The 144,179-nt window shown below is 41.6% G+C and overlaps 1 protein-coding gene and 2 pseudogenes across 4 annotated transcripts; 1 reads left to right on the top strand and 2 right to left on the bottom strand.

Annotated features, from left to right (window-relative positions):
- Positions 1-6,243: 6,243 nt before the first annotated feature.
- Positions 6,244-6,915, top strand: LOC116914941 (annotated as a pseudogene).
- A 30,406-nt stretch (positions 6,916-37,321) lies between these two features.
- On the bottom strand, positions 37,322-37,811 carry LOC116915016 (annotated as a pseudogene).
- A 5,372-nt stretch (positions 37,812-43,183) lies between these two features.
- Wapl (WAPL cohesin release factor) lies at positions 43,184-112,395 on the bottom strand. 4 transcript variants are annotated; one of them, XM_032919417.1, is made up of 19 exons: positions 112,177-112,395; positions 108,855-109,375; positions 94,392-95,441; positions 90,286-90,404; positions 71,458-71,553; positions 69,090-69,242; positions 68,723-68,859; positions 67,935-68,046; positions 64,367-64,594; positions 60,060-60,171; positions 59,301-59,398; positions 57,042-57,118; positions 53,960-54,135; positions 53,410-53,525; positions 53,152-53,316; positions 51,779-51,986; positions 50,026-50,114; positions 46,055-46,150; positions 43,184-45,525 (listed from the first exon to the last, which is right to left on the bottom strand). In XM_032919417.1, the coding sequence occupies exons 2-19, from the start codon at positions 109,351-109,353 to the stop codon at positions 45,460-45,462; spliced, it is 3,597 nt and encodes a 1,198-aa protein (XP_032775308.1). In that variant the 5' UTR covers positions 109,354-109,375; positions 112,177-112,395; the 3' UTR covers positions 43,184-45,459. The 4 variants fall into 4 exon arrangements, with proteins under 4 accessions (XP_032775308.1, XP_032775310.1, XP_032775309.1 ...); XM_032919419.1 differs by having other exon boundaries at positions 90,286-90,386; positions 112,177-112,346; XM_032919418.1 differs by lacking the exon at positions 112,177-112,395 and adding an exon at positions 111,749-112,125.
- Positions 112,396-144,179: the final 31,784 nt, after the last annotated feature.

Here is a 144,179-nt window from a genome sequence, read left to right as displayed (position 1 = left end):
AAGAAGCAAGCTGGAGTAGCCATTCTAATATCAAATAAAAGTCAATTTTCAACTAAAAGTCATCAAAAAAAGATAAGGAAGGACACTTCATATTCATCAAAGGAAAAATCCACCAAGATGAACTCTCAATCCTAAATATCTATGCCCCAAATACAAGGGCACCTACATACGTAAAAGAAACCTTACTAAAGCTCAAAACACACATTGCACCTCACACAATAATAGTAGGAGACTTCAACACCCCACTCTCATCAATGGACAGATCATGGAAACAGAAATTAAACAGAGACGTAGACAGACTAAGAGAAGTCATGAGCCAAATGGACTTAACGGATATTTATAGAACGTTCTACCCTAATGCAAAAGGATATACCTTCTTCTCAGCTCCTCATGGTACTTTCTCCAAAATTGACCATATAATTGGTCAAAAAACGGGCCTCAACAGGTACAGAAAGATAGAAATAATCCCATGTGTGCTATCGGACCACCACGGCCTAAAGCTGGTCTTCAATAACAATAAGGGAAGAATGCCCACATATACGTGGAAATTGAACAATGCTCTACTCAATGATAACCTGGTCAAGGAAGAAATAAAGAAAGAAATTAAAAACTTTTTAGAATTTAATGAAAATGAAGGTACAACATACCCAAACTTATGGGACACGATGAAAGCTGTGCTAAGAGGAAAACTCATAAGCGCTGAGTGCCTGCAGAAAGAAACAGGAAAGAGCATATGTCAGCAGCTTGACAGCACACCTAAAAGCTCTAGAACAAAAAAGAAGCAAATACACCCAGGAGGAGTAGAAGGCAGGAAATAATCAAACTCAGAGCTGAAATCAACCAAGTAGAAACAAAAAAGGACCATAGAAAGAATCAACAGAACCAAAAGTTGGTTCTTTGAGAAAATCAACAAGATAGATAAACCCTTAGCCAGACTAATGAGAGGACACAGAGAGTGTGTCCAAATTAACAAAATCAGAAATGAAAAGGGAGACATAACTACAGATTCAGAGGAAATTCAAAAAATCATCAGATCTTACTATAAAAGCCTATATTCAACAAAACTTGACAATCTGCAGGAAATGGACAATTTCCTAGACAGATACCAGGTACGAAGTTAAATCAGGAACAGATAAACCAGTTAAACAACCCCATAACTCCTAAGGAAATAGAAGCAGTCATTAAAGGTCTCCCAACCAAAAAGAGCCCAGGTCCAGACGGGTTTAGTGCAGAATTCTATCAGACCTTCATAGAAGACCTCATACCAATATTATCCAAACTATTCCACAAAATTGAAACAGATGGAGCACTACGAACTCCTTCTATGAAGCCACAATTACTCTTATACCTAAACCACACAAAGACCCAACAAAGAAAGAGAACTTCAGACCAATTTCCCTTATGAACATCGACGCAAAAATACTCAACAAAATTCTGGCAAACCGAATCCAAGAGCACATCAAAACAATCATCCACCATGATCAAGTAGGCTTCATCCCAGGCATGCAGGGATGGTTTAATATACGGAAAACCATCAACGTGATCCATTATATAAACCAACTGAAAGAACAAAACCACATGATCATTTCATTAGATGCTGAGAAAGCATTTGACAAAATTCAACACCCCTTCATGATAAAAGGAATCCAAGGACCATACCTAAACATAGTAAAAAGCCATATACAGCAAACCAGTGGCTAACATTAAACTAAATGGAGAGAAACTTGAAGCAATCCCACTAAAATCAGGGACTAGACAAGGCTGCCCACTCTCTCCTACTTATTCAATATAGTTCTTGAAGTTCTAGCCAGAGCAATCAGACAACAAAAAAGGAGGTCAAGGGGATACAGATCGGAAAAGAAGAAGTCAAAATATCACTATTTGCAGATGATATGATAGTATATTTAAGTGATCCCAAAAGTTCCACCAGAGAACTACTAAAGCTGATAAACAACTTCAGCAAAGTGGCTGGGTATAAAATTAACTCAAATAAATCAGTAGCCTTCCTCTACACAAAAGAGAAACAAGCCGAGAAAGAAATTAGGGAAACGACACCCTTCATAATAGACCCAAATAATATAAAGTACCTCGGTGTGACTTTAACCAAGCAAGTAAAAGGTTTGTACAACAAGAACTTCAAGACTCTGAAGAAAGAAATTGAAGAAGACCTCAGAAGATGGAAAGATCTCCCATGCTCATGGATTGGCAGGATTAATATAGTAAAAATGGCCATTTTACCAAAAGCGATCTACAGATTCAATGCAATCCCCATCAAAATACCAATCCAATTCTTCAAAGAGTTAGACAAAACAATTTGCAAATTCATCTGGAATAACAAAAAACCCAGGATAGCTAAAACTATCCTCAACAATAAAAGGACTTCAGGGGGAATCGCTATCCCTGAACTCAAGCAGTATTACAGAGCAATAGTGATAAAAACTGCATGGTACTGGTACAGAGACAGACAGATAGACCAATGGAATAGAATTGAAGACCCAGAAATGAACCCACACACCTATGGGCACTTGATTTTTGACAAAGGAGCCAAAACCATCCAATGGAAAAAAGATAGCTTTTTCAGCAAATAGTGCTGGTTCAACTGGAGGTCAACATGTAGAAGAATGCAGATCGATCCATGCTTATCACCCTGTACAAAGCTTAAGTCCAAGTGGATCAAGGACCTCCACATCAAACCAGACACACTCAAACTAATAGAAGAAAAACTAGGGAAGCATCTGGAACACATGGGCACTGGAAAAAATTTCCTGAACAAACACCAATGGCTTATGCTCTAAGATCAAGAATCGACAAATGGGATCTCCATAAAACTACAAAGCTTCTGTAAGGCAAAGGACACTGTGGTTAGGACAAACGGCAACCAACAGATTGGGAAAAAAGATCTTTACCAATCCTACAACAGATAGAGGCCTTATATCCAAAATATACAAAGAACTCAAAAAAGTTAGACCGAGGGAAACAAATAACCCTATTAAAAAATGGGGTTCAGAGCTAAACAAAGAATTCACAGCTGAGGAATGCCGAATGGCTGAGAAACACCTAAAGAAGTGTTCAACATCTTTAGTCATAAGGAAATGCAAATCAAAACAACCCTGAGATTTCACCTCACCAGTGAGAATGGCTAAGATCAAAAACTCAGGTGACAGCAAATGCTGGCGAGGATGTGGAGAAAGAGGAACACTCCCTCCATTTTTGGTGGGATTGCAGACTGGTACAACCATTCTGGAAATCAGTCTGGAGGTTCCTCAGAAAATTGGACATTGAACTGCCTGAGGATCCAGCTATACCTCTCTTGGGCATATACCCAAAAGATGCCCCAACATATAAAAAAAGACCGTGCTCACTATGTTCATCGCAGCCTTATTTATATAGCCAGAAGCTGGAAAGAACCCAGATGCCCTTCAACAGAGGAATGGATACAGAAAATGTGGTACATCTACACAATGGAATATTACTCAGCTATCAAAAACAACGACTTTTATGAAATTCGTAGGCAAATGGTTGGAACTGGAAAATATCATCCTGAGTGAGCTAACCCAATCACAGAAAGACATACATGGTATGCACTCACTGATAAGTGGCTATTAGCCCAAATGCTTGAATTACCCTAGATGCATAGAACAAATGAAACTCAAGACGGATGATCAAAATGTGAAGGCTTCACTCCTTCTTTAAAAGGGGAACAAGAATACCCTTGGCAGGGAAGAGAGGCAAAAGATTAAAACAGAGACTGAAGGAACACCCATTCAGAGCCTGCCCCACATGTGGCCCATACATATACAGCCACCCAATTAGACAAGATGGATGAAGCAAAGAAGTGCAGACCGACAGGAGCCGGATGTAGATCGATCCTGAGAGACACAGCCAGAATACAGCAAATACAGAGGCAAATGCCAGCAGTAAACCACTGAACTGAGAACAGGACCCCCGTTGAAGGAATCAGAGAAAAGAACTGGAAGAGCTTGAAGGGGCTTGAGACCCCATATGTACAACAATGCCAACAACCAGAGCTTCCAGGGACTAAGCCACTACCTAAAGACTATACATGGACTGACCCTGGACTCTGACCTCATAGGTAGCAATGAATATCCTAGTAAGAGCACCAGTGGAAGGGGAAGCCCTGGGTCCTGCTAAGACTGAACCCACAGTGAACTAGACTGTCGGGGGAGGGCAGCAATGGGGGGGGTGGGGAGGGAACACCTATAAGGAAAGGGGGAGGGAAGGGGATGTTTGCCCGAAACCGGGAAAGGAATAACACTGAAATGTACATAAGAAATACTCAAGTTAATAAAAAAAAAAAAAAAAAAAAAAAAAAAAAAGAATCTGCACCCCCATCTCCCTCCAATTTCTTTTCTTTTCTTTTTTTGTTTTAGGAGCTGGGGACCGAACCCAGGGCCTTGTGCTTGCTAGGCAAGCGCTCTACCACTGAGCTAAATCACAGGCCTGTAATCCTAGAAACCTGTTAGGTTTAAGGGGGATGGTGCCTGTGAGTGCAGGCTGGCCTCGGAGGTTTCGGGCTACCCTCCGTGAGTGTGGTTCTGTGGGACTGAGGTCCTGTGGGACTGAGGCCCTGCCTCCTTACAAAAGAAGTTAAGAGACATCCTGACCCTTTCTTCCCTCAAATACCACATCTAAAACAACAGAAAATCCTCATCTCTAGATTCAGCATAGACCCAAGACGCTCCCCATCCTCCCTCCTCACCTCCATGCTACTTTTAATAACTCCTAACTGGTTCCACATCCCACCCTTGTCCGCTGAATCCAGAGGAACTTGCCTTCCATGCTTCTTCCTGGTACTTTGGTTTTTCGGTGCTATGGCTCGAACCCAGGACATCACACAAGCTAGGAAAACACTCCCCTACAGAGATCCACCCACACCTATGTTCTTGCCTTAGATTATTAACCTCCTCCAACCAGACTTTAAGCTCCTCTGACTTACCCTACACATAGCGACTGTAATCATACCCAGCCATGGGAAGGGTCAGGGACCACAACGAAGCCCGGGAGTTTAGCGGTGCCTCTTCTCTTCCACAGGTAGGACCAGAAGCTATGGTTGTCTCGACTGCTGCCGCAGGAGACAACAGAGCTTTAGACAGAGCCTAGGAGCCAGGGGCTGGGATACCAGAGGTCTCCCGCACCCCTAGACTCTCTCCACTAGACAATGTAAGAGCCCCTGAGGCCACGCCCACAGGAAGCAGCACAACCCTCGGCCCAGCTGAACCTGCACCCTCAGGGTGAAGGGAACGTGGGCTTTTGATCACGTGTCATCATCTAAGCAACACTGAAAAGATTCCTGACTGTCACGCGGGGGTCTAACTTGAAGGCGTGGACCTTTCCCCAAAGTACTGGTAAGTTTGCTTGTCGGCAAAGCAGTAAGATCCTATTTGTCTTTTATACACCTCCCTCTTAAGCAAAGGGCTTGAATATGGGACAGCCCAAAGGTGGTGGGTTCTAGAATATGTAAGGGTAGGGGTTGGGGACTTAGCTCAGTGGTAGAGCGCTTGCCTAGCAAGCACAAGGCCCTGGGTTCGATCCCCAGATCCAAAAAAAAAAAAAAAAGAAAAGAAAAGAAAAGAAATAGAATATGTAAGGGTAGAGATTAGTGAGTATTTTTAGGAGTTGGACTAGTTAGGACATGGGAGGGCTGCTGCCTCTGGAGAGATCGGCTGGCCCATTCTTAGACACCTGTGAGAGGAGTCTGACAGGATTTCATCCTTAAGTCACTGGGGAGTCTGCCTGCTGGGGAATTGTCAAGGGCAGTTGGAATAGCAGATCTAACTCCAATGGTTGAAAATGTCACTGACCTGATGACAACTGACCCCCCTCTGCTGATGACAGGCCTGGATAAAGTGTCCCTGCCAGCCTCTGTTCTGAGAGCAACTACTAAAAGCAACTGAAGTTGGGTGTGGTGGCCTAGGCCTTAAAGCACAGCACTAGGGAAACAGCCATTTACGTCTCTCTGATGTTTGAGGGCAGCCTGGTCTACACAATGTGTTCCAGCCAGGCCAGGGATACAGAGTGAGCCCCTGTCTCAGTTGCAAATGAGAGTTTCAAATGTGTCTGCCTCCCGTCCATTCGCAGCGTGTACACCAACTCAGAGGAAACACCCGACCCAGCCTGCTACTGTCTGATATGCAGGCGGCAGACCTCACAGCAGCTGGAGCCCCCACAGTCCGGCCAGACCAGCTTTAGTTTGTACCCTCTGCTCCACTTCGGAATCCCGGCATGGCCATTTTACAGAGGTTTCCTGGTCTGAAAAATGGGAATGCTACGAGTCAGATCCCGGCAGCAGCCGCGGCGGCTCAGTTCTTCTGTAGCTCTCTCTGTGTCTCCCTTCCGTTTCCAGAAACAGGGCCTCTGGTGTGACTGTCTCTGATGGTGTCATCGAGATGTTCAATTCGCAAGTCTTCAACTCCAGAAGAAGTGAAGAAAGGCAAGAAGGCAGTGCTCTTTTGCCTTAGTGAGGACATGGGGAACATTATCCTGAAGGAAGGCAAGGAAATCCTGGTAGGAGATGTGGGGCAGACTGTGGACGACCCCTACACCACTTTTGTCAAGATGCTGCCAGACAAGGACTGCCGCTACGCTCTCTGTGATGCAAACTGTGAGAGCAAGGAGAGCAAGGAGGAGGACCTGGTCATCTTCTGGGCCCCCGAGAGTGAGTGTACCCATTCAGATGATCTATGCCAGCTCCAAGATGCCATCCAGAAGAAGCTGACAGGAATCAAGGACGAACTACAAGCCAATTGCTACGAGGAGGCCAAGGACCGCTGCACCCTGGCACAGTGCCAGTCATTTCCCTGGAGGGCAAGCCTTTGTGAGCCACCTCCAGCCCCCTGCCTGGAGCATCTAGCAGCCCCAGACCTGCTCTTGGGTATTGCAGGCTACCCCTTTCCTGCCAGACTGGAGGGGCTAGGGGAAGCCCAGCAGGGCAAGGGCTATCCTTCACCCCAGTTGCCAGACATCCCTGCATCCCTTGACGGTTCTGGCCTTCCCAAACTGCTTTTGATCTTTTTATTCCTTTTAGGTTGAAGCAGACCAAGTCCTGTCCTGGGCACCCAGTTTGGGGGGAGCCTGTATTTTTTTTAACAGCACCCCTACTCCTCACCCCTCCCCATCCCATGCTGCCACCTTCTAACCACAATAGGGACTCTGCGCTTGTCTGTTCAGTTCTATATGAAAATGAAGTGTGGAAATGACCCTCCCTGCACCAGCTGGTTGCCCTCCCCTTTCCCTTGATCTTGGCCACTCATGGAAGCAGGATCAGTAAAGGACCTTCAATTAAAAAAAACAAAAAGCAATAAAAAAGCTAATTAACCAAAACATGGGACTACTACTGTGGATGCCATAAGCTTTTAGGAAGGCCCTTTCCCATCTTCAGCCATTCGGTATGATTAAGGAACACTGCCAGCACTGGGGAGCAGGGCCTGCACCTCACCTGGGCAGCAGGGTAGAGCTGGGTCTGGTTGCAAAGGGTTGCTAATGTGCCAGTCCCAAACCCGAGAGCAGGAGGCCCGGAAGACTGTCCAGCTCAGATACCCCTCAAGCCCAGATCCAGGGCTTTGAATTGGCCCACCCCAACATCAACCCCATCAATGATGGGGTACATGAAGGGTTGGTCCTACAAGATTCAGACCTACAGGGTCTCCATGTCACGGGACAACAGCAGGATATCCAAGAGGAGTCCCAGTGAGATTCCAGTATTGAGAAGCAGAAGTGAGGGGCCTCATACCAAACCAAGTCATTGCAATGAACATTTGCAAACAAAGTGTGGACAAAAGGATATACTGTGTGACACACTGTGACACACTGTAGCTTCCACAGGATTTTTTTTTCTCTATTGGGGTGGAGTGCTTGCAAGGGTAAAGAGCAGCTACAAGGAGGGGGAGATGAGTGGGATTGGGGTGCATAATGTGAAATTCACAAAAAAAAAAAACCAATAAAAAGTTTTTTTAAAAAAAGGAGAATTGTTTTCCTTCAACAGCTATAGTTTATTTAATGAACTAGTTTTTGTTTATGCTGTTTACATTTTTAGGGCTGGGCACTGGAGCTTGGGTATGCTAGGCAAAAGCTCTACTTGCTGATATACAAACCCAGTCCTGGGTGTTTTGAGACCACTTTGTAACCCAGGCTGGTCTGGATCTTCTTCCTGCCTTCGCCTGCTCTTTGAACTGCTCTAGTCTCTTTTAAAGTAATTCCCTCTTCTTACACCAGATGGAGCTGTCGCACTGGCAACAGAGACGCATCCTTGTGGGAGGGAGGTGTTCTTTTCTGAGAAGTCAGAGTTTTAAGGTCCAGCTTAACCCTCGGGTCCACTAAAATCCCCCAGAGCTTTGAGAACCTACCATTGGACCTGTCCCATGCGCAAGACCCGCCTGGCCTCTGCATCAGCATTTCCAGCTTCTCTGGCGGTTTCTGGCTACAAGGAGAGAAAAGTCAAAAGCTGAACTGTGGGGAGAAGGATGCAGATGCAGTTTTAAGAGGCCTGGTTTAAGAGATGCGGAAACCCAGCGTCCTGCTATTACAGCCAAGTGTTAAGCGAGTCCCAGGGCTTCGCAAGAAGGCTGAGTCGGAGCAGAAGGGCCAAGTCAGGGCCTGTGGTGCCGATCGGGTCCCTGCTGGCCTCAGCACACTGGACGCCAGGTGGAGAAGGATACCAAAGCTACACTGTATTCCCAGCGAGCTTAGGAGATGAGTGTAGAGAACTACTACAGGTGACTTTGGCTCGGCGGGGCGAGCATGAGAGGGCGGGGTTAGGGGGTGGGGTTAGAGTCCAGAGAAGTTCGATTTCATCCTCTTTGGGGTCTGAGCTTCATGGATGAGCTGGTATCCTGGGAAGCTTCGAGAAAGGAGAAAGAAGGGGCCGGGGGACAGGTCCCTGTGGACGAGAAGATGCCTTGAAGCAGGAAGAAGAGGCTCCCAGTGGTCTGTGCCTTCCTCGTACCTATAGAGTGCAGGAGTCAGGACCTGAAAGATAGGCATCACCTGGGAGAGGAAAAATAAAGGCATCAAAAGAACAGAGTCCCTGTCTGTGGGTCCAGGTTGGGAGCAAAGTAAACGGCATACAGAGCGATGCAGAGGGGGACTAGACCAGCGGAGGGGGGCCAGTGAATCAGCAGAGAGTGAATGAGCAGGATCTGCTCTCTCTACTCTCCCCAACAGAATAGCCTATCAAACCTGGCGTGAGAAAGGAATGCGGAACTTTGTCTTAAAGCATCTTTCCCTGGAGCTGGAGAGATAGCTTTGCTGTTAAGAGCACTTGTCTGCTCTTCCAGAAGACCCAGATTCAACTCCTAGCGCTCAGATGCAGCCCACAGCATTCTGTAGCTCCAGGTCCGATGAATCTGACGCCCTCTTCTGGGCTCCGTGGACACTGCTCGAACATGGTACACAGACACAGAGGAAGAAGACAAAGCGCCCATACAATAAAAATACAGATAAAAGAAAAATAAAGAATAGAGAAGAGGCTGGCTGCTGATTGATCTCTACTAACCCGGAATAGCATATACACCCTTAAACATCTGCTACCAGCAGAGGTGCTTTGAATATGCTTGGCCCTGGAAAGAGGCGATATTTGGAGGGGTCGCCTCATTGGAGGATGTGTGACACTGTGGAGGTGGGCTTTGAGGTCTCTTAGTGCTCAGGCTCCGCCCAGTGTGGCAGGGGAGTCTCCTACTTGCTTCCTGCGGATCAAGATGTAGCACTCACTGGGGCTGGAGAGATGGTTCAGTGGTTAAGAGCACTGACTGCTCTTCCAGTGGTCCTGAGTTCGAATCCCAGCAACCACATGGTGGCTCACAACCATCTATAAGGGAATCTGATGCCCCCTCTGGCATGTCTGAAGGCAGCTACAGTGTATTTATATACATAAAATAATCAATAAAAATGTTTAAAAAAAAAAAAGATGTAGCACTCACATCTCCTCCAGCACCAGGTCAGCCTGCACGCTGGCAAGTTTCCCACCATGTTGATCATAGACTGAACTGAAACTATTGCCTTTATAAGCGTTGCCTTGGTCATGTTGTCCCTTCACAGCAATGAACCCCTGAGATAGAAATGTGGTGGTTTGAATAGGTTTGGCCCCCATAGACTCATGTGCTTGAATGCTTGGCTCACAGGGAGTGGTACTATCAGAAGGAGTAGCCTAATTGGAGTAGGTGTGACCTCGTTGGAGGAAGTGTGTCACTGTGGAGGTGGGCTTTGAGGTCTCCTATACTAAAGCTCTGCCCAGATGTCCCCTCCTGGATGCCTGCAGAAGATGGCCTCTTCTTCTGACTCAGGTCCTTCTCCATGTCTGCCTGCCTGCTGCCATGCTCCCTGCCATGATGATGATGGACTGAACCTCTGAAACTGTAAGCCAGCCCCAATGAGATGTTTCTTTTATAAGGGTTCGCAGAAATAAAACCCTAAGACACCATCCTATAGCCGCAGGATCCACTCAACATTTGCCATAGGTGATCAGTTGCTTTCAATTCGGCTGGTTTTGGCAGTAATATTAGAGCTAATTATGTCACACCCACATGTATGCACATACATCACATGCACACCCTCCACATGCATACACACATACATCCCATATGCAAACACACACATACACATGCCACATACATAAATGACATGTGTAAACACACTCTTCACAGGCACACCTCCCACATGCACACACATACCACATGCACACACATACATGCCATACACACACACACACACACACACACACACCTCACAGACACATTATTCTGGGTTAGGAAAGGTCATGAGGAAGAAATAAGAAAGCTATTTTAAACCAGAACTATAATTCCTCTTAGCTTGTAAAAAAAAGTTGATTACACGGGGAATCCCAGACAGAATAAGATTGATTACACTGTTTTCTTAAAGGCAGGCTAAATTTAAACAAGCTGAGCACACACTGTGTGAACAGATTGAACACAGAGTTTTACATGATCTCAAAGCACATAACTAACTCGGTTACAAGGTCAGGTGAAAGTTCAATTGTAAAGGCAGAGTTACAAGAGGCATTTCCCAGAAAAATCATTTCTACACAGTTCCTGATATTTTCCTATTAAATATTTTACACTCTTGCCCCCCATCTGGAAACTACCCTTTCATACTTCTGAAAATGTCCGCAAAGCTACTCGTCCGCAAAGCCACTGCTCGGGCCACGTGCTAAAAGGCTTCGATTTACAGCAGTACCCTCAAGCCTTCTTTTGTTTACTTCCTGATACCTGCTGTAGTTTCTTTTCCGGTGCCTATGCTAATTTGAAATATGATTTTTAGTTTTTATTAACAATTACCTGGTGCCATGCTCCCAACTCTTTGGGTGGGATTTGTTGACCCTTGGTTAACTAGTATGTGATGAATCTTAGTGTTTCGTGTGAGAAATAGATTATATTTCTTTTTTTAAAAAAGATTTACTTATTTATTTATTTAATGTATACGAGTACACTGTAGCTGTCTTCAGACACGCTAGATCTCATTACAGATGGTTGTGAGCCACCATGTGGTTGCTGGGAATTGAACTCAGGACCTCTGGAAGAGCAGTCGGAGCTCTTAACCGCTGAGCCATCTCTCCAGCCCCTAGATTATATTTCTATTTTGTGAATCATCCATAAATTTTTGATATGCTCACTTAGTATAATTTAATTTTTAATCAGGATTCTTTCCAGCCACCTAGTACTAAGAGTTAAAAGAAGCTTAAACTTCAGCCCCTTGAGTGATCTCCCGTACTTACAGGCTAGCGTGCTCACTTCCCGTGCTCACTTCCTTTCACACCTCCCCAGTCCACCTTTGGCCTTTGTATCTTAATGTTTAGCAAAATGTTCGTTCGGACTTTGAGGCATCCTTACTCATTTCTTCCCATCTCATTTTCTTCCAACTCTTCATAGCAATTTGAATAAAAATGGCCCCCACAGGACCAACCGTATAGTACTGACCGTAGGGAGCAAAACTATTAGGTGTGGTGTTGTTGGAGTAGGTGTGAGATTGCTGGGCTCAGTCTCTTCTGGTCCGATCAAGATGTGGAACTCTCAGTTTGTCCTCCAGCACCGTGTCCAACTACATGGTGCCATGCCTCCTGCCATGATGATAGTGGGCTAATTCTCTGAGCTCTAAGACAGCTCCAATGAAATGTTTGCCTTTATAAGAGTTGCCATGGTCATGGTGTCTCTTCACAGCAGTAGAAACCTTAGCTAAACATTCTTCCTTTCTGGATTTAACCGGCTTCTGTCTACCCTACTATGTTCCCAGGGAGAAGCTTGGAGGACAGAAGGACCCTAGGGGCTTTCGCCAGCCCTACACCCACCGCCTCAGGTCAATGTTAGGCCAAGTTCCATTCTCTACCCACAGTTCTCAGGAGGAGTAGGAACGCTCTTGAAAAACCTCAGAGTGTACTGACTGACAGTCACCGGACCCTCTGGTCCCAGATAGAGTTCGAATGCATGTCATATGCTTGCTAGCCAATAGATTCAAAGGTCAATATGCTTAGCCAATAAGTTTCAACTGTAACCTTGCTGATGCAACCTGTACCTCTAAAAAGTATAAAAACTGCTTGTTATAGCCATTTGGGGTCGCCCTCTAGTCATTTGCCACGAGGGGCTGATTGAGAGTCAACCCCAAAGTACTGGAAAAATAAACCTTTTGAGTTAGCTTCGAACTCCGTTCTTGTGCCTCATTTAGGGGGTCTCCCGATAGTTAGGACAAAATGAACTCCCAGTCATCATTCCCTACTGAACATATTTACACTTTACCCTTTCTCCTGAGCAGTGGTTTAGGAGAGATTCGATCTGGGTCATTTCATGGATTAAACCTAGGCACCCTGTAGACACTGTTCCCTACGTCCTCCTGATACCTGCTCTGTCTTCTGTCTGTGTCCTCACTATGTAACCCTGATGACCTCTAACCCTTCTTTTATCTGTTTATTTGCCTAAGATAGAGCCTGGAGCAACCAGGCTGACCTCAAACTCCTTGACCTTGGACTCCTGAAATCTCGAGTCTTTCCAGGTGTTAGGATTCCAGGCGAGCTTGACCTCAGTGGGGTTCCTGCTCCAGGGTGACAGGCGCACAAGGCTGCCTAGGAATGTAGCTTTCTGTTTGCTTGAATTAATTCTTTCTGAATGTTGCAGTTTGTCCTGGAGTTATCTGTATTTTGATGCTAATTCCACTGCCCCGAGGACAGCTGCCTAGTCACTACTCAGGAATCAGGTGACTTCACCAGAACCTTCTCCCCATTGAATTTGTAAAGTACAGGTGAGGGGCAGGTACAGGATAGAAGGAGGCCTGTCATTGGAGGAGAAGGAAGGATGGGCAGTGAGAAGTTTGAAGGAAGAGAAGACTAGAACAGAGAAGAGACGGGAGGGGAGAGAGAGAAGCCGTCACAGGATGATGGAGGCTGACGTTAAGGTTCCGTTACAAGTTGTTATTAATGTTCCTAAGGGATGGATGGTACTGGGCTTTGTCTGTTAGGTGGGCAATTATATCTTATCAATTGGGTCAAAGATTATTGTGTTGTGTGTTCTTTTATGTGAGGGCTTGAGTGTAGCAAAGTGTACGGCGGCTGGAGACACTGGGCCGCCGAGGAGTTGGGATGTGTTTCCACCAAGATATCTAGTAGATATCATGGGACACTGTGGTACGGACCTAGCTAGGTAAAAAACCACAATACTTTATTTTTTATATTTTTACAACAACATCTGTGTGTGACTTTCGGCCCCCTGCTCCGGCCGGATAGATCTCCCTTTGTCTTTAACACTCTGAAGTGCATCTGCACACATATGATAGCATATGATTTGGTATCCACCCAAGGTCCTCATGTGGGAGCCTGGCCTTCACTATGGTGTTGAGGTGGTAGAGCCTCTGAGATGCAGGGCCTGTGCAAGACCGTGCAGCCACAGAGATGGTATCTTAGGAGAGACCACTGTTGGTCCCAAGGACTTGGTGCTCCAGGAAAAATGAGTCGTCAGAAAGCAAGGTCGGCTGTTATGGTTGCCTCGCTCCCGGTCTCACCCATGACTTCTTCATACACTGCTATTACTGTGACACTGTCTGCCATGAGGCCTTCACCAGGACCAAGCAGAATGCAGCATCTGTCTCGTGAGCCCCGGAACGGTGAACTAAGTAAATCCCGTCTCTTCAGACAACGTTACTCTGCTTTGCATATTGTGTTAGACTCAAAATGGACCAAGTCGAGATCTGGTTTTGTCTTTATAATCTTGTGCCACTGAATAGCTGCGTCGGTCAGGAGTTCTATGAGCCACTTTTAAAGATTGCCTCGTGACAGGTTCCTCCACTTTCTCAGCTTAAGATTTCAATGCATATTAGAATCTTTTCCTCTCCCCCATGCTTCTTGCTGTATTTATCCAACTTCGTGTCTCCCATCACCCTCTGTAGAAGTTGTTCTCAGCCTTCCTGATGCTGTAACCCTTTAATACAGTTCCTCGTGTTGTGGTGACCCCCAACTGTAAAACTATTTTCATTACGGCTGCTTCTTCTTCTTCTTCTTCTTCTTCTTCTTCTTCTTCTTCTTCTTCTTCTTCTTCTTCTTCTTCTTCTTCTTCTTCTTCTTCTTCTTCTTCTTCTTCTTCTCCTCCTCCTCCTCTCCTCCTCCTCCTCCTCCTCTTCCTCTTCCTCTTCCTCTTCTTCTCCTTCTTCTTCTTCTTCAGATTTATTTATCATATACAAGTACACTGTAGCTGTCCTAAGATACACCACCAGAAGAGGGCATCAGATCCCATTACAGATGTTTGTGAGCCACCATGTGGTTGCTGGGAGCTGAACTCAGGACCTCTGGAAGAGCAGTCAGTGCTCTTAACCGCTGAGCCATCTCTCCAGCCCCCTCTTTGCGGCTTCTTAACTGTAATTTTGCTACTGTTATGAATCACAATGGAAATGTGTTTGGAAGTAGAGGTTTTTCAAAGGGGTCATGACCCACAGGCTAAGATCTACAGGATCTAATTCTCAAAGATCCTCTTTCTTTTGGGGAGGGCAGAGTCCACCTTGAGACAGGGTCTCACGCTGTAATCTTAATTGATCTGAACTCACAAAGATCTGCCTCCTGGGTGCTGGCTTGTACCACCACACCTGGCTTTAGAAAAGCTGTGTTAATCTACTATTCAGCTCAATATTCAATGCCGAAGTTCTAATTTCAACGACATAGTATTTTAGTTTCAGTAATTTTATTATTTCAGTTTACTTTTTGTTTGTTTGTTTGTTTGTTTGTTTTTAGAGTCTCAAATATCCAGAGCTGGCCTCAAACTTGATATATAACCAAAGTGACCTTATCTATCTATCTATACATAACCAAAATGACCTAATCTATCTGCCGCCACCTCCTGGGCGCTAAGATTATAGGCATCTGCCACTGTGTTGGTTTTCTCTGGTGCTGTTCCCCCAGAGAACACACAAACACCCCTAAAGCCATTGACTGTATGGGGAGTTTGTCTAAATCATGCAGCCCTGAGCCTCAGTCACTGTTTTTTTGGTCTGTTATGCACATCCTGGTTGACGCACTTTAGACAGCAAGAACAGTTAGTGAAAAGCAAACCTAAAGCCGAAAAAGCGAGATTGTGGACTTCGGGACTTCCCCAGATCCCGGGCTGTGGATCTGGTCTTTGATGGATTAGCTCTCTGTCCCCCTGTCTGGGGCGTAGGTTTTGTGACCTAAAGTCAGATGATGCCTCTGGCATCGGTTGTGTCGAGGTCTCAGGCCTGTTACATCCCCCACTGGTATAATGAGCACGAGTCAAATCATGAGCTCATCTTGGGGCATGGGGTTGTATCGTTCCCCGAACACTAATAATGTGACAGGATTTATTTTTGTTTTACAGTTAGGTGGGCAATTGAGCAAGCAGCACCTTACAGGGAGCTCCGTAAGTAGGAAAGAGTAGCGAGCCACAGGGACCAGAACAAGATTAGAACCAGTGATGAGATTTTTACACCACCCTTCCCTTTTTAAGGTTATTTTTGGCTAATTTTTTTTGATTATCCTTGACAGGTTGTCATAGAAGCAACCAAGTTTCTCCCAATGCCACAGAGAGACCTCTTTGTTTCATGAAGAAGAGGTCCAGACTGCCCCTATTCTAAAGGACGATTTCTGCTAAGGAGTCTACCTAAGCTTCCAGGGGGAAATAGCTTTCTAAAAAAGATTGAGTGCTTGATTGATTAATTGATTGATTGAATGAATGAGTGATTGATTGTATATGAGTATACAGACACACCAGAAAAGGGCATCAGATCCCATTCCAGATGGTTGTGAGCCACCATGTGGTTGCTGGGAATTGAACTCAGGACCTCTGGAAGAAAAGTCAGTGCTCTTAACCACTGAGCCATCTCTCCAGCCTGGAAATAAAAGCTTTTTACATTGCTTAGGGTTATATTTACTTGATCACTGAGTTTTGTTTTTAATTCTATTTATTTAATGTGTAAGTACTCTGCTGCATATACATCCTCAGGCCAGAAGAGGGCACCAGATCCCATTACAGATGGTTGTGAGCCACCATGTAGTTGCTGGGAATTGAACTCAGGACCTCTGGAAGAGCAGTCAGTGCTCTAACCACTGAGCCATCTCACTAGCCTGAACACTGAGTTTTTTGGAGCTTTTAATCTCCCACAATCAGAGTTGAGGTCACAACTGTAATTGAGCCCACAGTGCCTGCCCCAACCAACAGGAGAATGAGAATGGGAGTGTCTTAGTGTTTCCATTGCTGTGAACAGACACCATGACCAATGTAAGTTTTATAAAGGACAACATTTAATTGGGGCTGGCTTACAGGTTCAGAGGTTCGCTCCATTATCATCATGGCAGGAAGCACGGCAGAGTCCGGGCAGACATGGTGCTGGAGAAAGAGCCAAGAGTTGCACATCCTGATCTGAAGGCAGCCAGAAGAATACAGTCTTCCAGGCAGCTAGGAGGAGGGTCTCAAAGTCCACCCTCAAAGTGACACCAGTCCTCCAACAAGGCCACACTTACTCCAATAAGGTCACACCTCCAAATAGTGCCATTCCCTGGACCAAGGGTATTCAAACCACCTCAGATGAACACCTGTGGCAAAATCTGCAAGAGAATGTAAACAAGCGGGGTCTCCTTTAGTGTAAACAACTCATTTCCTGACTCCCCTAAGGTGGAGAGCCCCAAACTCCAATTCCTCCAGGAATCCCTTTGGTAACTAGAGGATAAAAGTCAAGGATGCAGCAGAAGTCAGCCCCTCCGTGTCCAGATGAACGTATGTTGGGTTTTCAGTCCAACAGTGGTCAGGACTGCTGGCTGTGCCTGGACCCCGAGCCGCCATATTATGTTGGAATTAGAACTAATCAAACAATAAGTCCTAACAATGGTAAAAAAGACTAATCTAAGGTCACCCTCGGGAACCTCCAAAGGAAGTTTGCCTGTGTAATGTCACCCAAGATGCCTCCTGCGTGGTCCCCTACGCAGATTCCTGCACTAATGGCTTAACCAACTGTCCATCGTCTGAGTGTGGGTTCCCAAACCTTCTGATGAATGGCTCCCTGGGCTTGCTGCAAGTCCTGTAAGGACTAGAGCAAGGAATGGTCGGTAATGTCTGTCTTCTGAATGTCTCTGAGCTTACGGAGTGAGCTCCCAAACACAACTTCAAATCGGGTGAAACCATCTCAACACAGGGTGTACCTGGCCCTAAGAAGGGTAAATGGTGGGAGATTGGCCCAGTTGTGTTTCCCTAGAGGCCAAAGGTCTTTCTCCTCTCTCTGCGAGAAGGCGTCTCTCTGTGTGGGTATTTCTGGAGGTTTTGTTTGTTTGTTTCATTGTTCTGTGTAGTCCTCTGTTTGACTTGAGTTCTCTCCTCTCAGGAACACAGGAGGTCAGGAGGCACCTGCCTGAGTTCTTTTTTCCAGCTTTTCAAGATTTTGGTTCCACATTTCAGTACAGAGTTTGCTTCACTACCGCAGCTCTGTAAGCGCAGGCTTTCTCTTCCTCTCCATATCCTCACTTCCTTTAGCAATCTCCTACCAAGCTTTGCAGATCAAAGCCTTACTGCCTTCCTCGTTCAGTCAAAGGCAGACTCTGTGTGTCTGGTTTTGTCCCCTTGTTGGTTTTAGGAGACTTTGAGGCTAGAGAGAAGTGATCTCATCCTTCCACAAGCCAGGAAGCTTCCACGGCTTTGTGGGAGCCTACACTGTCCCTTGCATGGAGCATTGTCCATGGGACTCCATCCACCCTAGGGACAGCAGTACATCAACGTGAGATTTGCTTCTGGACCGCTGTAGTGGGTCCTAAGCAAATGCATACTCATCTCAGCTGTTCTATAATTCAGATTTTGATCCCAAAGTTTTTATATATATATATATATATATATATATATATATACACACACACACACACACACACACACACACACACACAAACACACACACACACACACATATCTTTCTAATCCACTTTGGGGAGGAGGTCACCTCAGGTTATGTCTATATCCAGAGCCTTATAAAAGTTCTGCACAATCCATAGACTTAGACATGTGTGTGTGTGTGTGTGTGTGTGTGTGTGTGTGTGTGTGTGCACACATGTGCATACTTTCATTTGAATGCTCCTGTGCATGCCTGGTGCCTGCAGAAGTAAGAAAAGGAATCCCCTGGAATTGGAGTTATGCATGGCTGTAAGCCACCATGCCAGTGCTGGAAACTAAACCCAGGTCCTCTACACCAGCAGCCAGTGCTCTTAACCACAGCTATCTCTCCAGGACCCATTGTCTTTGAAGGACAACAGGGTAAGTGCACAGAAACAAGCGCGTGCCCCGCCTTTCCTCTAGGAACTACTCCTCAGGCAGCCCCCTCAGGTGAGAAGTATCACTGTAAAAGCTTATCTGGCCTCCCACCTCAAACAAACACCGACGAGTAAGTGGATCTAAGCACTGAGCTGGGCTGACGTCTCTGCCGTGGTCTGGGTGAGTGGTGGCTCCGCGGTCACACCCTGGACAAGGATGGAACCTTAAGAAGCAGAAAGGTGTGGTGGTGTGCCTAGAAGGGGATCTTGGGGCCTGTCTTCCCTCCCTCTCCTTGCTTCTCTGGGACCATGAGGTGGGTGGCTTGGTCCAACCTGTGCTCCTTGTACTATTGTGAGGTCCAAATTCTTCCAGGACCTCTTGAGTGAGACTCACGGAGACAGTGATCGATGCAAAAACAAGAGGAGCTTAATTCTGCCCACGTATCCGGGGCCATCCCACTTCAAGGGGAGCCAAACCTGAGCAGACACTAACAGGAGTTACATACCTGCAAACAATGGGGCAGAAATCAAACAATGGTAACTAGGCAGGGTACTATTGATGGAGCAAAGTGACCTTCAAGCTCACTCGTGGTCAGTGGACCGTTCTGGACTTTCCAGGAGAGGACGGTTGGGAGTCACAGGTAGCTTTGTTTGACAATTTGGCTTGTAGCCATTCCAGGAACTAAACTAACTCTACTCCCACTGGAAGGGAGGGGTCTTTCTGTGCTCGGAGGTTTGTGGTGGAATTTCCCCACTGGCCTCAGATTGACCCCAACTCTGTCTCTTTCACAATCCCAGCACAAAACAATGGGACCAGCTAGCCACAGACTGAAACCTTCAAACCATGAGTTAAAGTAAACCTTTTCTCTTTTTATATTGATTGTCTCAGGTATTCTATTACAGTAACAGAAAGCTAACTCTTTCAAAAAATAGAGACCCGCAGAGCAATGTGGTTCCTAACGCAAGAGCACCCCAGGGTCTCACTGGGTCTTACTGAAAACCTTGAACCCGAAGTCTGGGCGAACTAGATCCAGGGTTAATTTTCAGGACTGCGCCGTAAAATGCAATCGATGAAATCCAGACTGGAAATTTCTACAGGTCAGCTTCTCTCACTGACATGCTAAGAAAGAGGCGGAGACGGACTCTCCAAACATTCCTAAGACAGTTACAGAGACTGAGACTGACCTTGTAATGACTTGTGAAAGCACACTTGGTGACAGAACTGAAGAACAGAGCGGATATCAGGAGGGGCAGGAGATGTAAATTTCCCCTGCCTGAGTAGTGCTTACCTGGGGGGTCAGTTTGCTATTCAGTACGTTTTATTCACGTGGTTTCCGGTTTATTGGAGATTTACCGGTCGAGCCATCTCACAGGCCCTTACATTGGGGAGACTGACTTCAAGCTAAGCACTTCCAACTCCTAGACCCAAAGCAAGCTGAAGCGAGATAGCCCAGGGGACAATCACCGGGAAGAGGCTGCCTCTGGCTTCAGGCCGACCGCCCGCGCGTGTTCTCCAGGCCCATTGCCCTCTGGGGTCGAGAAAGTTTCGACAAGCTTGGGGCTACAAGGCTTGGGGTGCTTTACCTGGGTCGACTTCAAGGAAAATCGAGGTCAGGGCGGAAACGGGCAGAGGTGGGTATAGACTGGAGCCCTAGGAGGTGGGACTAGGGCGGATGCGCTCCTCTGAGCGCTCCCGGTGCGTGGTGGACGCTCTGCCCCGCTCCTCTTTGCTGACCTGCCACGAGGGCAGTCATCCTGGGGAAACAGGCCGCCAGAGTCACCGAGCGCATCCGAATGTCCTGCCCCAACCCGGTGCGGCATCCAGGCACCAGATCCATCTGGGGACACCCGCTGGCCTGGGGCAACCACACAGACCCAAGGGGGAGCAGGGATAAAGACACGGAACTGGTCGCGCGATCCGCGTGGGTCCCGCCAACCCAGCCGCTGTTGAAGACGCTCAAGACTCAGAGTCCGGCGGGCAGAGTATTCGGGTGACCTCCGAGCCTCAGTAAATCCGCGGCTCGCCTGCTCCAACGCTCCCTCCCCTGGCTCACTTCCCTGGGACCTCGGTCTCCTCCCGCATCCTTCTGGTCTAAGACACTTCCCAGCGCCGCCGCAAGGAGGCGCTGTGTGCGGGCCGCTGGAGGGCGCGCCCAGTGCGTCCAACTTAAGAAAGACCGGAGCTGGAACTAGAATTTGGCCAGGGCTCTTGAACACACGTGAGGGACGAGCAAGGTGACATATCCCTGAAACCTCAGTCACAGGAGGAAAATAAAGGCTTTTTACCTTGTTTACTCTTTTTTTTACCTTGAGTATCGTGATCATATATCTTCATAATGAAAATAATATTTTGAATGAAAAAGTATTCCAAACTAAGCAGGCATAAATCATGCGGTAGGAGTAACATAAAACACGAAGATTTTGTAAGAGCATTAAGTGTTGGGGTACACAGTCCTAACACTCAGGAGGCTAAGTTCGGTACTCTGTCACAAAATAAAAGCAAAAGTTGATCAAACTGCCTTTCTGGGATCATAAGCCAAAAGGCACTAAGGTGGTCTGCCAGAGGTGACAGTCGAGGGTACCCGACTTCACTAGCAGCCATTGTGCTTCGGCTGTCAAGCAGTGGGCCGCCTCGCTGCTCTTGAAGCTTAGCCCGCCAACCTGTTGTTCAGCCAATCCGGCTTCTGCTGGTTTGTTACCACCTCTGCACCCCAGCCACTCTTCTCTCTCTGCTAATTTTTATCCTGGTACCTGCTCAGCCCACACTTCTACAACTGAACAAGAAAGGATCACTCAAGAAAGGCCCTTTTTTGGCCCAGTTTTTGTAACGTCAGGAAAGACAAGTATTGAATCGAGTTGGGGATCTCCCAGCTGATTCGTCAGGTGAACTCAACGGCCTGTTCACCGAGCCAGAGAAGAGGCTGTTTCCACCAATCACAACAAACTTCACATGCAAATGAAGGTTGGGTTTGTACCAATCAGCACAGCCCCTTCCTTAATTTCCAGTCTCAGCAATGCTTCGGTTGGTACTGAGAAGTGCTTTACCTCTCACCTGGGTGGGGACCGCTGCAGGGCCATCTAGAACTCACTGAGGCTTGTCATTGAAAAAAAGGTGACATAAAGTGAATGTGGCCTGAAGTCCCAAAGTGTCACTTCCGGGAGCCAAAGCGCTCAGCAGCAATTGTTGTAGGTTTCTCTCAAAGGATCTGTGGAGAATCAGAATGACCTTTAGGGTAACTCAGTGGGCTACTTGACAGTTGTTTTGTCCAGGGACAGCCGAGGTAGCAAGAGAAGTCCAACAGCTGCCAATCGGGTAGTTACATTAACGGATCCATTGCTTATTTACAAGAAAATAAACCTCGGGCATGCGTAAAATCTAAACATGGAGAAATTACCATTGACAAGCTGATTTTAGCAGATTCTTTAAGGGCGCTTTAAGAGTGCTCGACACAGGGGTTGGGGATTTAGCTCAGTGGTAGAGCGCTTGCCTAGCAAGCTCAAGGCCCTGGGTTTGGTCCTCAGCTCCTAAGAAGAAAAAAAAAAGAGTGCTCAACAAAGAGGTGGGCCCTCCCCTTATCTAACTCACCTTCACTTTCGTTCACCAGGGAAAGATTCTTGAATCTCAGCAGACAAACACAGCTTGAAATGACTCACACAATAAACAAGAAAGCAGCTGACAGAGTTGAGAAGAATGTATTTTTTTTCAGATGGGCTGGAGGCAGGAAAGCCGGCTGCCTCTTGAATTCACGAGTTCTCTTTGAATTAGTGCCGTGGGCCAATGACCCTTCAGCCACAAAACTTTCTTCATCTTGACTCAGTTTCCTACTGCATTTACCTCAACCCTTCCTCCCCTCCTCTGTGGACAGCTCGGAAATGTAGAGGAACGCTTGGAAATCAATTGATCGTGTTTGTCTGTAAATCCTCCCAGCCCGGCGTCTGTCTAGCCCAGTTATAACTGTATAACGAAGCACACCAAAACTCGGTGGCTTAAAACAGCAGGCCTTTCCTCGCCTGTGATTATGTGGGTTAGCGCTCTGGGTGGCACTAAGGGGACATGAATTGCCCTTCGTGTGAGATCATCCGGATCAGCTCAATAAGGCCTGCCGGCTCCCACGGGCCTCCCTCTCTGTGTGTCCTGTGATACCTGTTGTCTGCTAACCACACCTTGGCTTCAGGTAAAACAGCAAATTGATTCCAACCTGGTATGGGTGTGTGCCTGTCTGTGTGCACATGTATGCATGTGTGTATGTGTGCCTGTGTGTGTGTGTGTGCACATGCATACATGTGTGTATGTGTGCTTGTGTGTGTGTGCTTGTGTGTGTGTGTGCGCCTGTCTGTGTGCACATGCATGCATGTGTGTATATGTGCTTGTGTGTGTCTGTGTGTGTGCTGTGTGTGTGTGTGTGTGCCTGTCTGTGTGCACATGTATGCATGTGTGTATGTGTGCCTGTGTGTGCGTGTGCGTGTGCATATGTGTTTGCACTGGGGATAAAACCCAGAACATGCCAAGCACATGCTCTGATGCTGAATTACATCTGCAGCCTTGGTCCTCACTTGACCAATGCCAGGTCATTAGGACTGGTTTAAGACGTCCTTTGTTGGGGTTGGGGATTTGGCTCAGTGGTAGAGCGCTTGCCTAGGAAGCGCAAGGTCCTGGGTTTGATTCCCCAGCCCCGAAAAAAGAAAAAGAAAAAGAAAAAAAAAAGAAAAAAAAAAAAAAAAAAGACGTCCTTTGTTTCATTGTGTGCTATGGGGGCTTTTAGATATTGGCTGCCTGGGCCTTCAAAAGACTTAGTTGCTTTGCATCTTTGGTCAGGGAGACTGAAGTTGATCTAAAAACAGTTTATTTTCACTGGAGGTTTTTTTTTTTTTTTTTTTTTTTTTTTTGGTTCTTTTTTTTCAGAGCTGGGGACCGAACCCAGGGCCTTGCGCTTCCTAGGCAAGCGCTCTACCACTGAGCTAAATCCCCACCCCCCCAGTTTATTTTTCTTTCTAGTAATCAAGAAGGCTGGGAGTGTGGCCCAGAAATGAAGGAAGGGGAGGATAGAAGAGGGGACAGAGGTCAGAGGAAGAGAGGTAAGAGGAGAGGAGAGGTGGGAAGGGAAGGGAAGGAGAGGGAGGAGTACTTCACCTGGGAAAACCCAGAAAAGCCAAGTAAATCGGGTGCTTTTCTTGACTCAGACGTCCCCCTATGCTAGCTTCTTCCTGGATTTTCACTGTCATCTTCACCAATCTAAGGCGTTCGTACCAACAAAGGTGAAGCCCAACAGAAATGAAGGTCAAAGCCTGTACAGGCAGGCACACACCAGTCTCTACGCTGGCAGATTATTTTGAAAATACCCACAATGCTTAGCGGGGGCAATCCTGTGAGCCTTAGTACTGGCCGCTGACTAGAAGCACACTAGAAGCAGCATAGTTACAGCCCAGGCTTGCAGAACTGGGGAAGGGAGTGAAATAGCTTTGCCATCTAGCTGTGACCCTTGGCCTCTCCAGGCTTCAACTCCCACAGCTGGAGAAAAGGGACACACTTTCAAGCCCTGAGCAGGAGGGAGTGGCACAGCCCTACAGAAGATAGTCAGTCCCATCCCCCTCTTCATCAGCAGGAACTCAGCTCGGCTGCACTGTCCTCTCCTGGAGTTGCCCTTGGAGAGTTTCTGCACATCTGTGACTCACTCCAAGCCAATCACACCAGGCCGGGCGTACAAATAGCACCAGCGTAGATGACATCATATTAATCTCCTGTGCCTTGAAGTCCAGTGTGCTACATTTCAAAGAATTCTAACCTCCACAAAAGGTCCATAGGAAACCTCCGAGTGCTTTAACTCTATGATGCCTTCTAACAGGAACCCAGACAACTGACGCCATGACGGAAGGGCTGTCCAGACTGTAAAACTCAGCATGTAGAGGGCCACACCCGCCAAAATGAGAACCAAGGCCTAACCCGTCCCAGTCCATAGCTGCGGGAATGTCCCTAAATGTGCTGACCTTGCATTTTGGCTTCTGTAGTCACTTTCTGGTTAACAGTTTCTTCCTGTTAACTGAAATATGTCAGGACATGGGCTTTTTTGGTGTGTGTGTGTGCATGTGTGTGTGTGTATGCACTCGCTTTAAAAGCTCACCCAGAGAAGGGTTCAATGCTACAATGGGATCCCGAACACCCTGTGTAGTCACTGGCTACCTAACGAAGACTTTCTATTGGCTTAAACCCATGCCCAAGCAGTCTTCTCTGGAGACTATCTCACAATAGACTTGAGGGATAAGAGGTAAGAAGTAGCTTGTTTGCGCTTTGTGGGCTCCCAAGCATGGACATGGGTCCCTAAAGCTGATACCTAAGCTCTCTGGAAGTAAAAACCAAACCCTGAACCAGGCTCAGTGGTGCATATCTGTAATCAGGGACATTCAGGCTGGAGGATCGAGACTTCTAAGTCAGCCCAGTCTCCATAATGAGTTCAAGGCCAGCCTAGGGTATACCGAGAAAGCCTGTGTTAAGGGAGGGAGGGAGAGGGAGGGAGGGAGGGAGGGAGGGGGAGGGAGGAAAGGGAGAGAAAAAGCGAAGGCTGTACCAGGTACATCACAAGCGCTAACGTAACATTAGCAGTCCGCCTGAGAGCATCCAGTGCAGTCCAAGGAGGAGAGGCAGCCCACGTGGTAGCGTAGATGGCTGGGATTTCAGTTGTGCACTTTGCTCTTCTCCAGTCTACTTTTTCTTCTGCGTAATTTCAATGTATCACTCATAACAGCTAAAAATAAACGTCTTTACTACGAGTCTGAGCGTGCTATTTCTGTCTGGACATGCAGCAGCTCATGCATGGCATACAAGTGCTGCTCAGTGAGCCAAAGGCTGCACACAGGATGTGGTCTGACCAAGTCCCGTGTATATATAGCAGGCGACTGGGACATGTGAGCTATTTTTATAAGAACTGTGCTTAAGTTTTCATCCCAGATGACGGAAGCGTGAAGTAGAAGAGACTGAAGAAGTAGGGCGCACTCCTGCGGTATTTGGTTCTAGCCGTGCAACTCTCTGAAATGCTGACAACTGTAAACTCCCAAATTTATCCTCCGCTATCTCAATTCAGTCACCAAATGCCATCTGAAGGCGCACATGGCCGGTCATGCAAAAGTTCACCCTCAAGTGGTTCAGAAACCTGTTCATGGTCTATGGGTTCAACTCAGGATGTGGGTTTCAGCCCAAAGCCAGGCCCAGACGTACTGACGTACTAAATGTCCAAACCTAAGTTCCAGAGAAGTGGTTGTTTGTTTGTTGTTTGTTTGTTTGAGTGGTGGTAGGACAGTGCTACAGTCTCGGGATGAACCCCAGGGCCTCATGCATGTTAGGCAAACTTTCTACCGCTGATCTATTGTCCTATCTACACCTCCTGGGTAGCTGGCATTGAAGTTGTATATCAGCAGGCATGGCTAAAGGACAGAGGGAGGGAGGGAGAGAGAGGGAAAAGCGGAGAAAGACAGAAAGAGGGGGAGAAACATGTTTTATGTATTTTGTTGGGGGTGGTGGCACAAATCTATAATGAACCCCAGCACCAGGAGGCTATGGTGGGAAGACTGAGAGCTTTAGGCCAGCCTGTTCTATATAGGAAGACTCTTTCTCAACAAACAAGTATTTATGTTCAAAAGGCAAAAGGTTTACAGTGAAAGGACCAGGTGTGATGGCATACACTGGTAATCCAGGCACTTGGAGAGTAGAGGCAGGAGGATCGGAAATGCATGGTCAACCTCTACTGTACAGCAAGTTTGAGGTCAGCAGGGCTAACTGAAACGCTCCATCAAGAAGAGAGAGGGAGGAAGAGAGAGAGGGGGAAAGAGGGAGGGAGGGAGGGAGGGAGGCAGACAGAGAGAGACATAAATAGAGACAGAGAGACACAGACACACAGATGGAGAAAGGAGAGAGGGGGACAGGAAGGGAGACAGAGACAGAGAGACAGAGAGAGGTGGGGAGGGACAGAGGGAGGGAGAGAGACAGAGAAAGAGAGAGGGAGAGAGAGAGACAAACAGAGGGAGGGACAGACAGACACACACACACAGAGAGGTGGGGGGGGAGAGCAGTGTTCACCCAGGCAGGTCCTCGAGTTATTTCTTCTATATTTCTTTTTTTTTTTTTTTCCTTTTCTTTTTTTAGGAGCTGGGGACCGAACCCAGGACCTTGCGCTTGCTAGGCAAGCTCTCTACCACTGAGCTAAATCCCCAACCCTCTTCTCTATTTCTAAGCATGACACTTACCCTGAGTTTTCTAGATTTCCCATTGACTGTCCCCTTAGAAGATTATTTTAATGTGGCCATTGTCCAGTGTTCACTCTCTCAGCTATATAAATATTACCCAGTCAGTCACATTGATTTTCTCCTGTAGTTTTGCTACCTCTAAGTTAATAATTTGCTTAGTTTTCTGACTCTGTCTAACTAGGCAGGAGAGTCTGTCTGACAGGCAATAGAGTGTTAATGCTTCAAATTACTGCGTCTTTGGGACTTCATTTTCTTTTATGCATGTATGTCAGTGTTTCCCTGGTTCGTCCAGTCTGACCTTGAATTCACAAGCCTTCGGAATCAGTCTCCCAAGCCTGAGATTCTGAGCCTGCACCATTGAATTCAGCTCTCTAGAACCTTAAGTGGGATTTCCTTTGCTAAGACAAATTGGAGTTTAGTTTAGCCTCTGGTCAAAATAAGGTTATTTTAAGCTACACTCCTAAGATGTTGTGCATTGAAACATGAGCAAAACCAGTTTCCTGACATCGACAGAGGCAAGAGGAGGTAATACCATCAGAAGAGGATGGATTAGGGTGCCCGGAACTTAGCTGGCTTAGGCATCAGATAGATATGGATTTAATTCTGGTTCTTTCTGCCTCTGTGTGGCTCTAACTGAACACGACGGGGCTCTCCCCATCATGAACGCAGAGCTGGTAAGAGCAACAAGAAGAGGAGTCTGACCTGCGGCAGCTGAAGAGCTCACAAGGCTCGTTTCCAAGTCAGCCTCTTCTGAGACTGAGGGAGGGGTGGGGTGGGGGAGGGGAGCAGCTTAGGGTGGAGCATTCAGATGATCGTGAACTTACAATGGTCTCACTTGCTGGGGGGAGGGGTGCTTCTGAAACGTTCTTCACTGGTGACCTCTTTACACCTGTAGAAGCCATGTCCTGGTTCTACCTACCAGCCCCATACTCCCAGAAATTAAGACTCAGACTCAAAATATATCTTGGCCATATAGCTAGGTTCTTCTCTAACTAGACCAAAATTTAAAATAACCCATTTATTTTCATCTGCACTCTGCCACATTGGCTGGGTACCCATGCTCAAGTACCGTGCGTCTGTCTTGTCACATCTTCTCAGACGAATTTCCCAGTCCTGGCACTATCCCAGAATCCTTTCTGCCTCCCGGATGTCCTATTTCCTGCCTAAGCCATATCCTATCCGATTTATTATCGACAGGTACACAGTCATACAGACATAAGGTATTCTCTACATAGACACGAGAAATTACTTTTATTACCTTTATTGATTGATGATTGGTTGATTGATCGTGTATGTGCACGTGAGCGTGCACACAGCGTAGTTTGCACATGAAGGTGAGTTGACCACTTGAGGGTATCAGCTCTCTCCTTCCGCCTTACGGAAGAACTCAGGTATCGAGCTTGGGAACAAGCACATTACGGACTGCACCATCTCATCAGCCTATCACACTTGAGACTCAGTTTGTACTTGGCCTTGGAGGCACAGTTAAACAGAGTAGGTACACAAACCATTCGCTGGCAGTAGCTATTCATACAGTTTTTTAAGTCCATAATACATGCATAATTTTACTACTTAGTAAAGACAAAAGAAAGCCCGTGTTCTAATGAGGTGGATGTGCTTGTTTATTTTTGCATGAGGAATTAAATGTTGGCTGAGTACATAAAGCTGCAGGCTCCAGCTTTTCATTTTATGGCTCTCTGTGCGGATGGTGTCAGTTTGCATAAAAACACAGCAGAAAATGGCAGGTGTGTGCTCACAGCCATTTCAGAAATTATTGGAATGCCATCCTAATCACAAAACAAACTTCACCGGGCAACTTGTGGGTGGGGAGGGAGGGGGGAGGGCAATGATGGGTGTGCCAGTCAGTTCTCTGCTTCCACCTTCCTTGGCTTTCAAAAATCAAATTCAGGTTGTCAAACCAACCATCTTGATGGTCTCCATTTTAACGAAACTCAAAACCAGCAACTCCGGCAGTGGGGGGGAGTTGTTGTTGTTGTTGTTGTTGTTGTTGTTGTTGTTGTTCTTCTTCTTCTTCTTCTTCTTCTTCTTCTTCTTCTTCTTCTTCTTCTTCTTCTTCTTCTTCTTCTTCTTCTTCTTCTTCTTCTTCTTCTTCTTCTTCTTCTTCTTCTTCTTCTTCTTCTTCTTCTTCTTCTTCTTCTTCTTCTTCTTCTTCTTCTTCTTCTTCTTCTTCTTCTTCTTCTTCTTCTTCTTCTTCTTCTTCTTTTCTTCTTCTTCTTCTTTCTTCTTCTTCTTCTTCTTCTTCTTTTCTTCTTCTTCTTCTTCTTCTTCTTTTCTTCTTCTTCTTTCTTCTTCTTTCTTCTTCTTGTTCTTCTTCTTGTTCTTCTTCTTCTTTCCTCCTCCTCCTCCTCCTCCTCTTCCTCCTCCCCTCCTCCTCCTCCTCCTCCTCCTCCCTCCTCCTCCTCCTCCTCCTCCTCCTCCTCCTCCTCCTCTTCCTCCTCCTCCTCCTCCTCCTTCTTCTTCTTCTTCTTCTTCTTCCTCTGCCTCTGCCTCTGCCTCTGCTTCTGCTTCTTCTGTTGGCAGGGTAATAGGATGAGGCAAAGGCCTGGGGCTATACATATATTAAGTTGTCAGAACGGTGTAAAGTCTCTTTGTAGGAGGTGTCAGGGTCTGTGTTTTGCGGAGAATGGTACCCCAGACTCAAATAGTGTGCAACAGCAAAGAGTGTTTATAGTGCAGAGAGCCTGCACGCAGGGGTCCACCATGCTTCAGGATAGAAGACAGAGGTATGCAGGGTCAATTTAAAGCCTGTTAGGGTAGGAGTGGGTGACTTTCACCTTTTCTTCCCGTGATTGGTTAGTTCTATCTTGAGAGGTATAGGTGATTGATTAAGGCTCTGGGGGATTTAGGGGACTTTTGCTGATACTTGGCTCAAGCTAGGAAGCTAGGTGGTAGGGCAGCTTCTTCAGCCCCTGATTGGCTGCCCATGAGGTTGGCTCAGGCTAGGGCATCTTCCTGATTGTCTGCCTGTGAGGGGTGGGGTTTTTTTTGTTTGTTTGTTTGTTTTTGTTTGTTTGGTTTTGTTTGTTTGGTTTTTTGTGTTTTTTTTTTTTCCTGGAATTGACTTGTTTTGGAATTTTCCCATTCTGGAAAACAGAAACTTAGGCCTGGTCTCCAAAACTGCCTGTTTGCAGCCTGTCATGGAGTCTGGCTCTGGCTAGTCCTCTCAGAGGGAAGTTCCTTCTCTGGCTTCTCTGATGCCAGCACTTTAGCTTTTTTCTCCTAGTATGAGATTTGGGAACTGAGGAGAGAGGCACTGCATCTGTGTTAAACAGGCTGACTGACTATTTAGAATGTACATGATTGTGAGGACTTAGAATGTTATAGGTTGAGGCTGGAGAGATGGCTCAGTGGTTAAGAGCACTGACTGCTCTTCCAGAGGTCCTGAGTTCAATTCCAGCAACCACATGGTGACTCACAACCTTCTGTAATGAGATCCGATGCCCTCTTCTGATGTGTCTGAAGACAGCTACAGTGTACTCATGGACATAAAATTTTTAAAAAAAACAAAAAAATAGAATGTTATAGGTTGAAACCAAATTATCCTGAGAGGCCATATTTCCTAAAAACATATTTCTCTATTAGTGCGTTTGCTTAAAATTTCTTTCTTTCTTTCTTCTTCTTCTTCTTCTTCTTCTTCTTCTTCTTCTTCTTCTTCTTCTTCTTCTTCTTCTTCTTCTTCTTCTTTTCTTCTTCTTCTTCTTCTTCTTCTTCTTCTTCTTCTTCTTCTACTAAAGCTGCATCTGATGGTCAGGTGCATTTCTTGGAGATAACAAGTAGACCGATGCTGTTGAATCCAACAGAGCAGTGTCTCTTTTTTTTTTTTCGAGCTGGGGACCGGACAGGGCCTTTGCTTTGCTAGGCAAGCGCTCTACCACTGAGCCAAATCCCCAACCCCAAGAGTGTCTCTTTTTTTTTTTTTTTTTTTTTTTTTTTTTTTTATTAACTTGAGTATTTCTTATGTACATTTCGAGTGTTATTCCCTTTCCCGGTTTCGGGCAAACATCCTTCCTCCCCCTTCCTTATGGGTGTTCCTCCCCACCCCTCCCCCAATTGCCGCCCTCCCCCGACAGTCCAGTTCACTGGGGTTCAGTCTTAGCAGGACCCAGGGCTTCCCCTTCCACTGGTGCTCTTACTAGGATATTCATTGCTACCTATGAGGTCAGAGTCCAGGGTCAGTCCATGTATAGTCTTTAGGTAGTGGCTTAGTCCCTGGAAGCTCTGGTTGCTTGGCATTGTTGTACATATGGGGTCTCAAGCCCCTTCAAGCTCTTCCAGTTCTTTCTCTGATTCCTTCAACGGGGGTCCCGTTCTCAGTTCAGTGGTTTGCTGCTGGCATTCGCCTCTGTATTTGCTGTATTCTGGCTGTGTCTCTCAGGATCGATCTACATCTGGCTCCTGTCGGTCTGCACTTCTTTGCTTCATCCATCTTGTCTAATTGGGTGGCTGTATATGTATGGTCCACATGTGGGGCAGGCTCTGAATGGGTATTCCTTCAGTCTCTGTTTTAATCTTTGCCTCTCTCTTCCCTGCCAAGGGTATTCTTGTTCCCCTTTTTAAGAAGGAGTGAAGCCTTCACATTTTGATCATCCGTCTTGAGTTTCATTTGTTCTAGGCATCTAGGGTAATTCAAGCATTTGGGCTAATAGCCACTTATCAGTGAGTGCATACATGTATGTCTTTCTGTGATTGGGTTAGCTCACTCAGGATGATACTTTCAGTTCAACCATTTGCCTACGAATTTCTTAAAGTCGTTGTTTGTGATAGCTGAGTAATATTCCATTGTGTAGATGTACCACATTTTCTGTATCCATTCCTCTGTTGAAGGGCATCTGGGTTCTTTCCCGCTTCTGGCTATTATAAATAAGGCTGCGATGAGCATAGTGGAGTACGTGTCTTTTTTATATGTTGGGGCATCTTTTGGGTATATGCCCAAGAGAGGTATAGCTGGATCCTCAGGCAGTTCAATGTCCAATTTTCTGAGGAACCTCAGACTGATTTCAGAATGGTTGTACCAGTCTGCAATCCCACCAACAATGGAGGGTGTTCCTCTTTCTCGCATCCTGCCAGCATTTGCTGTCACCTGAGTTTTGATCTTAGCCATTCTCACTGGTGTGAGGTGAAATCTCAGGGTTGTTTTGATTTACATTTCCTGATGACTAAAGATGTTGAACATTTCTTTAGGTGTTTCTCAGCCATTCGGCATTCCTCAGCTGTAATTCTTTGTTTAGCTCTGAACCCCATTTTTTTAATAGGGTTATTTGTTTCCCTGCGGTCTAACTTCTTGAGTTCTTTGTATATTTTGGATATAAGGCCTCTATCTGTTGTAAGATTGGTAAAGATCTTTTCCCAATCTGTTGGTTGCCGTTTTGTCCTAACCACAGTGTCCTTTGCCTTACAGAACTTTGTAGTTTTATGAGATCCCATTTGTCAATTCTTGATCTTAGAGCATAAGCCATTGGTGTTTTTGTTCAGAAATTTTTCCAGTGCCCATGTGTTCAGATGCTTCCTAGTTTTTTTTCTTCTATTAGTTTGAGTGTGTCTGGTTTGATGTGGAGGTCCTTGATCCACTTGGACTTAAGCTTTGTACAGGGTGATAAGCATGGATCGATCTGCATTCTTCTACATGTTGACCTCCAGTTGAACCAGCACCATTTGCTGAAAATGCTATCTTTTTTCCATTGGATGGTTTTGGCTCCTTTGTCAAAAATCAAGTGACCATAGGTGTGTGGGTTCATTTCTGGGTCTTCAATTCTATTCCATTGGTCTATCTGTCTGTCTCTGTACCAATACCATGCAGTTTTTATCACTATTGCTCTGTAATACTGCTTGAGTTCAGGGATAGTGATTCCCCCTGAAATCCTTTTATTGTTGAGGATAGTTTAGCTATCCTGGGTTTTTGTTATTCCAGATGAATTTGCAATTGTTCTGTCTAACTCTTTGAAGAATTGGATTGGTATTTTGATGGGGATTGCATTGAATCTGTAGATCGCTTTTGGTAAAATGGCCATTTTTACTATATTAATCCTGCAATCCATGAGCATGGGAGATCTTTCCATCTTCTGAGGGTCTTCTTCAATTTCTTTCTTCAGAGTCTTGAAGTTCATGGATTTTCATTTCTGATTTTTTGTTAATTTGGACACACTCTCTGTGTCCTCTCGTTAGTCTGGCTAAGGGTTTATCTATCTTGTTGATTTTCTCAAAGAACCAACTTTTGGTTCTGTTGATTCTTTCTATGGTCCTTTTTGTTTCTACTTGGTTGATTTCGGCTCTGAGTTTGATTATTTCCTGCCTTCTACTCCTCCTGAGTGTATTTGCTTCTTTTTGTTCTAGAGCTTTTAGGTGTGCTGTCAAGCTGCTGACATATGCTCTTTCCTGTTTCCTTCTGCAGGCACTCAGCGCTATGAGTTTTCCTCTTAACGCAGCTTTCATTGTGTCCCATAAGTTTGGGTATGTTGTACCTTCATTTTCATTAAATTCTAAAAAGTTTTTAATTTCTTTCTTTATTTCTTCCTTGACCAGGTTATCATTGAGTAGAGCATTGTTCAATTTCCCGCATTATGTGGGCATTCTTCCTTATTGTTATTGAAGACCAGCTTTAGGCCGTGGTGGTCGATACACGCATGGGATTATTTCTATCTTTCTGTACCTGTTGAGGCCCGTTTTTGACCAATTATATGGTCAATTTTGGAGAAAATGTACCATGAGGAGCTGAGAAGAAGGTATATCCTTTTGCATTAGGGTAGAAACGTTCTATAAATATCCGTTAAGTCCATTTGGCTCATGACTTCTCTTAGTCTGTCTATGTCTCTGTTTAATTTCTGTTTCCATGATCTGTCCATTGATGAGGTGGGGTGTTGAAATCTCCTACTATTATTGTGTGAGGTGCAATGTGTGTTTTTTTGAGCTTTAGTAAGGTTTCTTTTTGTATGTAGGTGCCCTTGTATTTGGGGCATAGATATTTAGGATTGAGTTCATCTTGGTGGATTTTTCCTTTGATAAATATAAGTGTCCTTCCTTATCTTTTTTGATGACTTTTAGTTGAAAATTGACTTTATTTGATATTAGAATGGCTACTCAGCTTGCTTCTTCGACCATTTGCTTGGAAAGTTGTTTTCCAGCCTTTCACTCTGAGGTAGTGTCTGTCTTTGTCTCTGAGGTGTGTTTCCTGTAGGCAGCAGAATGCAGGGTCCTCGTTGCGTATCCAGTTTGTTAATCTATGTCTTTTTATTGGGGAGTTGAGGCCATTGATGTTGAGAGATATTAAGGAATAGTGATTATTGCTTCCTGTTATATTCATATTTGGATGTGTTATGTTCGTGTGCTTTTCTTCTCTTTGTTTTGTTGTCAAGCGATTAGTTTCTTGCCTCTTCTGGGTATAGCTTGCCTCCTTATGTTGGGCTTTACCATTTATTATCCTTTGTAGTGCTGGATTTGTAGAAAGATATTGTGTAAATTTGGTTTTGTCATGGAATATCTTGGTTTCTCCATCTATGTTAATTGAGAGTTTTGCAGGATACAGTAGCCTGGGCTGGCATTTGTGTTCTCTTAGGGTCTGTATGACATCAGTCCAGGATCTTCTGGCCTTCATAGTTTCTGGGAAACTATGAAGAAAAGTCTGGTGTGATTCTGATAGGTCTGCCTTTATATGTTACTTGACCTTTTTCCCTTACTGCTTTTAATATTCTTTCTTTTTTTTGTTTTTGGTGTTTTTGACTATTATGTGACGGGGGTGTTTCTTTTCTGGTCCAATCTATTTGGGTTCTGTAGGCTTCTTGTATGCCTATGGGTATCTCTTTTTAGGTTAGGGAAGTTTTCTTCTATGATTTTGTTGAAGATATTTACTGGTCCTTTGAGCTGGGAGTCTTCACTCTCTTCTATACCTATTATCCTTAGGTTTGATCTTCTCATTGAGTCTTGGATTTCCTGTATGTTTTGGACCAGTAGCTTTTTCTGCTTTACATTATCTTTGACAGTTGAGTCAATGATTTCTATGGAATCTTCTGCTCCTGAGATTCTCTCTTCCATCTCTTGTATTCTGTTGGTAAAGCTTGTATCTACAGCTCCTTGTCTCTTCCTTTGGTTTTCTATATCCAGAGTTGTCTCCCTTTGCGCTTTCGTTTTTACTTGTATTTCCATTTTTAATTCCTTCACTGTTTGATTGTGTTTCCTGGAATTCTTTCAGGATTTTTTGTGTCTCCTCTCTATGGGCTTTCTTGTTTATTTATGTTTTCCTGGAATTCTTTCAGGCATTTTTGCGATTCCTCTCTGTAGGCTTCTACTTGTTCTCTAAGGGAGTTATTCACGTCTTTCTTGAAGTCCTCCAGCATCATGATCAAATATGATTTTGAAACTAGATCTTGCTTTTCTGGTGTGTTTGGATATTCCATGTTTGTTTTGATGGGAGAATTGGGCTCCGATGGTGCCATGTAGTCTTGGTTTCTGTTGCTTGGGTTCCTGCGCTTGCCTCTCGCCATCAAATTATCTCTAGTGTTACTTTGTTCTGCTATTTCTGACAGTGGCTAGACTGTCCTATAGGCCTGTGTGTCAGGAGTGCTGTAGACCTGTTTTCTCTCTTTCAGTCAGTTATGGGACAAGTGTTCTGCTTTCGTGTGTGTAGTTTTCCTTTCTACAGGTCTTCAGCTGTTCCTGTGGACTTGTGCCTTGAGTTCACCAGGCAGGTCACTTGCAGCAGAAAAAGTTGGTCTTACCTGTGGTCCCGAGGCTCAAGTTGGCTGTGAGGTTCTGCCCACGGGCTCTCCTTTGTTTTGTTGGCGACCAGGAAGATCTCGCGCCGCCTCTTCGGGAGCCTCCGTGCTCTCAGGGTTCAGATGGCCTCGGTGTTTTCCTCTGGAATCAGTAATGTGTGCAGAAGCAGTCTCTTCTGGTTTTGCAGGCGTGTCTGCCTCTCTGAAGGTTTAGCTCTCCTCCACGGGATTTGGGTGCAGAGAACTGTTTATCGGTCTGTTTCCTTCAGGTTCGGCCGGTGTCTCAGGCAGGGCTCCTGCCCTCCTGGGCCCTCCCCCAGGAACCCAGAGGCCTTATACAGTTTCCTCTTGGGCCAGGGATGTGGGCAGGGGTGGGCAGTGTTGGTGGTCTCTTCCGCTCTGCAGCCTCAGGAGTGCCCACCTGATCAGGCGGTGAGGTCTCTCTCCCAAGGGTTTTGGGAGCAGAGAGCTGCTGCGGGCCGGGATCCGCGGGTCCGCAGTGTCTCTTAATAGTAATTTCTGACCACTTTCCTATGCCTCATTCGCTTATTGGTGATTTTTGTCCTTTGCTCTGTTTTTCTTGTAGCTTCCACGATGTGTTTATCTCTCTCAAGTCCCTTTTGTAGAGCTAGTTTAGTAACCACGAATTCCTTTAGTTCACTTTTAAGCACAGAAAGCTCTTTCCTTCTTTGTCTGTCCATTATCTTTGATAGTCTTACGAGGTCTAGTGTTCTGGGCTGACAGTTATTGTGCTCTAGAGTTTGAAACGCATCATCCCGAGCCCTCCTGGCTTGCAGCCTTTCAACTGAGAGAGATCAGGTGTTATCCTAGTGGGTGTGTCTATATTTGACTTGGTGCTTTTCTCTAAGCTTTCAACACTTTGTGTATTTGGTGTTTTAACTATGACCCAGGAAGTTTTCTTCTATTCTTATCTATTTGGTGTTATGCTTCCTGAACGGGCATCTCTTTAGATTTAAGGAAACGTCAATAAAATTGCCTTCTTGAAAATAATGGTTTCATACCTCCAGCATGAAATTCTCATTTTCTCGGGTCCGGGATTTGTAGGTCTGGTCGTTATGTAGTGCCCCATATTCTTTTTTTTTTTTTTCTTTTTTCTTTTTTTCGGAGCTGGGGACCGAACCCAGGGCCTTGTGCTTGCTAGGCAAGCACTCTACCACTGAGCTAAATCCCCAACCCCAGTGCCCCATATTCTTAACTGTACTTTATCTTTGAACATTTCATCTACCTTGCCTTCTATCCAACACATGGTCTAGTCTTCGATCCATTCTATCAGTGACTCCCTAAAAGCTTTCTGTTTGCTGCTTTCTGTTCCCAGCCCTTCTTCAGACTTGTAGCTCTACATTAACTTCTGCAGTTATAACTCATATCCACCTCCTTATTTCAGTCAGCTGCTTGTATTCTTAGGGTGGTGACTTCTCTTGATTTCACTGGATGTACTTATAATGATCCTCTTTAATTCTTTGTCTAGGATTTTATCTCTCATTGGAAACCACGTCTGTAACTACTAGTAACTCTGGGGTCATATCGCCTTGGTTTTTAATATTGTCTTTTTTTTTTTTTTTTTTTTTTAATTTTATTTTCAATGCTTCACTTTATTCTCAACCACGAGGCAGCCACACACTAACTTCCGACACGGGACATCACATGATTTCTTCGGTTCGCTCCAAGGCAGACCCAGCTCTCCTGGAGTTTGCAGTCCTCAGCTTTCAGACGTTAAAGCTTTCACCGCAGCCACAGGTTCCCTTGATGTTGGGGTTGTTGAACACAAACTCACTGGACAGTTTGTCCATCTCTGTGCCTAACAGGGTTAGCTGAGCTCTCTTCTCGATGAACACTCGGACTCCGTCTTGAGTAACTTCTTCATCAGCATCTCCTTTTGTCTTTGTATACTCCAGGCTGTAAGAGAGGCGGTTACAGCCCCTGGTCCGCACGCCCACTTTCAGACCCACATGCTCATGCTTGTCTTTAAAAAGTTGTTTTATCTTGTTCACAGCAGAGGGGGTCAGCGTGAGCGCCGCCCGCGTGGGCTGCAGTGTTCTCTTGCTCACGGCCCGCACCGTGGCGCGGACCAAGGACGTCTACATGTCCAGGTCGCAGCGCCCGCAGCCTCGGGCTGGAGCGTGGGGCCTCAGCTTCTCTCCATGGACACGGCTCGCTTTTGCCTTTATGCATACATACACACACACTCAATTTTTTGTGTGACAGCGTCTCAAGTAGCCATCTCCCTAAACACAGCCTTTGAAACTTGATCCTTGTGTGTCTACCTCCCAAATGCTGTGACTGCACAAACATATCACAGAACCTGGCCTGACCTCGTCAGTTTTTTGAATTTCTCATATTTGAAATTTTAGCTATAAAGATTTTAGGCTTATTAGGCTTATTTGTAACATCTTATTATTTCTTTTGAATATCCATAGGCTCTGTATTATTTCATCTTTCATTCCCTACATTGGCAGTTCTTGTTTAGTTGTAAGGGCTTAAATTTAAAAAAAAAAAAAAAGCTTTTCAGTTTGTTTTAGTACACTGATTTCTAACCTAATTTTTCTTTCTTAAAAACTTACGCTGGAAGGGGTTGGGGATTTAGCTCAGTGGTAGAGCACTTGTCTAGCGAGCGCAAGGCCCTTGGTTTGGTCCCCAGCTCCGAAAAAAAAAAAGGAAAAAAAAAAAAACTTACGCTGGGTTTTAATTACTTCATCTTTTTCATTTCAGGTTCACATTAAATGATAGCCTTAGTTTTAAGCACCGCTTTAGATGTGGCAAAAATAAATATACCCTCCGATGTTTTTTTTTTTTTTTTTTTTTTTTTTAGAGCTGGGGACTGAACAGGGCCTTCTTTGAGCTAAATCCCCAACCCCGATGTGTTTTTTTTTTTTTTTTTAAATTTTTTAAGACTTTATTACAGATGATTTTGTGAGCCACCATGTAGTTTGCTGGGATTTGAACTCAGGACCTGTGGAAGAGCAGTCAGTGCTCTTAACGCTGAGCCAGCTCTCCAGCCCCCGATGTGTTGTTTTAATTGGCACGATCTTCTCTTGCTTTTCTTACTGACCCACACTGCTTAGTATCTGAATCTGGTTTGCCATGGCTGTTGTTTTGATTTTTGATTGCTGGTCTTCATTCACTTCACTCATCTGAAATATGCCAAAGCCTGTTTTATGAGCCCTTAGATTATCTTGGTGAAATTTTCATATGCAATACAAAAATCAGGTTCAATGTAATTTTGTATATTAGACTAAGGTAATTCATCCACTCAGATTTTTTGTAGCTTCACATTTAATTACATATTTGAGACATGTTACTGTCCAAGCAGGTCTAGAACTTACCTGATTGGCCTGGCATAGCCTCCTTAGTAGCTAGGATTACAGGTATGCACTACAGCCACCAGCTTATGTTTTAAAAAGACAAAGTATCTATTTGTGCTGGTTTAAACTGGCTCAGCGAGTGGCACTCTTAGAAGGTATGGCCTTGTTGGAGTAGGTGTGGCATTGTTAAAGGGAAGGGTGCCACTGTAGAGGTGGGCAATGAGACCCTTCTCCTAACTACTTGGGAGCCAGTCTTCTCCTAGCAGTCTTCAGATGAGGAATTCATAGAACTCGCAGCTCCTCCTGCACCAGGCCTGCCTAGACGCTGCCACACTCCTGCCTTGATGATAGTGGACTGAACCTCTGAACCTGTAAGCCGGCACCAATTAAATGTTGGCCTCATTAAAGTTGTCTTGGACATGGTGTTTCTTCACCGCAATGAAAACCCTAAGACAGAAGTTGGTACCAGGGACTGGGATATTGTTATGATAGGCCCGACCATGCTTTTGTTTAGAAGAATGTGATCTGGGGACTTAGGATTTGAAAAGCACTGGAATGGTTAAGTAGGACTTAGTGGGCTGTCCTAGTAGGCATATTTAAGACTTTGTTGCTGAGAGTGATTTGAACTGTGCAGACCTGGCCCAAGTGGTTTCACTGAAGAATTTCAGTATGTGGTTTAGAGACTGTTTTTGTGGTATTTTGGTGAAGAATGTGGCTGCTTTATGCCTTGTCTGAAAAGTCTACTTAAGGCTAAGATATTTAAATTAATCCCATTAATAAAGGAAGTCACAAAAATGCCCAACAGACTTTGTTCTCTGGTTTAGTCTGATGAAGAGCATTTTAACTGAAAAGAAGCAAACCAAGAAAGGAAAAATATAAAATGTATGGTTCAAGAAGGAGCACCAGGAAGTGAAAAGGAGTTGAATCCTGTGTTCAAGATAAACAGATTAAGGGAATGGTGACCTCGGGGCAAGATCCCACCCAGCTAGACTCAGGTCCAAGCATGGTGGGACACACCTTTAATCCCAAGAGACAGAAACAAGCAGATCTCTAAGTTCAAGGCCAGCCTGGTATAGAACAAATTTCGGAGCTGAGGACAGAACCCAGGGCCTTGAGCTTGCTAGGCAAGCTCTCTACCATTGAGCTAAATCCCCAACCTAGAACAAATTTCAAATAGAGAAAAGTTTAAGTGGTGGTACACACATTTCATCCCAGCATCTCGAGTTCATCGTCAAACAAGTTCCAGGACAGCCAAGCTTAAGCAGTGAAGGAGTTGGAGAGCAGAAAGCTGGTGATAGTATAACAGAACAAGGGTGCCTCGTTCTAGCTCCAACAAGCAGCAGAACTTGGCAGCTTTGGCCATGTGGCTCTGGCGTTGGTAAAGGAAGAAAAAAAAAAAAAGACTGGGACAACTGAAGCTGGCTAGCTGGAGCTAAGAAATTAGCAGAAATTAAGAGGTCAGCATTACTATTATGAAATCATTTGAGAAGTGTTTTCTGAGATCACGAAAAAAGCTGTGTTCTAGAGATAACCAAGGTTGTACCTCCTGCTGCAGCTGAAATGTGTAAGAGTCACCCTGGTTGTACTTGTTTGAAGGCATGATGAGGTCATAAAGAGCACTGTGAGGGCCATGGAGGGCCACTGGTAAAGGTAGAACATCAGCTGTAGTTGACAGCCCAGGACTGAAGGGGTCATACAAAGGAATGGAGGCTTGGCCCCATGAAGAGAGCCTAGAGAGGTTATTGGTGAATCCTAGTTGCAGCAGAAGAGCCCAGCATATTGGAAATGCCAGTGCCATGGGATGACCACCAAGAACAGCAGCAGTGGCGTGGAGTGGAGTGAACCAGGGCCTAGAGTGCTACAGAGGGCAGAGCTGGAGTAGTGATGCAAGCCCTTTGGAGGAGCCCAGACCATGTGTGGTTTCCAAATATTGAAACAAGAAGTTGGGAAGTTGAGGTTGACTTACAGACCTCAAGATGTTAGAGGATCCACAGATACCTGCTGAAGAAAGCTGTTAATAGGGCAGTGGAACCAGACCAGGAAAATGTTGGATGCAAAACAAAAAAAGGAGTTGTAAATCTGAAGACTGAATGCCCAGGAGCCACAGATGCAGTGTGGAGTCTGCCCGGCTGCTTTCCTGCCTTGCTTGGGGGTTACAGTTAAGTGGATGACCAGAAGAGACGCCGAACCCTCAAGACTGTTGAGTCTGCTATAGACTCATGGGTACTTCAGAAGTTGGACCGAATGTTTTTCTTATACTACGACTAGGTATCGCCCCATAGACTCATGTGCTTGAACAAACCTATGGGGGTCAGGGTGTGGAATGTGGTGGTGTGTATGCCTGGCTTGGGGTACATTGTGTTCTTTTGTATACATTCCACATCTCCACTATTACGATATGCTCTTAGAGAAATACATGAATCTGCCTTAAGTATGTCTTACATCAATATTTCACTAACATTTGCATGGCGTATCTTCATTTTTTTCTTTCATGTTTCACTTAAATTCAGCATCTCTTCAATCTTTAACTAAGCTTTAATACAATTAAAGATACCGTGACATTTAGGGGACATCATTGGCATGTTCCTTTTGCACAGATTTACTTTTTGTTTTCTCTTGCTAGTTTTTTGTTACTGTTTTTCCTTCTCTGCCTTGTGTTCTACTGTATCTATAATTCCCTGTGGTTCGCTCTATGCGTGACGACGTGCACCTTCACCACCATCTACTTACTACATGACGTCGACAAGTCCTGTATTGGCGCAGCCTTTCCCGTCTCCTGCTTCAGTCCCCAGGTCTGTCTGAACTGTAATGTTTACTGTGCTCACATTCAAAAACAGTATCAATAGATATTCTGGACATGTTTAAGCATATGCACTTTCTGTAGTATGATCTCAGTTAGCAAGCAGACTCTTAGAGAATGTAAAGTCTAGGTAGAAAAATGTGGCTTTCTATTATTATGTTCCTTAAACCGGCAGATGGCACTTTGAGAATTCAAACTGCACATACACAAGTTAGAGAAAGGTTTGACCAAAACACTCAAGTTTGTTCAAAGACATTCTGCATGAAGTTACTTAATTACTTATCAGGAGGCCATCAACAGTGAATTGTCCAAACCTCTTAGATTAGTCAATCTAAGAAAAAACCTGAAACAGTCTAGAAAGCATTAATATTTGCTCAATTTCCCTCTACTTTATGACTCATTATGAATACATTAACAAGACCAAGTTTGGAAACAGGAATTTGGAGAATCTGGTGTTAAAAGCACAAGCCATCAATCAACAACAGTGATGTGAGGCACCAGCACTAGAAATCCTTCAACAGTCACGAGTACCTAGTTCATTTCCAGAGCATTTTTACTTTTTTACAGTGAAATAGTAAAAGGAAAAAACCTCTAAGAACTAACACTAAACATTAAATTTGAAACATTGTAATAATGCTTCATAGATATTTAATCTTTACAACCATCATGGCAGGTCGGTAGTGTCTCCCATTTTTCAATAAAGGAACCTGGTGAGTGTGGAGTCTGCCCGGCTGCTTTCCTGCCTTGCTTTGGGGATTACAGTTAAGTAGATGAATTAGTTTTAAGAATTTGCTCCAATTTAACAGCCGTACCAGAGCTGGGACTCAAACTCCCATGTGTATGATTTAGATCTTTCCAAGTCTAGAACCTGGGTCATCTGTCCACTCTTGAACGTGGCCTTACACTTGTGTATGTGTATAAACGAGGAGAGGAAGTGAGAAATTCAGGGGAAAATCCTGAAATCTACTCTTGTGACTAAAGCAAAGCAAGGCAAGGTTGAGGAATCTAATTGTAAATGTAAAAATCTCTAAGGCTGACAAGAAAAAAATTTAAAAGCTTAAAAACTGGCTATCAAACTTCAAACACAAAGAAATTTACAGTCATATTCAGAAAGCCAAAAGTTTAAGTAACATAGAGGGCATTCTAAGGATTTAGTTATGCACTCAGAGAACCACCATCCCTAAGCAGCCCAGAGTGCCGAGTGCTTCCATTCGTTTAGACCAGTACCTACAAGTACATAAAACAGTTAGGAAAAATCGGACACCTATGCTCAAATGACACAGTGTTGGTCTTATCAAGTTTTGAGACTTCTTTCTCCAAAACAGGTCAATAGACTTATGTTAAAGACAACGTGTGTATTTAAAGTAGCAATTTTATTTGAGTTAAAATTATTTACAAAAACCCAAAGACATACTTCATGAAACTGGTACAAACTATTTTTTCCTGCCGTTGGCTTTTGCTCCAAAGATCACAGCTGAGAAATACTGTATAAAATAAAAATAGGATTGGATTCAGAAAAGTATCCTACTGTTCTAATATCCAACTGGTAGTATTTACAGAAATATTTACAATGGAAAAAAGGTTACCTTAAAACTTTAGTTAATTTGCAAGTCAGCCTCAAGTACCCTAAAATGAGAGTTCTCTGAGGGTTAAAAACACAGAAATGCACTGCAGTTGGTAAGGTGAGATCTTCCTCACAACCCACCCCACCAAAACCTGCATCTCTATCAGTGCTTGACAATTAGTTAGTATTTTTAAAACAAAACAAAAACTGTTAAACACTGAGGTAAATCAATTATCAAATGATCACCAGTGTAACAGAAAAAAATGTAATTCGCCCTGATTGATCTCGTCCAACTATTTACTGTTCTGTTCCTTACCATCTGCCACAGTCAAAAATCTGCTCCCCAAATCCAATGATTAATAAATATCAATGTACTTTAAGACAATTAATTAAAATATATCTAAGGAAATTTGTGGACATCATTTACCAGTATGCTTTAAAAGAAAAAAGTCCACTAAATTAGTTTGGTACTCAGGGCAAATACAGTCTCAATGGTTCCCACATTACACTGGCATACTGTGTTCCAAAAAGGTGATGGGTAGGGTTTGGGTGGGTAGAAGGAAGAAAACAATTTGCCTAGAGTCAGTTACTTCCTTATAGATTTCCCAACAATCTGCATTATCAAAAATAGGAAGACAATAGAAGGCAGCCACTGCATTTAAAAACATTACAGATGGCACTGATACAAGAGCCCCGGTTTGTTACTTTATACAAGGAAATAACAAAGTCTAAAATGAGTCAAAATTAGACTTTCAGCTATTTTCCCCAATACACACCAAACTAATATTTTTATGGCTTCAAGTTTTACAAATCCAATGAAGAAACATGATGGAACTACCTGAAAGGTAATTAAAAGTATTAATGAAACATCTCTGGAAAGCCTGTCTGTCCTCAGGCAGATTAATAAAAAGGGGGAAATGTATAACCAGTGGTCTGAACAATACAGAAAAAAAGAAAAAAAAAAACTATGAAATTTAACCTATAAACCATGTTCTGTGTGTTCCACAATCATTGTCTAAACAATTGCTCTATGAACATAGGATGTGAATAAAAAGGGTCTTCTCTACACCTGCAATTTTAAGGCTTTGCGCATATGCAATTGATCCTGTCACTCTATAGAAGAATATACACGCTATCTGGAAAAATGAATTCCACATTGGTGTTTTAGCTTCCTTATATTTTACTGTACTGAACATTAGAAAATATATCTAGAGAACTCCCCTCAAAACTTAACAATGTTTCAAGAGCCTCCCTAGCATTAAGTGTAAACTACCCTGGGTTTGTCTATTTTTGCTTAATCCTTTAACAGGGCACATTATCTTATATAATATAATATTCCCTCAAACTGCTATTTGTTTTCTTGTGCCTATAGCTATGACACATAATGGTATGACATTGAATATGGTCATGGTCTCAGAAGTGAAAAATAGTTCAACACCCAAACCTAATCAAGAATAAAAAAATATACTATTAATCCCTTGTGTCTTTGGATTCCATCTAATTTTAAATATAGACAGTAGTTCAGGGAACAACAACCAAAAAAATTCACAAAATTATTAAAAGCTTTATTTACGATTGGAATCATTCAACAAAAAGCAAAAGCAAATGAGCCTGAAAAAGGACCTAAGCTGCCGTCTCGCGTGTCCTCGGACACTCACAGCTCAGTAGCTAGGCTGCCTTGCACCTGACTGGCATGACAACAGTGGCTCAACATACACAGCAGTTGCACTAACAGCAGCACAATTTCCCCCTTTAACCCTTGCCTGAAACAAAGCAAGGAAAGAAGGGGAGGGTATAGACTCTGCCAAGTAAGTGTATTTAAATACTGCACGGGATTGTTAACAGCCTGAACCTTTTCCCTCATTTTTGATAGCTGCAGATTGATGTAGTAACTGTCATTTAGCAAATGCAGAATGCATGATGAAGAAATCAGGTGATCATAAAAATCCAAACACGAATGATACTGATGAACGTTCTTGGTTTGTCTTCCAGGACTTCTTTCCTGTCTGTTCTCTGTCTAAGGAGAGCTCCAGCATTACCAAGCACCTGAAGCAAAGGTAAAGCAGCTAGCAGTGTTCCAAATACTCAATCACTCTAGAGATAGACTTCTGGCCTGTTGTTCCAACAGCACACTAAGGGGGAAGGAGAGAAATGACAGTTAATACTTAACAAGTAAAGTTTACCCAGTAAAAAACTACACTGAGATTAAACCACTGCCTGAGGAATAGAGCATCTGCCACAGTGGTTTGCTGTGTGTGGGTGGCAGCACCCACAGCCTGGAAGCACAGCTGGAATGAAAGGAGAAAGCCGACAGACACAGAGGCATTCTCATTATCTGTCCACCACAGATGGTTCTTCCACTCTGCCCTTACCACAACCGACTAAAAATGCTGGAAAGATAAACCAGAATGTACCTTTCTGTAAGCTGCTTATGTTAAATATTTTGCCACAGGGAAGAAGAGCATAACACTATGGGATTACTATTTTCACTGTCAATGTATGACATTTAAATGGAAAAACACATAAATTAGCCAGGTCCCATTGGTCAGCACTGAATGGCTGAAACGTGAAGATTGCCAGCCTGGGCTACAGTGTAAGATTTTTGTCTGGAAAATAATCAAAAATTCATATAAACTGCAATAGGCAATAAAAGTTACTTACGGTAAGATTCATGAAGCTTAAGAATTTTTTAAGCATCTCTGTCATTATGGAGAAATCTCCTTCTGGAAGATATTCTCTTACTGTAGTTACATTGATCTGAAGAAACAGATAAAAACAGTCAAGCTGGTAGAAAATGATACCATAACTCAATTCTGTAGCATCTACAAAGGACCCCGAAACTTGTAGGTCCCAGTCCACACTCACTCACCTATGTGCAGGCAGATCCAGGTCAATTCCCCACTCCATACCACCCTACTGTACCCACGAAAAAAAAAGGGACAACAACAAAGCTAGCAAAAGTTACAAAGTAAGACCTGATTTATATATAGTTTCATTATATTTAAACTTGCTTAATTTAGCTGGGCAGTGGTGGCAACAACTCAGGAGGCAGAGGCAGACACAGAAATCTCAGTGAGTACAAGGCTAACCTGGTCTATAGACAGGCAGGGCTAGACTGAGACACCCTGTCCTGAATAACAAAGGCCAAACGGCTATAAGAAGCTTAAAGATTCAGAAAGTAAAAAGAAAAAGACCTTCTGGGCAGGCTCATCTATACTAAGAACACAACAGTATGAAGATATGACATAAAAGATAAGAAAGCCTTTAACTTCTGATGATGGGTGAAAGGAAAAAACTAATTACTTTTTGAAGAAATTACCACCAGTCTCAGTTCATTCTTGTATAAATTATACAATTATAAAGTGAAATAACAAGATGAAACACATCAGAAAAGGGGCTACAGAGAAGGCTCAGCGGTTAAGAACCCTGGCTATTTTTCCTGAGAATCTGGGTCTGATTCCCAGCATCTACATACATACACAGTGGCTCATAACTGTCTCTTAGTTCCATTGGATCTAATACCCTTCTGGCCTCCAGACACAGACATATACTTGATTTACAGACATCCATGCGGAGTGTGCTGGCTAGTTTTCTGTCAACTTGCCACAAACTAGAGTCACCTTGGGAGAGAGAATACCAGTTGAGGAGCTGCTTCCGTCAGACTGACCTACAGGCAGGTCTATGGGTGTTCTCCTAACTGGTGACTGACGGTGCAGACAGCACCACCTCTAGACAGGTGGTCTGGGGGTTGGGGATTTAGCTCAGTGGTAGAGCGCTTGCCTAGCAGGCATAAGGCCCTGGGTCCCCAGCTCCGAAAAAAAAAAAAAAAAATAAGAAAAAAAGAAAAAAGAGACAGGTGGTCTGGGTTGTATAAGAAAGAAAATTGAGCAAACCAGTAAGGAGGACTCCTAGGAGTTTCTGGCAACTTCCCACCATGGGGGACTGTAAGCTGAAGACGAAATAACCCTTTTCCTCAAGTTCTTTTGCTCATGATCTTCTTTACATCAATAAAAAGAAAACTACTACTATACAGGCAAACATCCATCCACATAAATGTAAATTTAGAAACCTGCTTAAAACAACCATGATCTACAAGTGTAGTTAGTACCAAATCATCACATTTAAACAATGATGGAGAAAAGAATGGCTGAGGTAACTCTGAAGAACTGCTTGGTAAACTGAGATAAAGAATAAATAGCTCCCATGATATGAATGAAAGCCCTTCATCAGTTCAAATTCTTCTTTACTCCTATATAGAACTAAATATGTATAGTGGCTGTGGAAAGGACATTACAACATTCATAGTACAGGAGGGACAAAGAGGAATAATATAGCATGGACTATTTGAAGCGTAACAGCTACTATACAAAAGGCATGCTGGCATCGGTAATCAGAGAAGCAGGCTTAACTGTATGTTTTTAAAGTAGCAAATAAATCCACCATTCCATAGCTGTCGACAAGACAAGGACAGATAAATTACATGATTAGCAAGAGCTCTGAAGAAAGCTAGATCTTATGGCACTATGCAAAAGTCAAAGTATAGAGAGAGGCAAGAACCACCAACAGTGAGGAGACTGACCACTGAAAAGTACCAAGTGCAAATTGGTAGTCAAGGTGGGAAACCGAAAATGCCCAGACTTTCTTACACTTCCTAAGCATGGGGCCACAGAGTGAAGGCAGCTTACTGCCCATAACTATATGCTCGCTTTGTATCTACTCCACTGCCACAATGGGAAAGCCAGTTCACTTTAATCATAAGGATTGACAAGGCAACTAATTTACCATATCCATGGCTGTGAGAATCCACAACACTGTCAGCAAATTCAGAAAGCCCTTCTTCAGGGACACGAAAGCTACAGATATCCACAACAATGGTCACACATCAGACAACACAAACTTCAAGATCTACTATCAATACACTTATACATGACTACTATCCCAATGTATTAATCACAGCAATTAGAAATTAAGGCAACTACTACTGACCTTTCACTTATCTATTCATATTCCAAAGGGAATGATTCCAAGATCCTATTCTCATTACATTTTTGATGTTCAGATTTTTCAATGATAACACACTGTCCAGTACGTATACCCTCCACATGTGTGTGACTACCAACTTACATAAACGCACATTTCTCAGGGATAATCCCTGGTGAACACACTCTACTACCATTTTCCTAGCCTGAAACGGGAGGGAAGCACATGGTCCAATGCTCAGCCAGATAGATGGTAAGAAGTCCAAGGATGACATCTTAAAAAGAAAATGAGCTGGTCCTGTGGGACATTATTTGACCAGATGGAACCCTAAGGTATGGTCACTTATGAACATAATGAGTTGCTTTTATATATATAAAAATATATTTTGATGATTTTTAACTCCATTTTGTATACATATGTGTGCATATAGTGCAGGTATTCTTAGAGACCAGAGGCACTGGATACCTTGGAGCTGATCTCATAAGTGGTTATGAGCCACTTGACATAGATGCTAGGAACCGAACTCCTAATCCTCTGAAAAGCAGCAAGTGCTTTTAACAGCTGAGCTGCTCTCTAGCTCATGATAAGTGCTTTTAACCAAGGAAAAGGATGATAAAACCCGTATAGGACAAGTTATTCCACAGATCTGACTTGCCAGCTGAGCACAGGTTTTATACTCTCCCTTCTTTTACATCAACTATGGGATGCCAGCAGGGACTTAGTCATCCATACCACGGACTTCACTGTTTTTTTTTTTTTTTTTTGGTTCTTTTTTTCGGAGCTGGGGACCGAACCCAGGGCCTTGCGCTTGCTAGGCAAGCGCTCTACCACTGAGCTAAATCCCCAACCCCTGGACTTCACTGTTATAACAGATCATTCTTTCCTTAGAATGTATCCTGAAAAGGTCAGGAAATATTTTAAACTCTTTAACATTCTAAACTATTTTAATTTCTTGTATGTAAATCCTTCGGTATGACATTAAAAGCACTCTAGTCACATTTTTGTCAGACCAGGTCTCTAAGCCCAGGTGAGCCTCAAATTCTAATCTTCCTGACTCAGCTCCCTTCACCTCTCAGCCGCTGGGACTGTATGTCTAACGGCCACAACCAGTTTAGGGAGTTCTAGGGTCTAAGCCCAAGGCACACTAATCAAGCACATCAGTAATGAGTTACATCCGGAGCCCCCCAGCTTGCTTTTTAGTATCTCCAACAGTTTGAGTGATACATATCAGTTCTTAAAAAAGCCATGAAGACCACAGCCCACCATATCTCAAATCTTGCTATAAAAGCCTTTAATGAAAAGGAAATAAAAAAATGCTCATATTCTATTTTAAAAAGAAGTTTTAAGGGGTTGGGGATTTGGCTCAGTGGTAGAGCGCTTGCCTAGGAAGCGCAAGGTCCTGGGTTCGGTCCCTAGCCGGGGGGAAGTTTTAAAGGAAATCACTAGCAAGTTATCAACATATTCTTGACATTTTCTTCCACAGGGAGATAAATAAAACTGTTTAAATAACTGTACGATTAGCCACTCTTCCGAAATAAGAAGCCTATATGAGCAGAGAAATTGTTTACATTAAGCACATCAGGTAATGGTATGAAGCTGTTACACAATAATCTTTTAAAGATCCATACGGCGCTTTTAAACTATTTACTTACTGGACTTTCCTGGCAGAGACACCCAAGAAGCAGGGCTGTGTAGGAGGCTACGATGCAGTCTTCCATGTGTTTGCCAGCATGCTGAAGGGCTGCAAACAGTGAAATAAGGAGTTATTACAGTACAAAACTGATATAGACCCTGTAACACCAGTTACTCTGTTATCGCCTTAAAAGCTACTAAAAATGATGCATGTCTAACTCAGTATCTCAAATTAGAAGAAATGAACTCAATGAATAAGGGACCCACATACGAGAAAAACTAAACGGCAACATAGGCAACATACTTAAAAGATTGGTTTTTAGAAGGTCACCTATAACAAAGGGAAAGCCAACTCACGAAACTTAAGTACAAAATCATTAATCTGGTAAGATGCTAAGAATATACAAAGAATTCTTTCAATTTAACAACAGACTAATAACCAGATTAAAAAGTAGGCATGAGACCCAAGTGAACACTTCTTCAAATACACAAAAAGACTAAAGAAGAAATAAACATGTTACAGATAATTAGTTTTTAGAGAGCTGCAAATGAAACAAAAAGTTTTCATTAACTAAAATGACTAAGAAAGATATCTTTCAAGGTAATCCTGAAGGTGTGAATGAACTGAAACCCTCACATACTGTTGGTTAACATCACTGTACCAGCTACAAAGGAGAAGCAACCCAAAGTTTATCTGTACAAACAGATAAACAAAATGTAGTAAGACTATGAAATGCCTATATGCATATATATATATGAATACACACACACATAAAGTATATAATACATATAGTGTGTGTGTGTGTGTGTGTGTGTGTGAGAGAGAGTGTGTGAGAGAGAGAGAGAGAGAGAGAGAGAGAGAGAGAGAGAGAGACTGAGACTATAAAAATAAACATAGTTCTAACAAATGCCATAAGACTCATCCAATGGAAATAAGCTGGTAAGATAGACTGAGCCACAGGTCTAGGAGTAGGAGACTATGAACATAGGGAAGAAATACGCTAACAAAAAGAAAACGGGCTCAGCAGCAGTCTCCTACGTGGGAAATGCTGACTATATTAAATTTCAAAACCTTAATGGACAGTGGTAGCCCAGGCCTGAATCCCAATACTCATGAGGGAGTTCTTGGACATTACAGGCCAGCCAGGCCTACAGAACAAGTTCCAGAACAGCCAGAGCTACAAAGAGATTTTGTCTCAATAAACCAAACAAGAAAACCTTCAAATCTCAGAAGTTTAGCTACAAACAGCTATTTTGCAGAATGTACATTGCAAAGCAAATATAATTCCTAGAAATAGTAGGTAATCTATAAATTCATTAGTAAAGACAGTGCCTCTAGCTAGGTATGTATTACTCTTTGCCTAGTAAACTCTAAGAACTACTACTGTAAATTTTGACAGAATACCTCAGTTTAAGGTGAGGCAGATAAAAGAAACCTATGGAATTCATCCCCTCCCGATTTAGACACATGGTCTCATTGAAAAAACGCAGGCTGGCCTCCAATCACACTTCTCTGCCTCAGTCTAGCAAACACTAGAACTATAGCTGTGCACCACCCTGCCCAACCTTTAGAGTAAAGGAGAAGTATCTAAAGAGAAGCCATCTCTCACAGACACACACCACGCTCAGGGATAGGAAGACACTGTAATTCCAAAGCTTAACTAGACGAACTATAAAGACATGAACTAAATTATAACAATATGCGAGTCAAATGTTTAGGAACTAAAAATGACTATTCTCACTCCAACTATAGTATCACACAGATTAACGTGCCTTTATTGAGGTCGAGTTCTTCATCCTCATCCTCCTTCTTCTGCTTCTCCTCAGCACCATCAGTCTTTTCCGTCGACACCCACTGTATCTCTCCACTTGTTTCCTGCCACTCTCCACTCTTATCGTGCTGGGTGGTGGGAGCATCTTTGATCAACTCATCTGTTTTACTTTCTGCCAACTGTGCTGCTCTTTCTCGTTCGAGAAATAGCTGATAAAAATTATTTTTGAAAATCATTAAAAAAAGATATGAACAGATTAGACAATCCTGAGGTCAGCACTAAACACACATGGCCAATACTAAATTACTTCAAATGATTGCTTTTATAAACTTATACATATACACAATCATAATTAAAGATACACAGCTATAACAATTATAATAAAGAAGCGAAAGAAAAAATTTTCTCTAAAGAGAAAAAAATTGTAAAAACACAATTTAAAGACATCAAGTCATGCAGTCTAATATTTTGTTCTAAATAAGAATATCTGATTTTAAAAAGCTTTTGTTCTACATTCTACTGAAAACCAAAACTGAAGTATAAATGCTGTTTTTAAATGATCTAGTAACAATTTACATAGTGTTTCTAAGATTGAAAGTCTCAATAATCTTTAATCCAGGTAACATTTCCAAGAAAATTAAAGCGGAAACAAAAACAAAAATCAAATTAAAAAAACCCTACCCATTTCTAACATTAAAAAATAAAATAATAAACAAACCTACAGATATTGGATGAATTAACTAGAAGAACAATGACAAAGCTAAAATACAAACAATTAATAAATATAAAAGTTCTCAGGAAGAACTAGGTCTTAACATCATCAGCATTTTTATCATGGGAAGTCCGTAAGGAAGACTATTTATATAGTTTCCTATCTATTAGGTATCAATACAGACAAGAGAACAGACCAAATTCCTTGCCTTCCATTACTTTTACCTTTTTTTTTTCTTTTTTCTTTTTTTCCGAGCTGGGGACCAAACCCAGGGCCTTGTGCTTGCTAGGCAAGCGCTTTACCACTGAGCTAAATCCCCAACCCCACTTTCACCTTTTGTTGCTACGGTGTTCAACACCAAAAAAACCCTAATATACTCATTCATACAATTTAGGAAAAGTATCAAGTTACTAATGAGAATTTAAATATCAAATGCTAAGCAGACATTAAAAGCTGTGCTAAATATACAGATATTGAAGACAGTATGTTTTGTCAAAAACCTTGACAAAACAAAAGAGCCTTTCTCAAAACTGGTCCAAGAAACCCCTGAAGGTCCTAGGGACCCTGTCAAGGAATCTGGACAGTAAGGCTGAGGAGCTCAGTGAGTGCACAGTGGATCTTGTAGAACTGATGTGCTATGCAATCATGTCACTGCTGCTCACCTGTACTAAAGCCTGAACAGCATGAACTTGTCCAGCTAGCCTTAAATTATGATCTCCTTCTCCACTAGAGAAGGAGGAATCAAAGGAACAGGATGTTTCCATGTTGACAAGGCAGTGTCGATTCCGGGCACTATACTCCACCAGATTGATCAGTAGACCCAATCCCTATAAAACATTTAAAAACATAATCATCACAAACAAGAACTTAATGAATGTAATATAACTTATTGTCAAGTGAGTGACTACACTTCAACTCACCAGCACTCGGATATCAAATCTCTGCTCCTGAGGTAGGTACTTTGGAACCTGAAGGACACAGTTCATCGCTGTGCCTATGAGTCCTTCTTGTTCTCCTGTCTTTGTGCTGCCCCACTCTGAAGAATGGAAACAAAAAACCTTCCTGATAACACTAATGACCACAATTAAAACGATTTTTTGTTGTTGAGTTTTGTTGTGTTTTCCTTTCTTCTTGGTCCTGGTTTTACTCTAATCCTGCCCCACCTGGTTACTTGCTGTGTACTCCCAACTGACTGCAACCTCATCACCTCAGCCCCCAGGGCTAGGATTATAGGTATGACCACAACACCCAACCACTAAGTATTAATTTAAAATTTTAATTTTAAAACGACTAGCTATTCCTTTAATGAAATACAGGGTTGTGATATTTAAAAGGTAATTTACTAGGCAGTTCTAAAAGTAGCTTATGACTATAGGAGTAGTCAATTACATTATGGAATATTGTAAATCATTACATCAAAAATTGAATAGCTTATTTCCAAATGCAACACAGCAAGGAATTATTACTTACCATTATCATTAGTTAAATTGAGCAATACCCCAATGATCGCCCTCATGCAGTCCTCCACTGCTTTGCCCACATGGTTAGTTACATTCTGGTAAGGCAGAGGTTTACTGTCTGCTATACAGATGCTGTTCTCAGCGCGGTTATACTGCTGAATCAGGTCTTCACAATGCTGTAATGCTCTTAAGAGAAAATAAATGTAAACTATTATGGTATAATAAAAATTAGACAGTTTCTATTTACTGAGGCCTAAAGAAAAATAATCAGGGTTTTTGTTTTGTTTTCCTGTTTTGAAAGTTACAATGTTAATATCTAATAATGTATCACACATGCTGATAATTTTGCTAATTGCTAAATTTTGATAAACTTGATCATTAAAATTTCTCTCTAAAGAAAGTTAGAGTTGTAAGCTTGTTCCATGTTGAGCACGGTGGTTCATGTTTATAGTCCCCACTACAGAGGAAGCTGAGGCAAAAGGATTGTTTTGAGCCTAGGTGCTTCCTAGCTGGGACAAAAGAATATCCTGTCTCAGACCAAACAATTACCACCACAAGAACAGGGAGGGTTGGGGATTTGGCTCAATGGTGGAGCGCTTGCCTAGGAAGCGCAAGGTCCTGGGTTGGGTCCCCAGCCCGAAAAAAAAAAAAAAAAGAAAAAAAAAAAAAAAGATGCACCTTTAATCCAGACTTTTTGGGGTTGGGATTTAGCTCAGTGGTAGGCGCTTGCCTAGCAAGAGCAAGGCCCTAACAAGGCCCTGGGTTTGGTCCCCAGCTCGAAAAAAAAAAAGAAAAAAAAAAAAAAAAAGAACAGGGAGACACGGAGACACAGACACACACGCACACAAACAAACTTGTGTTACTTGCAAAAGCTGTCACATTTTACAGATACCTCAAACACAAAATACAACACCATGATGCTCCTGCCCATAGCCTGTAAGAAATAATGCCTGTTCTTAATTCCACTTAGTTGCCACATAGCAAATAAGGAGAGAATGTCTTCTTAGCAGGTAGAGTATCAGATAAATCACTCAATAAAGATGATTATCAAATATCGGACATACATTACTAAGATAAATCAGTATTTTTAATGGAAGAATATTCAAATTAACAGGTCTACATCCAATAATTCCCAAGTTTGACACACAGTAACAAGGAAGTAGAATGCTTACAGAGGTCTATCTGTAAACTGTTATTTTTAATATGTGTGTATGATACACGAGTGTGAGCAAAGGTTCCACATCACCCATAAGGGGGTCAGAAGACAACTTTGTAGAGTAGATGCACTTCTTCAAGCTTTCACGGTTTCTGGTCAATTCTATACTGCAAGTATCTTTACCTGCTGAGTCATCTCTCCTGCCGCCGAGGCATCTTCCAACCATTAAATCTACTATTTCTTTTTTTAAGTCTAACACAGATCAAGTCAACCGACGTCAGTTTAGTTTTCATGAATTATACCACATAAAACCCTTAAAAGAAAAATTCTACATATTTAATTTATTCCTAGCTTATTTTTACTACGCTAGGAAATCCTCTAAGGTTCCTAATATTTTAAAATTCTTTGGTTAGAAAGATGTTCTTTTATGGTCAAACCCAAACAATTTCCTTTTTTAATGTTTGATGATGTTGACAAAATTTGCCGGTTGCGACTGGTAACTAAGCTGTCTGTGCTTAGTATTACTAAGTATCTACCGGGTTTTCTTGAAAGTACAGGTGAATGCTATTTCTCCAACACTGACTTTTATTACCTCTTCTAAAACTATTTCACCAGAAAACCCCATGTAAGAGATGAACACATTAAATCCTTACTAAGGCAATCCTCAGGGATTAAGAAGCATAAGAAAATAACTTTAAAATCAGGAATAATACACTTTTTTTTTAATTAAAAAAGAGACTAGAACTGAATGGCAGACCACGATGCCGGAATAAGCACAGGTTCCATCTCGTCTGCTACTAAAAACAATCAACCAACCCCAACCAATCAAACCCAACCAACCAACCCCAACCACCACCCGCCAAACAACATGCAGTGAGAAACACGTTTAATCTTCAAGAATTGATAAGGAAGAATTGCATGTGCTAAGGATAATAATGTTCTATAAAACTCACAAAAGCACAATAAAACAGGAAATGGAGAGGATGCAGCATTTGGGTTTGCTTTAAAATAATAATAAAAAGATGAGGTTATAGACAGAAACAAGGCTCGCCTGTGTATTATCCAAGCTGAGTAGTGTTTACCACACTATTCAGTCTATACTTCTCTTAATTTCAAATAAAAGGTTAACACATAGATAAACCAGACCATCCACACTAAAATAGTTGTTTCTTTTATACGGAAATTTACAAAGACAATCAAGGGGTCATATAGAATTACAATTTAAGATTAGATTTTCAAAGCAGAGACCCAGAGAAAGTTAAATCCCAGTGGCATGATGGCTAAGATAAAGGCCAGAAAACTAGGACAAAGATAGCAAAATCTAGGACAGCAATACCAAGAAGAAGCTGTTGCAATCAGACAGAACCAGGACTAAAGACAAAGAAGCTGAGGTGATAGCTTTAGCCTAATTGTGATGAAGGCTAGACAGAGACATATACAAAGATCCGGAAAATGATATATAAATAAATGGCAGAAACTGAGTTACAATCCACTTCAAACAAAAGGCCAAAGTATTTACAATTGACTATATACTAAGCAATGTTCTACTACGCTTACATAATGAATTTGATTCTTTCATATATATTGTACATACACATTAGAATCACTTAAAATGTATTAACAAACAGGCCATCTTTGAATGTATTATATACACCATGAAAATGTATACATGCTATGTGCTAAATTATATCTATTTGTTTGGTGATGGAAACCACCCTCCCGATAAAGAGCTTGTAAGGAGTGATTTGTCCAGGGTTACAGCTAACATAGAGGAGCTGCCATTCTCACCAAACCTTTTTACCTCAAGAATCTACACTCTACTTTTTATCTATAATGTACTTATTCACAAAACTCAAGAGACAACACACTTTAGAAAAAAATAGAATACATCTTTATTTCCTGAGCTAAATAAATAATGAGAGTTTATAAAACTTACTTAGCTGATGAAATAATGAGTTGTGAATCTTTATAGGCTATCAAGTAGCTTTGATTCTCTGGATTATGCACTGTTACCTAGAAGAAATGGATATAAATGACTGTGACGATCCATAATTTTCATTTATATAAATAATACCACAGTTTGCCTGGTAACTTAAAAAGTAAATAGATGGAACAGATCTTGCCATCTAAGGGCACAATTTTTTAAATTCTAGTTGTGACCTACAGAGTTGTAATTAAATGTGTAAAAGTTGGCAACATAGAAAATTTCTCAATGTTACCAACAACCAAATTCATTAAAAATCAAATGCACAATGAATCCTAAGTCCTAAATGAAATAAATCCAGTCATGCCGCCCATGGCTCATATAATGAATTCACTTACTTCTACAACACAACATCAGCGTTCTGCCTTCTTTTTTTTTTTTTTTTTTTCCGGAGCTGGGGACCGAACACAGGGCCTTGCGCTTCCTAGGCAAGCACTCTACCACTGAGCTAAATCCCCAACCCGGCAACATCAGCGTTCTGCATGATGTGTGTCGTCATGCCACACACCAACAAACACTGCTCAAAAAGCTACAAATTACAGTATACACAAAATTTTCAGGTCTTATGAAAACAGAGTCACTTGATTACATATAACAAAGACTTTTAATGGTTTCCTCAATGGCTATCAAACTGGTTGATCTCTGGGTTGCATACTGGGTCAGAATGACTGACTTTAAAAATTGCTGTTTAATAGCTGGGCATGGTGGTACAAGCTTTAATCCCAGCACTCAGGAGGCAGAGAGAGGTGGAGCCCTGGGGGGAGGCTGGTCTACATAGCAAGTTCTAGAGCAGTTAGGCCGACACATAAAGATTCTGTCTCAAAACACAAACAAACCAAAACTAAATCCAAAAAGTTGAATGTCTTGGGTTTAACTTACTTTTTGCATTATATATCTATTAGGTATTGCTAATATATTGAGGGTCACATTAAAATTCACTCGGCAAAAATGGGTGGTGGGTGGCAAAGTTTACGAAGCCCCGATGCAGAGAAATACCTGTACAGTCTGTAAGTTCAATATTTGAAATGAGAGAACTACTGATCAGAATGTAGCACACATCTTTAATTTCAACAATCAGGAGGCAGGCTCATCTGTGAGTTCAAAAACATCCTGGTCTACATAGTGAACTACAGGTCAGCTAAAGTTATATTGGGATCCCAATTAAAAACTACTAATTTATCATAAAATATAGACACCATTCTCATAATTTACTCATAATTGTCAAGTACTTTGAATTGCAGACAGAAAGCTTCCAAAGTACAAATACTTTAAATTTAAAATATTTTACTTTTAAAATTAGTATCTATTTATTTCTTTAGGATCTTTCTACATGCCCTGGCTATGCTGAAATTCACTATGTAGTTCATGCTGGTCTTGAACTCACAGAAATCCACTGGCTCTGCCTTCCAAGTGCTGGATTAAAAGTGTGTGCCAATACAGTCAGCTAGTTAAAGTATTTTAAATAAAGAAATAATGGGTGACCTAGTAAGCAGCACCCTAGATGGAACAATTTTATTTATGTATGCTAAGAGCTCTTCCATGTTTTAAAAACAGTACCTAACCAATCTACTTAATCAGCAATTATACACTCTAAAATTCACTGTCAGTAAAGTGTAGCCTATGCTAAACTAGATTGTCATTCAAAATCACCAAGGACCACAACACAGTCACCCAACAGTGTTATTTTCCAAAGTTGAGTATTTTTAGTTGAGCTTATAATCTGACTCAAAAACTAAAAAGACAAAAGCATACTAACTAAAACAAAACCATGACTGTGTTTGTTGATAAACAAGTTAGTATTTTTACCAGAAACAGAATTCTATATTAAGAAAACTATACAGTCAGGTACATATAAACATACCTGTATGCACCTTTGATTTGAAGTAATAATATACAAATAAAAGCTTTTGTTTTTAGACAAGGTCTTATTTATGTAGCCCACACTGGCCTTGAAATCACAATCTTCCCTCCCAATTTTATGATCACAACATATCCAGCGATACATATGTATCAACATATCCAGCGAAACAATACAATCTTAAAATAAAAAGCCCATTTACTGACAGTTGGTTTTGAAAAGAATCCTTACAGCTTCAACTCAGACAAGCAAAGGTAAACCCCAGGGTATTTAAAACAGCAGGCCAGTTAGTTATGTATCACAAGCAGAGAGAACTCGCCCGCCCGCCCGCCCGCCCAGCTGTCCGTACTTACACTCTCCAGAACTCGTAAACATCTCTCTGCTCCCCATAACGAGGCTACTAGTTTCTCTTCATCCTCATCTCTACTTAAATGATCCACACACTCTTTCACTAGGCAAAAACAAATGGATAAAAGTTAGTATATGAAAGTTCAATGAAGTATTTCTTAGCTAACATCAAAAGTTACCCAGACACATGCTATGAATATACTATGAATATGTATATGCTAGAATGGGAACATAATTTATACACTGAATGATAATGGACTTCATAGGATCATGTATCTGGAGGCCTAGGCAATAGTTGTGTGACTGTTTAGGAAGGATTAGGAGGTATGGGCTTGTCAGAGGAGGCCTGTAATATAGATGGATTCTAAGGTTTCAAAACACCCAGGAAGTTCCCAATCGTCTTCCTCCTCACTTCTCAGTGCTTATATAAAGGCGTGAACTCTTAGCTACTGCTCCAGCACTTGCCATGCTCCCTGCCATGATGGTCATGGATGTACCCTCTGAAACTCTAAGTTCACAATAAACTCCTTCTGTAAGTTGCCTTGATCACGGTGTCTCCGATTGTTGTGCTTACAATACAGGGTTTCTCCTCTGTATAGTCCTGGCAGTCCTAGAACTGGCTTTGTAGACTAGGCTGGCCTCAAACTCAAAGATGCACCTGTCTGTCTCCCAAATACTGGGACTGAAGTTATATAACTGTTGTGTTTGTGTGTGTGTGCACACAGAGCTTTATCTACAATATGTATGTATATATGTATACAAACCTTTATCTACAATATGATCCAGACCACCCAGAAGCCGGAGCTCTTCTTTAAACCAATCTCCTGCTCGTTTGGAAGTGAGGGAGAGCAATGTCTCCATAGCTAAATGACCAGTCTAAAAAATCAGAAATACCATTAATGAATACTGAGGTGTAAAATAATTTTTTTTTCTTTTTTCATGATTTTGAGATAGGATTCTCTGTATATCCCTGGCAGTAATGACTCACTCTGTAGACTAAGCTGGCCTTAAACTCAAGAGATCTACCTGCCTCTCCCTCTAGAATGCTGGGATTAAAGGCATATGACACCATCACCAGGTTAGAACAATTCTGAAGAATTAACCTTAGACTTATTTTCTTTACTAAAATGTAAAGTAAAAAATACAATAGTGAGTACTTTTATAGATGAATAAACTAATTTTATCAGAATAGTCTACACTAAAGAAACTGGGGTTGAACTATATGGCTTGCTTTTATGAAAAAAATCATTTAAAAGTAATCAGATGTGGCATTATTGATTTCGTTTGTTTGTTTTTGGAATTGGGGTTTCTCAGTGTAAATAGTCCTGGCTGTCCTGGACTCATAGAAATATGCCTGCCTCTGCCTTCTCAATGCTGAGATTAAAGGCATTCCCGCCATGCCTGGCTTCTTTTCTTTTCAATAAATCAATATATTAAATTAACCTACCAAAAAGAATGCAATAAAATAAATTTCAAAGTGGGAAGTATGGGAATGTCAGTGGCCCTAAATGTTCAAACCCAATGGTCATTAATTTAAACAGACTGAAGTTAGAGTCGTAACAATTTGGGTTTTTCTGAACAGAGTAAACACGAGCATTTCCCACGTGCTCATCAGTGAACCACAGTTTTTTCTTCCACTTCTCTGCTCATTATTTTATTTTTCTGTAAAGTTGGCTTTTTTAAAAATCATACTATGCCTTAAACTTTATACTATAGGGTTATGTAGCAGCTAGGATATTTCTTATCCTAAGTGTGTGTGTGTACATATGTGTATGAGTGTGTGTGCACATGAGCGCTTTTCTTTATGAGCCCATGGTTTTAAAGCCTAAAGCCACTTCCCAACAGAGATTAACCTGGTTGTTGATGTAATGAAGGAAGTGAAGCCTAGCAGAAGAAATGACCAGCAGACTGAAGGCAGTGAGTGACTTAGCTATCCTTCAGCCTGCTAGACCACCACAAGGAAAAATAATTAACAAAGACTTAAAAGCAGTTTTTGTCTGTCCCCTGACTCCAACACAAATTTAAAACCTTCAAGAGAAAATGTTTCACCTTGTCAGGTATATTTGAAGCTGAAATATATTACTTAAAAATAAAACAAGGCTTACCAGTGAGAATCTTAGATTACAAAGTTAGAAAGATCTAAACATTTTAGTAAGTTTTTTAGAGACAAAGAAATTTTTTGTTAGGATAAAGAATTAGAATTCAGTACAACAAAATCATTTAGTTGGGTTCATTTCTCAGTCTATGTCTTGCAAATAGTAATTTAATGACCAAATTTATCAGCTCATGAGTCTTTTTTTTTTTTTAAAGATTTATTTATTATCTATAAGTACACTGTAGCTGTCTTCAGATACACCAGAAGAGGGCATCAGACCCCATTACAGATGGTTGTGAGCCACCATGTGGTTGCTGGGATTTGAACTCAGGACCTCTGGAAGAGCAGTCAGTGCTCTTAACCGCTGAGCCATCTCTCCAGCCCAGCTCATGAGTCTTAACAGTGAAGTTGTGGCCTAATGCTACAATCTTTTAAGAAGGGCGCAAAATTTTTACATTAGTAAAAACTCTTATACTTCAGGCTATATTCAGCATACATAAGCTAACCTTTTAAAAAAAAAAAAACTTTTTTTTAAAGCATTTTTACTTAAAAAGCATCTTTACTAAAATAATCCTCTAGAGCAAAATCACTAATGAGACTATTGTTAACCATTAGCACTGTAACTCAGTTTAAAGTAGTATTACTATTAGCTCTTCATGTTATCAACAGCACAAATATATTTAAAAAGTTATGTTTTAATTTTATAAGTTTTTTTTTTTTAAGACAAAGTTTCTCTGTGTAGCCTTGGCTGCTGTGTAACCCACTTTATAGACCAGAGTGGCCTCAGACTCAAAAACCCGCCTGCCTTTGACTTCTCAGTGCAGTGATTGAAAGTGTGCACCACCACTCCAGGCTGGCTATACACTTGATTAAAAAGAAAACAAACAAAAACACCTTTAAAATATATAAAGACGGGGTTGGGGATTTAGCTCAGTGGTAGAGCGAATGCCTAGCAAGTGCAAGGTCCTGGGTTCGGTCCTAGCTCCGAAAAAAAGAAAAGGAAAAAAAAAAAATAAATAAAATATACAAAAACATACTACAAAATTAACTAGACCCAAACAATGTCACTAAACCATTTTTTAAACAAAGCAACTTACTAAGCCTACTGTATAATTTTACAACATACTTAAGGAGAGCTGAGACTGAGTTGGAAAAGAGAACCCTGAAATAGTTCTGTCCTCTGGTTTCAATCAAGTAAAATATTTAATATACTGTCAGAATTTTTTATGCTGATATTTACTTACCCTAACAAATTCTCTAAAACAAATCAAATTCATTTTTAAAAATATTATTTGACAGCAAATATGTAAAACCAAAATGTCAACAAATAACAAAAATATATTTATTCAATTATATACTAAATTAAAATTTTAGGTTCAAAATAATTTTTATAGTATTAAAATTAATTTTCATTTATAGCTGAGTAGATTTCCATTTAGACCATATTTTATTTATTTATCTGTTGCTGGAGATCTAGGCTAGGTACACTTCTTAGCTATCACTGACGGTACAATAAAACAGACATACAAGTATTTGTGTGGTAGGCAGAGAGTGGTAACTGAGTTCCTGGATAGGAGGAAATACTAGGAAGGATGAGCCAATAAAAACAAAAATTGGGAGAAAATATAATTATTTTAAAAAATTGGATGTAAAAATCCCGAGTGAACAAAAATTACAAGTTTTAATAATAGAACAACACTGCCCAACTCCCAAGCCAACCTAAAGGTAACAAACATACTGGTAACATGGAGGATAATTCATGTGCTGAGAATAACTATTTTCCAGTGCTACGAAATAAAGAGCACATTTTGAATCTGAGTTTTAAAGTCGACTGGCTTTTCTCACATTTGTAATTTTGTTGTTGTTGCTGATCAGAATCCATAAACTCCTTAATAAGTCTATAACTGAACAGATTGAGAACCCTCAATCACTGTGACTATTAGGTCTGGAAATTTTTGTAGCAAATGTTGAAGTTTTCGCAGTTAAGCAGTCAATAAAAAGAAGTTTTATGTTAAAAAAAAAAAGATTGGATTATACAACAATTGCTGTTTTTTTTCCTCTCTCTTCAAAACCTTGGATCAATGATCATACTGGCCTCATAAACATTCAGACTATCTTCAGCCACTGGGAAACTGTCTGTACTCAGAGTAAAGGCAAACACTGGCTATATAACCCTACAATGAGGGTACACTGCTCCAAAAATGACAAATGGCTCCAAAAGGACAGAATTCCCTCTTTTAGCCTCCAGATACCCTGAGATAGTCTAGAATTAAGAAAAAAAAAAAAAAAACCACCAAAACCCAAAAAAATGTGTTCATAAATTCTCCAAATTCTGATTTCTGAAATTTCTAAAAATTGTGGTTGCTAATAGCTGAAATGTAAGAAGAAAAAGGAAAAAATTTTGCAAATTTTAACAAGAAAAACATCTATTTACTAGAAAAACCAAAACTAAGAAAGGCTCAAATATGAGCAAGTTTAGTGATTTCAGGAGTGCGCTGGCTAAGGTTAAATCAAGCTATAGTCATCTGAAAGGAGAGAACCTGTCTGTAGCCCGCTTTCTTAATTAGTGACTAATGGGAGAGGGCACTGCCTCCTGAGCTGTGTAAGACAGCAGGCTGAGTAAGCCGTGAGGAGCAAGCCAGTGGGCAACACTCTTCCATGGCCTCTGCAGCAGTTCCTGCCTCCAGATTCCTCCCCTGATTTCCCTCAGTGATGGACTGTTACCTGGAAGTGTAAGTTGAAATAAATCCTTCCTTCCCCAGACTGCTTAGGTCATGGTGGGTCATTTCAGCAACAGTTATACTAACCAGAACAGAAAATTATTTTCAGAGCTAAACTTTAGTAGAAAACTTCGTAAACAAAGGCCATAAACAAGACTGTTAAAGGTTAGATGGTTTGTCCGAACTCACAAAGCCTCTGTAACCAATCAGACTTTCTAAACATAACCTTCACTTGTTACAGGAGGAAACAACCCACCGTTATATTCTCTAGATCAAGATGCTTATTGTGCACGGTTTCGCAGAGTCTTCGGATTTTTTCTTTGATCTTGTTCATGTCTTTTTCATTCAGTAGCTTAGCTGAAGAAGCATCTTGTTCCAGTTCCAAAAGCCGAATCATGAGATCTAGGCTGGCCCTATCAAGATCCATGTTCAAACGATCTCTACTCAATATGTACATGAGAGCAGCTGTACAGAGGGACAGATTCTTCAACAGACCCCAAAAGAGAAATATTCATGAAAGCAATTACTAACAACTTCAGAAACAAGGACATTACTGACATTTATAAGCTAAAACGTCTAAAATTCCTATTACTGGTTTTGATGGAGACCCGGATAAATCACTGCTTTTTTTCAAAATATTCTAGGGAAACATATCCATTTAATAAATAAAACCCTGACTGAAATCAGTTTTTTCCTCTTTATCATCCTTCTCTATTCAATGTTCAACTAGATTTAAATTTAACTACCCATTTCTTTGAACAGTTTTTCTAAATGAGGTATTTATAGAACATTTTATGTATTATGTAATATATGTTCCTTTTTGCAATATACCTTTAATGTTCTTTGTAGCATAAAAATGTCGTTTTTAAAAAAAAAACAAAAAAAAAACCAGAAACATGAATGTGTTTATACTTTGTATCAAAACACAGTTTTTCCCTCTGTAAAATATAGACAACTGAGCTTGTCACCAGTATACAGGGGACTGAAATAAGTTTAACTGGGGGGGGCAAAGAGATTACTCAGCGGCTAAGAGTGGGCATTAGTTGTTCTTCCAAGGGACTCACTCATGGCTCACTCATAACCATCTCTAACTCTAGTTCCAGGGGTTCCAATGCCATCTTCTGGCCTCTGCAAGCACTAGGCACAAAGCTAGTGCAGACATACACTCAAGCAAAACACACTCATAAACTAATAACTTAAAAGGAAATAAACATCGGTCCCCGAAAAAAAGATAAAAGAAAAAAGAAAAAAAGGAAAAAAGAAAAAAAAAGGAAACAAACATACCCGCCATTTCTTTTGTTTCAGTTTTCCAGACAGGGCCGCATTACATAGCTCTGGCTCTTCTAGAACTCATTATGTAGACTAGGATAACCTCAAACTCACAGAGATCAACCTACCCCTGCCTCCTCAGTGTTGGAATTAAAGTCATGCACCACTACACACGGCTGGATTGATTTCTGTTTTCTTTTGTTTTGTTTTGATTTTTTTCCGGAGCTGGGTACCGAACCCAGGGCCTTGCACTTGCTAGGCAAGCACTCTACACTGAGCTAAATCCCCAACCCCGATTTCTGTTTTTTTAATGGTTTAATCCAACAATATTTTTTAATTAAAGGGTCTCACAACATAATCCTGATTGGCCTGGAATTCACTATGGAGACCAAATGAACCTGGAGATCTATTGGCTTAAGTGCCACTAGGCCTAACATCTTTGTTGGGTGTGTGATTTTAGTTCTTGAGGCACAGTCTCACTAGGTAGCACTGGAATTCACTGTGTAAACCAGGTATGTCAGGGTAGCCTTGAACACATTAAGGTTACGTCTGTTTCTGCCTCTCAAGTCCTGGGATTAAAGATATGCATTTGACAGGATCTCATATAACTCAGGCTAGCCCTGAACTCATTATGTACTTGAGGATAACCTTGAAGTTTTGGTCCTCCTGTCTCAGCCAAATACTAAGATTACAGGCCTGCACAATACCTGGTTTATGTCACACTAGGAGTAAGACTCAGGGCTTCATGCCTATTAAGCAAGCACGCAAACTAACTGAGCTACATTCCTTGTCCCTAGTAACTGCTTTTAATAAAACATTAACAAAATGTGCTTAAAATACTCAAAATGGTATGTCTTAGATTAAGGTTAGCACAATCAGTCTTTGGTAGACAAATACCCTAAGAATGCATTCTATATCCAAAAAGTCAACCATTCATGCACAGATCAAAAATATAAAAATTATACTTGTATTTAATATGTATAAACATTTTCCTCGATATTATTTCCTAAATAATATAAGAACAACTAACATAACATTTAAATTTTATTAGATTTTCAAGGTAATGGAGAAATGATATTATAAGGGAGAATATATAAGAATGTGTAAATATTTAGTCATATTGTCCTAGAACCAGTTATTAGTATGTCCAACAATATATGTGTATAATTAACCATTTGATTGTGACTCTGAATTGTCCAAAGTACAGACTCTCTAAATATTACTTTTTGTCTTTCTTTTTATTTTAAAATTTAGGTAGGGGTGGTGTGCATGCGTGCGTGTATGTCTCTGTGTGTGCATGAATGTCTGTGTGTGTGTGCGCGTGTGTGCATGTGCACATGCCATATAGATGTAATTGCTCAAAAAGACTAGAAGCTTGGAGCTAGAGTTATAGGTGTTTGGGAGCTCCCTCACACAGGTGAAAACCAAATCGGGACCTTTATTGCTGAGTCATCTTTTCAGTCCCTTTGATTAAATGTTTATAAAGCATTTTTTCTGGAAATTAGAATGTCACAGTGAAGACCTTAAGGACTCACTAAGTTAAAAAAAAAAAAAAAAGTCTTAAGTCCATACCTAACTGGTCACTGAAGCAAGCAACACATTTCTTGAGCCTTTTTGTCCTCATTATTCTGTGTCTAGTACAACCTGGGTACAGAGGAAGGCTCACTTGCTTTAATTTCATTATTTTTAGTTTTAGCAGAATTGTATTAGATTAATTTTGTGGCATTCAATTTGTATTTAGAAAGTAATTTCCTTTCAGACAAGAACACCTCAATATATCATTACTGTCAGGTTTGGTAATGACTCTTTTTCTAACTGAAGATCACATTAAGAGTTAACTTTGGGTGGTTGATCCTTATCATTTACTCTTTTCACAATGCAACTGTTTTCCAGAACCAACAATGAAATATTTTAAAGTCATGGCTATATTTCTTCTTTTTTCAAAGATTTATATATGTTTAATATATATGAGTGACTATCTGCATGTACACCTGCATACCAGCAGAGAGCATCAGACCCCATTACTAATGGTTGTGAGCCATCATGTGGTTGCCGGGAAGTGAACTCAGGACCTCTGGAAGAGCAGACTGAGCCATCTCTCCAGCCCCATGGCTGTATTTTAAAACTCTTTTCTATTCCATTACTATCAAACAATATTCAAAAACTTCTGAATAGAGGAAATCATTTTTATAGTATATTCAGTATAATATGTTAACTAATAAATGAATAGTATTGTATTTTCCTTTTTATTTTCTTTCTTTCTTTCTTTCTTTTTTTGGGAACTGGGGACTGAACCCAGGGCCTTGGGCTTGCTAGGCAAGCACTCTACCACTGAGCTAAATCCCCAACCCCCATGAATAGTATTTTAATATAAACAAACTTTTCTTAAGAAAAAAGTCTTGAGAAAATAAAGCAAAAATGTATGGGTATCATCTCTACTTATCAAGCAAATAAAAAAACTTGAATTTTAACTCACATGGATAAGAAGGTGTTTTCTGATATAGATAGAAACTATAATTTTTTAGTTACAACCTCAGAAACTTAAGAAGACCTACCTGATGGTGCTGGGAATCATCTAGAGTTTTAAAGACCATTGCAACCATCCCATGTGCTCTCAGATGCATTCGAAAACTGGGCATGGCACATTTAGTAGCCAAGCTGATAACACTAGAAGGAAACAGACTATGTTAAGGCAGCTAAAAATTGCTAGGACATTAGCTGTACTTTGAACAATTCCAAACAAGAAGGAAGTAGAAGGCTTAAAACACTGTCAACACAAAATATAAAAACCATGGACAAACCAAATTGTTAAAACATGTACCAAGGCTTAGGGTATGAATGGGCATACTACATTTATAAAATGAATAGTATGGTGTCTGCTGTGCATTCCCTCAATCACCAGTTCTAGTTCTTATTCATATTCATAATACTGCTATTATTTTAAGAGCAGAAGCAGTTAGTTATATTTGATTGGATATATTTCAGCTGACTATAGATAATACAATCAGGTCAAGGTATACAATCGATTGCCATATGTAAAAGATGACCCACGTAACTGCTCAAATCAATTTATCACTTAGTGGCTAAAATTCTGAGATTAAAAAAAAAGAAAGAAAGAAAAAAGAACAACCCCACTCAGCTTATTTAGAATACTATTTAATCTTTTAGCATCTGGAAACTGAAGCCTAAACCATACAAAAAGGAAACATTTCAACATATCATTAATTATCAACAACAGAAAAATTTAAATGCCTAGCTTTATTACCAAATTTAAACCCATCTGGTTGAAAAACTTAATGACATAGTATACACAACATTATGAAACGTACAATTAAGATCTTACCTAAGGCAACGTGTGTTTAGAGGCTGAGTACTCTTTAAGCCACTTAACAAGTATTCAATGTCATCAGTGAACTCTTGATTTTCACCAAATTCCACCACATCATTGAAGTGCTTCACGTGCTGAACAACAGTATATAACTGCCAAGAAAAAAATAAGCCCACCTCTCTGTAACTTTCAACTAACATATTTAAATCTAGAGGTTACTCTATTTAATAAAAGGCCTATAAAATCATTCATTAGATGATGGCAACAAAAATGTTTCTGAGTCACTAGTACTGGACAAGGAGCACGTTTGTGGTTCAGACTGGGGCTAACTGTTACACATAGAAATCTATCCGCGTGCAGTGAGACGGTACAGGCTGCTTACTTCTTTGTCTTCTTTTCTGCATTTCAGTGCAGTAACTATTTCTTGGTAGGGCTGAGTAGGTATTGTCACAGTTTTTATCACTTTGAGTGGTGGTGCAGGAGCCTTAAAAACTCCATCATCTTTTTGATTTGGTTCCTTTGAAGACAGCCTCACCTATTAATAAAGGTATTAAATTAGTTGTTCTAAGCAAATATATTTTAAAAGGTAACATCTTGTCTATGTGACAAATGTAGATTTTAAAAAGTAAATGATTTTATTTTTAAGAGGGGAAGAGGGAGGCTGCTGAAAAGTCCTACAAGGTAATTTAAATTTCATGCACTAAGACTTAAATATTGTTTTACACACAAAAGAACCACTTGATAAATACTTCTAGCTTTTTAAAAATTTTACATTTCATATAATTTCTTTGCTTCTAGGGCTGTTAACAGAATAAAGAACCACAATTGCATGCATAAGTAGCATCGATAAGCAGTTAGACAGGGCTTCAGAAAAACTACAGCAAAGTAATCACAGAAGCATAGGAAACTAAAGCAAATATAGAACAAAAATACTAAGTTGTAAAACGAACAAAGCATGTTTCAGAATCACAAATAATTACTAGCATGTATGATGGTGACATCATAATCAACTTAAGAAAAAACATTATACTGTGTTCTATTCTTAGAGGTCTATTCTTAGAGCTGAGGATGAATATTAGTCTTTGCACAAGGCCCTGGGTTCAGTCACTAGCAACACAAACACGTGACCCTCCATCCTCAAATTTTTGTTACTGTTCTTTTTTTTTTTTTTTTCTTTTTCCTTTTCTTTTTCTCTTTTTTTCTTTTTTCTTTTTTTCGGAGCTGGGGACCGAACCCAGGGCCTTGCGCTTGCTAGGCAAGTGCTCTACCACTGAGCTAAATCCCCAACCCCTTTTGTTACTGTTCTAAGAACTCATTCCTTTGGTAGCTCAAGGTGTCCAAGGCTTCATCTCCTAGTTACCTGGATTATGGGTAGCATACATAGGAGAATATTTTACAAAAAGGTTTGGTTTGGAAAGTATTAATTGAATGTAATTTTAGCTTTATGAAAAAGAAATTTAGGGATTAAAATAAATAGAAGATATACAAACATAGATACCCGGGTGGAGGTGAAGAACACCTTTTTTTTTTTTGGTTCTTTTTTTTAGGAGCTGGGGACCGAACCCAGGGCCTTGCGCTTCCTAGGCAAGCGCTCTACCACTGAGCCAAATCCCCAACCCCGGTGAAGAACACCTTTAGCCCGAGCACTTAGAAGGCTCTTTAAGTTCAAGACCAGCCTGGTCTACCAATGCAGCCAAAGATAAACAAAGAAACCCTATCTCGAAAAAAAAACAACAAAACTAACCAAACAAAAAAGAGATATACAATGGTAAATATTCAGGCAAAACACTCTTATACATAATAAAATAAAGAAAATAATTCTTTTTTTTTTTTCTTTTTTTCAGAGCTGGGGACCGAACCCAGAGCTAAATCCCCAACCCCAAGAAAATAATTCTTAAAAAGGCAGAGGCCCCAAACTTTAAAAACAACAACAACAACAACCACACAGTATAGTGTATGGTCTACAATAAAGCTTTGGGAGAAAGAGTGAGGTCTTGCTATGCAGTCTTTGTTGGTGACAAGGTGGTGATTCCTACCTCAGTCTTCCAAGTACTAGGACTACAGGTATGAGCCATCATGCCTAAATTTATTATAAATTCTCACGATCAATAGGCTAGAAGTGGGCAAAGGGTCTGTCATGCAAGCATGAGGATCTGAAGATTGGATCCTTAGTATCTATGCTCTTAAAAAGCAAAGCCAGCACCCCAGCAGTTTGTGGTGGAGAATGGTGGATCCTTGGAACTCACCAGTCTAGCTAAGCTGGCCAAACTTGATGAGACCTTTTCTCAAAAAATTAGACACAGAAGGCCAATGAGATTACTTAGCAGGTAAGAATGCTTGTCAAGCGAGCCTGACAAGCTGCGTTTGATTGTCAGAACTCACATGCTAGAAGAAATTACTCATAAACCTTATCCTCTACTGAGTATATATACACCTGTACCCTCACCCATAACAATACATACTAATATCACATAAACACAAAAATCAATACTAACAATTCATATAAGGAGTAATTTTTCTTAAACCCTAAATATTATAAATTCTATGAAAAGTGAGTCATGATTAAAAGCTTTGGTTTTTTGTTGTTTAGTTTCTGAGATAAGGTCTCAGTATGAAACCTAGATTGGCCTTGAGCTCCTACAAAGTTTTAATTTGTAAAGCTTTTAATTATAACTTTATAAGAACAAAAATTAAGATAGTAACTATCTAGATTAATTCCTAATTTATTTTAAAAGAAAAAATTTACTTACTGTGACACTCTGAGGTTTTACTACTGGTGGTCCAGGCAGTTCCTCTGAGTCTGGATGGTTCCAGTGCCTGGCATTATATACAGCTTTTGTAGGTGACTAGTAAAACGAGAGAAAAAAGTCAACTGCTTCCATCTCACTCTGTATCCCTTACAAAAAGGTCTCATTTATATAGAGTACTGAAATGCATAAACATACATCTTTGGACCAAAAACAGGGCTATTACCATACCTATGCCAGACATAATCACTTTGGTATTTAGCAAAGAATTGATAATTGCTCTTCTGTGCAACCCATTAACCAGAAGAAAAAAAAGCACTTGAAATTGTTAAGACACACACACACACACACACACACACACACACACACACACACAGATTATATACAGCAGTTGTCTAAGAGGAACATAAAAACAAAGAGCAAGTTTATGTTTCATGTACTCTATACACATTACCCAGAAAACCTAATAAGGTCACTGCATGAATCTATCTATACATTAGACATAATGATGAATCATCACTTAATGCAAATCTATGTCCTAAAAGTAATGGTAACAGAAGCTTTTTTTGTCTAAAAGGTCATTGAGTACAAGTTCTAGCAGTACCATCCTAACAGCTGGAGTTAAGTTTCAGGACTTAACCTACATAAAAAGCTGTATCTAGAAAATATGCATCCGGAGTTCTAGTATTTCTATAGATCTGCCGAGAAGCTTATATAATAAGCTAACCTAGAGTAAGTGGCACAGCAGTAACAAGAACAAGAGGCCTCTCACCTCCACATATGCCCCTTCATATGTATGTGCCTACATTTTCACACACATTCACATACAAAAGATAAGTAAATGAGTGTTCCTTCTAAAGTAAATGTTTTAAAAGTCTAGTATACAGGATGTGGTGGTACACACCTTTAATCCCAGTAAGAGGCAGAGACTTGTGATCTCTGAGTTTGTGGCCAGCCCCAGTCTACTAAGCAAGTTCTGTACAGTCAGGGCTACACAGGAAAACCGTCTTGAAAAACCAAAACCAAGAAACAGATATAGATAGATAGATAGATAGATAGATAGATAGATAGATAGATAGATGGATGGGATGGATGGATGGATGGATGGATGGATGGATGGATGGATGGATGGATGGATGGATGGATGGATGGATGGATGGACGGACGGACAGGAAGAAGGAGGAGGAGAGAAAGTCTAAGATTTAATATATTTAATTCAACATATTCATTACCAAAACTTTATTGCTTATACTTGGTCATTCTTGCTTCATAATTTTCCAACAACAGGAATCAGACAGTTTATAATAGGCAGAAAGAAGTTCCTTCCATACTCATGTAAGTGAAATTTTATAAAAGTAGACGTGAATTACCCTCACAAGATACAATAATCTAAAGAAGTTCAGTGTACTAACATTTGTGAATTCCATGCCAAAATTACAAAAGCATTCATATTGAATGTTCATAGATTATAAACTGTCTTGATTTTTTTTAACACAGGCTATTGTACTAGTAAATCAATTTACTTAAAATTATGAAAAAAGTCTCTCAGTTTTAGCATTCTGAATTTCAGAACCAGAATAGTAAAACCTATAAATTCAAATGCATAGAACTACATTTGTATAAAAAAATGAAACTTTTATTTTCAAAAGGAAACTGATTTCAAATAAAAAAAAATGACAAGACAGAAGAGCAATACCATTTTTTATTCTTCAAAGATGTATCGATACTAAATTTTGTCCTTCTAACCTTCTAGTTTTTGATCTAATGATTGTTTATGACTGCAATCTTCCTTTTTTTTTTTTTTAATACTACACGGGTATTTGCACAAAAACCTACTTCATATTCCTGTTCCCATTACTCCTATACACCAGATTTACATTAATTAATGACTTTTCTGGGTCACAGGAGCACACAATAGATTTAATGTAAATTCTAAAACCTAGCTCTCTATCCATGTTTATCTCAGAAAAACACTGTACACGTTTTATCCCTGTTCATTATTAAATCTTTTATTCGAGCAACCTCTAATCCCTCAAGTATACCCAGAACCCAGTCCACGATTATATGCTTCTGGTATAAATCTATGTCCTGGGTTGAAGTGTGGCTGGTAGTACACCTGCCTACCATGCACAACGTCCTGGTGCCAACCCTAGTACTGTAATAAAGTCACAGACAGAGAAAGGTATTTCAAAGAGCAAAAATTCTACTGATTTTTATCTTTTATGTTTTTAAATTTTTTATGACTTGTGTTTTGCCCTCTTACAGATATGTGCACATGTTACTGATAGTTGGGAGTTGCCATGTAGGTCCTGAGAATTGAACCCGGGCCCTCAGAAGAACAGTCAGTGTCAATGGCTAAGCCAACTTCCCTAGTCCCCTATTCTATTTCTTTTAAGAACACATTAACACTAGGTAAAAATCACTGGATTAAGAAAAAGGCTAATTCTCCATAGAACAAAACAACAGGGAAATACAAGATTCTTAACTAAAACACTGTAAGATCAGGCAAAACACTAACTACTATTTTAAGTACTAAATTTTACTAATAGCTATTTTAATGCTGGGCTACACAATATGAGTCCATCACATTTAGGTAAAAAAGGGAATCTAGGGGGTTGGGGATTTAGCTCAGCGGTAGAGCGCTTGCCTAGCGAGCGCAAGGCTCTGGGTTCGGTCCCCAACTCCGGAAAAAGAAAAAGGGAATCTATCATACAGGGACTCAGACCAACAAAGGGAGTGCTGGCACTGAAATGTTAAGAGTCAGGAGGAAGGACTCTTGTTTTTTTTTAAGTTGGCATGCCTATAATCTGAACACTCAGAGTTAAGATTAAGAGCACTTGCAGTAAGGTCAGTCTGACTTACACAGAGTTTAAGGTAAGCCTGGGCTAAAAGAACCTTTTCTCTAAAAACAAAGCAAAGAACATTTCTTATTCTGTGTGATGGTTAATGCCATCAACTCAATACGAACGATCTAGAATCACCTAAGAAACAAGCCACCAGGCACAGCAGTGAGAGACTATCTGATTTCAAGTGAAAAGACCCACGTAGAATATGAGTAGCACAATTCCAAGGACTGGGGTGTAGGACTGCATAAAAAGGAAAAAGTGAGCTAAGCACTAGCATGCATCCATCTCTGCTCCTGAAAAGGGATGCAGCCCAGTGAGCTGCCTCAACTCCTATTGCTAGGACTTGCCCACCAGGATGGATTGTACCTTCAAAGTATGAACCAAACAAACTCAACATTTCATAATTTGTTTCTTGTTGGGTATTTTGTCACAATGAGAAAAGTAATATACTATCTTTAGCATGTAACTTGATGAGCCTATACTTGTAAAGTTTTTAATGCTTACCATTTTATTGCTAAGGTAATGTAAAGAAAATAGAGATCTGATCAGAACTTTCCCTTGACTTTAATATTTGCCTACATGTATGTCTGTATGGTGTGGATGCCTAGTGCCCATGGAGGACAGAAAAGGGTGCTAGCTGACCTGGAATTGGAGGTATGAATAGTTGTGAACCACCATACCATGAAACCACTGATTCATCATCTCTCTTGCCAGTTGCAGGGCTTAGTACAGGTTTAGAGAACTACTAGAGATACATGCACTTAAATAAATAACATATGAGTGTTAGGGAAATAGAGAGGGAAGGCGGGAGGGAGAGAACATTGAACTGACCCTGAGCTCATAACATCATTCTTAAAATGGTACAAGAATTCTACTTGCTCCAATATGAATTGTTATGTAAACACCAGAGGATCAGATAGGCCACATTCTAATCTTACATAGCACAAGTGATTTTGTAGAGTAACTAAAAATGATTTTTAAAAGAACAACTGCAGAGCAATCAACTTTTCATGAAGAAGAAAGATCATGAACAGCACGTAGAAATCTGGCTAAGTATTATGTCACTCATATTGGACTTCCAGGGTTATATCGTCCATCTTCTTTTAGTTCTAAAAGCAGATATATAGCACATTAATCACTGTTCATATCTTTACTCTTTGTTAGACAATTTCTGCTTTCTGACTACTCCCCGATCTAAAGAATACTTAGAACAAGGAGAGGCAGCTCTAGTGAATATGCTGACATTCTCAAGAATTGAACCAGGTGAGCATGTTTCAGGACAGCCACCTTACAACATCCTATGTTCGTTATTATTTACTTCTCCAGGAATATTATGTGACAAACAACAATTTTACATGCAGTAATAATTTATTACAGTTAAAAAAAAAATAAGCCCATGATCAACCTATGTGCGTCAATTATAAATGAGTGACAGTGTCAATGAAAACATAAATACAAGGTTCTTTTATGAGGACAATCTTGAGAGTGTGATCTGGCAAACTGTTTCATTAAATTACAATTATAAATGTTAAGAAAGTAGAGTTTTGATGGCTCAGAAGTTAAGAAAACTGGCTGCTCTTCTAGAGAACCTGGGTTCAATTCTCAGTACCCTCATAGCAGCTCACAACTGTAATTCCAGTTTCAGGGGACTCAACACAGATACATATTCATGCAAAACACCAATGCACATAAAAACCTTTTTTTCCTTAAGTAAGTTCCTTCCGGAATAGCAAAGATTAAGAGTGTCTGCTATTTCCCACTGGGTAGGCCTCTAACAGTGTGTATGTTGGAGGACGGAGGGGAGGAGCCCTACCATTTTTATAGTATGATTTGGTTTTTTAACAAAACCAATTCAAGACTACAGTAATGACAGAAACAGTAAGCTGGCTATATTTCACCCAGTCTTACCTACAAGGATTCTGTAACAAAGTAATGTAATTCCATCTGAATGATGTTCAAATAGCTGCAATACATAATAACTGTGTGTGTCTAGGTGTCTTAGACCATTATAAAAAAGAAAAAGGGAAGAAAAAAAAAAAGCCAGCAGGTTAGAGATGTCTATATAAACAAAAACTAGGGAGTCAAAGAAAAATATCCTACCTACTTCTGGCCTCAAGAGGAGCAAGACATGTACATAGTACACAAATATATATGTAAACAAAACACTTATGCACATAAAGTATAGATTTTTAAAAAATTATTTTAAAGGAAGTAATTTACAGAATATAAACAATAAGCACGTGAGAGAATGAGACTAAAGTAAAAACACAACCTAAGTCATATGCTTACATAATTACTATTCTTAAGAACTATATGCGCCAATAGTAAGTAGATTTTTCAAGATATTATTACTAAGCAACAAGCAAAGTTCAAAAATATGTAAGCCAGGCAGCTCTCTAGGAGTATGGAATACATAGCAAGCGTCAGAGCAACCAAGGTTACTTTGGTAAGACCCTGTCTCAAAAACAAAACAAAAACCCCATATAATAAAGATGGCGTGGTGGGGGTTGGGGATTTAGCTCAGTGGTAGAGCTTGCCTAGGAAGCGCAAGGCCCTGGGTTGGTCCCCAGCTCTGAAAAAGAACCAAAAAAAAAAAAAAAAAAAAAAGGCGTGGTAGCAGTCAGGAGATTAAGGCAGGAGAATTTTAGGTTACACAGTAGTTTCAGGTCAGCCAAAGGTACAGTGATTGAGAGATCCTTTCTTAAAAAATTCAAACAGTCAGGCAGTAGTGGCTAACACCTTTAATCCCAGCACTTTGAAGGCAGAGGCAGAAAAAGCTCTACAAGTCTTAGGCCAGCAGTCTACAAGAAACGCAAAAATTACACAACAAAACCCTCTCTCAAAAAAACAAAAAGGTAAAGTTTACATTTTTATAAGAAAAGAAAAGGGAGGTGAAACCAGGAAGGGGAATAACATTTGAAATGTAAATAAATAAAATAACCAATAAAAATTAAAAGAAAGGGGTTGGGGATTTAGCTCAGTGGTAGAGCGCTTGCCTAGCAAACGCAAGGCCCTGGGTTCAAGGCCCTGGGTTCGGTCCCCAGCTCCGAAAAAAAGAAAAAGAAAAAAAAAATTAAAAGAAAGTAAGAAAGCATTCTTTTTTTTTAATAAAAAGGAAAAAGAAAGAAAGATAAAGCTGGTTCCTCACAAGAGGTGGGAAATTGGGTGGAACAGGTCTCAAATGAAGTGACCTTTAACTAAATTTACTTTAAATTTTACTTTAGGAAAAATGTTAATGGTGTTCATACCATTCTCTAAGAACGGAAACAGAGGAGAAAAATTAAAATTTAAAGCAAAGCAGAACCAAGAAACCTACTTATATTTCAAATAAATTAAGGACAGACCAACTGATCAAAAGGCAGGCAGACAGAACTAGTCCCAAGTACCCTGTGAACAGTCTGACTTTACACCACTGGTCCGAGTGCTGACAAGGCATGTATGTGCCTGTAAACAAATGCTGACTAACGAGGATGTGTGCCGGGATGTGCCTGTGGTGCATGTCTAGAGGCCACACATCAATGTCAGATGTTCTCCTCTATCCTCCATCTTACAGGAAGACGGGGTCCTCCCTGAACCTGGAGCTCGCCAACTGACTAGATTGGCTGACCACTCAATTCCTGAGATGTACCAACTCCTAACTTCACAGTGACAGAGCAATACTTTTTAGAAATATTACAGGTTTGAGTAAATGTGATGCTAATGCTCACCGTCAATAAAAGGGATGAAAAAAATTGTGGGGATGAGTTGGTACTGAAGATATCTCTATGAACTCAAGACATGTGCATGTATTTTAATCTACATGAATATGTATTTTATATGTATGTGACCATATACATGCACGTTCCCTATCTCTGTTAAAGAGGCCGAAATTAATGAAAGCATACCTAGTGCATAACACCTGGTCCCTAGGGCCATCTCCAACCAATCCCAGGATGGACCTTAGCAGACAGTGTGAGATGAACCTGCTATTCAGACAGTGAACAGTTTCTCAAGAATGACAGTCATGTTATGAAGACCAAACAGCCAGTGCTTGCACTCCTGCTACCCGAGACAAGAAGGCATCCACGGGATTGGAGTTACAGGTGGCTGGGGCTTCCATGTGGATACTGAGAATCAAATCCAGGTCCTCTCAAAGAGGAGCCAGGGCTCTTAATGGCTGAACCATCACTCCAGGTCCTATTTTTAATTTTAAAAGCACATGAACTGGGCTAGAGAGATACTTCAGCAGTTAGAGCACTAACTGCTCTTTCAGAGGACTTGTATTCCATTCCTAGCACACACATGATAGCTCACAGCTATCTCTAACTCCAGTTCCAGACGATCTACCTCTGTGGGCATCAGACATGCACAAAATGCCTTTACATGCATGCAAGCAAAGAACACACATACTTCAAAAACAGAAGAACACCTGAACTAATGAAAACTAAAAGTAGTAATACTTTAGTAGTATTTAAACAAGACAATAAAGAAAAGGGTAATATAGAAAAATATTTTAATTTTCCTAAGTATTTTTACCTCATTATTTACAAAGATCAACAATTTAGAATGCCTAGTTTAGTATTCAAATATTACTTCTCTAAGAGAAAGATAATGCTAAAACTATTTTAAATTCTAGTTTGGAGAAATATTCTAATGAGCTTTAAAAGACTTTTAAAAAAAATTTCTTCTGATATGCCTGATGAGCTAGCTAGCACACAGAACATCAAACATTAACTAAAGACAAATGAAAAAAGTCAATTAAATTGACTTTCTTCCACAGCCAGAGTCAACTAGAACCCATCTGACAACCCTTAATAAAACTACTGTGGACCATCAATCCACCAAATACAAACAGACGGCCATAACGTTTAACTGTGAGACTCCTCAAGCACTCCTCCTCATCACCAGGTCCAGTCTTCCTTTTAGTCAGGCTTCACATGCATTGACGTCTGGTTTTCTAGAAATCACTACCACCTACACGTCTGAATCCAAAACTTGGAGGTAAATCCTCAAACACAAAATAGAAAAATAGGTAAATCTTCAAATAGAAAAGCAACACTCGGGGTTGGGGATTTAGCTCAGTGGTAGAGCGCTTGCCTAGGAAGCGCAAGGCCCTGGGTTCGGTCCCCAGCTCCGAAAAAAAGAACCAAAAAAAAAAAAAAAAATAGAAAAGCAACACTCACTACATACATTGGACAAAAAAACAAGCAAGCTGTTTTGGGAAAGTGAATTCTAACTGCTAAAAAAGCGCTGTGTGGAAGAACATTTGTTCTTGGGTGAGATGTGGGAGTACTTGTCCTTTAAAGTCTCTTCAGTTATGAGATTCTGTTTTTAAATTAACAACCTATAATAATTAATTTCAGAAAACAAAAAAGAATTTATAAAGCTATACAGCTTTAAAAGTGCAGGCTCATACAATTGCAATTTTATAATAAAAATTATTATGTACTCTTGACTTTAAAGTAAATTTTAAAGCAACTGCCTAAAAGCTTACTATCAAGTGTCATATTGAATAACAGACGGAAAATAAAAAAAATTAAGTCCAAAATGTTCCTTAGAAAGTCAGACAAAGAATAGGGCCAGATGGGCCCAGTTTTAAACTACAGAGAAACACTGAAAAGTAGTAGTAGAAATATTCAAAAACTGAAACCACATTATTTTCTTCAAAGACCCAGAAGCAGTCTTTTTTCTGTTATTTTGTCTCCCCCCCCCCCAGCTGAGGACCGAACCCAGGGACTTGCACTTGCTAGGCAAGCGCTCTACCACTGAGCTAAATCCCCAACCCAGAAGCAGTCTTAATTGCAAAACAAGGTAGCCAACACTTCGAGAAAATGCAACCTTCCAAGCACTGAAGGTAATTTTTGCTGATTTTTATAAAAACACTGCCTTAGCAACAGACTATGTAAAGTGAGCAGAGCAAGCAGTTCTCTCTAAACCATCACATGGATGACAGCTGCAAAAAAGGGGAAGGAGAGAAATGGAGACAGAAATGGGTGAACATTTCACCAGAATTTACACCAAAATTTCCAAATGATCAATCCTTAAAATTTAACCAAGGTTACTTAAATTCAGTCCAATTCCTAAAATCCCTTTATTTTCCTAACTAGCAAATGACTGCTTTATTAAGTCTCTGGGTTTTGGGGTCTTTTTAAAACGTGTACTAACTGTCTTGCATCCATTTATTTATATGAACCACATGCATGCCTGGAGCCTGCAGAGGTCAAAGAGGATGTCAGTTCCCTAGAATTAATGAACTAAGAACCCATGTGAACACTAGGAATCAAACCTGGGTTCTCTAGAAGAACAATAATGCTTTTAACCACTGAACCAGTTCTCAAGTCCAACAAATGACTTTTTAAAGCCATTATTTAAACTATTTTTAAACAGTTTTCTTTCACGCTGCTCCTGTAGCATAACCTCCCAGCCAGCCCTCAACCCTACTATAAACAACTCCTGCTTATATTCCTGGTAAAGTTAAAAACTGTATTGACGGACTGGAGAGATGGCTCAGCGGTTAGAGCACTGACTGTTCTTCCAGAGGTCCTGAGTTCAAATCCCAGCAACTACATGGTGGCTCGCAACCATCTGTAATGGGATCTGATGCCTTCTTCTGTTGTGTCTGAAGACAGCTACAATGTACTTATATATAATAAATAAATCTAAAAAAAACCTGTACTGACATATTTAATAAATTAATGTGGGGCTGGAGAAGCTGGTCAGCAGTGGAAAACACATCAGGTGGACCTGGTCTGATTCCCACATGGTGGTTCAGAGCCATCTGTAATCCAATTCCAGGGACAAAGTCTTCTGACCTCTTTAGGCAATTAGGCATACAAGTGGGTATATTACATACAGGCAGGTAAAACACTCATATACATAAATATTTAAAAATGTTAAAGAAAGTTAATATAAGGAAGTAGAGAAAAGGAAGGTCTTGGCTAGGCTGGCTATATCACTAAAGAAGATGACCTACGTGATCAAGAAACTTACTGACAAATATTACTAGGACTAACTAAACGGTTGAACATATTGAAGACAATGACAGTCAGATTTCTCACTGTAGTTAAAGAGAATAAAATACTAAAGCATGAAGGGCAGAATAAACATGGTGTTGGACCAGAAGGGAAAGTACCAGTGTGAACTCTAGGTTGTATACAATCAGTCATGAAGTCATATGTAAAATCACAGCAGAATGGGGCAGAGATACATAGGATAGTAAGTAGAGAGGGATTGCCTGGCATGACCCTAGAGGACCCTTAGGAAGGCCCTAAATACAAGGCATTATTTAAGTCCTTAGTCTGTAACAATAAACAATAGCAATAAAGTATATGTATACTCTTTATGTTTCACAGTTCTGTATACTTAAACAGTCTTGAAACAATGTTACAAACAGTAACTCCTCTAATGTTCACATCAACCAAAATGAATCAGGGAAGCATTAGAAAAATGTAAGTTGAGGCCACTCTACAACTGCTGAGAACATTTCCTACATCCATTCATACCCACTTCTACCCTAGGGTATCTGGAAGATAATCTACATAAAAATTCCTTGGAGAATTTAGTTTTCTGTGAATCCTAACTACTCATATGAAAGTAGGGGGCATTTAAGTCTCTTTAGGGAATAAAAGATGACAAACTACTGTTACAAGAACGCTTTATTCACGTTATGTATTTAAAGTGTGTGCAATCCCATATATAGCTTTTTAAATTTAAACAAATCAGCAATAATTTCCTTAATTTTCCTGATACTACGATATCGTGTCCATCCATACAGCAGCAAACAGGTCTGCTGCCAACTTGTTTTCCATGACCTGATTTACTTTAGGCCAGATAAATTATTTCAAAATCAGGTCAAGTACATGTACACTATTACCGCTGTGAACTCTGAATAGCAAAGCAAAATCTCTCAAGATTAAATTTAAAACTAAATTTAAAAACTGAACACAGGGATGTAGATATAGCTTACTGGTAGAGTGCTTGCCTAGGATGTATGAGGCCTTGGGTTAGATCACTAATACTAAAAAAACAAAACACTACCAAAATATTTTTTTTTCTTTTTTTTTTCAGAGCTGGGGACTGAACCCAGGGCCTCGCGCTTGCTAGGCAAGCGCTCTACCACTGAGCTAAATCCCCAACCCCCCAAAATATTAAATACAAATAAGCACACACGATGAGCTTGACTAATTGAAATATTAAAGTAAAATAAGTAAAAAAAAATCATAAAATTAACAAGGAACTGTTTTGAGATAGGGTTTCACTTACATAGACCTGACTGACCTAACACACTCTAACTGGCCTTGAGCTCACAGAGATCCACATTCCCCTGCGGGAATTAAAGACCTGTGCCACCATCCTTGGCTTTAAGAGAGGGTCTGTGTTATATACCTCAGTCTAGCTTCAAACTAACACCAAATCTCCTGTATATCAGCCCGAGTGCTTGTTATTATACATGTGTCACTTTGCCCACTTTCTGACCAGTCACCCTTAGTAAGATACAATTTAAGAGCCAAAAGAACTGCAAACATAGCTTAAACCTCACTCACTATTTATTGATCCCAGTAACAATCACTAGTCCATTACAATGTGGTTTTTATGGGGGCATAGGCTACAGCAGTAAGCAAAATACAAAAATGTCACATCAGGGCTTACAAAATGGCTTAGCAGGTAAAAGCACTTGCCATGCACACCTGATAATTTGAGTTCAATTCCTGGATCATATAATGGGAGAACTGAGAACTCCAGAATTTTGCCATCTGACATTCAGTCATACAGGTACAATATGTGAATGGCCTCTCCTCCAAAACATTAATATATTCTTTTAATTCTGATATGCTAAATTTAAAGTAAAGCTATCAATATAAACCTATGGCTTCTTTTTAACATGTCTCCTAGCTGTCTAATGACAGGGTCTTTCAGCAATAAATATAGTTAATTAATACTCAGGTATCCTACATATTTATCCTCCTCAAAAAGAACCAAGAGTCCTAAAATAAATGATTTTTTTTTTTTTTTTGGTTCTTTTTTTCAGAGCTGGGGACCGAACCCAGGGCCTTGCGCTTCCTAGGCAAGCGCTCTACCACTGAGCTAAATCCCCAACCCCGAATTCTTTAATTGAAAAAAAAAAAGTACATGATGAATCTCAGTCAAAAGGAGTTCAAAGATGTTGGGGTTACATAAAAGAGAAATGAGAGCTAGAAATTGTTCCTACTAGCCCAATCTAAAACTATGGCACACAAAGAAAAGTCAAAACCTATCATACTACATTTAATAATTTTAAAGTTTATTATATATATATTTAAGAAATATAAGTGTTTTGACAAACATGTAGAATGATCAGTATAAGTTAACAAAATTATATATCTATCCCTTCCATAATTAATTTTTGCAGTGTGGTAAGAGGGCCTAAAGCCTACTTTTTAAGCAAAATTTCAATACACAATATTGTATTTCTGTTGAATATGTAACAGAACAATATATGGCTTTAGATTTACTAATTCTTCAGTATACCTTTTACTAATACCTAGCCATTTCCTTTGCCTCTGTGCAAAGAATACAGCCAGGTATAGTGGCATTATTCTATCTCAACATTGTCTTTTAGATTTACCATAAAAGTGATCATGCTTGGCTTATTTTACTACGCATAATGCTAATAATTGTCTATCAGTGATGGGGAAAGAGACTATATTATTCCATTTACTAAATGTAAAAGAGTTAAATTTTCAACAGTCTGCAGCAGTCAGTATAAAAAGTTACGGCAATAAGGTTTGTAAATACTTTGTCACTAAGGAGTGGAACATTTAGAAATGATTAGAAGGTATGCCCTTGGAGTAGATGTGGCCTTAGAAAAGGTATTATCACTGAGATTGTGCTTTGAAGATGTGTGTGTGTGTGTGTTTGTGTGTGTGTGTGTGTGTGTGAAAGAGAGACAGAGAGACTGACTCTGACTCTCTCTTAGCTTTCATGCAGCTTGCAGATCCCATGAGTTCTCAGCTACTACTCCAGTACCATTCCTGCCTCCTGCAGCCACTCTCCCAGCCGCAATGATAATGAACTAACCCCTGAAACTAAGCAAGCCCCCAATTCAATGCTTTCTTCTATAAGTTTCATGGCCTCTCTTCACATCAATAAACATTAAGACAAGGTTCAATACTAGAAGCAAACAATAATGAGTGAGAAGATACAAAGCAGAATAGGGTATTTGGATGGCCTCTGAATACCTTACTTAAATTATAAAAGGGATAAATGTCATTGTTTTTAACAAAGCTTGCAATCCCAACCTCTGCTAGTTATTGAAGCAATATTAAAGGCCAAGAATACATACACAAGGTCCTAGATTCAAATCTCCCACAGTGTGGGAGATATAAATAAAAATATAGAAAAAATGGGGTTGGGGATTTAGCTCAGTGGTAGGGCGCTTGCCTAGCAAGCACAAGGCCCTGGGTTCAGTCCCCAGCTCCGAAAAAAAGAAAAGAAAAAAAAAAAAAAAAAAATATAGAAAAACCACCAGGCAGTGATAGCTCGTGCCTTTAATCCCAGCACTCAGGAGGCAGAAATCAGTTGGATCTCTTGAGTTTCAGGCCAGCCTGATCTACAAAATAGGTTCCTGGACAGCCAAGGCTACAAAAAGAAAACTGTCTCAAACAAACAAACAAACAAATAAAAATAATGGAATATTCAAAAATACAGCTTCAAGTGTAAGGAAATATAAACAATTATCAACAATGAAGCTCTGGAAGAAAAAAATTTCTTAAATCTAATACAGGAGATAGATTTACGAATTTACAGCTTCCTAAGCCAAAAGTGGAGAGCAAGTTAAATAACTATCAAGGAAATAATTAGATAACTTCTACATGTGGAACAGTCCTAAAGACAAGTATCACGGCTTCCTAATAAAAATAAGTGAAAGAGAATTCTTTGTAAATAAGAATCTATTTAAATAAGGTCTATATAAAAACAAAACAGGAGGAGGAAGATGGAGAAAGAGGACGACCCAGATTCATGTGGCTTTAAATATCTTATAAGGGATGGATAATTACAGGACAATTTGTCTTATCTAGGTGGGCAGTTTATATCAATATCAATTGGCTCTGAGTTTATTGTATGGATGTGTTGTGGGGTGAGAATTTACTGACATAAATCTGATTAATAACTTAAAAGAAAAACATTCCAAACTGCTATACGAGACTCAGTTAAAAGAGGTGGGGAGGGAACTAAGACTTTCTGAGGACTTCTGATAAAAACAGTATGATCAGGCTTTAAGAATTGTGTTTTAAAAGCATTTATTTTCTTATAGGTTTTAGTCTTATCACTAGACAGGAGATTCTTTTTTCTTAAGAAATGCTTAGGCCAGGAGTGGTGGCACACTCTTTTAATCCCAGGACTGAGAGGTAGAGAGGATCTCTGAATTCTAGGTTGGCCTGATTTCCGGAGACCCCAGGACAGGCAGAGCTACAAAGAAACGCTATCTTGCAAAAACAGAAGGAAAAAAAGAAATGCTTGTGCTAGTAACGAAATTAATTTCAAATACTACAGTATATACATGATATGTACTGTATAATAGACATGTTATACAGATAGAAAGAACACAGTGTATATACCACGATAGCAAAATGCTAGCCAAAAATAAATTCATACTGAGAGAGAAGGGGTTTCACATTTCTTTTTTGGATCTGAAGTTTCTGACAATAAAAATTTTGAGAACAAAATAAAGCAGAGTACTATCAGCCATCAAGTCTCGGAGTATAGGAGATGGAACTAGAGACAGACCAGACTCTTCCAGGAGACGACAAATTCAAAACTATTTTCATAATTGCAGTATTGTTATTTGCCTTTCTCAGTGTGTTGAAATTCCTATGGATGGTGCTGAAGCCATTTTGATGGTGTCTTGGCAAGAATCTGTTAAACCTACAAAATTATACCTCTTCTCATCACTCCCTCAAACCATAAAGGTCAGCTTCAATAAGTCTGAGAACTATCAACTTTATTAAATCTCAATTTTTCATATGACAAATGTACATAAAATACCTGTGCATACAACCCTTTGAGCTGTATATATCTAGCTATGTTTGTCAGAAAACTCATTTTTTTACTTCAAAGACTAATAAATATCCTTATTAAGACTTGGGTAACTGGCAAAAATATTTCTGTAAAGGAATAAAGTGAGACTGTTAGCTAATCCCTTTAAGGCATTTGATGCCGATGAGAAAAAAATATCAACTCTAGCAAAAACTAAAATTCTGGAGACCTTGATCTATTATTATTGTTGGCTTGATGATAGTAACATGGATTTTATTTATTTTGTTAATAATGGCTTGGTTTTTTTTTTTTTTTTCATTTTTATTAAATTGGGTATTTCTTATTCACATTTCAAATATTCCCTTTCCTGGTTTCCAGTCCATCGGCCCCCTAACCCCTCTGCCTCTCCTTCTATATGGTGTTCTTCCCCCCACCCCAACAATCCTGTACACTGGGGGTCCAGCCTTGGCAGGACCAAGGGCTTTCCCTTCCATTGCTGCCCCTACAAGGCTATTCACCACTACCTATGAATTTGGAACCCAGGGTCTGTCCATGTATAGTCTTTGGGTAGTGGTTTAGTCCCTGGAAGCTCTGGTTGGTTGACATTGTTGTTCTAATGGGGTCCCAAGCCCCTTCAGCTCTTTCAGTCCTTTCTCTAATTCCTCCAACGGAAGTCCCATTCTCAATTCAGTGATTTGCTGCTGGTATTCGCCTCTGGGTTTGACATACTCTGGCTGTGTCTTTCAGGAGAGATCTATATCCGGTTCCTGTCAGTCTGCACTTCTTAGCTTCATCCATCTTATCTAGTTTTGGTGGCTGTATATGTATGGGCCACATGTGGGGCAGGCTCTGAATGGGTGTTCCTTCAGTCTCTGTTCTAAACTTTGCCTCCTTATCTCCTCCTATGAGTATTTTTGTTCCCCTTTTAAAGAAGGAGAGAGGCATCCACATTTTGGTCATCCATCTTGAGTTTCATGTGTTCTGTGCATCTTGGGTAATTCGAGCATTTGGGCTAATAGCCACTTATCAACGAGTGCACACCATTAACATGAATTTTTTGATTGATTATAACAAAATGTTTTGCCTTAGAAAGTTTGTATAACTCAAGGTGGCCAGTATTTTCCAAACAGCCAATACATATGGTTTTAAAGCATGCATGGATGAAAGGTATATTCAAAATGTAAGGAGAAGCATGTTTACATTAGATTTTCTTCAAATATTTCAACCAATATAACACGGAAAAATATACTGAAGACAAGACATGAGAATACAACTGTTCTCCCGCAAGACATAGAGAGTCCTGGCTGGCCTTAAACTCAAGATTTACCTACCTCTGCATCCCCAGTGCTGGGATTATATGCATGAGCCACCACACCAAGCCTTCAAGTGTCTTTTTTTTTTAGAGCCTGCCTTTACAGAGATTTACAAAAATAAAGGTACTTATTTTTATTCTGTATTTCTTCTATACTTTTGGCTTGAAAATATTTTTTTTTAAAGATTTATTCATTTATTATATATAAGTACACTGTAGCTGTCTTCAGATACACCAGAAAAGGGCATCGGATCTCTTTACAGATGGTTGTGAGCCACCATGTGGTTGCTGGGATTTGAACTCAGGACCTCTGGAAGAGCAGTCGGAGCCCTTAACCACTGAGCCATCTCTCCAGCCCTTGAAAATAATTTTTATATAAATTATGTCACACCAGTTTATTATTTTAGGAGAATCATAAATAAATACAAATGGGGTATGTTTTTCATTTCTAATCTACTCAATGTTTTTGGTAGTTTTTCTTTACTGTGTTTATTTAAAACAGAATCTTGTTATGTGGCCCAAAATTGTACAGCTGTAATTTGTACTGTTCCTGTATCAGCTCCCTAATCATAGATGCATGCCACCATACTTGGCTCTATCTAACCTAATACAGACAGACAGAAGCTGTATAATTACAAGTTCTTTGGGGTCCTTAATACATGTTAAGAATGTAAAGTAACCAACCTTAAACACACACACACACACACACACACTTAAAAAAATGTGACTGAGACCCTCCTACCCATTGATGAATATTGCTCTTAAAACTAACATATATCATAAACCATTTTATAAAAACTAAAAGTGCATCTAAACAGTTATATCTTTGAAAATACCCAATGATCTTTAACAGAAATAAAAGGAAAAAAAATAAGACAAAATATATTTACATTCTAGCTACATAAAATTAATTCATTTAGCAAGAATAAAGTTTTTAGTGGCAAGTTCAAGAATAAAACACAACAGGCTTTCTAAATGTAATAAACATGCTCAGTACCATCAAACAGGCCATATTAAATTACATGCTGCAGTGCCAAAAAATGAAGGTGGGCCACATCACCATGTTATAGCACACATCACTCAGACTAGGCAATGGTGGCACTTATTTTTAGTCCTAGCACTGCGGGGGCAGGATCTCTGCAAGTTCCAGGACAGCCAGGACTGTTACACAGAGAACCCAAACCCTATCTACAAACAAACAAACAAACAAAAATTACTCAAATAGACCAAAAACCTAAATAAAACTATAAAACTTTTGAGCAAAAACAATTTTCAAAACCTATATTGAATTTGGTAATGAATTCTTGACTGTGACATCAAAACCAGGGACAACAAAAGTGAAAAAAATAAAAATTTTAAATTTGGCAAAGAGGGAGGTGTAACATCAAGAGAACAAAATATTTGCAAATTATGTATAGTAAGGAATTCCTTTTAAACTAAATTTTACATCATGCAAAACATTGCCAATTAACAAAAAAAATCACAGAAAAACTCGCCCCAAATATTATACAACTCATTGAACGTCTCTTTTATACAGAATAGAAACTCAGTCCCTTCTCATCCCCTAACATTTAACATTTTCTTTTCTTTTTTTTTTTGGATCTGGGGACCGAACCCAGGGCCTTGCGCTTCCTAGACAAGCGCTCTACCACTGAGCTAAATCCCCAACCCCTAGCATTTTCTTTCTTATATGTTATATTGTGTGCCCACATTTGTTTATACACACACACACACACACACACACACACACACACACACCAAATATCCATTCATCTTTTTTTTTTCTTCAGAGCTGGGGACCAAACCCAGGGCTAAATCCCCAACCCCCATTCATCTTTTGATGGACAACTATACCTATGCTGATTCCAAATTCTTTGCTACAGTAAATGAAGCAGCAATGAATATGGGGGTACACACATCCCCACAGCAGGTATGGAGTTCTCTGGGTATACACCCAGGAGTGAGAGAGCAGGCTCATATGGTACTTTAAGTTTTTTGAAAAATCTTCTGAATTCCTATAACTAAACATAAAAAATAAACCCTTAGTTTTAAAAGGGCAAAAGACTCAATTGGCGGGGCTGGAGAGATGGCTCAGCGGTTAAGAGCACCACTACTCTTCCAGAGGTCCTGAGTTCAATTCCCAGCAACCACATGGTGGCTCACATGGCTATCTGTAAAGAGATCCGATATCCTCTTCTGGTGGGTCTGAAGACAGCTACAGTGTACTTATATATAATAAATGAATAAATCTTTAAAAAAAAAATACTCAATTGGCCATTTCTCAAAATACAAATAGGGTTAGGGAGACAGCTCAGTCAGTAAAGTACTTGCCTTACAAGCATGAGCAACTCATTTCAATTCCAGCATTTACATAAAAACTGGGCACAGTAACACATACTTGTAATCCTAGAAAGGTAGAGACAGGAAGATTCCCTGGGCTTTGCTAGCCAGCAGTAGTAGTCTAGCTGAATCTATGAACTCTAAGCTGAGTGAAATCCTGTCTCAAAGAATAAGATAGGGAACAATAGAGGAAGATACCTTAAAGGGTCTTGAGGAACCCAAAGGCACATGCAGAATAAACAACAACAAAAAATACACACACACACACACACACACACACACACACGTAAAAATTTTTTTTTTTTTAATTAAAATCACCAATAGTAATGCTTTACTTACCCGTTTGGGGCCACTAAAAATCTTTCTGGTGTTTTCCTTGGATTTATCTCCTTGTTTACTTATGGGCTTCTTCACACTCTCAGGCACACCAGGCAAGTCCTCTGTAAAATCCAAGTTTTCTGAAATGGTAATCAAAACTAGCTAGCATTCCACTGTTTCAAGCTATCAGAAAATTTAAGGCTTTTTTAAGAAAACTTTAATGTTGGGGAAAATAATAAAGGATTAAAAAGTAGTAATGGGGGCTGGAGAGATGGCTCAAGGGTTAAGAGCACTGACTGCTCTTCCAGAGGTCCTGAGTTCAATTCCCAGCAACCACATGGTGGCTCATAGCCATCTGCAATGAGATCTGATGCCCTCTTCTGGTTGTCCGAAGATAGTGACAGTGTCATATACGTTAAATAAATAAATCTTTAAAAAAAAAAAAAAAAAAAGTAGTAATGGCTGATGTAACCCTACCCTCTACTTCAAAATCTACTACATATCTGTTCTAGTTGTATTGTGTATTAAGAGCAAAAATCAAATCTTTTCTGTTTTGCTGAGAATGGGTCTTTATGCCTGGAATTCACTATATATCCCAAAGTGGGATCTAACTCATGGCAATCCTCTGCATTAGCCTCCCAAATACGGAAATTACAATCACCACGTAATTGCCTATCACCACGCCTCGCTTAAAATTGTTTCCAAAATAAAATTTGAACTTCATAGATAATGTAACTGCCAGAGATCTATAGTTACTAACACTGATATATAATTTACAAACTCATAAAAATACCAAATTTCTCTAAATTTTATGCTTTTTCTTCATTTTAAGTTCATGAAATCATGCTGACCTAAAAGAATACTTGCTGGACGCCAGTTAGGCAGAGCTGATGAAACAGACTTAGAATGCAAACCTACGTAGTCTGTGTCAATGCTGTAGTCTGTGTCAATGCTGTATGCTTCCAGTACCTTTATGTGTTTGTGCTAACTGGGAGTTTAGAGTTCTCTGATACATGGTAGGTAATTTTTGGTGTGACTCTCAAAAGTCAAAGACATTTCATTTAAGCACCCTAGACATAGTTCGAAGTATGTAAGAGGCTGCTGACTTCTACAAAGACAACCACTATAAATTTTTTTTAAGATTTATAATACGTATGAGTGTTTTAGGCAACTAATTCTTTGAGGAGGGTTTTCTTACACCCTTTTTGTTCCCACGTAACTGCAGGGTCAGCTCTAGCCTATTTTAGCTCCCGAATAAAAGACAGAGACCTGGAATTTTAGCAAGATTAAGCACTAAGCTAGGCAGGTTCTGAGCTATTCTAACCTGGTTATCTGCACATTTCCCAGCTATGTGGTCTTTTACCTGCATCTGTCTTGCCCTGGCTTACTCAGGTCCATGTGTGTCCTCATGGCTGCTCTCATAGAGGCCTCAAAGGAGATCCCGCTGGTCCATCCCCATGGTCTCTCACCTTCTCACTCTCTCCTCTCCAGTCTCTTTCCGGGACCCAAACTGGGATTGGAAGTCTTGCCCTGTTTTCTTCTGTCTACTAACTAGCCGATCAGTTCTTTATTAGCCAATCGGAAGTGATGGAAAACAATTTTTATTTAACATTAAGACTGGAGATGCAGGGTTGGGGATTTAGCTCAGTGGTAGAGCGCTTGCCCAGCAAGCGCAAGGCCCTGGGTTGGGCCCCCAGCTCCGAAAAAAAAAAAAAAAAAAAAAAAAAAAAGACTGGAGATGCTTGACCACGCCACTGTCCAGACTGCAGATGGCTGGGCACAGAAATCAGCATCTGAATACAGTGCACAAAACCATCCCCTAACAGTTCTGCCCCTATGTATATAAATGAACTACACGCCTGCCTAGGGATACTGCAGAGATGCTAAGGCATCAGATCCTCTGGAACTGAAGTTGAGGGTGCTGGGAACTAAGAGCAACAAACACACATAACCACTGAGCCATCTCTCCAGTCCCAAAGAAGACAAAATTTGAAAAAGCACAATCTCTGGGTGTGGTGCACAGTCTTAATCCTAGCACTTGTGAGGCTGAATCAGGAGGAAAAAGAAAACAACAAAGATAGCTATCCTTGGCAAGTACAATGCAGTTCAATGACCTGTGAGTCTACACATAAAAGCTACTAAAGGACTAGATTACTTCTCAAACAATTATAAACATTTCCTTCTAATTTAAAAGAGAACCTCAACTTTTAAAAAGGATTGCTTTATATCAAGACTGAACTGCAACTTGGTGTTTCTCATCCAAGTGCTCTTTAGTTTTTAAATGTTAAATTCAGTATCAACTTCACTTCTCAAAGTGAGTCTAACTTTCCATATTCCAAAATTTAAGTTCTATTACTCCAAGAAGAAAAAAAAAAAAAAAAAAAAAAAGACCTAGCTCTCACTAGAAACTCAACTATTAAGAGAACCTTATCATCGAGCCTACAATCTTGACACAAATCATAGTAAAACAGAATACATTGAATATTCAGTAGACTGAACTATACACTTTGCTTTGTCATGTGCATATTTGTCATTGTACATGTGTACATGTGATCTCTGTCTGTCTCTCTGTCTCTCTGTGTGAATGTGTGTTATGACATAGCAGTTCTATTCCTAGATATATACCTAACAGAAATGTGCACATATTACTCCAAGAGATGTGTACTACATTATTGACAGTAATTCAAAGATAGCCAAAATATGGAAGCAACCAAATGGCCATCACCCTTTGTGGAGCTGGCACAGTAGTATCTTGTATAGCAATGAGACAAGCTCTCACTGCAAACAATGTGGCTGAACCTCACAAATCCAGCATGCAACAATGAAGCCCAGCAGAATAGATACACACTTTATCAATCCATATTAAACTAATAAACAGACAAGGTTACTGTATAGCAACAGAAACAAGGAGGTGGGGCCTACACTGGGGAAATGAAAGCATGGCTGAAATGAGGCAGAACCTACTGAGGGCTGGGAATTCCCCTTTCCAACATGAGGCAGACTAGATGCATAGGTATACTTTCTTTGTGAAAACTCCTCAGTGTCTTCATGTACAATTTTTGGCATTTGCAAATCTGTACTGTATCTGTATATGTGCGTGCTGTTTCAATAAAAAGCCTGCCTTTTGATGGCCTCACAACAACAACAACAACAAAAAAAACAAAACACAGAATACATACCTACTAGTACTTTTCAATCCTATGAAACCACAATTTAAGAGGCTTGGAGTATGTTTTAAATGTTTTTTTTAGTTTTGTGCGATTTATAAAGGGTTTAATTAATTTCTTTTGAGTATGTCCCCCGTTAAAACCATCTGTTATCAGTACAGTTCTAAATATCCAAAAACTACACTTATGTCTACATTGCATTTGGATTTTCAAAGCTAAAACAAGATGTTTGATATCTTTGTCCCAAAGACTCAACAGTATAAAATTCTCACATAAACTCCCATATGCTGGCCTAGGGTTGTATTTCACTGGAAGAGATTACTTACATGCAATTTAGTAACTTATATGGGTTTAGAACCCAATCCAAAATAAAAAACTTTAAATGACAGTTACTGACAGTTTGATATATATAACACTCCCCAGTATACCATACAATTTCAGACCTAATCACTTACATGTAAAATGCTATACTTATGCGTAAGACAATCTATGCTTCTACTAAAGTGTAATATAATAAACTAAGGCTCAAGAGATCGCTCGGTGGTTAAGAAAGTTTGCTGCTCTTCCCAAGGATCTGAGTTCAGTATTCAGCACCCAGGTTAGGTAGCTCACAACCCTAACTCCAGCTCTGGTCTCAGATGGCGCCTGCACTCACGCCCACACACCCACATGCAGGCACACACACCAACATACAATTAAAAATAAATCACACACACACACACACACACACACACACACCAAACTAAAACTAAGTATTAGGGGAAGAGTCTACCCTTTAATTAAAGCCTGAAAACCACTTATATTAAATACGTATTACTTTTTTTTTTTCTTTTTTCTTTTTTTTTCGGAGCTGGGGACCGAACCCAGGGCCTTGTGCTTGCTAGGCAAGTGCTCTACCACTGAGCTAAATCTCCAACCCCAAGTACGTATTACTTTATACATACATCTTACAATTCTCACCTGCATTATTAGTACTAGACTGACTATCCTGGGAATTGTCACTGCTTTCAGGAGGAGGCTGCTGGGAAGGTGATGGAGCTGTTTTAGTTCTTTTTTTGTCTTTCTTTCTTTCCACTTGACAGTCATCATCGTCGTCATCTTCACTTTCACTGAGATCGTCAAAGCCAAAATATTTAATTTTGTAATTAGAACTTCCAGAACCCCCTTCATCACCTCCTGTCTCATCATGATCTTCAAAACCAAAAAATTCAAGTTTAACATCCTTTTTGGATTTAGTATTACTAGGTCGAAATCTAGTAGTGGTCTTGGAAGTTGCAATATCTGCCTTTTTTCTGAGCCGGCCAGCTTCTCCTAAATCTGCAGGAGTGGACGCCGTGAACTCATCCATACTCCTTTCCATAGTATCCTGGATGGTAACATTACAAACTGACAAGCAAGATGGATGTAAAACAGTGTAATCTCTAGTCCGTCCAACTGTTCCTCTAAAACTGGTCCCACAACTTACACTACCTTTCTTTGCCTGATTCAGGCCATCTTTACTTGATTCACTGTTTGCTTTGGCTAAGGTCTGACTGGTGCCATCCATTAGCTTATCAAAATTTGACGTTCCCTGTGAGGATTTTGCTTTATTGGCCCTACAGTACGTCCTACAGTTGCTTGGCCTAAGAACACTTTGTATAATATCATCTTCAAAGGCTTCGTTTAGATTTTCCAATCCTCCAATCCGATTTTTTAAATCCTCATCCTTCATCTCCAAAAGAGAATCATTATCCAAACTTAAAATACAGTCTTCTGATCTGATATCTTCAAAATCATTATCCCATTCATATAAACCAGTTCTTACAGATCCTTTGACTGGACAACTTTCAGATGGAGACTCTGTTCTTTTTGCAGACTGGGAATTCCAAGTATCACTTGTTTTAGTCTCATCAGCTTTACATCCAGAAGCCGCTACAGTCTCTGCATCGGGCTTCTTAGTACTATCTTCAGCATTCTTGTGAAAATGGTGACTATTTTTTTCATGTTCTTCACTAAAATTCTCCACTTTATCTATAAAAATGAAAAATATGTGAGGTTAAAAACATGTTTTTATCAGTAAGCATATTGACAAATAGCAGGGCTATCTGAACATTAGTATAAAATAATCTTGAAATAGCTGCAATGATTTCAAATTGAAAAAAAAAATTTTATACATCAGACTCTCCTCCTGCCATCTTCTGCCTGTCCCTGGACACTCGAGCATCTTAAAACTGTTCTGCTGAATTCAGAAGAAATTCTAGCATTACTAAGAAACTGAATTAACTGAGGATAACATTAGATGACATTTATACTTTCAAGTAACTGCTTAAATTTAGTAGAACTTAAAACCTACGTACCAATGTGAGTCACATGCCTTTAAGGGGCATCTGTACTTACTGACACAGGGCTGCTTGGACAGTGTGCTAATTCTGTCACGAAACCTGCCTGAAGGAGCTTCCCTAGCTATTTCTCTATCTCTTCTAATCCTAACAGCCTTAACTTCTAAACAGTGCATCTGATGCCTATATAATCTATAGTGCCTACTTAGGATTATCAACCAGTACTGCAAACTTCACATGACTATAAGTAAGAACTGCATTTTTGTTGCCTTAAACTCTTAACAACAGAATCACTTAACATCAGAAAAGCAATTACTTTACCTTTCAAGTAAAAGACAGCAATGATTCAAACTAACATCATGATTCTTTGAGCATTAATTGTTAAACACTGGCAAATATTTACTCTATGCCAAACAAAAACCTATCTCAAGAAAAATACATCTACATTTAAGAAAAACTATTTACAAATCTTTTGTTTTGAGATAGGGTCTCACTATATAACTCTGTCCTAGAACTCATGATACAGACCAGACTGGCCTCAAACTCACAGAGATCTGCTGCTTCCGCCTTCCTAGTGCTGAGATTAATTAAAGTCATATGGCATAGTACTCTCCTTACTTACAAGTCTTAATGAATACACCTTCAAACACAGTCAAAAAGAATGTTTTATATGAATAAATTAATTATATAATTTTTGATGTTACTCAATGAGTTTAAATATAATTTAACTGTGGCATAGGCCTGTAAACCCGTAAGAGGATACAAAGGTCATGGCAACCCTGGGAAACCTGACACTGATTCAAAAGAAAAAGGAAAAAAGGGGTTGGGGATTTAGCTGGGGGGAGGACCGTGGGCCAAACAAGACAAAGGCCCTAAGGCCGGTCCCAACCACAAAAAAAAAAAAAAAAGAAAAATGGAAAAAAAAAAAAAAACAAAAAACAAAGCAGACCCTTGTTTACTCTAAGAATACATACGGCAACAATTCTCCCATAGAAAAAAAAAAAAAAAAAAAAAAAAAAAAAAAAAAAAAAAAAAAAAAAAAAAAAAAAAAAAAAAAAAAAAAAAAAGGGATAATTTAACTCAGTGTCTAGAACACCTACCTAATTTGTCTAAGATGTAATAAGTTAAACTACCTCATGGTTATTGATTAATGTATGTCTGGGTACCCATGTACCATGATGCTGGGAACCACCTCTTCAACCCTCAGCTCATTTTTATAGCTGTATAATATTCCATGGAAGGGACTTTGTGGGGGATAATTAAGAAGTTATAGTATGTTTTGAGACAGGTTTTCACTATGTTTCACCAAATGGCCTACACCTTGCTATAGAGATCATGGCCCTAAATCACAGAGCCACCTGCTTCTGCTGGGATTAAAGACATGCTATCACACACAGCTTGCTCTTGATTTCTGAGACAGGGTTCCCTCTGGAACCCAAGATGGCCTCAAATTAGTAATCTTTCTGCCTCATGTGCATAATACCTGGCTTCTACTACCTTAATATCTCAAAAAAAAAAAAAAAAAGACTGTTTTAGGTACAAACATTATTCTGATTTAGACAGATCTAAAATTAAACTTCATTATAGTTTTATAGAAACATTACTATTTTAAGTTTACTGCCCTCATTTCTCCTATGTGTTGTGTTTATGCATTTCATAAGTTGCCTTTGAAGTGACTGAAGTAGTAACTGCTGCTAGCCTACCTTTGTAACTTGTAAGAAGGGTGATAAGGAGTTCTGTAAGTTTGAGTATGCAGCATTCAATAAGCAAACAGTACAGAGTAACAGTCAGTAGCAAACAATCCACATACTATGTACATAGCAAAAGCAAATTATTACTCTAGTACATTTTTAAACATAAAGCATAGACCATTTCAGGCAAAAGCTAATTTAACAGAGTTCTACATAGGAAAAACTGCCCACGTTCTCCACAGCAGTATTTTAGCATGTGAACCGTGTCCTATACTCCTCTATTATTTAACTTCCCAACAACAAAAATCTTAACTTGTTTTTCAAAGGTATTCACTTTCTTATCTGCAGATTACAACTGCTTTTAACTGCCCTCCCACATCAAAACCAGTTTCCTAACAGATAAACCCATTAGTACAGAATATCCATTTACCAAGGGGTTGGGGAGGGAAGTATGATGGCTAGATTTTTTGGTTTGTTTTATTTTATTCTTTCATACAATACAGCCTGGCAGCAGCTTTCCTCCCTCCATTTCTCCCAGTCCTCTCATCCCACCTCTCCTTCCAGATCCACCCTACCCACTCAACGCCTCTTCCTCCCAGAGACATCAACCGAACAAGGCAGAACAAGATGACAATAAAACCAGGCATTAACCCTCACAAGGCTGGGCAAAGCAACCACGATTGTGAATTCGAAGCCAGCATATTACATAGACTGTCTCAACTTCACATCCTCTAAGAGAAATTAAATGACCACGTTTACGTAACAGATTTTTATACAGAAAGCTCTGTCTCTAAACAAATCATCCATCAGAAGAAAACAGTTGCTGGCTGAAGTGGCACCTGAAAGGTGAAGGCAGGGTGATTAGACGTTTGTGTCATCCTTGGCTGCAAATCAAACTGCAGCGCTTCTGGGCTTCCTGGGACACTGTCTCATAAACCATATGTAAGTAAGCAAGCAAGTAAAGAGAGCCAACCAGAAAGATGAACAAACTAGGCGTGAGGGGAAGAGCACACCTCCCTCCAGGAAACCTCCTGGCCAGTCATCACTAAACCTTGTCTTTCGTGGCTTTCATGGTGGTAATCCAACTTAGCCCTTGTCCCTCTTCCCTTCCTGAAGAGGTTTCAGGTAGGGGTATCTCTGAAAGTCTCAACCCTCTAATCCTGATTGCATCCATCTACCTAGTGAACACTATTCATCCTAAAGCTTCTTAAAAAACGGTCAGCCTTCAGTTCATTACAAGATGATCTATGTAAGATTCTAGGACCTTACACTATTCATCCTAAAGCTTCTTAAAAAACGGTCAGCCTTCAGTTCATTACAAGATGATCTATGTAAGATTCTAGGACCTTGAATTTTATGCTTGGAAACAGAACCAAATACAATATAACTAGTTGTACAGCATATACCTAAAAAGCTACAATTAACAATATACTGTCATTCTAGGGAGAACTATGCTAGCTTAATGAGAAAAAGGCTAAGTAGGAAGATTCTAGCCAATATCAAACAATATAAACAAAGTGCAAGTAAAAATGTGTAAAAGATACTACATATTCTAAAGAAAACAATCCAACATAAAAAACAAGTAACTATTTTTCTACCTTTACCTAGGTATAAAGTTTGATAGAAGGATGATACTAAGGTTTGGGGTAGGGGGTGCATACTATTAGCAAGAAACGTGGTATTGTCAATTAAAATTTTAGTTGTATATATCCAGGGCTAGAGAGATGATGGTTCAGCATAAGAGCACTTGTTACTCTTCCCAAGGACCCAAATTCCAACCCCATCACATACCACATGACTCACAACCACCTGTAACTTCAGCTGCAAGGGGTAAGCTTTTGGCCTCCTCAACACCTGCACTTATATTTAACATACCCAAACACAAACAAAGACACACATACTTAACGACATATACTTTAGAGCAATAAAAATAAAACTTTAAAATATATATATATATGCCTTTTCAAAATTACTTTTAGAAATAACTCCTACCACTATACTAACACAGGTGACATGGTACTCAAAAACTCAGAAAGATGTTCAATGTAACATTTACTTGCCACAAAAACACCCAAAACCACACAAGGCAGAAGCTTAAGTACGCCTACCTGGTATAGGTATATGGAAACTATGAGCCTGCTAAAAAGAACAAGATGTATCTACAATACTGAGTGACGTACATCCTAAACTTATCCCTTAACTGTACTAAAAGCATGATACACCATACATATGCACATGTTCCAGTATTTTATATCTCACATTGTGTGTATGTTTTGAAACAAGACCCCACTGTGTAACCAAGGCTAGACAACAACTATGTAGCCTGGGCTAATTTCAAATTAGAGATTGCCCTGCCTTGCTGACCTAAATGCTAGGATTATAATCATGCTATGACGCTCAGCGTGTGTTTAGGTTTTGGGGTCATACACAGTACATAGGCTGCTTAGGGATAGTTCAATGATAGAATGCACATTCCCATACTCTAGGTCTTGGGTTCTAGCTCCAACAAAGAAATAGCAAGTATTCATGAAATCTGAAGGAAAGCAACTTCACTGTCAAGAGAACATGTGGGTACTGACCATGAAAAAGCCAGAGAATGAACTATTATTTGTGAGTCAGGAGCTAGGGGTATTGCTTGGTTGATAGCTTGCCTAGCACACCAGGCCCTTGGGTCAAGCTCAAGCACTGAATAAATATAGGCAGAGTGGTGGGTGGCACCTGAGTGCAACAGGATGGGGATAGGAGGATAAGAAATTCAGGATCTGAGGCCAGCCTGGGTTAGAGACTGTTTCAAAAAAATAAAAAAGCTCTCAACTTCCTCAATTAATAAACTTTACATCAGATTTGAAAGTTAAAGCATCTTTTTTCAATTAGCATATAAAATACTCTAATGAAACACAAGATTATGTCATTTTAAAGATAATAAATGAGGATTAGGGATGTAGTCCAATGTACAGTGTACGGAGCTTAACTAAGGCTCTAGGTTTCATACTTAACTTTGAGAGAGAGAGGGAGGGAGGGAGGGAGGGAGGGAGAGAGAGGAAGAGAGAGAGAGAGAGAGAGAGAGAGAGAGAGAGAGAGAGAGAGAAAATACAACCCAAAAACCTTATCAAAAATACTACACAAAAACTGAGCATAGTAGCGTATCTATAATCCAGCACTTAAGAGCTAGAATTACATATAAAATTACTATTATTGTTGTTGTTGTTGTTTTGGCAGCAGCACTGCCAGCACAACCAGTAGCAGGTCTACTACACAGAATGATGGTCAAAATTAAACCAAGCCTCTATCATTCCTATCAACAAAATAGCCCTTCTCTTTATACTTACGTAGGGTTCTGCAGTAAGGAGTTACTGCTCCTAGGACAACATAATTAGGTCCTCTACAGAAAGACACTGCCTTACAAAGCAGTTTTCTTCAATCCCTTATCCATTTGGATGGGGTAATAGCCTCACTGTGAAGAAGGTTGGGGCCTCATCCCCTGTGAGTTTCCTATATCCCTCCTATACCTTTGTAAATAACCCCTCCTCCTATTACCTAATTTGGGGCTGCCATCTGTCTCCAGCTGAACCAGTTCTTCTCTTTAAAACATGTACATTTACATATGTGAATTTTCTCAGTCCTCAGGTCACTACAGCCATTCTGTGAAATCCTCCTTTAGCTAACTTTTGTATCAGCAATCCAATGCCACTCAGTTGAGCCGTCAAGAGCTCTGGCTGTTTCATATTAGCTTTCCTTTTTAGTTTCTTCTTCTCTCCACCCTTAAGTATAGGAAATTTTTCACAGCTCAATTCAAATACTTAATGACTTCATGGAATCCTGCATTTTCAAATATTTTTATACTTAGTCTCATGTATAAATTATCTCGAATCAATGCTTTTTAATTTAAGCTCCATCCTTGATCTCCCTCTCAAAAACCAGTTGTGGTTGGTTGTTCACAGCTCTAAGTCTAAGGGAACAGAATATATGGGGGGGAGGAGAATATATGGGGGTGAAGTGCTATAAAAATAAATCCCATTGTGCTGAAAGTAGTTATTCATGACCAGCACAGGTCAATGCTACACCTCCTCAATGCACACAGGAGGACAGTATGCTTACACTTTTATTAATTACCACATAGCTGGTATTCTCTTAGATGTGAGGAAGAGCTTGCTAATGGCTTCCTGCGCTCTTGTTTCATCTTACCTTTGAGAACAACCCTGGCTTTCCTTGGGGGGGGGGGTCTGGGAGGAGTAGTGGTAGAGATAAGAAATAAAAGAATGATGGTACCTGCTATAATCCCCTGTACTTGGGAAATACAGGCAGGACAGGAGGATCATTTTCGGGTACGTCTTCAATGTAAAGACAGCCTGTACTAGTCTCCAGAGAGAAATAGACAGAGATCAAAATCTACTTAATAAAAGCTGGGGATGTGGCAGGTTGTAGAAGGCCCTGCATACAATCTCCAGCAACTACAAAAAACAAACAAACAAACAAAAAAAAAAAACGCAAAAATCTGCCTCAAAATGTGCATACTATCGCGTTCTGTTTATATATAGCACACAAAAAAGGTATTTATTAACTACATAAATAAGATCCATTTTATTCAGTATTAAAAACTCTGGCCTTATTTTACCAAAAAAAAAAAAAAAAGAAAGAAAGAAAAAAGAAAAGAAAATTTAGGGGCTGGAGAAATGGCACCGTGGTTAGGAACACAGGTGTTCCTCTAGAAGACCCAGGCTCAATTCTCAGCACCCACATGATGGTTTACAACTGTCTTTAACTCCAGTTCCAGTTCCATAGCACCTGGCAAGCACACGGTGCACATGTATATGCCAGGCAAAATACCCATACAAACAAAATAAGTCTTTTTAAAAAGTTACTTAAATAGAAACAAATGAGAACTTGTAACTTGCTTCAACATCAAGATAAAACCAATCTTAAGACAGCTGTTTTATTCTAAAATCATATATTGTTTATTTATTAAGTTCATTCCTACCAGAATATGACAATACCATATGAAAAGACCAATTTGGATGTTTCACAGCTATTCCATTTAATTCAAGTTATCCAACTTCTGAATGGTGCTTTTAATGGGAATTAAGCCAGCTTTACAAGGCTATGATTAAGGATTGATTGATATATAAAAAGGCTTAGTTCAAAGCTGAAACTAAAAACAGAATAGATTTCTTACCCACTTTTCGTGAAGCTTAAAAATGACAAGTATATTTTATACAAAAAACACTATCTAAAGGCAAATAATTTCCTGATATTATTAAGTTAAGATTGACATTATCAGACTGGAGAGATGGCTCAGTGGTTAAGAGCACTGACTGCTCTTCCAGAGGTCCTGAGTTCAATTCCCAGCAACCACAAGATGGCTCACAACCACTTATAATGGGATCCGATGCCCTCTTCCGGTGTGTCTGAAGACAGTGACAGTGTGTACTCATATAAATTAAAATAAATAAATCTTTAAAAAAAAAAAAAAAGATTGACATCATCTTTTAAGTTTGTAGCCCATTTTTTAAGAATATTCTGTAAGGGGTTGGGGATTTAGCTCAGTGGTAGAGCGCTTGCCTAGTAAGTTTAAGGCCTGGGGGTTGGTCCCCACTCCAAAAAAAGAAAAAAAAAAAAAAAAAAAAAAGAATATTCTGTAAGTATGTACATATTGCATCCCTCTGTGTGGATAAATACACAAGAGTGCAGTTGCTCAGGAGGCCAAAGGTGTTAGACTCCCCTGGAACTGTAGTTACTGGTAGGTGCTCAGGTCTTCTCCAAGAGCCATATGCACTCTTAACCCCTGAACCACCTCTCCAGCCCAAACCTAGCCCACTTGAAACTGTCAAAAGTAGAATTATTCATTCCCTCTTTCTGAAAATCATCTTTGGTTCTAAAATCAAATCTCAGGATGTCCTGATAATACCCCCCAGCAAACTTACACACTCAATACAGCTTTAAGCAAATGGAAAAAACTTATTGGCTATGAACCAGCCATGCAAATTAAGAGCCTATGCTATGGTTATCTCAGTATTTGGCAGGATATGTAGACTGAATCCCAGCTGGCTGGCATGGAAAGTGTGCAAGAAGAAATGTAAGTCTCTACATAATGTTTTTAAGAGTCCAGACTAACAAAGAAGAGAAATAGAAGTACCCCCACATAAAAAGCAAAAGCAACCTTTTTAAGTCCTGGGGTAAGAAGATGGTTCAGAGGTACTGGCTGCTCTTCCAGAAGCAGCACCCACAACCGACTGACATTCCAGTCCCAGGGGAATCCAACACCCTATTCTGGCCTCTACAGACACTGCATACATATGGTGCATAGGCTTTTTTTTTTTTTTAAAGACAGGGTTTCTTTGTGTAGCTCTGGCTGTCCTGGAGATCAATCAGACCAGGCTGGCCTTGAACTCAGAAATCCACTTGCCTTTGCCTCCCAAGTGCTGAGACTAACGGTGTTTAATGTACAGACCCGGATTCCAAGCTTGAATACGGGCATGTACTGGTAGTAGAGTACCTGCCAGCACACAGAAGGCCCTGGTTCGATAGCCAACACCAAACAACCCCAGGTGTGGGGAAGACCGCCTAGAATCCTTGCATTTACGAAGTGGAGGCTGGAGATCGGAAGTTCAAGGTCATCCTTGTTCACATAGTAATCACAAGACCAGTCCAGGATACACAGATCCTGTCTCAACAAGACAACCCTCTCACTCCACAGTGGGTAAGATGAGTTAGCTGGTAAAAGTGCTTGTCATGCAAGGCTGACAGTGAGCTCATTTGCTGGAGTACATGGTAGGAAGACAGAACTGAGTCCAAATAATGTACTCTAACTTCCACATTCCAATCATGCTCCTCTCCCAGAGAACCTGAGCTCAGTTTCCAGGATCCACGTCAGATAGCTCACAGCTATCAAGCTCCAAAGGATCCAATGACTCTGGCACCCACACTCATGTGCACAAACAACACAGACACACACATAAACATAAATAAAGATGAATCTTAAGCCAAGCATGGATGTGTATCCTTTAACCCCAACACTCAGAGGGCAAAGCCAAATCCTGGTCTACACAGTGATTACCAGAACTAGGGCTACATAGTGAGACTGTCTCTTTTAAAAATAATAATAAAAAATAAAAGGCTGAGTAAAATGATTCAAAATAGACTATAGATATCTTTAAAAAAGATGAACTCTAGCTACTGCTAAAAGTCATTTTAGTGCCACACCTAAGAACTGACTAGTATAAAAAACAAACTGAAATCAGAATCTTGTGTTTATAAAATTAAGTAAGAATTTGCAGATAAAACCAGAACTACTAAATTTACTTGAAAATAAATACATACAGGATGGAAGGTAAGAAGAATAATATGGGGCTGGAGAGATGGCTCAGCGGTTAAGAGCACTGACTGCTCTTCCAGAGGTCCTGAGTTCAATTCCCAGCAACCACATGGTGGCTCACAACCATCTGTAAAGAGATCCGATGCCCTCTTCTGGTGTATCTTTTTTTTTTCTTTTTTTTTGGAGCTGGGGACCGAACCCAGGGCCTTGCACTAGCTAGGCAAGTGCTCTACCGCTGAGCTAAATCCCCAACCCCTCTTCTGGTGTATCTTAAGGCAGCTACAGTGTACTTATATATAATAAATGAATAAATCTTTAAAAAAAAGAATATGTAGAAAAGATGACATACAATTTGCTAAACACTGAGCTAAGGGGGTATTCAATGGTAGATGACTAACTAGTATGCATAAAGCCCTAGGTTCAATCCACGGTATCACATCTTGCTGGAATTTCCAACCCCAATAAGCCCATATAAAAAACCACAATCCAGTTATTATAGTTGAAAGCTATATGCCTAGATTGGGCAAATCTAACACTATACTAATTTATTCCCCAGCGATGAGCTACTTGTCGTTTCTCCTGGCCTCGTGGTTCTGGTGCACCATGGCTTCCTCCTTCTCTTCAGTCCTCTCTCCTTCCCCTCTCTCAAACCTCCAGTCTCACCCTTCCCCTTCATTGCCCAATCACAGGCTCTAGCCTTTATAGACCAGTTAGAATGGGGAGAAGGTTCACATGAGATCACTGCTCCTGGGGGCAACCTCTTCAGAAGAAGCAAAATTAACATCGGAATACAAACAGCATCAGTCAACTCACAACCCTCACAAGGAGAGAAAAGATGCCCTGCCACATAACATACCAACTATTGAATACTCGGTTCTTTCATGATCTTTCTGAAACTGGAAATTTTGTGGTTTTGTTTTGAGCCAGGCAGGGTACTTTAACAACTCAACCTTTCCCTAGAATTCTTAGACAGTTTGTAATACTTTCTACTCTTTTCCTTATCTATTAAGCATCTGTTTACAAAATGGCAACCACTGATGTCTTTAAAACTGATTACACTTATTTATTTACGTGTGAGAATGTGCACATGTAGGACACACAAGTCATGGTGCACATCGAGTGTACAGAGGTCAAAGACAACCTGCAGTCAGTTCTCGCCTTCTACAACGTGTTCCCAGGGACACAGACTCAGGTGTTCAGGCTTTACCCCTAGACTAGCTTACTAGTTAAACCATTCTGGTTTATTATGACTTCACTTCGAATTTCCTCTTCAAATTAACCATAATTTTTAAAAGTACTACCCATTAAGAAGTATTTAAAACAAAAAAGTGTAATTTCGAAAAAGAAATCACAATTCTCTACTGATGAAAAGATGAACTTAATGTGAATTATTAGAAAAAAAACTGATAAAACTCTTTTAAGTTTGGATAAGCTTTTCTCATTGGTGTGAAATAATTCCACTACAGAAAACAGTGAACAAATATCTCACTGAAAAGATACTATGGAACTTAATTTAAACCTGCACACTTTGAACAAGTACATCTATATACTTTGAACAAGTTGTTGATAAAACAAATTAAGTTTTCTGAGTAAAATTAAAGAACTGACAATATGACAAAAAATGCAAAATCAGGAAATCCCAAAAGTTTAGGTGAAAAGGCAAAAGAAAATCTATAAAGCTCAAAAGCATTGTTACAGAGCCAACTTCTAAATACATGAACTTATACATGGTTTATAAAAATAAATGACTTATACACACTTAGAATAAGTTAACACTATTACAAAAATTAAAAGACACTTCAAGTTTGCTTCCTACCCTATAAGAGTTGCCAGAGTTTAGGGGTTGGGGATTTAGCTCAGTGGTAGAGCGCTTGCCTAGGGCGCAAGGCCCTGGGTTCGGTCCCCAGCTCAAAAAAAAAAAAAAAACCAAAAAAAAAAAAAAAAAAAAAAAAAAAAAAGTTGCCAGAGTTTGCAAGCTTCAGAAAGCCAAGGGAAAATACACAAACTCATTCTGTGGCATAAGTCCCTTACCACTAAGTGTGCATTTATAACAAGGGAAGCAAAACTAGATTTTTTTTCTAGAATACCTGTTTATCTTTATTTTTGTATGTATTTTCTCCTCAAAATTTATTATAATGGAGTCTGAAATCAGGATCAACCCAACTACAGGCATCATCAGAACTACAATCCAGCTACACTGGAATGTGAAGCTATTTTATTCCACAGATTACTGTATTTCTAGCAACTTCCAACAGCAATTTGGACATATGTAAAAACACACTACCAGGGTTGGGGATTTAGCTCAGTGGTAGAGCGCTTGCCTACCAAGCAAGGCCCTGGGTTCAGTCCCCAGCTCAAAAAAAAAAAAAGGAAAAAAAAAAAAAAACACTACCACCATAGAAACATAATTAGAGACCTCCTACAAATACTCCTATTCCTCTTATTCAACATTTTTTCCCTCGACCCTCTGCCACCAGGCCCCATTCTCCCTTGGTCCTCCATGAGGACGTTAATAACTTGCACCTTCAGTCTTCTTCTACAGGCTACCCACCCCCTGTGTAGGACAACTATCTGGAATCAGCAAGAAACGACAATTAAAACACTACAATCAGATAGTAGGCTCAACAACATCTGGACAACCAAGAAATCTCATTCAGTGGCTAAGTGCACTGGCTGCTCTTACAGAGGACCTAGCTCAATTCCTAGACCCTACATCGTAGTTCCCAACTGTTTGTAACTCCAGTCCCAGGGGAATCAGATGCCCTCTTCCAACCTTGGTGGCCAGCAAGCATACATATGGTATATATACATAAATGCATGCAGACTTATAAAAAATAATAAATCTAAAAGTAACTGAAAAAAAACTCATTCTAATTTTGCCACTAGCTGATCTTAGAAAGTTACCTAATCTCTCCAAACTTTACAAAGTGAGCAGAGTTGAGTAAAAAATTCATTTGCACTCAGAAATTGTGTATCTTTATGATAAATTTTAGAAGCTGATCTGGAAACAATGTTAGGCTTCTTTTGATTTGTTTTCTTATGAAAATCTAGCTTAAGGTAAGAACAATGCTTTAGGAGAAATATGAACAAAGCAACAACCAAAATGATTATTAGCCCAGAGGATCAAGAGAATGACAACAAAAGCTAGCTCACTCTCACCCAAAGGTTGAGAAAATCAGAAAAAAAGCTCAGCACTTTTAGCAAAGCAAGCCACACTCCTTATACTACTTGATGTGTCTTACATTAAGACTACAACAAATTCCTTGTAGATAGCCAATAAACTTACATTATAAAAAACACTAACCAGGGGTTGGGGATTTAGCTCAGTGGTAGAGCACTTGCCTAGCAAGCGCAAGGCCCTGGGTTCGGTTGGACAGGGACAGACACACTATCCAACAAATCAATGTATAAAAGACTGTTCCCAAAATAATACCAAGTAACAAGTCTCTAAGATGTTTGAATTAAAATTTAAATCTGATTGAGCTCTTAAAAGTTTTAAGTGATTTATAAGGGGACCGGAGAAATATTTTAGCATTTAAGAGCACTGACTTCTCTTCCAAAGGACCCAGGTTCAGTTCCCAGCTCCCACATGGTGTCTAACTTCAGTAGCTCCTAGCTTCTAAAGGAAGCAGGCATGCACAGTGCACATTTATGCAGGACACATACACACACAATAAACAAACTTATCAATATCTCCTACTAATCATAAATGCAGGGAGGGAAAAAAAAAAAATGGCAACCACACACATCCTCTGTTAGGGGGTGGGGTCCAAGACAGAGCTTCTCTACATAACAGCCCTAGCAGTCCAGGGGTCTGAACTCCAAGATAAGCCTGCCTCTGCCTCCCAAGAGCTGGAATTAGAAGCACGCACCACCACAACCAGCAAGCACTTGCGCCTTTTAAGGTGCTAATGAAACAGCTCAGTAGGGGTGCTAGAAATGCAAACCGGACAACCTCCATTTATTTATCTCTAGAATCCATGTAGACATGGAAAAAAAACTATACAAAGTTGTCCTTTTCTTTCCAAACACATGCATGCACACAAGTAATAAATTAGAATTTCAGTATCACATAAATGGCTTTAAATACATCAAAACTTACCTGAAGTTATCAACTTAGTACAACTACTTTTGTTTGCATTGTCTTCTGGAATTCTATTTGTGTTCTTTTCTTTCCCAATTAAAGAATCCTCCACAAGTAAGCATCTATCAGAAGCAAAACTGTCTTCACCCACCGCATGACTACATTTGCTATTAGCTTCAAGTACAGAAGTGACTTCTTCCAGCTGAACAGCTTCACTGGATTCTGAGTAAGAGGAACCCTTACCCTGGGCTAAACTTTTTGAAGAAACAGGTAGAGACTCATCATCACTATCAAAACCAAAAGGATCTCCAGTATCTTCTTCTTCTACTTTAGGTTTCTTCGGAATTTCTTGAATATCTGGTTTGAAATTGGGCCTCTTCTGCCCTAATTTAGCCATAAATGTGGTCTCTCCCCATTTTGTACTAAGAGTAGTCCGTTTGTTGGAAAAAACTTCATCAAATTTTGAACTGCCATTTCCTCCTTTCCTACTGTAAGTTTTCCCAAATCTGGATGTCATTTTGACACCTGTTTCATATTCCCTGTAGAAAGAAATTTAAGAAAATATAATTAGCAAATTTTTAACAAGTTTTAAGCATTCTATAAAAAATAAGATCCTAGGACTTCCTTATATAGTTTTCAACATTCAGCACGCAAACTTTTTAAACTAGTTTAAATAAATGAGCTGAAGAGGTTAATTTTCCATTCTTTACTTCTATACATCAGGTTTGGTAGTGTTTTGGCTTGCTTTTACAATAAGGACATATTCATATGAAACTTACAAAGTTTAAAAAAAAGCTTACTACTAATCAACTTATAATGCAGTACCTACAAATCTAACTTAAAACATTCAAATTCCATATCCTCATACACAATTTAATCAGAAAAATAATCTAGAGTAAATACCCAAATACAAAATCTTTAGTCACAATATATATAATTTCCAGGATCTAAACAATGTCAGTTGATCAAACTTAGTTCTTTGAAATTTTTACAACCCTTCATAGAGGGTCAGAAAAACGTATCTTCTCACATAGTATAATCTGTAGATTCTACCCAAGCTTAAAGGTTCTGATCCTTAAACTAAAGTGATTTTAACTGACTTTAAAAGCTCCTTCAGGGCTGGAGAGATGGCTCAGTGGCTAAGAGCACTGACTGCTCTTCCAGAAGTTGTGAGTTCAAATCCCAGCAACCACATCGTGGCTCACAACCATCTGTAATGAGATCTGATGCCCTCTTCTGTTGTGTCTGAAGACAGCTACAGTGTACTTATATATAATAAATAAATCTTTAAAAAAAAAAAAAAAAAAAGCTCCTTCAATAGTCCTCTCCCTAAACTCAAGAAACCGTTTTCTACTTCCTTTATCTCTACAGTGCTCTGCTTGTCACTGAGTAACAGTTTTCTGAAGTTGGAGAATTCCATTTTACAGAGGTATATGATTTACTATTATAAATAGAAATATTTAGCCTTTATTTTCCTCTTCAATTTACAAACCCATTTACTTGACTTACCTAAAAATATACTGAAAAAAATTTCCGAGGGGGAAAAAAAAATCGAACATTTTAAAATACAAGGTATAATACTTTTTACAGCACAAACAAGCAATCATTATCCCTTTTTCAACACTTTGACCTTCCACCGTTTAAATATCAATTTACCAATTCTAGGGGGAAGGAAGGTAAGCAATTACTTAAGGGCTTGAAAAATCTTCATTACTTGGAAATTTAAAATGAGAATATTTAACTTACATTTTCAAATGTTTTTGAGCTACACTTTTAGTATTTTTATTAAGTTCTTACAACCTAATGAATCACTATCCAATTTAATTCAGCAAATTTTCAGTAGACTTACCACCACCCTACTGTTTGAAAGGAAACCAATTCTGATTGGACAAAATAATAATTTAGTCATCATACACATCTGTGCTAAGAGAAAATTTAGCTTTCCTCAGAGAGTTTCCATTTTGTAGTTTTGAACACTAACAAGCTTTATTGTCTTTCTTGTTAAATATGGCCTTATAAACAAAACCAAGTATAATTGGGCAGCTGCCAAAAGCTAAAGTCAGTTCTTTAAGCTGTGACATGTAAACCTACACACATATATTACAACAATGCTGGAATGTTTTGGGCACACATACACGGCAATCATCTAAAAATGCTGACTAAAGCCAAGTCAAAAAATCTAGACTTGATCTTATTTATGACATCTGAAAAACTCACGGTAAAAACAGTTCTAAAGTCACAAAGCATTCACTGTGCAAGATTAAGGTCTGAAAATGAATATCTGATACTGAGTTAAGTAATAAGACAACTGTATTTTTAAAAGATCGTATCTCAGAAATATACGCTGATGTATTAACATCATTAAATACTGATGAAAATCAGTAATTTTTTAATATTAAGGAATGAGAATCATATAGATTAAGAAAAATATGGTTGAGTTATCTACTGAATCCAGAAGGTGTAAGTACAAGAGTTCATTATATGATTGCTTTTACTGTTTTCCATAATGCCCATTTTAAAAAGTCAGGAGACTACTACGGAGAGGGCATTATCTAAGCATAACATATGTACAAATTCAGCATATATATTTGGCATGACGTTTTACATACACACTATCCTGTTCAGGCTTCAAATTTCACCAACAGTCCTAGGTAAAAAGGAAATGAAGGTTCACAACTAAGTGTTTTCGATTTGGGAGGCCTCTGCCTCACCCCAAAGCCCAGCGGACTTTTGACGGAAGTGCATTGGGACTTAAATTAGGGAGAGGGTATACAAAAACAACCTCCTTACACTTAAAGCGGTAAAGAAAGCTAGCCTCTTCCAGGAAAGAGACCCACGGTAAAGCATTAGTGGGGCTTCAATTAAAAGAGGAAAGTGGAATAGAACAAATAGAGGGAAACAGAAATTCTCACCTGAGGCTGCGAGTGCGCCCGGAGGCAGTAACCGAGACACCCCTCGAGCTGGACACTCACGCAACTTTTCTCCTCCCAACCCCCACCGCCTAGGAAAGGGATGTCGCTTCGGACGCCCCGGAAGCTTCTGCTACTGAGTCCCCGAAGCAAGGCCTCGGTGACGGCTAGAGGCGGTGGAGACGACGGGGAAAAGAATTCAGGACTCAAATCAACCGGACCGGGTTTGGAAGAGAGAAGTCAATCAAGAAGCCGCCCGGAAAAGAACTCAAAAGGCAAAAATGAGAGGTGGGAAGGGAAAGAGTTCTTCAGATCCTCCAGTGCCCAACTTCCTTAGAAGCCAGGTGAGCAACGAGACTCGCACCGCCCCTGCCTCCTCCACCCGCCCCAACTCACTCCGGGCCTAAGCAGCCGCCCGAGACCTCACTTACCCTCGGCGCCTGGCGGGTGCTTTGGCCTCGGGCCGCCTCCGCCTCTCCCGCTCCCAACGGCCCACGGGCGGACGCGGGAGCCCCGCGCGAGAGAACAGTGCCGACCGGTGCGCCAAGAGAGGCGAGGGGCTGTGCTGCCGTCACAGTCCGCCGCTCCGCTTCGGTAAATAGGAAGCCCGGTCGAAGGGGGGGGTGAGCGGCGGCCCCGCAACTTCCCTCCCCACCTCGGGCGCGCCGGCCGGACAGGGCCTAGGCCTCCCTGGCGGCCGCCGCCGGTGCCGAGGCTGCTACGTGCCCCAGCTAAGCCGCCGCCGCCTCCTGCGCCGCCGCCTCCGCCGGTGAATGGTCAGCGCTGGAGTTTGAACAGGGCCCTGAACCATCTCAACGCCATTTGCGCTCCCGGCCCCCACCTCCTTCCTCCAACAGCCGCTCGCTCCGTCACTCCGCTTCCCACAGTCCCCGCGCGGCCGCCCGACCCCGCAGCCAATCGTACGGCCGCTTACTCAAACCGCCGCGCAGGCGCCGCGCCCCGCACGCGCCGGCTGCCACCATTGGCCGGAGCGCGAGGCCCGACGGGAGTTGTAGTTCTCTTCCGCAAGGTCTTGGTGTCTAAAGCCCGGTTCCGGAGCTGGCGGACTGTATGGGTTCTGGCTGCGGGCCTGATGGATACTTCACCATCTCGGGAACCAGTTCCAGATCCTGGCCACGCGACGAGACGCAGGTGCGGCGCTGGAAGGCTCGCGGCACAGTGCAGGCAGCTGTGTCAATCGTTTCCCCTCCAGGGACCCTCCGGTGTCTGGGGACAGTGACTTGTGCAGCTGCGCTGAGCCTGAGAGGCCACCGCCCGGACCTTGGAGGCGGGCAATTTGGGGCAGCCTTTGAACTGGTCTGACGGTGCGAGCGAGCCAACACAGGTAAACGAGGACCGAAACCAGGAGTCCGGTGCCGGTCTCCTCGCGGCCCGGATCCGCTTCAGCCAGGCGCTTCATCCCCTCCCACCTTACTTGTCAGTCCCCACTACGGAGTTCGGTCTTCTCTCCCCTACCTGTTAGCAATGACAACCACCCCACCCCCCCGCTCCCCGAGTATTGTATATTACTAAGGAATTCTCATCGTCATTATTGACTGTGCTTACGGTAATGTGGCTTTAATTTTAAAAAAAAAAAAAAAAAAGGATACTACAATGTTGATAGGTAAAATGATCCGATGCGTTTATTTTTTTTCTCTAAAAACGGGGAGAGAAGGGAATAAATTAACTGAGGACGTTCTTCGTTGTGGGAGCTGCGGGATATGTACACATACGCTATCATACCAATGTTTGTCTCAAACTGTTCATAATAAAGTTTTGGTTTGCGGGCGCAAGTCGTTTGTTTTGGTTTTGATTTTTAACTAACTAGTCCGGGACAGGAAGGTAGTGAATGATGGACGAAGTATTGTAAGTTTTCTTCTGCAGAGACTTTCATGTCAGTGTATTACCTAATTGAGGAATTTGGAGAGGTTTTATTTTAAGCCTTCAATGGGAAAATAGATTTCTAAACACCGTACAGTCAGCTTCCCTTAGGAGAAGTGAGTGGTCAGCCATCAGCCTTGCAGTTAATGGAGACTCACCTGAGAAATTAGAAAACTACTAATTGCTTTTAGTGAAAAGACAACCTCTTCTGCCAGATTTGCCTTTAAGATCTCCTCAATTCCAGGGACTAAGCCACTACCTAAAAACTATACATGGACTGACACTGGACTCTGACCTCATAGGTAGCAATGAATAACCTAGTAAGAGCACCAGTGGAAGGGGAAGCCCTGGGTCCTGCTAAGACTGAACCCCCAGTGAACTAGATTGTTGGGGGGAGAGGGGGAGGGGAACACCCATAAAGAAGGGGAGTGGGGAGGGGATGTTTGCCCGGAAACCGGGAAAGGGAATAACACTCGAAATGTATATAAGAAATATTCAAGTTAATAAAAAAAAAAAAAAAAAAAAAAAGATCTCCTCAAGTTTCAAGCTCCCTTCAGTGTAGTCAGGAAAATCCTAAAGAGGAAAAGTATAAGTAAGTGCTTCTCCAGCATGCCCTTGCTTAGACACCCTTGGCAATCCCTTCTGCCACCCTCTTAAAAACAAAAACATGGGCCCTTCCCAGTAGGAATTTAAGGTGGATTTTCAACACACTTGAATTTTTTTCCTTTTGATGCTAAGTTTCATAACTTACATTCTTGTGTTTGCAGTTTCCCTAGTATTGTGTATGTATTTTCTCGGACTGACTTCACAGTTAAGCCACCTGCCCCTTAACATATGCTAAGGAACCAGTTAATAGGTCTTGCACTATGTATGGTATAGATATATGACTTATTTGGGTCAGTTTTGTCTTTTTAATCAGCAGCCTGGGATATTGTTTTATCATTTGTTTGAAGACAGCTGGCAGAGGTGCAGTCTGCACTTAGGTTAATTATTTAGATGACATGGTGGTGGGTGCTAATTAGAGGGTAATTATCATCAGAGGCAAAAGGTAAGATCAAAAAGCCAAAAGAGGCAGAGAGAGGCATTTGGGAGACCTTCCTGGAGGAGTTCCAAGACCAAGAGAAACCCTCTGGCCTAGCCCTGCTGGTATTCAGCACTTGAAGTTGAATGAGGCAAAAGTGGGAAGGTTGATTATTTAAGAACCATTCTTCGGCCCCCTTTCATAGGGTTTGTCTTAAGTGATAGAACTTAGTTGTGTTCAGATCCCTGCTGCTGAAAGAGTGACCCACGGTCAGTATCTAGGCATAACTTTTGACTTTGTTGGGAAGGGATAATCCCCAGCCTCACGGTAAGAGACGTGGGCATCTGCAGATTAGTGGGATTCCCCCAGGCCATTGGTTCACACAGCAACGTTTGACAAGCACTGGTAGATGCGCATCATATGGTCCACTGAGTTTAGGTGAGGAAGGGGAGAACAATCCCAATCCTTCCGAGTTTGAGGCAGGAGCTTTGAACATTCCACGCCAGTCAGGACTAAGATATTGAAGGGAAGACAGGGCTTGGCATATAACTTGGTGATGAAGCACTTGCCTGTCATAGGCGAGCATAAAAGGGTCAAGAACCTAATACGCAACCAGTATGAGGCTAGGGATTTTAGGGGATTCATTTGTGCCCTAGACCGCCCTCCCTGTTATACGGGAAGGGCATAGAAAGGCTGGCACTTACTTAATGTACTACATCTAATAAAGAAATCTTGGGGTTGGGGATTTAGCTCAGTGTAGAGGGCTTGCCTAGCAAGCACAAAGCCCTGGGTTCTGTCCCCGGAAAAAAAAGAAAAGAAAAAAAAACTAAAAAAAAAAAAAAAAAAAAAAAAAGAAATCTCAACTTTATTGGATGTAGCAGGAAATTGTGCATGAAACCAGGTATAGATACACCTGCAGTGCCTGCATTCCGGAAGCTGAAGAAGGAGGATCGGAGCCAGCCTCCTGTTGGGGAAGTGGGGGAAAAGGTCCTACATGATTTGTGAGGGGAAATAGTAACCTGGCTCTGTGGAGTTACACACATGACTTAACTAGCAGCACTGTGCTGGAACTCTACCTTCCCGGGGCCTCATATCACGCCTGACAGATGATACTACCTCTAGGGCTTATCTCGAGAGACCCAGAAGACTGTACCACAACTAAATGCTCCCTTGCCGTGGTCCTGAGTACCACACCAGAATGACATAATCGATGCCGTACAGGCCAGAAGCTTTTGGTTGTATTGCTTGAGTCCCGACATGTTTCTCCATTTAGTTGGTTAGTTGGTCGGTTGATTGGTTTTGAGACAGGGCCACACAGTGTGCAGTGCAGCCTTGGACTCTTGACCCTTCTGCCTCCACTCCCAAATTCTGGAATTACAGGTGTGTACTTCTTTATTTACTCTGATAATGTTTGACCCAGAAACAGCTCTTTTCAGTCCTCACGCAGATGACATGTGATGCTCACCTGGTCAAAAATCTAAGAATCTCCTTCATCTAATGCTCTTCTTCCCCTCAGCTATCTTGGGGGGAAGGGGAAGGGGGTTTCCCCACGATCATAGTTATGTAACAATCTAGAATCCTGGATCTGAGCCCAGTTTATGTCCTTTGATGCTAGAGGCTGCCCTTCCGTGTACAGCCTAGGGAAGACAAGACCCTCCCCCACTGCCTGGAAGCCCACCTGAGTGCTCTTATAATCTCTCCTGCAAAGAAAACTAGCAGAAGGCGTTTCTTCCGTTTCTGTGCCCTTGGTCTAGCTCTTGCACAGGCAGAGGCAGAACTAACCTCGCCAAATAAACCTTCAGCCCTTCTTAGAAAACTGTGTCATAAAATATGACTTAGAGTCTAGTTCAGTATGTTGAAACCAGAAGGGACTGCATGAGCACCATTTTTCCTTTGCTCTGGGATGTGGGGGAACACTGTAAAGTGTGCATTTGCATATGTAGTACTTGGGTTGCAAAGCACTATGGGATGTGTGCTAGCCCCTGCCCTTACCTGTTGACACACGGCTCCTCCTCTTTCCACTCTGCACACCTCCAGTGTTCCACAGCCGCTCCTACTTCCTCCCCTACATGTGGTTCCTCTCATACCAGGCTATTCCCATTCATTTCCATTAGATGTTCAATGAATCTGGGCAAGCGGGGTTGCTTGGGATTCATTCAAGGTCCAACAAATGTTAAGTGCTCCTCCATTGAGCTTATAGCCCCAACCCTGAGTAGCCTGTTTTAAACTGCTGTAGTCCCTCCACTCCCAAATATCCACTGCCCGTTTTATTTTTTTTTTCTAGGGCATAAACATTCCCATCTAATATACCCTATTTCACATATTTATGCCTATCTGCTCTGGGAAGAAAGAATAGGAATCTGCCCTCATATCAAGTCTTGTTCTCTGCTCTATCCCTATACAAGAGTGCCTACACATAGTAGGTACTCATTAAATAGCTGTGGGCTAAAGCCCTCCTTTCCTGTAGGGTTATACCTTGAAAGGAAAGCAACGGGCAGGAGAGATGGCTCACAGGTTAAAAGCACTGACTGCTCTTCCAGAGGTCCTGAGTTCAATTCCCAGCACCTACATGGTGGCTCACAGCCATCTGTAATGGGATCCGATGCCTTCTTATGATGTGTCTGAAGACAGCAGCAATGTATACATAAAATAAATAAATCTTTAAAAAATAAAAAGAAGAAAGGAAAGCGATTAGACAATAACAATAGTTTCAGATATCTTAGTGGTTCCATACATTGTCAAGCTTCACCCCCGTGGCCAGGAAGACTGTACTATCTGGAGTTACTTTTGTCCTTGTGGTTTTCACTGTGAGAACTACAATGATGAATACTATCATAATTCCAATTACCTTGTTTTCCAAGATAATTGGAATATGTTCTCCGGAGATGGTAACATCCCTTGGGGAATAGACTACAGTGTAGGTAGTTAAATGACACAGCAATAGAAATTGCTTGAACTGTTGTCTAACAAAACTGGGTACCCAGCAACCTCTAAGAAGTCTTGATTCCTGACTTTTGTCTCAGGGAACAGCTTTTTCCTGGAGTCCTCACAAGTAAAGTTGCATGGTACCTTATCAAAAAATCTAGATACTTCGCCATTACTGAAACTAAACCTCCTAAATCCCTGTTAGGCCCCTGAGTACCTCCAGTCACTTTGCCACACCTACCTTCTGTCTACTGCTAAACCAGCTCTTGCTTCAGGCCTGGGTGCTTAACTGTACCCTCTGCACGCACCCTGAAGCCTATATGACTCCTCCTTCAACTCTGCTAGCCCTCCCTCACCTTCCATTCAGCGTTCTGAATCTCCTGTTGTTTCTCTCCATAGTTATCACTGGTTTTCTTACATACTCGTTTAGTATGTTTTCTGCCATTACAACATAAACTGTACGAAGGAAGGGGCATCCAGAAAAATGCCAGCCACACAGAAGATAGGCTATAAATAATTGCTAGCCAAGCACTAGCATTAAATCACTTTTAAATTCTGACAGCTTCTAAAGCTTGACTAATTTGCGCCTGTCTGGTCAATCAATAGTTAAAAAAGATACATTGAAATTTTTGATTTACATTTTTTTTTTTTAAACCATGCTGTTCTGTTTTTGCTTTTTGTATTCTGGAGGTTATCTTACTGCCGTAGAAGTTTAGAATTTCTTTTTTTTTTTTTTTTTTTTTTTTTTTTTTGGTTTTTTTTTGAGCTGGGGACCAAACCCAGGGCCTTTGCTTCCTAGGTAGGCGCTCTACCACTGAGCTAAATCCCCAGCCCCTAGAATTTTCTTATGTATGTGGTACTAGAGATTCACCTCTAGACCTTATGTATGCCAGGCGAGCGAGCACGCCAGCCACCACTGAGCTCACATGCCCAGCCCAGGGTTAGGATTTTCACAGCCGGTGGAGTTGAAAGTGTTTTATGTAGCCGAGGCCGTCGATAATGAATATTGCCTGATTTGTTGATCATTTCTGTAGTCACACTTTTTGCAGTGTGAGTCCGCAGTTCCTCTCGGGATCTAGGCAGGCCCAATAAGTTCCTTTGGTCAAAGGAAAGGACAGAGGTGATGCATTTCACATTTGAGGCTTAAGAAGCCTAAAGCTTTCATGTTGTCCTTTGGATCTGCTGCCTCTGCCCCAGAGAACAAGTTGAGGCTCGCTCGTTAGATGATGAGAAGCCACATGGAAAGGAGGTGAAGTCATCCTATTCCAGTCAACAGCCAGCAGGCCCCAAAGCTGACCTACAGAGCCAACTCTCTGGCCTGCAGCTATGGCACACGCATGAGCCCACCTGGGACTAAGAGCTCCCCCCATTGACCTGTAGTCTCTCATGAGCCATAAATGACTCTTTGTACTAAGCTGAATTTTGGAGCAGCTTGCATTAGCGTGATCCAAGCAGTGACTACCCCATATTTAATTTGAAGCCACTGCATGCATAGGGCTTTCTGGATTACTCTGGCTGTCTAAAACAGCCTTTCAGTCTCCGCAATACCAGTACATTCACTTGCTAATAAAGCTCTCCAAAAGTACTTGCTTGGTTTTTCTCCATCTCCCACACTAGGCTGTCACTATAGGAGTATAGAGTCCTGTTCATTTTGATGTATGCCGTGTCCTCAGCACCCAAATCGCACTCCATCCCCACTATCCAGTGTGGCAGCCATAGCTATGTCCATTGAGTGTTGGACATGTGTTTAGTCTAACCTGAGGTGTGCTGAAAATGTAAGACGATACTGGATTTCAAGAGCTTTATGTTTAAATTTGCTCACTGATTAAATGTTTAAGTGATGATATTCTGATGCACTGGGAGAAATAGAGTATGCTGTCAAAGCTAACTCCCCATTCATGCAGTTTTTTTTTTGTGGCATGCTGCCATAAATCTGAGGCCAGCCTGGGCTATACAGAAAAGTTTTGGGTATATAGGAAAGCTATAAAAGGGTATAGCAGAACCTTAAATGCAACCAGGTTGGGGGTTGGGGATTTGGCTCAGTGGTAGAGCGCTTGCAAGGTCCTGGGTTCGGTCCCCAGCCCAAAAAAAAAAAAAAAAAAAAAAAAAAATGCAACCAGGTAAGTGCAAGAACCCAATCTAAAAGGCCTAATGTTTTGATTCTAGATGTGTGACACGTGGAAAAGGCAAAATTCAAAATATTCAAGATTTCAAAATAGAATCCAGGTAGTAATGAGAGAGCATTACTCTCTCATTACGGTAGGCAGGAGGCGGACCAGTCACACAGGAGACTGAGAAAGATGACATTTCCTACAGCACTGTAACAGGTCTCCGTGTCAAATCGAAGGACCCCAGTGTTTACTATAGACGCAGTTAATACTGCGCCATTGAGAACAGCATAGCACATGGTGTATTCATAATAGAAGCATTTGGGGTGGGATTAGGAGAGGGAGGTTTGTGGGAACTCGATACTGTGTGCTTAGTGTTTCTAAGTCTAAATCATTGTAACTGGGGACACCATGAGTGCAATGAGTGAGGCACAGAAAGACAAACACCTCATGTTCTCTCTCATTCGTGAGGCAGCTTAAGAAGATCTCACGGGTGAGAGTTGGCTCAATAGTAAGGGCACAGGTTGCTCTTGTCAAGTTCAGTTCCCAGCACCCATGTTGGATGGCGCACAACCACTTGTAACTCCAGCACCAGGGGATCCAAAGACTTTGACCAATGTGTGTATGGGGGGGTGCACATGCACACATACACATACATACATACACACACACATACACACACACATACACACACACACATACACATACATACACACAGATACATACACACATACACATACACACACATACACATACACACATACACACATACACACATACACACATACACACATACAAACACATACACACACACACACATATACACACACACATACATACACACATACATACACACATACACACACACAGAGTTAAAAACAAACGCTTTTTGAACAGCCTAGAATGTCATCAGACACAGGGTTTGAGAAGGTTGGATGGCAAATTGATACGTACAGTTAGATAAAATGAGTCTTGTGCTATGAAGAACAGTATGTGTCCATTGTTTACAGTGATTTTTTTTTTTTACATTTAAAAAAAGAAAAGATTGAAATTTCCCAGCACAAGTGAATGGTAAATATTTGAGGAGAGTTGGAAATGTTAATTGACTTGGTTTGATCATTACACATTTCATACATGTATTAAATTATCACACTATGCTCTATAAATCTGTCAGATTAGTGTGTGTCAGAAAATAAAGCAAATCTTTGGATAACTATATAATCTTCCTGTCTTCTCATATGACTGATGATCGTTCACTAACCTGAGGAGAATAGTGAAAGAAATTTAATGGAATTAAAAGTTTTTGGTTTTTTTTTTTTGCCCCAACAGAGTCCTGATTTAAAGTGGAAATTTCTGGTTTCTTTAAAAACTCGGTTGTGTCATGTGATGTCTTTGTGGAAGCTGTCTTGTGAGAGGGCATGTGATGTTTTGCCGAAAACAGACACTTTACAGGTCTCATGATGTTCAAAAAGAATATAAATAGAACCCCACAGTGGGAGGACACTCTGGCTTCGCTACCGGGCACTGCTTCGCTTCTCTGCTCATGCCCTCACTTGGTGGGGAGAAAGGCACCAAAGAGCTTCCCCTGGTATCCCAGCAGACACTTCTGCTGACTCCGGTCGATTTGGTGGGGCCTTGCTGTTTCTGTTGGATCGTCCTTCGTGTTAGCTATTGAACTAGACTGCAGGTATCCTGACAGCAAAGAGTGGAATGGCCCCGGGTAACTACTAAACAGGTCCACAACCCCCTTTTCCTGTTAATCTTCTCTCTCCCCTACCTCGGGTCAGTGGGATGGAAGGGAGGTTGAAGCATTTGAGAACCCTAATTAAAGTAGGTTTTGAAAACTCTAAGCCTACACCGACAGGCCTCAGATTTGCACTAGTCCTGACTCAGCCTGCTGGGTACTGGGATTATAGGTGTGTGCCATCAGCCTGGCTAAAAATAGCCTTTTTTTTTTTTTTTTTAAGTGCATTTACCTTTCCTTAGTCCCCAGAATGATACTTTCAAGTCATACATTTGACAAATCACTTCTCTTCTCTCTGCTTCCAAAATTTAATGACTTGCGGTTGTGCCCGGAAATAACTCCATCTGGTTGCTTGTTACCTTAAATACCTTCCTTCAGTTTCTTCCACCTGACTCCAGGCAGTAAAATAGTACTCAAGTACCAAGACTTCATGCTTCGATTCCTACAGCCCCCTCTGCCCAGAGCATCATTCTCCCTCTGTACGTATGATGCCTTTTCCTAGATTACACACCTGCTGAACGCAAATCAATCAGCCTGTAGTCTTATTCCCCTATGGTCTATATTTAAAACCCAGGTACATTACCGTCAGGTATGACTCTTTCTAGAAAGAAAATGGAAAAAAAATGGATGTGATATGTATTGATTGATAGATGGATAGATGGACAGATGTTGTTCAAGAAGGGATTAATAACCTTGAGGTATTATCAAAAGCAACATAAGGCAACTGAATGACCCCAGAGGGCTTCCCAAGGCGGGAAGCAGCAGAAGACCCTGCTTGGGACAAGATCCCAGCAGTGTTGATGCATTGGTTGACTCTGACTAGAGGTCCCTGGGGTGCTACCTATTCCAGAGCCAATCTGTCCCTGCCCACCTAAGCTAGACTGCCAGGATCAGACAGTTTGGCCATAGCAGAAATATCACAGTTTCTCCCATGCCACTGTAGAACTTCAGAGAGCTTGGGAGAAGGGCAGCCACTTCCTAGATGCGCTTGTGCTGTTCTCATATAAAGAGAAGACACCTCTCACCCCTGTCCCCCTCCCACCCTTGTCTCTGCCAACCACAACAGCAGATGTCCCCATGTTGTCGCTGACACTGTCACCAGCATCTGTCTCCTTCTTAGGGCTTAGTGTACTATCCTACCATTCCATTAAGGGGAGACCTACAGAGCACTATACCAGGTAACTGACCTTCCCAAGGCCACCTGGCAAGTCGGCCAATAGGTGACGGAGCCAGATTTTTAAACCAGGTCTGCCTGTTTCCAGAGGTCAGAAGAGTGAAGCCTGTTGTCCCAGGCACTGACGTTTGTTTGTTTCTGTTCTGGAGATGGGGTTTCTTTGTGTAGCCTTGGCTGTCCTAGAACTAGCTCTACAGACCAGGCTGGCCTCCAACTCACAGAGACCTACTGCCTCTACTGGGATTAAAGACGTGTACCACCACTGCCTAGCTTTTATCTATCGATGTATCTATCTGTCATTTATTTATTTGATGGCCATGCACACCTGGAGTTTAAGTCAGGAGATGGAACTCTTCCTTCTAATGCCCTTCCAACTTGCAAGCTTGAATTTGCACAGAGGAACAAGGATTAGAGTTGAGACTTCCCTGCTGGTTTGAAGGAAAGGGTCAGAGCCTGGGCATCCCCTGGATGTTTGTGGTGGAAGGAATTAATCAACTCACACAAGTTGTTCTCTGACCTCCAGGAACACAATAAAGATCGAAGAGGTCAAGTACAGTCTGGCTGGGAGGGAGGTCGGCTTGTCTGTAAGCAGCAGGAATGGGAAAACAGTCTACAACAGTGGTTCTCAACTTGTGGGCCTTTTGGGGTTACCAAAGGACCCTATCACGGGGCGGGGGGTGTGCCTAAGACCATTGGAAAAAAGATTTTCACACTACAATTCATAGATGTAGCAAAACTACAGTTATGAAGTAGCAATTGAAATAATTTCTGGTTGGGGGGGTCAGCACATGAGGAACTGTATTAAAGGGTCACAACACTAGGAAGTTTGAGAACCACTGCTCTCCCTAAAAGGCTTTTGAGTTTGAGGCTACAGTTCCGTCTTAGCCAAGACGTGAACACTGCCCTCCCAACCTTGCTTATTGGGTCCCCAACAACACCCAAATGGATTCCTGATACGGACTCTTCACTCTCTCCAGTTCTCTCACCTTCTCAGAAACAGAGAAAAGAAAGGACTGAGTTCCTTCCAGTGAGCAACGCCAGCTCCCCAATAGGTCCCCATCCCTTTGGATGATCCCCCAACCCCAGTTCAAGCTGCCCTGCAAAGTCCCTGAACCCCTGAGCCTCTCCGAGAAGAGTGAGAACGAATTCTGTTCTTTCTGTTACTTACTTGTGTCTGGGGGTTGACTGCACCAGCTGAAAGCTGATCATTCCTTTATTGAGTTTTCCCAGCTTGAGGCAAAAACTTGTGAAAGATAAGGGAGTACTTGCTTAGAGAGCTGAGTGGATTAAAGAACACCGAAGTTGGAGAATTGTGGGGAACCTGGAAACGGTCCAGAACCACTGATATCCCGTTCAGCCCTCTCCAACACCCAGAAACTCTAAGCCCTTAGGCGGTCCATCTGCGAAATTCCGACCCATATCCAACCAGGAAGTGTGCCCCAATTTATCGCATCCCATGAGACAGTGCAGAAGTGTTGGGCCGCTTCTGGAAAGCAGCTAGACGTGACTTTGGTCTCCTCCTGCAGAGTTAATCTCTTTGAAAGGCTTGGGGGCTGGCAGTGTGTCAGCAGCTCCCAAGGTGTTCACGGGTACTGTTACCGTCGCTGGCAGCCGGGCTGGGCAAGGAATACGACTTGATAATTTTGGCAAAACTTGATAAACTATCGAATGCGGACAAAGAAACGCAAGCCAAAATTGGAGAAGGGAGAGCAGGGAGAGAGACAGACACACAGAGAGACACAGAGACCGAGAGAGAATATGAGCGAGAGCGACAGCCTGTGTCACCTTTCTGTTCTCAGGGCGTTGTGGTTACCACCCAACTCCTCGCTGAGAGGAGACCCGGCCTATCAGCCCAGAAAAGGCCAGCGACCTGGGCGGGGCCTGAGTTTGGGTCACCCGATCCCAACCCCCCCTCCACCCGCGATCTGCTTCCTGCCCTCCTGCTGCCCAGAGGCGGGAGACTCTACTGCCCGCTGTCCCCGCCGAAAAGGTGATAGGGAGCGGTGCAAATAAGGGTCAGTGGACTCGGAAAACCTCTACTCTGAAACCATGCACAAAGGAGACTTTAAAGCAAGCGTCCTGGTCTATGGAATCTGCAATAATTTTCCGCCATTTATCTATAAACACCTGCCTCCCTCTTTTAAGCCAACAGAAGTTTGCCGCTTCCTGCCCCAGCCCAAGTAGCTGGGTTCTTTAATCTCACCAAGGCTTTAGCTTGCTTACTGGTAGAACTAGGTACGAAAACATTAGCATTTCAAATGAATGCACCCTAGGATGCCGGAGTGGGTGGGATGGGAGCTCAGTGTTTGGTCCCTTCTCCCCAGGGGATTTGCTTTGCACTCGGGGCCTGACCTAGAATTTACAAGAAAAAGGTGCCAGCAAGGGCCTCTTTTGTAGTGCCGCAGATGTAGAGGACACTTCCTGGCCAGAGGAGAGGCCTAGCTGCTTTGCTGGACTGTCCCTTGCCTTGCCCAGAGCTGAGAAAGTGGGGCGGTGCGTTGGTCCAGTACACCGGCTCCGCCAACGGAGTGGGATCTGGAGGAACCCGGGTTCCGCAAGCCGTGGCAAGATTAGCCTCCGATCCACCCGGGCTCTGATCGCCTTATTTGAGGCCTTTGAGTGGAAAAGGGCTTCGCCGAGAGGGGAGCTGAACCGCCTCGGAAGAAATGGGCGTCCATTCAACCGTGAGGTGGTGGTCTCTGCGCTGCTCCAAGTAGCTCATCCACCCACCCACGCCTTGGGCCAAAGGCGTCTACAATGCCTCCACCTTCCAGGGTTCCTGGGAAAACAATGAAGTGCAAAGTTATGGTAATCACTGTTATGTTGTGCGTCCACGGCTTTTCTTGAGGGCAGTATCCGGTGCTTCCGGATGACCCCCAGCCCAAAATATTTTAGTTGAATGGATAAACATTTCCATTCAGGGCCTTGCCCCACCCAAACTTAGGCTAAGTACCACTTTATCTGTCTGCATTTTGTTTCTTCCTGCAAGACCCGGATACGGGTTTTTTGTTTTTGTTTTTGTTTTTTTAAAGAAAAAAAAAAGGCGTCTTCCTAGGTGATAAGGACAATTATAACAGATCTCTCCACGAGGACTTTAGAGGCACGAGTGAGTTAAGTTAAGGGCCTGGAGACCCAGGGCAGGGTTGGTTGATAAGCTACAAGGTCTGATCCCAGGCGGCCTTCTTAGTATCTGGGGCTGCCAGAAACCGCGGCGGTTCTGACCTTCTCGACCTTCCGAAAACGTATATGCACTATGTGTAAAACAAATTAACTCTCTGTGTCTAGGAAAATGTACAGAGCCTTCCTATCTTGCACTGTTTCAGGTGAACCTCTTCAGCGCGTTAACGAGGCTGGTTCATCAAGTCAGCTTCCGGTCCTACGTTCTGCTCCGGGTCAGGCTGGCCTTGCTGCCATCCCACGGCAGTACTAGGCTGCCAGATGCAGTGACCTTGTTCATGGGAGTGCTCCTTTACTCTGTCTTCCCCACCAATTTCTTTCTTTTTTCGGAGAGAGAGAGAGAGGAGAGAGAGAGAGAGAGAGAGAGAGAGAGAGAGAGAGAGAGAGAGAGAGAGAGAGAGAGAGAGAGAGAGAGATGAGAGAGAGAACACATTAAATGTGTTACTTCATCAGTGCCTACCTGACCCACCTGGCACCTACCCAAGGAAGGTCAGGTGTGCCTGACTCAGTATAAAAGGGGCTGCTTGCCCCCTGCTCTCTTGCTCTTGCTCCCGGTCTCTCCCCATCCCCTCCCCCCTCTCTCCTGTGCTCATGGCCAGCCTCTACTCCTTTCATCCTCCCTTCCTCCCTCTTTCCCTCCCCCCACCCGCCTTTCTCTCAACGTCCCTCCCCATGCCCTGAATAAACTCTAGTCTATACTATGCCGCCGTATGGCTGGTCCCTCAGGGGAAGAGATGCCTCAGATGCCCTGAAGAGGTACCCCCTTTCCCCTACACCATACCTGGCCTCCACAGAACATATCCGACCTTTTTTTTTTTTTTTTTTTTTTTTTCCGGAGCTGGGGACTGAACCCAGGGCCTTGCGCTTGCTAGGCAAGCGCTCTACCACTGAGCTAAATCCCTAACCCCCTTTCCCGACCTTTTTATAAAACACATCAGTCGGTGTGACCACCTTCAAAGAGCAGGAAGAAAAGGACTGGCGGGTCTGGCATGTGGCTTGGTGACAAAAGTCTGGCAATGTAGCTCAGCTCTGCCTTGCACTCAGAAACCTTGCTGCTTAGCCTCCTGAGCCATACGTGGGCGTGACAGGATCTCTGTCTGCCTCGTTGTTTCTTTTCTGGTGCTGGGCTTCCTTTACTCGGCAGCATTCTGTTACTGAGCTGGGTCGCCATTGAGTTGACTGTGGTAAAGTGCGCAGGCTCTCCTCAGCTCTGGCGTCTCACACCACATGTATCCATTACTCTTCTGTCTATGACAAAACACCGTCTAAAGCAGGAAGGACGAACTCTGAGTCAAAGTCTCAGAGGGCCATCCCACGACGGCAGGGAAAGTCAGGCGGAGTTCCTAACATGTTGTTTCTCCACCAGGGAAATGAGCCAATTCAAGTTAGATTAGAGCATATAAAGGCAGGTTTATTGGAAAGCCGCTCCCGGGAAGGTTCACTGATCCCGAGGAACGAGGCCAGGGAAGTTGGCACAGGGAAGGGAGGAGGGAAAGAAAGACAGAAAAAAGAAAGGGAGGGAGGGAGGGAGAATGGGTTATATAGGGAAGAGCTTCCAGGGGAGGGGAAGCCTAGTCCCTGGGCTGGAAAGTTCAGGGTAGAGGGCAGGTATGCCGGTAAGGAGAGGGGGAGGGGGGGTGCTGGGAGAACACTTTGGGACGTTAAGTTCACACCTCAGCTGTTTGTCCCAAGTCTGAACTCCAAGCATTCCTTGGGTTGGGGTAATATCAGGACTAGGAAGTAGAGAGCGACACTAGAAACTGAGAGGGGTCATAACCCTTTTAGATCCACACCCAGAAATCCATCTCCATTCAGATGCCTGAAGGGCCCACAACCTGCCCAAACACCAGCCTGGAATTAGCTGTTAAAAATACCTGAGCTGGGTCGGAGAGATGGCTCAGAGGTTAACAGCACTGTCTGCTCTTCCAGAGGTCCTGAATTCGATTCCCAGCAACCACATGGTGGCTCACAACCATCTGTAATGGGATCCGATGCCCTCTTCTGGCCTGCAGGTGTACACGCAGAGCACTCATACAGACGTAAGATAAGTAAATCTTTAAAAAAATTATTTTAAAAAAATACTTGAGCCGGGGGGCTGGAGAGAGGATTCAGAGGTTTAAGAGCACTGCGTGTTCTTCCAGAAATTCAGTTCCCAGCACCCACATGGCAGCTCACAACTGTCCCCCAACTCTCAGATCAAGGGAATCTGATGCCTTCAAATACCAATGCACAGGGGTTGTGGATTTAGCTCAGTGGTAGAGCACCCTGGGTTTGGTCCTCAGCTCCAAAAAAAAAACCAATGCACAGAAATTAAATTATTTTTTTAAAAAACCCTGAGCCTTTGGTATGTTTCATTTTCAAACCATAGTTACGGTAAAAGAAGCCACCATCATTAGGGGAAATGGTTAATCCCCAGCTTGGCCAGGAAACAGACAAGATGAGCCTCAAACATCTTACGGTACCAAAAAACAAGCCTTTGCTTAAATAAGACAAAACAAACAAACACAAAAGAAACAACAATGGAGACTTATCAAAAAAGATACCAAGGAGGGCTGGAGAGATGGCTCGGCGGTCAAGACCATTGGCTGCTTTTCCAGAGGACGCTAGTTCAATTCCCAACATCCACATGACAGCTCACAACTGTCTATAGCTCCCGTTCCAGGGGATCCAACACCGTGACACAGACATACATTCAGGCGAAACACCAATGCACATAAAATAAAAATAAATAAAACGTAAACAAACACCAAGGACCACTGTAGAAGAGCTTCCAATGGGATAATATGAGCATAACAGTGAAATGTATTAAGTAGAAGTAAACACCCATGGATCCACACTGATGTAATGAACAAATGAATGGGGATTCCAGTTTCTGACTATTATGAATAAAGCTACTATGAACAGAGTTGAGCAAGTGTCTTCGTGAACTGGGGAAGCATCTTTTGGGTCTATACCCAGGAGTGGTATAGCTGGGTCTTGAGGCAGAACTAGTCCCAGTTTTCTGAGAAACTGCCATATCGATTTCCACAGTGGTTGTGCAGGTTTGCATCCCACCAACAACGGAGGAGTGTCCCGCGTCCCACACCTTCCCCAGCTTGTGCTATCTCTTGGGTTTTTGAGTTTAGCAATTTTGATGGGTGTGAGACGAAACCTCAGAGATATTTTGATTTGCACTTCCCTGACGACTAAGGACTTTGAAAAATTCTTTAAGTGCTTCTCGGCCATTCAAGATTCCTCTGTTGAGAATTCTCTGTTCAGCTCTGTACCCCATTTTTCAACCTGGTTCTTTGGGTTGTGACATCTAACTTCTTGAATTCTTTGTATATATTGGATATTAGTCCTCCGTCCGATGTAGGGTTGGTGAATATCCTTTCGAGACCTGTAGGCTGCCGTTTTGTCTGATTGACAGTGTCCCTTGCTTTATAGCTTCATGAGGTGCCATTTATCAACTGTTGATCTTAGAGCCCGAGTCGTTGGTGTTCTTCTGTTCAGGAAGTCGTCTCCTGTACCAACGTGTTCAAGGGTATTTTCCACTTTCTCTTTTATGAGATATCGCGTATCCAGTTTTATGTTGAGGTCTTTGATCCACTTGGACTTGAGTTTTGTGCAGGGTGATAAATGGAGAATTTATTCGCATTTTTCTACATTGCAGATATTCAGCAAGACCAGCACCATTCGTTGAAGATTTTTTTTCCCCATTGTATGGTTTTGGCTTATCAAAAATCAAGTGTCCATGGGTGTGTGGCTTTATTTCTGGGTCTTCAATTCGATCCCATTGATCAACACGACTGTCTCTGTACCAATACCATGCAGTTTTTATCACTACTGCGCTGTAGTACAGCTTGAGGTCAGGGATGGTGATTCCTCTCGAAGTTCTTTATTATCCAGGACTGTTTTGGCTATCCTAGGTTTTTTGTGTGTTTCTATATGAAGTTGAGAATTGATTTTTCAAGGTCTATAAAAAAATCGTGTTGGAATTTTAATGGAGATTGCATTGAATCTGTAGATTGCTTTTGGTAAGATGACCATTTTCCTACCTGAGCATGGGAGATATTTCCATCTTCTGAGATCTTCAATTTCTTTCTTCAGGGACATGAAATTCTTATCATACAGATCTTTCACTTGTTTAGTTAGAGTCACACCAATGTATTTTATATTATCCATGGTTATTGTAAAGGGTATTGTTTCTCTAATTTCTTTCTCAGTCTATTTATTATTTGTGTAAAGGAGGGCTGCTGATTTCTTTGAGTTAATTTTTGTATCCAGCCACTTTGAACAATGGATAACGAAAATATGGTACATCTACACAATGGGATACTATTCAGCTGTTAAAACAAAGAAATCGTGAGTTTTGTAGACAAATGAATAGAACTTGATGATATTATCCAGAGCTAGGTAACCCAGTCTCCAAAGAGACATGCATGGTATATACTCACTTATAATTGGATTTTAGCCACGAAATCCAGGATACCCATTTTACACTCCACAGACCCTAAGAAGCTAAAGAAAAAGGAAGGTACCAGCGACGATGCTTGAATCTCACTTAGAAGGAGGAATAAAATAATCAAAAGAGGCAGATGGAGGGAGGTAAAAGGGAGGGAGAGGAGCTGAGGAGGAGGATGGGGCATTAAAGATCAGGGTTGGGGAGGGACAAGAGAGATAGCCTGATGGCCATGAGAATGAATGGAAATCTGCCAATGACAGGGGTGGGGAGGTGGGGGGCATCTCCAGGATGAGACAAAGACCTGGGATAAGGGAGGTGCCTTAGCTGTGACTCTCAGCACTGGGGATATGGAACCTGAAGAGGCCACCTCCTGTAGCCAGGCAGGAACTCCAGTAAAGTGACAGAGACACCAACCCACCCACAAAACTTTCAACCCAAAGTCTATCCTGTCTATAAAAGATGCAGGGATTGGGGATGGAGCAGAGCCTGAGGGATTGCTCAACCAATAACCAGCCCAACTTGAGATCCATCCCAATGGGCAAGCACCAATAAGCATCAATGATACTATGTTATGCTTGCAGGGAGGAGGCTAGCATAACTGTCCTCTGAGAGGCTCCATCCAGCAGCTGACTCAGACAGATGCAGACACCCACAGTCCACGGTGGATGCAGCTTGGGGACTCTTATGGAAGAATAGGAGGAGGGATTGTGGGCCTGAACAGGATAGGAACTCCATAGGAAGAACAACAGAATCAACTAACCTGGACCTTCAGGGCTCTCAGAAACTGAACCACCAACCAAAGAACATACATGGGCTGGACCTAGGCCTCCCTGCACATAGGTAGCAGATGTGCAGCTTGGTCTTCATGTGGGTCCCAAACAACTGGAGCAGAGGCTATCCCAAAAGCTGTTGCCTGTGTGTGGTTTATGTTCTTCTAGCTGGGCTGCCTTGTCTGACCTCAGTGGGAGAGGATTCACCTAGCCTCACAGAGACTTGAAGTGACAGGGTAAGCGGATATCCAGGGGGGCTGCACCCACTAAAAGGAGAAAGGAAGGAGATAAGGGGAAGGATTGTGGGATGGAGGACCAGGGGGCAGGGCAGTGGTGAGATATAAAGCTAAATAAGTAAATACATAAATTTTAATTTAAAAAAATAAAAATGAGTGGGGATTAATTAAAGACAAAGTTCTCATGCACAAGAATTCCAAATAGTTACCCTAGATAATGTCCTCCACATAAGACTGAGTAACATCCTTCTGAGACTATGAATGGTAAGGGAGGAATCACAGTAGAGAAACCCTGAGCTCAAGAGGGCACCGTGATGATGGAATCATCAACTGGGCCAAGCATATTCAAATCACCACAGGACCCTATGGAGATATATGTTCTCTCATGGCTGCGACCAACTATCTGACAAAAACAACTTAAGGGGAGCATTTGTCTATTTGGGATTACAGTTCAAGGGTCTATCCCCTTGTGACAGGGAAGGCACCAGGGCAGGAATGCGAGGCAGTTGGTCCCATTGTGTTTGCAGTCAAAGAGCAAACAAAACTGGGTACTGGCGCTCAACTCACTCTTCCCCCCTTTTCCTTTCTATTGACTCCAGAACCTCAGCCCACAAGATGGTGTCAGTCACATTCAAAGTGGGTCTTCCTAACTCTGTTACATTCCTCTAGACACGCCCCAGGTATGTCTCCAAGGTAACGCAAGTCAGTTTGACGGTGATGATTAATGATCAGAGGCGGCATAATGATTAATGTAAAATGCTGTCCTGGGGGCAGGAGCAGAGAGCACACCTGTCATCTCAGTACATGAGACACTCAGAGGTAGAGATATTCCAGCTTTGAGTTTGAGGTCAGCCTGGGCTACACAGTGGGTTTAGGTCAGCTTTGGTTACCTAGTGAAACTAAGGCTGAAGTAAACCTAAAGGAAAAGAGAAGAGAGCTTGGGGAGATGATGTCCTGAATGGGATCTTCATACCAGAAAAGGCAAGTAGGTAAAAATGAAGGAAATCTGAATAAAATATGGATTTAAATACTGGCACTGTATCGATATTGGTTCATTGATTATTTAAAATGTACTATAAGCTATAGTTTGGATATGGAGTGTCCCCAAAAGGCCCATGTTTGGCACTATGAAGAGGCAGTTAAGACCATAAGAAGTAGAACCCAGGGAGAAGTCTTGGAGCCACTGTATGTATGTATGTATGTATGTATGTATGTATGTATGTATGTATGTTTGTATGTGTGTATATGTGTGTATGTATGTATGTATGTGTGTGTGTATGTGTGTATATATAGGCGTGTATTATATATGTATGTATGTATGTGTATATGTGTGTGTGTATGTGTGTGTGTATATATATAGGCGTGTATTATATATGTATGTACGTACATATGTGTGTGTATATCTATATGTTTACTTATTTATTTGTATTTTGGGACAAGCGCATGCCACAGTTCACATATAGAAGTCAGAGGTCAAATTGAGGCTCTCCTTCTAGCCTGTAGGCTCTGGGGATCAAACACGGTTCTCACACTTGGCAGCAAGCACTTTCATCCATCCACTCTGTCGCCTCGTTGGTCCCGGTTATGAGGATTATCTGTACCATTTTGTCAGTTTTTCTGTAGACCTAAAACCTTAGCCATGATGCGTCTCTGCCGCTGAATTTCATATTGCTGTCCAAGAAAGGTTCTTAGGGAGGCATTCAGCCTCTCTTATTTGTTTGTTTGTTTGCAACTTTAATTTTTTCAAACTTTATTTTTAATGATGGTTCTTAATCACGTTAACCTCCCTTTTAACCCACCGCCCACCAGAGGTAGTGGAAAAGAAAGGGTACAGGGCAGGGGTGGGGGAGTGGACCTGTTTAGAAAGGTTCTTTGGAGCAACTCCCCTTCTGTGTCGTCTGTAAGATACAGTTCAGTTCATAGGTTAGCAGCAGCAACTCAATCCACTCACAAAACTTCACGGAAATACCAGCAGGTTCTGTAGAGTCCGGACAGCAAATGAATTAACAGTGGTGGCACTACCTAGCAGAGAAAGCTAGACTCAGCCTCTGTGAGAGGCAGCAACAGGTACCAGGAGGAGTGGCAGGAAAGTTCTCTGCTGTGCCTCTCTCTCAAGCAAAGTGGAGATCATCGAGGACACAAGACCCATGAGCATTGCACAGCCGCACCACAAGCCAAGCTCAGCCTCTGTCACTGAGTTCTCTTCAACTCCCCCCAAACATCATGTGTCTTTGTCTTTGTTTTTTGAGACAGGGTTTCTCTGTGTAGCCTTAGCTGTTCTAGAACCCTCTCTGCAGACCAGGGGTCCACCTTAGTCAGCCCAAGCGAGCACTGGGATTAAGGAGAGTGCCACCACCACTCACCAATAAATAGTCTCCCTTTAGATGACTGGCATTTAGGCTTTCTTTGTTTTTGCACCCATAGAAGGGCAAAGTGGCTCATAGGGCTTGCATCTATAGGAGCTGGTCGTGAGCTATGCCGGCCTCACCCTTCAGTGGTGGAGGGGTGGACAGAACCCGTGGGGAGCTGGGAAAACTTTGATTCTACTGAGAGAGACGGCCAATGATCCTTCTCAGCTGACTTTAGCCACAGGGAGAAAGGACCTAGGACTTCCATATCTTTCCATACTTCAAATTCCATATATCAAAGAAACAATTCATCTAGATTTTCACGTGACATATGATTTTAAAGTGTGGCCAACAAATTCTGACTTGTATGAAATGCTGATCTGTCTGTCTGTCGTCTGTCTGTCTGTCTAAAACACTGTTCATGAAGCTTACCATATAAAACACATGTTTGGACCATATCTAGTCTTAGCTCTAATCCAATGTATTCGAGATCAGGATAATCCGGGTTTGTTTTTTTTTAATGTTTTATGTAGTACATGCTTATATGTGCTACATAATTGGTGTTCTGAAGCATATATAGTATATATAGGATAAATGAAAAAGACGAAGCAATTAGGGAAAGGCACGCACACATCTCAGTAATTGATGGTTAAGTGCTGAAGAAGAATGCTACACACAGGGCTTGGTTGCTGTTTCGAGCTTTGGGGTAGGGAATTAGCTCTACTTGAATGTCTTCATTCCATGGATCAAGAAGCTATTGTGGGAATTTGCCCCATGGCTAAAAATAGCTCTTCAAAAGCTGGGAGAAAAACTACAGGACAGATTTGGGTAATGTATCACTCAGTTTAGGCTGAGTTATACAAATGACCCCAGATTTCAGTGGCTCATAACAGTCAGAGTTTCTTTCTCTTGAATATCCCTCTTGAGTGATTCCCGGTCTTTTAGAGGAGGGGCCCAGGCTGACTAAGCCTAGTCATCTAGAACGTTGCTAGGAAAATAGGCAAGGCAAACTATCTTGGCTCTTAAAACTCCTGACCCCAAATGACAGGGATCACTTGTACACTGCACTGACCCAAATAAATATCTCCTCACAGGGGAGGGACATGCACGCCTTTCATAAGGTGGTAACACAGTATAGCCCAGTTGGCCTTCTGGTTTCTGATTATCGTCCTACTTCCTGGATGAATGTCACTAGAGTAGGCCTGGCCCAGTGCATCAGAATCAAGCTAAACTATCATTTGTGGTCTGAATATCATGCCCAGCTCCTACTGGTAGATCAAAGAAATGTTCTGGGGCCCCTGTGAATAGATTTATTGCTTAGAACTCCTGTCCAGCAATCTCAACTAAAATTATCTTCTTCCTCCAGTGCACGTTAATCTGGGAAAGGCCTGTACACCGACGATGGCTTCATAGCAACTTGACAGAGCCCAGAAAGTTTCTTGTGTTCTCCATTTAAACAACAGAAGAAGAAAAAGTAAAGCTGGACATGGTAGAATGAACCTGAAATCCCAGCACCCAGAGGCCGAGACAAGAGGATTGTGAGGTCAACAAGGACAGACTCAATTACATAGCAAGACCTTGTCTCAGAGAGAAAGAGGGAGGGGAGGGGAAGGGGGAGAAGAAAGGGAGGAGGAGAGACAGAAAGACAGAGACAGAGATACAGAGACAGAAGGAGAAGAAAAGAGAGAATAACTTAAACAGTTATTATTCTCGTGTCCTATAAGTAGCATCATCACACAGAGAAAGAAGTTCACTTTTATTACTATGAGTGTCTTTAAACTATTAATGCTTAATTCTATTATGAAGCATAAGCTTGTTTGTGTTTCCTATGAAGAATCTGGTCACACCAGAGTCAGGAAATAGACATCAACGTCTAATCCTCAAACCCCATTCAACTTTTGGCAAATGTTCAACAAGTCCTTTATTGAAACAGGATCCAGTTCAAAATAGCGACTACATTTAGTTTTAATGGTGTGTGTGCGTGTGTGTATATGTGTGTATGCGTGTATGTGTGTGTGTGTGCGTGTGTGTGTGTGTGTATGTGTGTGTGTGTACACATATGCCTGAACTATGACGCATGTATGGAGGTTAGAGAAAAACATTGGAGTTCAGTCTTATCTGTCACTTTGTTTGAGATAGGGCCTCTCTCTCTGTCTCTCTCTGTCTCTCTGTCTCTCTGATCTCTCGCTGTTGCTCTTGATCTCTATTTACTTATTTTGTGTTTATGTATGAGTCCCCTGTGTTTATGTGCACCAAGTGTGTGCAGATTTTCACTCATGGAGGCAATAAGAGGGCATCAGGTCCCCTGGAACTAGAGTTTTGCATAACCCAGGCTAGCCTCAAACTCACTATGTAGACGAGGATGTCCTCGAACCTCTGATACTCTTGTCTCTCTATCCTAAGAATTAGAATTGCAGGGATGCCCCACTAGGCCTGCTTTCTTTGGTGCTGGGGGTCAAACCTGGACTTTATGTTTGCCATACAAGCACTCTACCCACGGAGCCCCATACTCAGTCCTTTACCTTTTATTCTGGCTGAGTCGATTGTCTCGGATTTTGCAAATGGAAGTAGCTCCAAGCTGGCTCCTAGGTACTTTTCAATCCTGCCCGTCTTTCCTTTGTCCCAGTGAGAAGAGTCTCACCATGCTCACTCCACTCACACTCAAGCAGTCCCCCCGGTGCAGTGTCCCCAGGAGCTGGGCCTAGAGCCATTCCTCTATATCTGTCCCATCAGTCCTTCGGATGTGCCTTTCAAGGTCGTAGGGAAAGCACTTGCCTTTCCACTGCGAGAAGGTATTTCGGGCTCACGTTATATATTCCCAGATTCATCGTTTCTCTAAGTGGCTTTCGTTTCTTAGGGGGGAGGGGTAATGTATTTGTAGGCGCTAAGTCCACTCGAGCCAAGCTTTAAGCACTCGTTGCTATTAGGACTCTGCTCTTCTCAGGTCCTCTTAGTGAACTGTAAGAGAGAATAGCTTACGACACCCAGAGTATGCTGGGAAACACAAGCACACACACTCTATGTCTTTTCATATTTCTCTATCTTATAAGCAATAGGTGTATAGCTCTGTCACTGGGATTTTCTCCTCTGTGTATTCATCTCACTCTTTTGATAGTGAGAAACATGGCTTCAATTCATCCTCCTCTTCCTCCTCCTCTTTTCCCTCCTCCCCCTCTCCTCTTCCTCTTCTTTTTCTTCTTGTATATCTTTTGTTATGTTCTGAAGATTCCACCCCAGGCCTTGACTATACTAAGCACATGTTCGACCACTCAGATAGATATCCAATTCCCAGTTATCCATTTTCTGTTTTGTTTTGTTTTGCCTGTATTTGTGGTGGGGTAGTACATGTGTACCCATGTGCCTGTGCCTGGGCCTGTGCCTGTGCCTGTGCCTGTGCCTGTGCCTGTGCCTGTGCCTCTGCGAGTAGATAATAGAGGACAGCCTTGGGCGTTATTCCATAGGAACCTACCATCTTCTTTTTGAGACGAGGTCTCTCATTGGCCTGAAGTTTATTTGCCAAGTTGACTACACTGAAGCTCAAGACATTCCTATTTCTTTTTTTTTTTTTTTTGGTTCTTTTTTTTCGGAGCTGGGGACCGAACCCAGGGCCTTGCGCTTCCTAGGTAAAGCGCTCTACCGCTGAAGCTAAATCCCCAGCCCGACATTCCTATTTCTTCAGGACTCATAAGCCATGCCTAGCTTTTTTTTTTTAAAGCATGAGTTCATTTTTTCTTTTTCACTTTTTAAAAAAGATTTATTTATTATCTATAAGTACACTGTAGCTGTTCAGACACACCAGAAGAGGACATCAGATCTCATTACAGATGGTTGTGAGCCACCATGTGGTTGCTGGGATTTGAACTCAGGACCTCTGGAAGAGCAGTCAGTGCTCTTAACCACTGAGCCATCTCTCTAGCCCCCAAGTTCATTTTTTCAAGGCAAGCACTTCACTAATTAAGCTATTACCAGCTACTCCCCCAAAGTGATTCTTCATATATTTTCTCGTGAGTTCAGTCCCCTGTGAATAATCCACCATCCAGCACTGCTGTCAACCTGGCTGTCGAGAGCTCAGATGTCCTCATCAAATACAGTAGAGATGCAGATCCCATGCCAGTCTGCCTGTCCCACATGGTGCCTTCCTCGTTCTCCTTGGCCCTGAAAACCCACACTGGGCCACCTCTCCAATGCGATGCACTCTGCGGTGGTCTTGAAATAGTCCACAAGTTCAGTGACCGTTTTCCCTTCGAAAGGTGCAATCTAATCCCACTCCCCCTATTCACCGTGGGTTGGATTTAGTAACTCACTCCCCATGAATAAAATATGATGGAAATGATGCTATCTGAACCTGTAGCTAGATTGCAAAGGAGGTAACCTCTTCTTGGCTCTCCTTCCGGGACCACTCACTCCGGCAGACACCCCTTACCAAGCTGTGAGAACACTCCGCTGTCTGATGAAGGCCTAGATCCCCAGGTGTGAGTGAAAAAGAAAAGTCAGTTGGGAAGCTGATCTCACGACTTCCATCAGGACTTCAGATAGCCTCAGCCCTCGAGGCCCAGGTGTTATAGAACAGATCAAGCCATTCACAACAAGCCCCGCCTTGCTTTTTTTTTTTAATAATTAAAAATGTTTATTTTACTTTTAATTATGTGCGTGTGTGTCTGTCTATGTGTGGAAATACACTGACCTGATGAGCCATCCCTGTAGGCCTCTTTTCTGCATTTTGATTCACAAACAGTTGAGATGCCGAAGGGTTCTTGTTTGCACCTATTACATTTTCAGGTGATTTCTTATGAAACAGAATGAGTGACCCTTTCACTTTCTCACTCAGCTCCTGTTATCTCAGTGTTTCCCAAAGATCGCTAGATTGTAGACATAATCACCAGGTGTCATGCTGTTGGGAAATGGAGTCTTCTGGAAAGTGGTTACCTTGTAGCTCTCCACCATTATGAGAGAACTGAGGCAACTGGGAAAAAGCATTTAGGAATGGAGCTAAAGAGATGGCTCAACAGTTAGGAGCATAAACCACCCTTTCAGAAGATACAAGTTCAAGTCCCAGCACCCAGGTGGTTCACAGTCACCAACACCTCAGAACTTTGTAGACATCTCTCTCTCTCTCTCTCTCTCTCTCTCTCTCTCTCTCTCTCTCTCTCTCCCCCCCTCTCTTCCTCTCCCTCTCTCTTTTGTGTGTGTGCACACATATACACAAACACACACTCAAAACAATAAATTTCAAAAATACTTGGGAATAGGTTTCTTGCCTCCATGCCGCATGAGGGTACAGGAAGGGGGACCTCATCAAGTGCCACCATCTTCATCTCGGACTTTCTGGAATCCAGAAATACGAGAAACAAAGTTCTATTCCTAGGTCTGCTTCAGCGGCGCAGAGCAGACTAAGTCTGGCTGAGCTGCCTACTTCTTTGGACAATACCCTTCTGGTGCTTCCCCGCTGCGTTCATCCTGTACTAGGTCACAGTCTTATGTGGGTGTCCTCATTTGGCCCTCCTAGGCAGGCTGCCCTACTAACCTAAATGCCCCTCTTAGCCCATCCGGTCTTCAGTGCCCTGTGCCTCGCTGCTGACCCCTCCCTCATGCCTCCTTTTCTCTACTCTGCTTAACACCTTCAAGACTGAATTTTGCAGGGAAGGAAGAAAAGGCAAAAGGGGGAGCCATGAAAGGCAGCAGTAAATGAAAACAGAAGAAGAAAAGGAATCTATGACCTCGTGCCTATCCAACTCTTCCCTTAAATTGTCCACCAGAGTTCAGAGCAAAGTCACCATCCTTAGACAGCTCATTCCCTAAAAGCTGTTTTCTTGTGGCAGTCGCCGTGTCTCCCAGAACTTTCCTTCAGTTACCTCAGTAAAGGCAGTTGCAAGCAATCATAAAGTTACTTATTTCATTGCCACCTGCTATTCTTTGCAAGCTCCCATCCCAACATGACGATCACGTTAGTTATATATTGGGGCAGAGCAAATTTCCCACCCCTTGTGAACTTGGACGAACACATACTTGTTATCACAGCAGGGACAGGTTACAAATCCGAGGACAGTCTGTGTCATCTATGCCAGGTTCTTTTATAAGGTGGCAGTCACAGTAGTCTCATCTGAGCGCTTGGCTGGGAAAGGCCATGCTTAAGCAGGGTTCTTCAAAGAATTCACCTGCTTATGCAGTGTTGGTCAATAGTCACTATCAGGGATATGGAGCAAGGGGAATATTGCTCCATTGCTTGTGGGAATATAAACTTGTACGGCCCCTATGGAAATCGGTATGGTGCTTGCCAAGAAAATTGGGAATTGGTCTACCTCAAGATCCAGCTGGGGCTGGAGGTGGGGGGTGGGGCACACATTTAATCCCAGCATTTAGGAGGCAGAAGCAGACAGATCTCTGTGAGTTTGAGACCAGCGTGGTCTGTAGACAAGCAGGACAGACAGTCCTGTTCCAGGATAGATAGGGTTACACAGAGAAACTTATCTTAAAAAAAAAAGAAAGAAAAATATAACAAAATATCCAGCTATACTCAAAGTCCACTCCATCCTACCACAAAGACACTTGCTCCACTATGTTCGTTTTGGCCTTCTTCATAATAGCCAGAAACTAGAAACCACCTAGCCATCCCTCAACTGAAGAATGGATAAAGAAAATGTGGCCCACTTCCTCATTAGGTATGACTCGGCTTTTGAAAGAAAAAAAAATGGCATCATGGAATTTGCAGGCAAATAGGTGGAACTAGAAAAAGAATCATCCTGAGTGAGGTAACCTCAGACCAAGAAAGAAAAATATGATCTATACTCCCTTATAAGTGAGCATTGGGCTGGAGAGATGGCTCAGTGGTTAAGAGCACTGACTGCTCTTCCAGAGATCCTGAGTTCAATTCCCAGCAACCACATGGTGGCTCACAACCATCTGTGATGGGATCCGATGTCCTCTTCTGGTGTGTCTGAAGACAGCTACAGTGTATCCATATACATTAAATAAATAAGTCTTTATAAGTGAGTATTAGTCATTAAGTAAACGGTAGCCAAGGTACAATCGGTAGATCTAAAAAGGTTAAAGAGAAGGGCTCTCGGGGGAGTGTATGGCTTTCCCTGGGAAGGGGAAATAGGATAGATTTTACCGGTGGGTCGGGGCAGGTGGGGACAGGAGCAGGAGGGATCGGGTGTAAGGGAGAGATGGGATGGAAGGGAAGAGTCCCGAGAGAGATGGCTGGAATTGGGGGGTGCGTTTGTGGTTGATGTGGAAACCTAGCACAGTGGGTACTTCCTGGAATCTGTGAAGGTGATCCTAATGAGGACTCCTAGTAACGGGGGATATGGGAATCCCAACCAGCCATTTCTTGTAGCCAGTTGAGGCCTCCAGCAGTGGGTCTGGGTTGCATTCAGTCAAGTTATTGGCCAAGGGGGTCTCATGAAAATCCCCAAACAACCCCGCCTGATGCGGACTGACAGCGGAGCCCCATTACCAAGAACAACATCCACACAACTGATTGAACATGGAGGAGTCAAGCTGGGGTCCACAGGTACACGGAGCATTCACCCTGACACTTGAGGCTCTCTGGTGAGGGAAGGTTCTCTTCAGGCTATTGAAAGAGAAATGTGGACACCAATCCAGCCACAAAATCTTTGACCTCCAACCTGTCTTACCTACAAAAGATGCTAGGGCTATGGTGGCGCAGAACTAGTGGGAGTAACCAACCAATGTCTGATATGGTGTATGAGAGACATAAAGGGAGTAGATAAGGAGGAGAGAGAGAGTATGGAGGAACTGGGAGGGGAAATTATAATCAGGATATATTATATGAGAAAGTAATCTATTTTCAATGAAAAAAATAATAATAATTGTTCTCAGTTCCTTCACATCTGGAACTTTGCAACATGCCACCTTGTTTCATCAAAGTATGCAAACAGCCAAGAGTGTTGGCCCAGGCTTATAATCCCAGCACTTGGGAAGCAGTGGCAGCAGAGTCAGGGGTTCAAGGCCAGCCTGAGATATATGAGACTCTATCTCAAAAGGGGTAGGGGGAAGAAGAACAAGATTATGCCAACGTAGAAAGCAGAAGGGAAAGAGGAAAGCCAAAGTATTTTGTAACCTGATCTGGAAGTGACGCTTTGTCACTTCTGTCCTACTCAGTAGCATGCTAGGAGCCAGTCACAGGTCCGAAGACCAAGGGCAGAGCCACCACTTTACTCTCCACCCTCCCCAGGGAAGAGGATGTCCTCTTAGTGCTTCATATAAACCACTGCTCTAGTCAAAGTTCTTTTTTTTTTTTTTTTAGATTTATTTATTTATTTTATATATGAGTACCCTGTAGCTGTCTTCAGACACACCAGAAGAGGGCATCGGATCCCATTACAGATGGTTGTGAGCCACCATGTGGTTGCTGGGATTTGAACTCAGGTCCTCTGGAAGAGCAGTCGGTGCTCTTAACCACTGAGCCATCTCTCCAGCCCACCTAGTCAAAGTTCCTGACTGCCAAATTTAAAACCAAATTAATGTGAGCAAAAATAGGGTTTGGAGTTTTGTTTTGCCTGTTTGTTTTTTGTTTTTATTTGTTTGTTTGTTTCCATCATTCAAGGTAGGAGTTCACTGTGTAGCCCTAAGAGTCCTAGAACTATGTAGACTGGGCTGGTCTCGAACTCAGAGAGCTGCCTGCCTCTGCCTCCTGAGTGCTGGGACTAAAAGCGAGCACCACAACTGCTCTGCAAGGCTCAGGGTTCTAAAAAGTTCCTTTTCAATATTTATTTTTTTATTTTTTTAAATTTATTTATTTTATGTATGTGAGTACACTGTAGCTGTCTTCAGATGCACCAGAAGGGGGCATCAGATCCCATTACAGATGGTTGTGAGCCATCATGTGGTTGCTGGGAATTGAACTCAGGACCTCTGGAAGAGCAGTCGGTGCTCTTAACCGCTGAGCCAGCTCTCTAGCCCAGTTGTTAATTTTATTTGTGTGTGTGTGTGTGTGTGTGTGTGTGTGTGTGTGCGCGCGCGCGCGCGCGCGCACGCGTGCACCCCACATGCGAGTGGGTGCCCATGAAAGCCAGAAGAGTGTGCCAGATCCCTGGAAGCAGAGTTACAGGAAGCTATGAGCTGCCTGACACAGGTACTGGGAACCGAGCTCAGGCCTCCTGGAAGAACAGCAAATGTTTTCATCACTGAAGCTCTTCTCAAGCCCCCTAAAATTTTTTAGTCCTAAATAGCTCTTTAGAAGTTCTCAATATTCTCAAAACAACCACTAAGTATATATGAGTATGCTTTGAGTGAATGAGTCAGAGGATAAATGCATAAATTAATGAACTCAGTCCCTAGTCATTGATGTTATCTGGTGGCATATTCAGTTTTAGAAAGCCTTAAGCCCTGGAGGCCATTACTATGAAGTTGTTTTTAAAAATAGTACGCAGGGGGCACGGAAACAGCAACGAGAGTAAAGTGCTTGCTTTGCAAGCATGAGGTCCTAAGTTTGATTCCCCAACCCCTCCTGCCCCCCCTTTAAAAAGCCAGGCATGTATGCTTTTGATTCCAGGCTGGGGAGACAGAGAGAGGCAGATACTTGGATCTTGCTGGCCAGCCTGCCTACTTGCCAAGTTCTGTGCCAGAGAGACCTTGTCTCAGTAAACTGACGAAGACTAGGTATGAGACTCCTGAGCAGCGACAGTAGAGGTTGTCCTTGGCCATCCATGTGTGCTCATGCAGACATGTACATGCATGCACACACACCCTACTTATCTGCACACACGGAACAGGGCTGTTAATCAACTGAAGATTTGGCAACGACTTTTCTTTTAAAAAAAGAGAATTATCGGTCCCCAGCTCCGAAAAAAAGAACCAAAAAAAAAAAAAAAAAGAATTAGAGTGGTTTCGTAGAAGACGCCGGATACGCCAAAGAGAAGCGTTGGCCCTACCAGGCCTATAAAGTTGAGAACTTTGATACTGTGCAAACATCACCGCTTGGTGACTTATGGGAATAGCAGTCATGTTCTTCTTCCCACAGTTCTTCCCGAAGATGTTCTTGCTGGAATCCCTCAGGCAGTGTCAACCTCACGAAAGGACCCGCAGGCAGAGATTCAGCTGAACCCATGTGGCCACCACATGACAGGTTCCATGAATCCGTTTCCCCAGAGGGGAGAATCAGGCAGAGCAGTTCTGGCTTTAGGGCCCCAGTCCTGGGAGTCATGCTGCCGAGATCCTCTGCATTTGGCTAGGAGCAAATTACAAAGGGCAGCCTGTAGGCAAGAAGCTGAGAATTGAATTCCACTTGTTTCTTTTTTTAAGTTAGAATCTTACTATATAATCAAGTCTTGGCTAGGACAAGCAATCCTCCTGCCTCAGCCTCCCAAGTGCTAGAATTATAAACGTACCCCACCACGTCAACCTTGGATTCTACCCCTTGTTTGAGGAGTCTTCAAGAACGTATGGGCACATTTCGTTCTTTTGTTTGCTGCGGTTGGGTTTTTGCTTTGTTTTTGTTTTGAACTATTATAGTGCTGTTGATTTGGTTGTTCTAGGCAAGCAAAGCCTTCTGGGCAAGCACAGTGTCAGGCAGAAAACTGGCAGACTTTGTTTTATTGCACTTGGCAAATAATGTGTTATTTACCGTGTATTGAGCAACCCT

This window comes from Rattus rattus, chromosome 13, assembly GCF_011064425.1.
Source record: "Rattus rattus isolate New Zealand chromosome 13, Rrattus_CSIRO_v1, whole genome shotgun sequence".
Taxonomy (NCBI): Eukaryota; Metazoa; Chordata; class Mammalia; order Rodentia; family Muridae; genus Rattus; species Rattus rattus.
Note: the sequence above shows the minus strand (reverse complement) of the source record. Positions and strands in the feature narration are given on the sequence as shown.

Coding starts and splice junctions, on each gene's coding strand:
- Wapl (XM_032919417.1), bottom strand. CDS start 109,353: ATGACATCCAGATTTGGGAAAACTTACAGTAGGAAAGGAGGAAATGGC. Junction 59,399..60,059: donor GGATCATATTGTAGATAAAG/GTTTGTATACAT, acceptor GTTTTTGCCTAG/TGAAAGAGTGTGTGGATCAT. Junction 45,526..46,054: donor TAAGCTTCATGAATCTTACC/GTAAGTAACTTT, acceptor CTTCCCCCTTAG/TGTGCTGTTGGAACAACAGG.